At 42.6% G+C, this 144,179-nt stretch overlaps 6 protein-coding genes and 1 non-coding gene across 12 annotated transcripts in view; 2 read left to right on the top strand and 5 right to left on the bottom strand.

Annotated features, from left to right (window-relative positions):
• LOC103697215 overlaps window positions 1-3,753 on the bottom strand; it is a 14,151-nt gene extending 10,398 nt beyond the window's left edge. For both annotated transcript variants that reach the window (XM_039126886.1, XM_039126887.1), the window contains exons 1-6: window positions 3,501-3,753; window positions 3,244-3,376; window positions 2,222-2,439; window positions 1,937-2,129; window positions 1,771-1,856; window positions 1,350-1,441 (exon numbers count right to left, since the gene is read on the bottom strand). In XM_039126886.1, the coding sequence (XP_038982814.1) occupies window positions 1,350-1,441; window positions 1,771-1,856; window positions 1,937-2,129; window positions 2,222-2,439; window positions 3,244-3,333 (679 nt within the window). In that variant the 5' untranslated portion in view covers window positions 3,334-3,376; window positions 3,501-3,753. The remainder of the gene's footprint in view (window positions 1-1,349; window positions 1,442-1,770; window positions 1,857-1,936; window positions 2,130-2,221; window positions 2,440-3,243; window positions 3,377-3,500) is intronic.
• A 67,159-nt stretch (window positions 3,754-70,912) lies between these two features.
• Window positions 70,913-81,157, top strand: LOC103696749 (ABC transporter G family member 11-like). 2 transcript variants are annotated; one of them, XM_039126885.1, is made up of 11 exons: window positions 70,913-71,085; window positions 71,383-71,794; window positions 72,259-72,548; window positions 72,968-73,139; window positions 73,228-73,350; window positions 73,453-73,581; window positions 73,678-73,872; window positions 74,322-74,408; window positions 74,497-74,769; window positions 80,311-80,418; window positions 80,514-81,157. In XM_039126885.1, the coding sequence occupies exons 2-11, from the start codon at window positions 71,390-71,392 to the stop codon at window positions 80,862-80,864; spliced, it is 2,133 nt and encodes a 710-aa protein (XP_038982813.1). In that variant the 5' UTR covers window positions 70,913-71,085; window positions 71,383-71,389; the 3' UTR covers window positions 80,865-81,157. The 2 variants fall into 2 exon arrangements, with proteins under 2 accessions (XP_038982813.1, XP_026658224.1); XM_026802423.2 differs by having other exon boundaries at window positions 70,913-71,794.
• A 630-nt stretch (window positions 81,158-81,787) lies between these two features.
• Window positions 81,788-101,644, bottom strand: LOC103696578 (katanin p80 WD40 repeat-containing subunit B1 homolog KTN80.4-like). Of its 3 annotated transcripts, none has more exons than XR_602442.4 (18): window positions 101,114-101,642; window positions 100,677-100,807; window positions 100,430-100,547; window positions 100,097-100,323; window positions 99,710-99,812; window positions 94,279-94,349; window positions 91,651-91,725; window positions 91,427-91,570; window positions 91,073-91,301; window positions 90,284-90,961; window positions 89,035-89,091; window positions 88,835-88,953; window positions 86,538-86,663; window positions 83,686-83,760; window positions 83,498-83,615; window positions 82,735-82,851; window positions 82,573-82,641; window positions 81,788-82,429 (listed from the first exon to the last, which is right to left on the bottom strand). XR_602442.4 is itself a non-coding variant. In XM_008778286.4 (18 exons), exons 1-18 carry the CDS (start codon window positions 101,139-101,141, stop codon window positions 82,369-82,371), a joined length of 2,541 nt encoding a protein of 846 aa, XP_008776508.1. In that variant the 5' UTR covers window positions 101,142-101,639; the 3' UTR covers window positions 81,788-82,368. The 3 variants fall into 3 exon arrangements, 2 of the variants coding, with proteins under 2 accessions (XP_008776508.1, XP_038982812.1); XM_008778286.4 differs by having other exon boundaries at window positions 83,498-83,610; window positions 101,114-101,639; XM_039126884.1 differs by lacking the exons at window positions 81,788-82,429; window positions 82,573-82,641; window positions 82,735-82,851; window positions 83,498-83,615; window positions 83,686-83,760 and adding an exon at window positions 83,778-85,123 and having other exon boundaries at window positions 101,114-101,644.
• A 5,974-nt stretch (window positions 101,645-107,618) lies between these two features.
• TRNAL-AAG lies at window positions 107,619-107,699 on the top strand. The gene has a single exon. It is a non-coding gene; the product is annotated as a tRNA-Leu (tRNA).
• A 3,135-nt stretch (window positions 107,700-110,834) lies between these two features.
• On the bottom strand, window positions 110,835-113,641 carry LOC103701655 (serine/threonine-protein kinase PRP4 homolog). Its single transcript, XM_008783805.3, has 2 exons — window positions 112,479-113,641; window positions 110,835-112,351 (listed from the first exon to the last, which is right to left on the bottom strand). Exons 1-2 carry the CDS (start codon window positions 113,454-113,456, stop codon window positions 111,299-111,301), a joined length of 2,031 nt encoding a protein of 676 aa, XP_008782027.2. The 5' UTR covers window positions 113,457-113,641; the 3' UTR covers window positions 110,835-111,298.
• A 5,903-nt stretch (window positions 113,642-119,544) lies between these two features.
• LOC103698088 (ferredoxin-thioredoxin reductase, variable chain-like) lies at window positions 119,545-120,697 on the bottom strand. Its single transcript, XM_008780058.4, has one exon. It carries the CDS (start codon window positions 120,402-120,404, stop codon window positions 119,925-119,927), a length of 480 nt encoding a protein of 159 aa, XP_008778280.1. The 5' UTR covers window positions 120,405-120,697; the 3' UTR covers window positions 119,545-119,924.
• A 184-nt stretch (window positions 120,698-120,881) lies between these two features.
• On the bottom strand, window positions 120,882-137,492 carry LOC103696398 (vacuolar-sorting protein BRO1-like). 2 transcript variants are annotated; one of them, XR_005512023.1, is made up of 9 exons: window positions 136,705-137,492; window positions 135,148-136,098; window positions 132,446-132,535; window positions 130,436-130,504; window positions 128,059-128,199; window positions 126,373-126,421; window positions 123,527-123,663; window positions 121,708-121,811; window positions 121,433-121,553 (listed from the first exon to the last, which is right to left on the bottom strand). XR_005512023.1 is itself a non-coding variant. In XM_008778042.3 (8 exons), exons 1-8 carry the CDS (start codon window positions 137,371-137,373, stop codon window positions 121,101-121,103), a joined length of 2,526 nt encoding a protein of 841 aa, XP_008776264.2. In that variant the 5' UTR covers window positions 137,374-137,488; the 3' UTR covers window positions 120,882-121,100. The 2 variants fall into 2 exon arrangements, 1 of the variants encoding a protein (XP_008776264.2); XM_008778042.3 differs by lacking the exon at window positions 123,527-123,663 and having other exon boundaries at window positions 120,882-121,553; window positions 136,705-137,488.
• Window positions 137,493-144,179: the final 6,687 nt, after the last annotated feature.

The raw sequence follows: 144,179 nt of genomic DNA, 5'->3' as shown, positions 1-144,179 counted from the left end.
ATCAACTTAATGCATCTTTAAAATGTTTAACTATGTCATACTGAAGTGGTAGTTGGCATTTACATAATATTGTAATGATAACCATTAGAGAATTAGAGCTACATACGTGTTCTTAAAATTGAGATAAGAAAATTATTTGCTAGCCATGTAAAATATGCAATTATATACAGTAAGTAAGAATAATGCAGTATCAACACGTTTCTGATCTCATTATGTTTCATAAGTATCATAAGGGATCCGTGTATTTCAACCAAGGCCATGTATTTTGGACAAGAAATTAACTTGGAAACAAAGTAAAAGGGACCTAACAGAAATATACCATCTAAGCATTTTGTTTCCTCTGGTAGGTTAACAAAATGGAATTTTAGTGGAAAGAGATTTCTGTTTTTCATGATATTTCGTATTGTGTTATCTATGCCGAGAAATAAAATAGGAACAAGACTTAAACAATCATCACTTTCTGCTAGTTAGCCAAGTTGAAAAAATTTTTGGAACCAGATCTGACCTCCTTACAACAAGGATTATGTTTGGGTCATGTTTTGTGCTTCACTGACCTGGCTGCATAAGAAGCCCAAGATGACAACTGAATAAATTTCACAAAGAAATCTTGGAATTAAGGAAGATCCCTGGAACGTTGGGTAACCTAAGCAAGTGATATTATAAAGTCTAACAGAGACAGAGACACCAAGCAGTCAGACCTGACTAGATAAGAAGACCAAGATGACCACTGAATGAATTTCAGAAAGAAATATTGAAGAGGAAAACAGGAATAGGTCAAGCAGTCACGATTATATGTCTTAAATGTTTTCCCTAAAAATACGTTGGCTAAAATCTAGACAAAACTACTGCTTTTATTCGGGTATAATGAAATCCAGATGATAATATGAGAGGGCTGGTTCAGTCTTCTCATAAAGCACAAAGATCCTTAGACTATTTGATAGTTCCCTTACAGTGATCTTTCTAATATAAAAATGACAAACAAGTAGTCCACTGTCAATATAATGAGAGATGAAAAAGTTGTTTTTGTAGAACTACTATTAATGTTATAGAATGTTAAGCAGCATCATCTGTTTTAATGTGATTTTAGTGTCATATCAAGATATGACTCCACATTTTATTCCGAGAAATTCTTTATTTCGTCTTAGCAAGTCATACTGATAGAATATCAGGTAAGCAAAAGTTCCCCGCATTTCATCACAGCGAAAATTTCATACCCTTGAAAAGCAAATGATAGGAAAATTCCAGACAAGAAAGGCTGGTTAAATATATTTAGAATAAGGAAACATTAAAAGGTCATGAGTAGATAGATGTACGAACATGAGATTCAATCCTGAAGCATAGATGCATACCTTGACATGATGAGGTGAGCTTGTGGTAAGTCAGGAAGCATGCCGACAGATCCTTCACCTTTGGCCTGGCAGGGATGTGATAAATAGGATACCTAATTGACAACAGAAAACAGTAAAATTGGAGATTAGAATAAGCTCGAATTTTCATCTCTACCTCCCAATAAAGAAACAAAAAAAAAACTTCCGAAAATTCAAAATAACTATCTGTCCATTGTATCACTAAATCATCAGAAGGATATGTAGTTGAATGTCATTTTCATTTGTCATTTTATGATTGACTATAATTCCCTATGTCATAGAGAACCCAAGAACATTCCAATCATGGATTTCAGAATGATTGCAGGAAAAAAATGCCAGAAAACCTGATTAATTGGATCATTTCTTTCGGAAACTGGATGAGCAATGCAGAAAATAAGCCTACCAGGCAACCGACATCCAGCTAGCCGGCGACAGCTCCGCGCTCTCGAACGACATCAGGCCCGGATGGATGCTAGCTAATTCCCGGACCTAACAAAGCAAAAGAATCAGAAAACAGAGCACAGAAAAATAACAATTCATCAGCCAAACAAGAGGAGCGCAGAATGTACCTTTTCCAAGAGGGGTGGCCTTCCAAAAGGCGTGTTGTTCTCGATAAATTCGAAGTAAAGGTACCCGAACTGCTCTTGTGCTCGTCGGATACCTTCATGATGCAAGCCTGCATCCTCCTGAACAGCAGAACCCCTGGGATCAACCAGCGTCCTGTATGCACTCCCATTACTCCAGCAATTGCTCGCGCCATTCCTATTTCGACAGAGGAATGCGATCGAGGTCAGTTGCGAGGTCTGTTTACATTGAAAACATCAGAATTCAATCGCAAGGACTCGATGAAGGACCTAGAGGAAGCACGGGATTTGTTCGTATATATCTGGATGGCTGATAGATATGGCACGTAGTACTGGTCCACAATGTCTCCACCATGGAGGAGGACCTCAGCACCGGCACCATAGGCACTCCACTCGGTGTACTGGCCCCAGAGGTCTCTCAGGTTGAAACACTCAACGGTGTCCCTTCCTGCCGGGAGCCAAAGGCTGTTCCAGTCTTCCAAAGACCGCTGCATTAACAACACATATAAATCTTCTTTTTTTTCTCTCTTGTGAGGATTGCTTTTCAAACATTCAAGTTTAAAAAAAAAAAAAAAACAGTCTGTAAGGAAAGGAATGGATTTTGAAACAAAATTTCCAGAAAAGAAACAAGAAAATACAACTTATCGCATAGACAAGGAAAAAGATCCAGATCGGAAGAGAATGTGGCTTCTTTAGAGTAGGAGACCGTGATCTCCAAAGAAAATCCAATAGAAGAAACAAAATTGTCGACTATCCATATCTACACGTCTATTCTAGTTTCCAACAATGGTAAAAAAAGAAGAAAAAAAAAATCTTCGAAGACTCTAACCATGTGGGTCTCCATGCACAATAAAAGGAAACCTCAAATGAAAGCGTGATTCCGACATTAGTCCGAAAAACTGAAGAAAAATGCCAAATAAGCCACTTCCAAGTCCAACCATCAATCGTCATACTTCGTACTCGTATCCATTCCAAAACACATATACCCCGTTACAAAAATCAAAGCAGAGATGCACCAAAAAGATATACAGGTATAAATCAAACGGAAACAGTTAAAAAAGGGCCGAAGAAACGACTTGTAAAAATTAATCGTTTCATTGTTGATCTACAAAGCCAGAGCAGGAAGGGTAGCAGAAGAGGATGATATCAAAACGATGAGTGTCGGTACTTGAGATCGATAATTAGTCACGATTAAAAATAACAAAACAGACCAGGAAAAGAAGAAAAAAGGAGGAAGGAAAGGGCGGGGCAAAAAGATGGGATTTTTTTTTTTGAGAGCAAAGAGAGAGGACCTTTGGAAGGGTGTGACTCGGCACAGAGGGCGTCGTGGAGTTGATGAAGGACTGGAGGTTGGAGTGTCCTGCGCTCGAGCTTGAGGCCATCTCGAAGTCTGCCGCTGTCGCTGTCGCTCCCTCCTTTGTTTTCCTAATATAAACATTCCACCAGCACCGCCGACAGAAATCAGGTCCTTTTACCAAAACTCGAAAGAAAAGCTACAGAAGAAACGAAGTACAGAGAAGGAAGAAGAAGAGGGGGAACGGTAGGATACCGGAGTTGGAGAAGACGAAGAGGACGATCAAGAAGAGAAGAACGGGAAGAAGAGATCGGGTTGGAGATGGCTGCGAACTCTCTTTCTCTCGCGCTGTGGGAATGAGAAAGGGAAGTGGAGACTGAGAGCCTGAGTCACCCCCTACACAGACTGGCCTTAAATACACGACGGCACGAGGAAAACACCCACAGGAAACTGAATTTGGAAAGCTCTGTCATCATTCCATCAATGTGCTCTCTCTCTCTCTCTCTCTCTCTCCCCCCCCCTCCCCCTCCCACCCCCAACTCAAAAACAAGAACTACCCGTTATTATCACGTCAGAAAGCAGAGCGAAAGGGGATGGAGACGGAGATGGAAAGAGAGGAAGGGAATTGAATGCAGAGAAGGAGGGGGGATGGATAGGGAGAAGAAAGGACACTTGGAAGGGCCTTCACATGTTAATGCAGCGCATCGTAGTTCATAATCTGTCTTTTTGATACCCCCCCTACTGCCAGAGAAAACTCCTTTTGGATTCTTCTCCCTTAAAGCAAAACTGCCTCTCCCTCTTCTCTCTCTCTCTCTCCCCTCTCCCTCACGCTCCACCCCCAGATGCGTGTCTGTATATGAAAGAGAGAGAGAGAGAGAGAGAGAGAGAGAAGAAAAGGAGAGGACGAGCAGCAGAGAAGAACAGGGGATGGAGGTCGGAAAAGGAAATTATACCGGAACGCCGGTTTCGGTTGTTTGGTTTTGTCGCTTCGTCACCCCCTGTACCACTGCGTTCCGATGGGCTCCGTGGGGAGAAATTATACCCTTCACCGCGTGCACCACGTGGGCGTGGAGCGAGGCGACTCGGGCATCACTCGGCGGAGGTGGTTTGGCTAAAAAAAAAGGTAGTAAAAGAAGGAAAGGTGTTGAGAGGTTAATGGTCTCATATGGAGAACCATGAATGTGGTTCTCCATATACATTGATCCATTAACCCAACACGTTATATAATTTATTGGCTGTTAAAAATATAAATGTACTGAAAGAGGACTACATTGAATATGGATTTAATAGGGATAAGGTTGGAGTAATTGAGACCTATCCATCCCTTGAATTAATTTTTATTTTATATTTAATCTTTATCTGAAATTTTTATTCTTATTCTTTATATTTTGACAGACATTTTTATGTTAAAGTCCTCTATCCTTGTACGCATGAAATCCTGTGCAAAATATATAGAGGTGTGCAAAAACTGGCTGAAGCAGTCCCCAAACTATTCGCTTTGGTTCAATTTACATCAATTTGAGAAAGGTTTGAATCAAAAAAAAAATTCAATCGATTTTGTTTTAATTTTTTAAAAATTAATTTAAACCGAATAAGCCCAACCCTATATATTTTATTTCTAAATTTATTATATTTCATATGCATATTGTTGGGGGAAAAACCCCAAGTCATACATCCACGAAGGCGCTCGGCCGAAGTACACCGACCGGAAAGCCGCTCGGCCGAAGAGCGCCGACCGGAAAGCTGCTCGGCCAAGGAGTGCCGACCGGAAAGCTGCTCGGCCAAAGGATGCCGACCAGGAAGGCGCTCGACTAGAGGGCGCCGACCAGAGTGCGCGCCAAGAGGTGCCCCACCCAAAATAAGCTGCTCGGTTAGAAAATGCCGACCAAAGACAGCGCCAAGGCGCTCTGCTAGAAGGTGCTCGCCTAAAGGGCGCCGACCAGGAGTACTCAAAGCAGCCCCGCCACAGGGCGCCCCATTGGGCGACCAGCTCGGCTCGGCACCCTTGCCGAGCCGATGCCTTAACCAAATGTTCAACCTCCGCCTAAAGTCCAAGGGACTTGACAACTCCTACGGCTTGCGACCTGCCACTATCTCCAAGCCATCAAGGCATAAGATCTCCGCAGGCGTTCGGCACGACCTGCCATTAATCCATGAGACTCCCTCAAGTCTCCGATGCACTCAGGCATTTAATGAACACGGCCCAAGACGATCTCCGGATCACTGAACCATCAGAGCGTATGGCTCTACCTGACCGCCGGTTCATTCGGTAATAAATGCACTTACCATCCACAGACCTCAGGCCCGCTACGGCCGGCGGTTCAACCACTCCAACAGGTCCGATCGACCGTGACAACTCCCTGGTTCCGGTCTGATTCGGCCCCGTTCTCCACTACGCCATAAATGGGCCAAATCGTGCCCAATTATTACAGACAAGGACAAATCCCCCGGTTACCTCCCAGGTAACGTAATCCCCTCCTATAAAAGGGAACCTGGGAGAACCAAGGGAGGGGGAGGACAACAAAAACGGAAACAGATCCCCGGGACTGAACCCGCCGGGAAGCACAGACACAAGGGAGGACATCATCCTCTTCGTCTTCTTTATCTTATCCAAATGTTCTTGCTGTCTTCTCCAGATACTCTCTTCCCTGCTCTCTCCACATATTGGCCCCCTCTGACTTAAGCATCGGAGGGCCGGCGCCGGGGAGCCCGGCCACCGGCTTTTTGCAGGACTTACACCCCTCCAGGAGGACGTCACCGGCCGGCGCGCCGCCGTCCGCCCTTCCGGTAGCGGAGCTCCTCCTCCCCCTGTCCTGGCTTCGTGGCCCTGCACCCACGCCCCACGGTGGAGGACGCAGCCGGCCGGCGCACCGCCGTCCGCCCCCTGTAGCAGCGGAGCTCCTCCTTCTCCGGCTTCGCGGCGGCCCTCGGGTCCAATTTCCAGCAACAGTTGGCGCTAGAGGAAGGGCCCGAGTTCGCTGCCATGAAGCTAAGAAGCAAAGGGGCTTCCAACGCCTCTCGACGTCCACCATCCAGTCCTGAGCATTCCGTCCGAAACTCACCACCTCCGGCCGAGTCAACCCCTCAAGTCCTGCCGGAGCAGTTTGATGCCCTGGTGCAACAAGTGCAAGCCTTGGCTACCGCTGTCCAAAGCTTGCAACCCAGGGGCATCCCAACGGCACCGTCTCCTCCAGCTCCAGCTCAACCGGAGCCTCCTACAAGCGGACTTCCGCTTCGAGGCCAGGACTCCCAAGTCCAGGCCTCCCTCTGGAGAGAGCACCCAGCCAGAGGCTACGGAGGCTGGCCACAGCCTTCAGAAGCTGAGTCGGTTCCAGGGCAACCTGCGCTCGAACGAACCGCTGCAGCGATCCTCCAGAATGATGAACTCGACAAGAAGGTCGAGAAGTTGGAGCGCCAAATCCAGGCACTCCACGGGAAAAAATCAGGACGTGATAACGACTTCGAGTTCACTACGAAGTCTCCCTTCTCCCCGGAGATCGAAGATGAACCGGTCCCACCACGGTTCAAGATGCCCCAGGTGGAGCCCTACAACGGCAAGGCTGATTCCCTGGACCACCTGGAGAGTTACCGGGTCTTAATGGCCCTACAAGGAGCCTCGGAGGCCATGATGTGCAAAGCTTTCCCGGCGACACTCCGAGGGCCAGCCCGGCTTTGGTTTACCGGGCTGAAGCCAAGTACTGTCTCTTCCTTTGAGCAGCTCGGCAAACAATTTGCTGGCAACTTTGCCGCCAGCCAGCCCCAGCGGCGGACATCTGACTCCCTCCTTGACATCAAACAAAAGGAGGGAGAATCCTTCAAGGAGTACTTGGACCGGTTCACCGCCGCAACATGGGAGGTCCGGGAGCTTGACCAGTCAATCGCCATGTCAGCATTGAAGACTGGAGCCCGGTCCTACAGATTCCTCTTCTCGATCGAGAAGAATTTCCCCACGGACCTCACCGAAATGTTCGCTCGGGCGCGGAAGTATGCCAAGGCAGAAGAGGCCGTGGCAGTTAGGCGGGGTGGAACCGAGCAGAACCCCAAAAAAAGACGCCGCGAGGAGCGCGGCCGACCCAGAAGCCCGTCTCCACGACGAGCTAAGAATCCGCCCCGCCCGAAGAGTCCACCCCGGTTGAGAGGACCGCCGCAGCAGAGGTCACTCCGCCCGAAGTTCCCACTGCAGGCCCGTGCACCTGAAGGGAGGTATGAAAAGTATACTCCCCTCAATGCTCCTCGGGCTGAAATCCTCATGGAGATTGAGAGTCGGGATTGCATCCGGCTCCCCCCTCCAAAGCCAGACACCAGAATCCGGCGTGATCTCCGGAAGTATTGTCGTTTTCACCGGGATCACGGCCATGATACCGAGGATTGTTATCAGCTCCGAAATGAGATCGAAGCACTCATTCGCCGAGAGGTGCTCGATCGGTTTGTGCAAGGCCGGCGTGAAGGGAAGAAGCCAGCCGAAGGAGCAGCACAGCCTGAAGGTTCCAATGCCAACAGGCCCATCGCCGGCGTCATCAACACTATCCGAGGAGGGACCTCGGCTGGGGAAGCCTCAGGGGAAGGAGCCTCCTCGAAGCGCCCGCGCACCTCTGAAGCCATCTTCTTCTCAGATGACGATCTAGAGGGAGTCGAAACTCCCCATGATGATGCCATGGTCATCTCCATGATCATAAATAAATTTGATGTAAAACGCATCCTGGTTGATAATGGAAGCTCGGCGAATGTTTTGTATTTTGATGCTTATTGTAAAATGGGGATGACAAAAGAACAGCTACGGAGGATGAATGCTCCGCTAGTTGGATTCACTGGGGATTCAGTCCCAGTAGAGGGCGAGATCGACCTTCTGGTCACAGCCGGGCTCGCCCCTCGTGAAAGTACCGTGGGTATGAGCTTCCTTGTGATACGCCTGCCCTCGATTTACAACGCCATCCTTGGAAGGCCAGGACTCAACGCCCTCCGAGCAGCGGTCTCAACTCACCACCTGCTGATGCGATTCTCCACCAGCCAGGGAGTCGGTGAAGTCCGAGGGGACCAAATAGTGGCAAGGCGATGCTACCTAGCGACCCACGAGGCAAGACGACCAGCCGAGGTGCCCGCCCCAACGACTGACCAGCCCTCAACTGAAGTTATGGAGGCACGGGTCAACCCCCAGAAAGAGCGGGTAGAGCCTGGTGAGTTGTTAATTCAAGTTCCCTTACGAGAGAACTTTCCCGAGCTAACCGTGCAGGTCGGCTCTGGCCTTGGCGAAAACGAGAGGAGTCGCCTCGTCGACTTCCTACGGGACAATATGGATGTCTTCGCCTGGTCGCCTGTAGACATGCCGGGGATAGACCCGGAGGTCATGGTCCACCGGCTTCAGGTGAAGCCGACCTGCAAGCCCGTGCGACAAAAGAAGCGAGGCGCCGCCCCTGAACGACAACGAGCAGCAGCCGAGGAGGTCGGCAAGCTCCTTGAAGCCGGCTTCATCCGGGAGATATCCTACCCGGAATGGCTTGCCAATGTGGTCCTCGTCAAAAAAGCTAGCGGAAAGTGGCGTATGTGCGTGGACTACACCGACCTGAATAAAGCCTGCCCGAAGGACAGCTTTCCACTTCCCAGCATCGACCAGCTCGTGGACTCCACCTCGGGTCACGAGCTGCTGGCATTCATAGACGCCTTTTCCGGATATAACCAGATCCGCATGGCGCCAGAAGACGAGGAAAAGATAGCCTTCATCACCGACGGGGGAACCTACTGCTACAAAGTGATGCCATTCGGTCTAAAAAATGCCGGGGCGACTTATCAAAGGCTGGTCAGCCGGATCTTCAAAGACCAAATAGGCCGAAACATGGAGGTCTACGTGGATGACATGCTGGTGAAAAGCAAGGCGGCGCAAGACCACATAGCCGACCTCAATGAAGCATTCTCCACACTCCGAAAGTACCAGATGAAGCTCAACCCAGCTAAATGTGCATTCGGGGTCACCTCCGGCAAATTCCTCGGCTTCATCATTACACAACGAGGAATCGAGGCCAATCCAGAGAAGATCCGAGCCCTCCAAAGGATGACGCCTCCCAGGACGGTCAAGGAGGTACAGCGGCTCACGGGCCGAGTGGCAGCCCTCGGGAGGTTTATCTCCCGCTCAGCCGAGCGCTGCCTTCCATTCTTTGCAGCCCTCAAGAAGCCGAAGAACTTTTTGTGGTCGGACGAGTGCCAACAATCTTTTGAAGAGCTCAAGCACCTGCTGGCTTCCCCTCCCCTACTCACGAAGCCTCAACAGGGTGAGCTCCTCTACTTGTATTTAGCTGTCTCCCCTGTAGCAGTAAGCTCGGTCCTGGTCCGAGAGGAGGAGAAACTTCAGAAATCGGTGTATTACACCAGCCGGGTCTTAAGGGATGCTGAGACCCGATACTCCAAGCTTGAGAAGACCGCCTATGCTTTGGTCATCTCAGCTCGGAGGCTCCGACCCTACTTCCAAGCTCACACAGTGGCTGTGCTGACTGACCAGCCGATCAAGCAGATCCTGCAGAGATCAGATCGTGCGGGTCGGATCACTAAATGGGCCATTGAGCTCGGGAAATTCGACATTGAGTACCGGCCCAGACAGGCGATCAAAGCACAAGCACTCGCAGACTTTAGCCGAGTGCACCATACCAGATGAGGTCGAGCCTGAACCTGAGCCACCGCTGGAGCGGACCCCGAGTTTTACATGGGCTCTACATGTCGATGGCTCTTCAAACTCGGGGGGTAGTGGAGCAGGATTTATTCTCACCAGCCCGGAGGGGGTGGTCGCCGAGCAGGCCCTGCGCCTCGAGTTTCCTGCTTCCAATAACATGGCGGAGTATGAAGCGCTCGTCGCCGGGCTTAAGCTAGCCAAAGAGCTAGGAGTGAAGGACTTGAAGGCCTTCAGTGATTCTCAGCTCGTCGTCAACCAAATTGTGGGCGACTTCGGAGCCAGAGACCCGACCATGCAGAAGTATCTCCAGAAGGTACGGGATCTCGCCTCGACCTTGGACTCTTTCCACATTCAACATATTGCCAGGTCGGAGAATCTCAGGGCCGACCAGCTATCAAAGCTGGCGTCCTCTCGCATGAGCGAGCTTCCCAAAGAGGCAGTCCTGGAATATCTCCAAAAGCCCAGCACAGACGAGCCCGAGCAGACCCTCTGCACCGAGCTCGAGCCAAGCTGGATGGATGGACTCATCAGCTATCTGCAAGACGAAACCCTCCCTGCTGATGTACGAGAGGCTCGCCGAATCAAGCGCCTCGCCACCCGATACATACTATACGAGAGAAAGCTCTATCGGAAATCCTTCACCTCTCCCCTTCTCAGATGCCTTCGCCCAACGGAAGCTAATTATGCCCTGCGCGAAGTCCACGAAGGAATTTGTGGAAACCATCTGGGAGGACGAGCCTTGGCCCATAAAATTCTGCGCCAAGGATATTATTGGCCGACACTCCAGAAGGATGCTATGGATTTCGTCCAAAGATGCGACCGGTGCCAAAGGAACGCCAATGTTCAGCGCCGGCCCTCGGCTCCTTTGACTTCTATCAGCTCCCCTTGGCCTTTTGCCCAGTGGGGAATTGACATCCTCGGGCCATTTCCTCTGGCCACCGGGCAAAGGAAGTTCCTGGTCGTCTCCATCGACTACTTCACTAAGTGGGTGGAAGCTGAGCCCCTCGCCCGGATCACCGAGCAGAAGATGCGGGATTTCGTTTGGAAGTCCATCATTTGCAGATTTGGGCTCCCCCGCATCCTTATCTCTGACAACGGTCGCCAGTTCGACAACATCCATTTCAGAGAGTTCTGCTCCGAGCTTGGCATTGACCACCGCTTCACCTCGGTCGCGCATCCTCAGACAAACGGAGAAACCGAGGTAACAAATCGTACTATTTTGCAGGGTCTCAAAACCAGGCTCGACAAATCCAAAGGACAATGGGTCGAAGACCTATACAATGTCCTGTGGGCTTACCGGACTACGTTCCGCGTCCCCACCGGCGAGACTCCCTTCAACCTGACATATGGGACGGAGGCCGTCATTCCACTAGAGATTGGGCTCCCCTCTCCAAGAGTCGAGCACCACGATGCTAGCTCCAACTCTTCGCAGCTCAGAGGCAACCTCGACCTGATCGAGGAAACAAGGGAGGTCGCCCGAGTGCGTATGGCGAGGTACCAACAAAAGACAGCTCAGTACTACAACGCCAGGGTCAAAGTCAAATCTTTCAAACCAGGGGACCTTGTCCTAAGAAGAGCTGAAACCTCCCGACCAACTGAGCGAGGGAAGCTGGCCCCGAATTGGGAAGGACCATACCGAGTCACGCGCATTCGCCGACCCGGAGCTTATCAATTGGAGTCTCTAGATGGGACTCCCATTCCGCGGAGCTGGAGCTCTGAAAATCTCCGCGTGTACCACCAGTAGAACCCTAAGGGGTACCTCATTATTCAACCATTAAATTTCATTCTATGAATTTCACTCTATGAATTTCATTTCACGATAAACTGATGGTTTGCGAACTTATTCCGAGCTCACCAATTTTCTTGATTATCTCATGGCATCAGGTTTATTCTTCTTCCCTAACCACGGTTGGGATGCCCTGATACCTCGGGATGATGGAGTACCTGCGTGGACTCCCTAAAGATGTCCATGAGTTTGTGGTGCGCTCTCCATCAACGAGCTCGGCTCGTTCTCCTACCCTGGCCACGGTCAGGATGCCCCGAGACGTCGGGATGCCCCGGTTACCGGGAAGCTCGAGGCGTCGAGACATGAGTAACGGTCCTCTCTGACCGGACGAGCTCAGCTCGTGCTCCATCGACTATTGAGTAGCGGTCCTCTCTGACCGGACGAGCTCGGCTCGTGCTCCATCGACTATTGAGTAGCGGTCCTCTCTGACCGGACGAGCTCGGCTCGTGTTCCATCGACTATTGAGTAGCGGTCCTCTCTGACCGGACGAGCTCGGCTCGTGTTCCATCGACTATTGAGTAGCGGTCCTCTCTGACCGGACGAGCTCGGCTCGTGCTCCATCGACTATTGAGTAGCGGTCCTCTGACCGGACGAGCTCGGCTCGTGCTCCATCTATTGAGTAGCGGTCCTCTGACCGGACGAGCTCGGCTCGTGCTCCATCTATTGAGTAGCGGTCCTCTGACCGGACGAGCTCGGCTCGTGCTCCTACCCCGACCTCGGCCGGGATGCCTCGAGACGTCGAGATGCCCCGGTTCATCGGGATGCCCCGATACATTGGGATGTTGTCTTTATTGGCCAAACGAGCTCGGCTCATTCTTTACCAACTTCAACCAACGAGCTCGGCTCGTTCCTTCATCGCTGGATTTCTCTGCCGACGTCCCCAAAGAACGGAGTCCGAGCAGAGAAGCGTCTTCAGTCGCCTCGGTGCAAGGACGCATACGGTACAAGGTACCCATTTATTTAATGTTTTTACATTATCTATTCTGCTTTTGGATTTCTCTGCCGACGTCCTCGAAGAACGGAGTCCGAGCAGAGAAGCGTCTTCAGTCGCCTCGGCGCAAGGACGCACACGGTACAAGGTACCCATTTATTTAATGTTTTTACATTATCTATTCTGCTTTTGGATTTCTCTGCCGACGTCCTCGAAGAACGGAGTCCGAGCAGAGAAGCGTCTTCAGTCGCCTCGGCGCAAGGACGCACACGGTACAAGGTACCCATTTATTTAATGTTTTTACATTATCTATTCTGCTTTTGGATTTCTCTGCCGACGTCCTCGAAGAACGGAGTCCGAGCAGAGAAGCGTCTTCAGTCGCCTCGGCGCAAGGACGCACACGGTACAAGGTACCCATTTATTTAATGTTTTTTACATTATCTATTCTGCTTTTGGATTTCTCTGCCGACGTCCTCGAAGAACGGAGTCCGAGCAGAGAAGCGTCTTCAGTCGCCTCGGCGCAAGGACGCACACGGTACAAGGTACCCATTTATTTAATGTTTTTACATTATCTATTCTGCTTTTGGATTTCTCTGCCGACGTCCTCGAAGAACGGAGTCCGAGCAGAGAAGCGTCTTCAGTCGCCTCAGCGCAAGGACGCACACGGTACAAGGTACCCATTTATTTAATATTTTTTACATTATCTATTCTGCTTCTGGATTTCTCTGCCGACGTCCTCGAAGAACGGAGTCCGAGCAGAGAAGCATCTTCAGTCGCCTCGGCGCAAGGACGCACACGGTACAAGGTACCCATTTATTTAATGTTTTTACATTATCTATTCTGCTTTTGAATTTCTCTGCCGACGTCCTCGAAGAACGGAGTCCGAGCAGAGAAGCGTCTTCAGTCCCCTCGGCGCAAGGACGCATATGGTACAAGGTACCCATTCATTTAATGCTTCTACATTGTCTTGGATTTTTCTCTGCCGATGTCCTCAAAGAACGGACGCCGAGCAGAGGAGCGTCTTCAATCGCCTCGGCGAAGGAGTGCTCATGACACCAGCATATCATTACACTAAGTCCGGTGAATTTCCGTCACGAGTTGACGAGCATTCGACCCATTCGTTGGAAACGAATCTGGTCCGCCCCGGCAATGCGAGGGTCGAAGTTCACTAATTACGCAAAAATTTTAAGTCCTAGAGACCGCCTTAGGGCTCGGTCGAATTCTGGACTGAGCTCGGAAAGACTTTCCGAGCCCAAATCCTTGGCATAGGCACAAGCGTTGCTAAACCACTGGTTGAAGGACCAAGCAATGGAGCTCGGCAAGCCAAACTTAAACTCAAACCCTGTGGCGGGTAAAGCTCAGGCCCTATCCTCGGAACCTAAAACGGATCCGAGCAGAAGACGAGTTTTCGGAAGAGGAAATGTATATTCATTTCAAAAAGGCCCGTAGGCTAAGTACAAAATTTGGGTTCGGCCCTTACAAGTACGGGAGGCCATCCCGACTTCACAAAACAAAACAGAATTACACTAAGACCCGAGCTCGACCACCTCGGCTTCGGCAGTGTCGGGAGCGGCGGGCTCAGCAGTCGGGACCTCGACCTCAGCAGCGATGAGAGTAGCCTCGGGGGCGGCTTCGGTCGCCTCGGCCTCCGGAATATCTGCCTCCGCATCCGGCCTTTCGACCCCTGCTCCCGGTTGGAGCAAGTTCACGTCAAAATCCGGGAGGAGCCGCCGCAATTGATTGCGGAAATCCCGGAAGCCCTGGATCAGCCCATTCACACCCTCCTCCTCCAGGAGGTCTGTTCGTCCTTTCCTGTCTAACTAAAAATATGCTAGACAAATCGTTGTACCGACGAACAGAAGTTAAATTTAAATTTCTACTCTTACCTTTTCTACTCGAAGAATAGTGGTTGTAAGAGGTCGATCCACAGGGAGGCAATTGGAGTTGCTTAAAAATAAAAACGTTCACTCGGATTCAAAATTGATTTTTGAATAATCAAAGGAAAACATTACGTCGGGGATGTTTGAATGATTCTCTGGTCTACTAGAGAATGTTTTCTACTTGAAGAATAAACAAAAGAAAGAAAGAAAACTTTGTAATTGAGAATGTAATGCAGAGTAGCGGTCAAGCAGCAAAGAAAAATATTTAAATAAGATTTTCAGTACAAATAAAATAAATTGCAGGAATTAAACTGAAACTTAGAACATAGATTGCATAAAAGAAAAAAAATAGAAATTAATTTGAATCTAGAACAGGGATTGCATGAAAGAAAATTGATGGATTTCATAAAAGGGAAACTGATTACAATTAAAAATGGAGATTAGAGGCCTAATACTCCTTCTATTTTGCAAATCAAATAAAGAAAGAAAAAAATAAAAACAAATTACTTCTCTTTTTCCTCTCTCTCTCTCTCCCGGTGGAACATAAAATATATTTTTTTATCTTCTTCTTCTTCCCAAGAACAGAGTAATACTCTGTTTCTTCTTCTCCCTTAGACCAGCCGAGCCCTCTCCTCTCTTGGCCTCCACCGAGCACACCCCCTTCCTCTTCTTCTTCCCTCCTTCTTATAGCTCTTGGAGACGCGTTGGGGGTGAGCTGGCAGCGACGGTGATTGCGGAGCGCTGGGATTTTAGCCATGTGAAGAATGCGGTCGCTGAGATTCCGAAAGACAGCTGGGAACGTTGATCACGGAGCTCGGACGCAGCTCCGGACGCTGGGAGGAGGCGATCGCACGCGGATGAGGCGGAGGGAGCTGATCTGGATGGTGATCCGTGGCTGGGGGTGGTGATTCACGGATAATGGGATGAGCTTGGATCACGGCTGGATCACAGGGTCGTTGGGAGCTGAAGCGGAAGGGAGGGACACGGCTTCCTTCTTCGGGTGCTGCTGGGATCTCGCATGATCCGTGGGGAAACGGCTGGATCCGGATGAAGGGCGCAGCGGGATCGATGGGAGGAAGCTGGGACGGATGCCACGGCTGTGAAGGAAGGTGGGCTGCTGAGATCTTCCTTGCTGGGAGGCGAATCGTCCGGGATTGCACGCGGAAGAGGAAGGATGTTGGGGCTTCTTTCACGGACGCGAGATTGCTGGGAGCTGAGATTTGCTGATGGGCGTTGCTGGCATGTGGTGGAGACGCGGTGAAGACGTGGTGCAGACGCGGTGCGGGATCCGTGGAGGCGTGATCGTCGGTAGGAGCCATTCATGGGAACGTTGGAGGCCGCTGCGGGATTGACGTGATGCGGAGGAGGTGGAGTCTCCTGTGATCGCACGGACCGCGGAATGAAGCTGGCACGGTGGCTGGCTTGGAGGAGCTGATCTGCCGTGGATCCGGGAAGAGTTAGACTTGAATTGAGCTCGGGCTGCTGCGCATTGGACTCAAACCCAATGTTATTGGGTCTTTTGGACTCCTTGCACTCAAACACAAATACAATATTAATTAATTAATTTTATTATTAAAAACTAACTATAATACTAATTATGGTGGTACGATGATTGCACTTTTGTGCTTTCATCACACCCCCCAACTAGCTTATTGCTAGTCTCTAGCAATTTAGTGCGAAAATAAGAGTGCAAAAGTGTTATTTATTATATAAATATACTAAGATAAATACTCACTTTCGTAGAGCATCACGATTGCACTTAGCATGTGCAACAAGCCGTTAAACCCCTAGGTTACCCTAGCGGACGAGTGTTGTCTCGTGAGGGTTTGCAGTGAAGTTACCCACAAACTTCATTAGTCAGGGATTTCCAAATTTTAACTCGAAATTTGAACAAGTATTACTGTATGAAACTAGGATTGCAAGGACAATAGAGACTTGTTGTTATCATATTTAAACAGACTCTAACTCAAATTTCATTATACCCCATCTATCTGCTAACAAGTCAAGAATGTAGTGAGGTGCAAGATAGTATCATATAAATGAGTGGCTTTTACTTTACTTCCAACATGATTACTTTAGTTTTCAAGACTTTCTAGAGTTAAATGGTAATGAACACCCCGGATTTATTTATTCAATTTTTTTTTTTTTTTTTTTTTTTCAGACTGAGTGCTAAGAAGAATGACTTGTGCAATATCTAGCCTTATTAAGCTTTCTAGCTAACCCATGTAGCGAGTGTTAGACCAATGACTCCCGATCCAGATGGCTCAGGGCACTAGGTGTAGAAACACCCTAACAGGCTTAATAACTCAGGTTAACTAGGCTTCAAGGCCAAATTAGTCACTCAGAGTTTAATCTCAATCATCCTCACCTTTTTACGCGAACACTCGCTGCTTGCCAGGCAGGAGGCCCGGTTACTCAGTGAGAAGACTTAAATTAAACTCATTATTTTATTTTATTTTATTTTATTTTTTTTTTTTGGTTAGGCTAGGGTGTTCATCACACATATAACTCTAAATTATCCCAAAAATTAAAAGTATTCATATTAGTCGTAAGTTTACATACCCCACTATTCATGTGCTTACGTGTAGGTGCTAACTCATCTTGTATCATGTTAGCAGAAGATAGGTGGGATGAAAACTTAAGCTAGAACTGCTATCATATTTCTTAACTCAAAGCTATTGTCAGAGCAATTCCTAGTTTGTACAGCCAAAAAGATTAGAGTTTGAGTTAAAAATTTGAAATTCCCTTTTTTTTATTTATTTTTTTTTTGAAATTTTAAAAAAAATCAAAAATATTCTCTCCCCTTTTTTTTTTTTTGAAGAAAAATCAAAAATATTCTCAACCCCCATACCTAAATCTAACATTGTCCTCAATGTTAAAGAAAATTTAAAGCAGTAAGAGGACAGAGGAGAAGGTACCTGATATGGGCGGGTAAATTGGGGCAAAATACCCCCAAACCTGCAATTTTTTTTTTTATTATTATTATTATTTTTTTTTTTTGAGAACAGGAACATGTTGGGTTGCCTCCCAAGAGCGCTAAGTTTTATGTCTTCAGCCAGACAATTCTAATTCATTCATGATAAACAGGGTCGGTCAGAAGTGTCTCCTCAACTTCTGGACTCAGATACTCAAGGTATGGTTTTAAACGATGTCCATTGACTTGAAAGGACCTACCATCCTTGGTATTGCATATTACTACTGCACCATGCGGGTGCACTTTCTCTACTGTGTATGGGCCAGTCCAGCGAGATTTAAGTTTTCCAGGGAATAGATGTAATCGAGAATCATATAGAAGGACTTTTTGTCCTTGGTGAAATTCCTTACGAATGATCATTTTGTCATGCATGATCTTCATGCGATCTTTGTACTTCTTGGCACACTCGTAAGCATCGTTTCTAATTTCTTCAAGCTCATCGAGTTGAAGCTTCCTATGTTCTCCTGCTTTGTCAAGATCGAAATTTAAATGTTTAATAGCCCAATAGGCCTTGTGCTCTAACTCAACAGGTAAATGGCAGGCCTTGCCATAGACAGTTCTATATGGAGACATTCCAATTGGTGTTTTGTAAGCCGTCCGATATGCCCACAGTGCATCTGTTAGCCTAAGAGACCAATCCTTTCGAGATGTATGAACAGTTTTTTCAAGGATGGTCTTGATCTCCCGATTGGAAATTTCGACTTGTCCACTTGTTTGTGGATGATATGGTGTACTGACCTTATGATTAATGTTGTACTTTCTCATAAGGGCTTTAAAGATTTTATTACAAAAATATTTCCCCCCATCACTAATGATAGCACGAGGGGTGCCAAAACGAGCAAAGATAGATTCTTTAAGGAACTTGATCACCACTTTGTGATCATTGGTCTTACACGCGATAGCCTCAATCCATTTTGATACATAGTCAACTGCCACAAGAATGTACTGATGCCCAAACGACATAGGAAAAGGACCCATAAAATCAATACCCCAAACATCGAAAATTTCTATAATTAAGATAGGGTTCAGGGGCATCTCATTCTTTCTCGAAAGTTTTCCTAATCGTTGACATCGATCGCAAGATTTACAATAGTCATGCGCATCTCGAAAAAGTGTGGGCCAATAAAATCCGCACTGCAAAACTTTTGCAGCAGTTTTCTTCCCACTAAAATGACCACCACAAGCATGGTCATGACAAAAGAAAAGGACATTCCTTTGATCATGTTCAGGGATGCATCGTCTAATGATTTGATCAGGACAGTATTTGAACAAGTATGGTTCATCCCAAAAATACCACTTCACACGAGCTAGGAAGCGAAATTGTTCCTGTTTGGTCCAAGAGCTGGGCATTTGTTCAGTAACAAGGTAGTTGACTATGTCAGCATACCATGGAACATTGGTGTGGGAAATCATCATTAATTGTTCATCCGGAAAAGTTTCGGATACAGGTAAGGATTCCGCAGATGACTCAACAATCAGTCTGGACAAGTGGTCAGCTACTACATTTTCAGATCCCTTTTTATCTCGAATTTCGAGATCAAATTTCTGGAGCAATAGGATCCAACGAATGAGCCTCGCCTTAGCATCCTTCTTTGTGAGAAGGTACTTAAGGGCGGCATGATCAGAATAAATAAGGACCTTGGATCCTATTAGATAGGGACGAAATTTGTCTAGAGCAAAGACAACAGCCAACAATTCTTTTTCAGTGGTAGAATAGTTAAGTTGGGCATCATTCAGAGTTTTGCTCGCATAGTCAATCACATGGGGAAGCTTCCCCACTCGCTGACCTAGGACGGCACCTATTGCATAATCGGATGCGTCACACATGATTTCAAATGGCAGACTCCAATCAGGGGACCTTATGATGGGTGCTGAGGTTAGTTCAGACTTTAGTCTTTCGAAAGCAGTTATACAAATTGGCGAAAAATTAAAAGTAGCGTCTTTCGCCAACAAATCGCATAAGGGTTTCGACAATTTACTGAAATCCTTGATAAAGCGGCGGTAAAAACCCGCATGCCCTAAAAAGGATCTGACTTCCCTAACAGTCTTAGGAGGTGGCAATTTAGCAATTAATTCCACTTTGGCCTTATCCACCTCAATTCCTCTTTGTGACACAATGTGTCCCAAAACAATACCTGATTGGACCATAAAATGACATTTTTCCCAGTTAAGAACTAAATTTTTCTCTTTACATCGTTCTACAACAAGGATCAAGTGATGCAAACATTCATTAAAGTTAGATCCGAATACAGAAAAGTCATCCATAAAAACTTCTAAAAATTTCTCCACCATGTCGGAGAAAATACTCATCATACACCGCTGGAATGTAGCCGGTGCATTACATAACCCAAAAGGCATGCGACGATAGGCAAAAGTACCATAAGGACAGGTGAATGTGGTTTTCTCTTGATCCTCACGTGCAATTGGTACTTGGTTATATCCAGAATAACCATCAAGAAAACAGTAATGAGAGTGGCCAGCTAGACGTTCTAACATTTGATCAATGAAGGGTAGTGGGAAGTGGTCTTTCCTAGTCATGGCGTTAAGCTTCCTATAGTCGATGCATACTCGCCATCCCGTTTGGACTCGAGTAGGGACTAACTCATTGTGATCATTTTTCACCACAGTGATGCCAGACTTTTTAGGTACGACTTGAACTGGGCTTACCCACTGACTATCAGAAATAGGATATATAATCCCTGCATCTAACAGCTTGATGACCTCGGCTCGAACTACGTCCTTCATGATTGGATTAAGTCGCCTTTGTGGTTCTCTAGAAATTTTTGCATCTTCTTCTAGATGGATTTTATGTTGGACCACAGAAGGACTAATCCCCTTAATATCAGCTATAGACCAACTGATAGCTTCCTGATTCTTCCGAAGGATACTTAATAACTTCTCTTCCTGTTCTTTAGTTAGATTCGATGCAACTATAACAGGTAAGGTCTTGTTTTCCCCAAGAAATGCATACTTCAAGTTTTCGGGAAGGTCTTTGAGTTCTAGTTGTGGAGGTTTGACATTGGATGACACTAGCTGAGATTCCGAAATAGGCAATGATTCAAACTTGGTGGCCCATCTGCTAGTATCCATCACAGGAATGGAATCTAACAATGCATTAACCTCTTGACTTGACTCACAATCTTGACCAAAATTAGCCAAACATCTTTCTAATGGGTCAGAATAACTCGACTCTTCAAAAGAACTGCTAATTATATTCTCAATCATGTGAATTTCTTCCAAATCGTCCATCTCAGTTGACTGACTACTACTATGAAAAACATTGAGCTGGACAGTCATGTTCCCAAAGGCTAGAGTCATTATTCCATTTCGGCAACTAATCACAGCATTTGAAGTGGCCAAAAATGGTCTACCTAGAATCACCGGGATGTGACTTTCTGGATTTTTTACTGGTTCAGTTTCAAGGACTACAAAATCCACAGGGTAGTAGAATTCATTAACTTTTACAATCACATCCTCTACAATTCCTTTGGGATACTTCACAGTCCTATCTGCTAATGACAAGGTAATATTTGTGGACTTTAATTCTCCCAAACCTAGTTCGGTGTAGACAGAATAGGGTAATAGGTTCACACTTGCTCCTAAGTCTAATAGGGCTCTCCGAATGATGGTTTCTACTATTTTAATTTCAACAGTGGGGCAACCAGGGTCCTTGTATTTTGGGGCAATCTGTTGTTGAATAAGAGATGAGGCTTGTGCCGCCATCACAGCTTGCCTAGGAATACTGGTTTTTCTTTTCACCGTGGTTAGGTCTTTTAAGAATTTTGTATAGGAGAAAATCTGTCTGATGGCATCTAGGAAGGGTAAATTTATTTGAACATTTTTAAAGACTTCCATGATTTCATTGTACTGAGATTTTTTCTTTGAGTCTTGTAGTCTACTAGGAAAGGGAGCCTTAGGTGTGTAAGTTTCTATTGGTTTCTCCTCTATTCCTTGTGTTCCCTGTTCTTGTGCCTTTTTCTGGGTGGGATTTGGTTCATGCTTTTCTTCTTTTTCTTGCATAGGAAGTTGGACTTTGTTGTCCACTTGCTTGCCAGACCGTAAAGTGGTAATTGCCTGGACTTCATGGGTAGGGTTTCCATTAGAATCAATCTGAAACTGGCCTCTCGGCCCTTGATTCTGTTGTCTACTAGGGTTAGGTACTGGCTGACTGGGCAATTCACCTCTCTTCCTATCCCCTAGAGAGTTAGCTATTTGGCTCAGACTAACCTCAAGTTTTGCAATCGCTTGCGCATGGAATTGATTAGTCTGGGTTTGAGCTATGTTGGTCTGTTGTTGCTGTTGTATGAAGTCTTGTTGCTGCTTCATCATGTTAGCCATCATGGCTTCTAATGATGTAGTTTGCTGAGGGATAGGGGCACTATAAGTAGGAATAGGTGGAGCCAATGATTGGTTTATTTGTGATGGACCTATCCTAGGAAAATTCTTCTGAAAACCTGGTGGACCACCTTGATGCTGAATAGGTTCATTTTGCTTGTATGAAAAATTTGGGTGGAACCTATTATCAGGGTGGTAGACTGGGCTGAATGAATTGGGAGTGGGCTTCTTGAAGGCACTATATTGTTAGATGTATGCCCTAGAAGCCAATCTGGCTGACACATTATTAATTCTAGGGACATAATTTTGTACTTGACTATTTATTATTGAATAAATAAAAGGCATCTTTTCATTCATATTGTTTATGTGTCTATGAATCGTCCAAAAAATTAATAAGATGATGATACATATTCTCAAGAGTTGAGAATTTGAGTCATGTATCATTGGTGATTAATTTCTAAATGCTCCTGATCAATGGATCATCACGAAGACGGTGATCGATCCGATCAGTGCACAGATCACTCTCCTTCTGGATGGACGAGACTTGAGTCCACAGTGTAGGGACACTGAAGTGATAGTGCAGGTGCTTGTTAGAGAACAAGGGTACTGAGCGTGACCAAGACAAGAAGTCACTTGGATGTCTATCCACTCGTCAGTGACTTACTTGATGTTGCAGTAGTGTGACTGGTCCTTTGACCTGCGGTGCTTCGGCTACTCACAGTGAGGTTATTGTAGTTTGACTGCACACATACATGGTCTCTAGCCATATGGGTCCATGCAGTGTAGATTGGCTGCAGTAGGTTCACTGTAGGAGTAGGGTATGCACCTATAAGGAATCTATCGACCTTGATAGAAAAGGAGTGATCCTATGTGATTTGTTAGACTGAGTTCTAAGACCTTGGCCAGGGCAGTAAAGTGGAAAAAGAGTTTTCCACTATCGAACTCGAGTCGAATAAATCTTGACATATGACAGACGATGGGGTTTGACGAGTTGTCCATGACCTCCGTCCTGTAGGGATCCACGATAGTAGGACTGTATCACATGTTAACTGCACCTAGAGGTTCATCATTCCATTCTGCTGGGTAGCCACTACATGCTGCTAGGTGTCACTGGTGGATGGTGGGACTCATAGGGATTATCTTGATGATCGATAAACCCTAATGAGTTGAGTTGGAATCGTTCCAACCCATTGAAAGGAGTTTTCAATGATATAGTGATAGAGATCACAATATATCTCACTACCAGTCAGAATAGAACCTATGGGGTCACACACACTAGAAGTATTGACCGATCCGATGGTTGAAATCGTGATTAGAAATCACAAGAAATCAATTTGATTGATAAGAAGTTGAAGAAGGAAAAGGAATTAATCAATTGGACTTGAAAACAGAATCCTAAGTCGGGTAGGATACCTAGAGTTCTAATTGGATTAGGACTAGGGTTCCTACTTAGAATAGGATTCCTCAATCCTAATGAGATTAGGAGTTTTGAATTAAAATTGGTTTCCTACTTGGAGTAGGATTCCTTGAAATCCTAATTGGATTAGGACTTCGGATTCAAATAGGGTCCTAATTGGATTAGGACTAAAATTAAACAAATCCTAATTGGATTAGGATTCCTTAAGTCCTAATTAATTATTAATCTAATGAATCAACATGACTCCTAATTGGATTAGGATTGAAGAGTTCAATTGAGTCATGATCCATTCAAGTCCTAATTAGATTGGGACTAGCATAGATTGAACCCAAATTGGCTAATCCTAATTAGATTAGGATGAAACCATGAGAGAGGCACCTAATCCTCTTTGGAAGAGGATTAGGTTAACCAACTAAGAGGGGCATCAGCCCCTCTCCAATTGCTTGGGGCGACAAGAAGAGAGGAGCTAGGGCCGGCGCCCCCTTCTTTCTTTGGAAAGTTATCTAGGGCTCCAACTTTGGAGGAGCCCTTGATAGCTATAAGAAGCACCATGAGGCCGGCGCCCTAAGCATTGGAGCCCTCTTCCTCTTGTGCCGTGGCCACCCTCTTCCTCCCTCTTAGTTGCAGCCGCAAGCAAGGAAGAAACCTCCAAGTGTTGGCGGCCTCCTCCTCTTCCTTTTCTTCATCTAGCGCAAGCAACAGAAAGAAGGCTGTGCAGGGGTTCATCTACTTCCTCTTCTTCATCCTTCTTCTTCCTCCTCTCAAGCACTTTCAAGAATTGAAAGAAAGAGAAGAGATCAGCCATCAAAGGAGTCTTTGCAAGGGAGCTAGCACCCCGGGAAGACAAGAAAGCTTTGATCGGTTCTCTACTTCGTGTGGATACCCGTAGAGGCCGGACGTTTGAACGGCTTCAAGCGAACCCTCTTCCTAAAACCATGAAGTCAGATTCGCGGTGATCATCTACCCGCGCAAGGTGAAGATTTGATCTTCCTATTAGTTTTAAAAGTTTTAATTCTTACCTAATTACGAAAGGTCTCGAAACAACGTTCATGCGATGAACGTCGAACTCGCGCATGCCGATTCCGCTGCCATCTGAAAATTTTTGAAATATCAGCGGCATGGGCGGGTTCCCAACAGTGGTATCAGAGCCTAGGCTTCGTAGATTAAGGTAAGAATTAAATATCTAAAGGCTTATTAGATCTGAAAATTAAATGATCATGCATGCTGAAAAATTCTGCATGCAGATTTTTCATGGGTGCTGATTTTTACATGCTGATTTTTATGTGATAAAAAGATGATTCTAATTGCATTGTTAATGGGATTACAAAGTTTAGAATCATGATTAGCATGATCAGCGACCTATGTCATGATATAATCAGTTAGTTTTCAGATCTGAAATTATAATTGTAGCATACGGTGATGATCATAGGATTCAAACCCTTTTGGTATCAAATGTAATGACCTGCGATGTGATCTGCGATGTCATGTAATTTTTCAGATGCTTGCATGCATCTTATTTGATGTTTTGAGAGGCCTGCGTGCCTCCTAAAAGGAGATGTAATTTATTTTTATTTTTATTTTACATCTGGTTGTATTTCTGTGATGTGATGTACATCAACGATCAAGTTGAAGCAAAGGCATGAGATGAAAGGTGATCTAAGCGGTTGATGGCGATGGGATCAAGAGTTGATCAAGGATCGAATCAAGGAGGCTTAGAACCAATTCAAGAGTTGAAGACCACTTGATCAATTGATGTGCATGTGCTTGTAATACGACCTAATTAGAATCCATGATCATCACCTATTTAAAGTTTAACTTTATTTGATGCTGCGATTATAACTGCCTGTGATGTACCGTTTGCATGAGATGTGAATGCGAGTCGGGTAGATAGGTCTACATGTGATGTAGCAAACCCAATTGAGACCTAAATTAAAACCTCCTCAATCAAGTCGAGAGTGAACCGACATGAGCAAGTCATATTAGATTAATTGATCTAATTGGTGTCTAGGAAAGCATGAAAGGTGGTTACTTAATTAGGACCTTACTCTCTGAGTAAGGGGAGCCTCCCACCTGCTTACCTGGCCAATTGTTCGATTACCTCTTATGAAAGGCTCAAGTTGCAAACACTAAGACCTGATTAACCAATATTAAGTCAATAGGTCTTCCACTGTAGTAGAGCTGCTAAGGCCTTTCTGATGTTGACTTGTCTCGGCTGGAAACAGTGGTCAAGTTGCATTGGGGGGCTGGACCTCTCTATAGACATGAGATGTTGTAGGGTAAAGGTGGGGTTGGGCACCAATAACTGTTAGGTGAGGACCCAATGACGACTTTATTCCTACGGTTATACGGTGGGTCTGACTTAACTAAGAAATGGGACCAATAACTGTTAGGTGAGGTCTTCATGGCTTAGAGACCAAGTTGCACTGCAACATGCTTGAGAAGCATTGTACAAGAGTTGTACACTCATCCATCTATGTGTCACCAATAACTGTTAGGTGAGGTGGCATGTGAATTGGTGGGACCGCAGTACCCACTAGAAACCCTAGTCGTGTGGGATTTCCGTTTTCCTACCAGGGGAGTGTGAGGAATTCGAGAAAATAGTGGGAGTCATATTTGTTCTAAAAGACCTTAGGACAGGTTAGGATCAAGTACAAGAGTCTAACTAGAATCTTTACTCTCTGCAGATACAATGTCGGCTTCAAACCCTTTGACCCGTATTCTTGAGACCAACCGACTGACCGGAACCAATTACAAGGACTGGCTTAGAAATCTCAAAATAGTTTTGGACTGTGAGAAGATAGGCTACATACTCGATTCAGATATCCCCACATTACCAGCACGTCCCACTGATGTTCAGCGTGAGATGCATAAAAAGTGGTTGGACGATGACATTAGAGTAAAATGCTATATGATGGCATCTATGTCTAATGAACTCCAATGTCAGCATGAAAATATAAAGACTGCTAGGGACATACTGGCACACCTGCAAGAGTTGTATGGTGAGCAAAGTCGCACAGCTCGTTTTGAAGTGTCCAAGAGGCTTTTCAAAGCGAAGATGCGCGAGGGGCAGTCTGTCCATGATCACGGTCTGACCATGATCAAGGACCTAGAGGAGCTTGAGAAGCTCGGTATGGACATGCACAAGGAATTGCAAGTGGATTTGATCCTACAGTCACTTCCTGATTCATTTGGTCAGTTTATAGTAAACTACCACATGAATAAGATTGAATGCACTAAGACTGAACTAATCAACATGTTGGTAACTGCTGAGGAAGCCTTGAAAGGTTCAAGGGGCAATGTCCTCGCTGCTGAGTTGACTTCTGGTTCCAAGAGAAAGTCTACTTGGAAGAAAAAGAAGCCTGCAAAGAAGCAGAAGAAAGACAAGAAGCCAAAGAAGGAAGTTCAAAAGAAAAAGGCTAACGACAAAGGAAAATGTTTCCACTGCAATGTCGAAGGCCACTGGAAGAGAAACTGTCCTTCATACCTCGAGAGCCTGAAGAACAAGAAAGGTGACACACCTTCAGAAGGTATAGACTTGCTCATTATTGAAACTAATCTAACGGTTTCTTCTACTTCTAGTTGGGTTATAGATTCTGGTTCTAGTGCTCATTTGTGCACTACCATGCAGGGTCTAAAGGAAAGTAGAAGGCTGGCGGAAGGTGCGGTAACCCTTCGGGTTGGCAACGGGGCAAAAGTTGCTGCTGTGGCTGTGGGCACCTACCATCTGCGACTACCGTCTGGATTTAGTTTAATACTTAGAGACTGTTATTATGTACCTGTTGCTAGCAGAAATTTGATTTCTGTTTCATGTCTAGCACAGGAAGGTCATGTTTTTACATTTGACAAAGACTGCTGTTCTATTTATTTAAGAAATAAAATAGTCGCACGTGGTTTCATGATTGACAGTCTCTATCATTTACATATGGATGTATCTGTGAATGTTACCGAGCAAGATGTGAGTGCCAAAGGATCCAAAAGATCCAGAGATGAGATAAACCAAAGATATTTGTGGCACCTCAGACTTGGCCATATTGGAGAAGATAGGATGAACAAAATGGATAAAGATGGGCTCTTAGGCTCATTGACTTCCGAGTCATATCCAGTTTGCGAGTCCTGTCTTCAAGGAAAGATGGCTAGACTGCCCTTTGTAGGACATGGGGAGAGGACCACCGAAATACTTACCCTAGTACATACAGATGTATGTGGCCCATTCGATGTGCTAGCCAGGGGACGTTATTCATACTTCATTACCTTTACCGATGATTATTCACGGTATGGGTATGTGTATCTTATGAGACACAAGTCTGAATCCTTTGAAAAGTTCAAAGAGTTCAAGAATGAAGTAGAAAAACAAACTGGAAAACCTCTTAAGGCTCTTCGATTAGATCGAGGAGGAGAATACCTTAGTGGGGAATTCCGGAACTATCTCAAAGAAAACGGCATAGTCTCACAATGGACACCTCCGGGTACACCTCAACTCAACGGGGTGTCAGAGAGGAGAAATCGGACCCTGTTGGACATGGTCAGGTCCATGATGAGCTTCACTGATTTACCTATGTTTCTTTGGGGAGATGCCTTACTCACAGCGATTTATTTATTGAATAGAGTTCCCTCTAAATCCGTTCCTACCACACCGTATGAGATATGGCATGGTAAGAAACCAAGTCTGGGTCATCTCAAGATTTGGGGGTGTCCGGCTCACGTCAAGCGACTACAGGCGGACAAGTTAGAGGCTAGGACCATAAGTGCTCGTTTTATAGGATATCCTAAAGAGTCATTAGGATACAATTTTTACGTCTCAGAGAATCACAATGTGTTTGTGAGCCGTCATGCCATCTTCTTGGAAATCAGTTTATCCTTGATAGAGGCAGTGGGAGGAAAATTGAGCTTGAAGAGAAAGTCTCTGAAAAGCAACGAGTCATGGATCCTATAGAACCTATTCATAAGGAGCCAGTACACGATGTCCCTCAACCACCTCGTAGATCTAGTAGGGTCTCCCATCCTCCCGATAGATACTTAGGTATACTAGAAGAGGATACCGAGGAAATGTTCCTAGTGGGAGATAGGGATCACATACAGGATCCCAAAACCTACAACGAGGCGATATTTGATATCGATTCCGAGAAATGGCTGAAAGCTATGAAGTCAGAGATAGACTCCATGCATTCCAACCAAGTCTGGACCTTAGTAGATTCACCAGAAGGTATTGTACCTATTGGATGCAAATGGATCTACAAAAGGAAGATAGGTTCGGATGGAGAGGTAGAGACCTATAAGGCAAGGCTTGTGGCGAAAGGGTATAGTCAGCGCGAAGGTATTGACTATCAGGAGACCTTTTCACCTGTAGCCATGCTAAAATCCATCCGGACATTGCTTGCCATTGCAGCATTTCATGACTATGAAATCTGGCAGATGGATGTGAAAACTGCTTTCCTGAATGGATATCTTGATGAAGATATCTATATGGAACAGCCTTTGGGTTTCACTTCCAGTGATGGAGATCACAAGGTCTGCAAGCTGCAAAGGTCCATCTATGGACTAAAGCAAGCCTCTCGGAGTTGGAACACTCGTTTCGATGATGCAATCAAAACGTTTGATTTCATCAAAAACGAAGAGGAACCATCTGTTTATAAAAAGGTTAGTGGGAGTGCTGTCGTTTTTCTCGTACTGTACGTAGATGACATTCTCCTGATTGGGAATGATATTCCCATGCTAACCTCGGTCAAGGTCTGGTTGTCAAAAGAATTCTCCATGAAAGACCTTGGGGAAGCATCCTATATTTTGGGAATAAAGGTCTATAGAGATAGATCTAAAAGGATGCTTGGCCTTTCACAGAAGATGTACATAGAGGAGGTGTTGAAGAGGTTCAGCATGGAAAACTCCAAGAGGGGTCTCTTACCCCTAAGGCATGGAATTCATCTCTCCAAAAAGATGTGCCCCAACACATCTGAAGAGATTCAACGCATGAGCAAGATTCCTTATGCATCGGCAATAGGAAGCCTCATGTATGCCATGCTATGTACACGACCTGATATAGCCCTTGCTGTGAGTGTCACAAGCAGATATCAGTCGAATCCAGGTGAAGAACATTGGATAGCTGTGAAGAACAGTCTTAAGTACTTGAGAAGAACTAGGGACATGTTCTTGGTCTTTGGAAAAAGATCAGAGTTGAAGGTAGAAGGATGCACACATATTGATGATAGAAAGTCTACATCAGAATATGTGCAATTGTGATTCAGTAAATTGGAAGAGTTCCAAACAACCGATCATTATAGATTCTACCTTAGAAGCTGAATGTTAAGCCGTATCTAAGGGTGCAGTGGAAATCTTCTGATTAAAAGTTAATTGCAGAGTTAGGTGTAATGTCATTAGATGCCATAACACTTTACTGCGATAACATTGGCACCATAGCACTAGCTATGGAGCCATGGTCTCATCAGAAGTCCAAGCACATAGAGCGGCGCTTCCATTTCATACGCGACTATGATGTAGAGGTGCAGAGAGTAGACTCCGCGGATAACGTGGTAGACCCGTTCACTAAGCAGCTAAATCAGCAAAAGACTGAAGCCCACCTTGAGAAGATGGGGCTTAGATATATGACTGATTGGCTTTAGTGCAAGTGGGAGATTGTTAGATGTATGCCCTAGAAGCCAATCTGGCTGACACATTATTAATTCTAGGGACATAATTTTGTACTTGACTATTTATTATTGAATAAATAAAAGGCATCTTTTCATTCATATTGTTTATGTGTCTATGAATCGTCCAAGAAATTAATAAGATGATGATACATATTCTCAAGAGTTGAGAATTTGAGTCATGTATCATTGGTGATTAATTTCTAAATGCTCCTGATCAATGGATCATCACGAGGACGGTGATCGATCCGATCAGTGCACAAATCACTCTCCTTCTGGATGGACGAGACTTGAGTCCACAGTGTAGGGACACTGAAGTGATAGTGCAGGTGCTTGTTAGAGAACAAGGGTACTGAGCGTGACCAAGACAAGAAGTCACTTGGATGTCTATCCACTCGTCAGTGACTTACTTGATGTTGCAGTAGTGTGACTGGTCCTTTGACCTGCGGTGCTTCGGCTACTCACAGTGAGGTTATTGTAGTTTGACTGCACACATACATGGTCTCTAGCCATATGGGTCCATGCAGTGTAGATTGGCTGCAGTAGGTTCACTGTAGGAGTAGGGTATGCACCTATAAGGAATCTATCGACCTTGATAGAAAAGGAGTGATCCTATGTGATTTGTTAGACTGAGTTCTAAGACCTTGGCCAGGGCAGTAAAGTGGAAAAAGAGTTTTCCACTATCGAACTCGAGTCGAATAAATCTTGACATATGACAGACGATGGGGTTTGACGAGTTGTCCATGACCTCCGTCCTGTAGGGATCCACGATAGTAGGACTGTATCACATGTTAACTGCACCTAGAGGTTCATCATTCCATTCTGCTGGGTAGCCACTACATGCTGCTAGGTGTCACTGGTGGATGGTGGGACTCATAGGGATTATCTTGATGATCGATAAACCCTAATGAGTTGAGTTGGAATCGTTCCAACCCATTGAAAGGAGTTTTCAATGATATAGTGATAGAGATCACAATATATCTCACTACCAGTCAGAATAGAACCTATGGGGTCACACACACTAGAAGTATTGACCGATCCGATGGTTGAAATCGTGATTAGGAATCACAAGAAATCAATTTGATTGATAAGAAGTTGAAGAAGGAAAAGGAATTAATCAATTGGACTTGAAAACAGAATCCTAAGTCGGGTAGGATACCTAGAGTTCTAATTGGATTAGGACTAGGGTTCCTACTTAGAATAGGATTCCTCAATCCTAATGAGATTAGGAGTTTTGAATTAAAATTGGTTTCCTACTTGGAGTAGGATTCCTTGAAATCCTAATTGGATTAGGACTTCGGATTCAAATAGGGTCCTAATTGGATTAGGACTAAAATTAAACAAATCCTAATTGGATTAGGATTCCTTAAGTCCTAATTAATTATTAATCTAATGAATCAACATGACTCCTAATTGGATTAGGATTGAAGAGTTCAATTGAGTCATGATCCATTCAAGTCCTAATTAGATTGGGACTAGCATAGATTGAACCCAAATTGGCTAATCCTAATTAGATTAGGATGAAACCATGAGAGAGGCACCTAATCCTCTTTGGAAGAGGATTAGGTTAACCAACTAAGAGGGGCATCAGCCCCTCTCCAATTGCTTGGGGCGACAAGAAGAGAGGAGCTAGGGCCGGCGCCCCCTTCTTTCTTTGGAAAGTTATCTAGGGCTCCAACTTTGGAGGAGCCCTTGATAGCTATAAGAAGCACCATGAGGCCGGCGCCCTAAGCATTGGAGCCCTCTTCCTCTTGTGCCGTGGCCACCCTCTTTCTCCCTCTTAGTTGCAGCCGCAAGCAAGGAAGAAACCTCCAAGTGTTGGCGGCCTCCTCCTCTTCCTTTTCTTCATCTAGCGCAAGCAACAGAAAGAAGGCTGTGCAGGGGTTCATCTACTTCCTCTTCTTCATCCTTCTTCTTCCTCCTCTCAAGCACTTTCAAGAGTTGAAAGAAAGAGAAGAGATCAGCCATCAAAGGAGTCTTTGCAAGGGAGCTAGCACCCCGGGAAGACAAGAAAGCTTTGATCGGTTCTCTACTTCGTGTGGATACCCGTAGAGGCCGGACGTTTGAACGGCTTCAAGCGAACCCTCTTCCTAAAACCATGAAGTCAGATTCGCGGTGATCATCTACCCGCGCAAGGTGAAGATTTGATCTTCCTATTAGTTTTAAAAGTTTTAATTCTTACCTAATTACGAAAGGTCTCGAAACAACGTTCATGCGATGAACGTCGAACTCGCGCATGCCGATTCCGCTGCCATCTGAAAATTTTTGAAATATCAGCGGCATGGGCGGGTTCCCAACATATATGAGTTAAGAGCATTTGCCTGCTCAGCCTTAATGTTGGGTAAACTAGGACAACACTCCACTAGATGCTCAGAACTATTACACAAGATACATAAACTATGTGACTCGTGATCCACTTTCATGATTGGATTTAACTCTTTATATGAACTCGGACTAGTGGAAATAGTGAAAGCATCAAACTTTTTGCTTAAGTTGTTCATTCCAGTCACCAGATTGGACATGACATTTTTGAGTTCTGGGTCTGCTTTCATTTCATAATTACCCGATTTTCTAGACCCGGACTCATCTCTATTTACTTCCTCACCATAGCTACTCCAATTTTGGGCGTTCTCGGCTAAGTCAACAAGAAATTCATAGGCTTGATCCGGGGTTTGGTTCATGAATCTACCCTTGTGCATGGACTCAATCATGTTTCTATGTGCTGGAGGTAGTCCTTTGTAAAAGAAATGTACTAGATCAGCCTTGTCAAGCCCATGGTGTGGGCATTTGACCAACAAGTCATGGAATCTTTCCCAAAGTTGGAAAAATTCCTCCTCAGATTTTCCTCTAAAAGTTCTTATAGCATCCTTAATTTTTTCTGTTTTAATCATGGGATAAAATTTTGCCATGAACTTCCTAGATAGTTGTTCCCATGATGTGATAGAATTTGAAGCAAGGGAATACAGCCATGCAGCAGCACGATCCTCTAAAGTCATGGGAAATAACCTTAATTTAATACCCTCTTCATCTAAATTTTGATTTCTAAACGTTTGACAGATTGTCAAAAATTTGTTTAGATGAATGTAGGGTTGTTCACTCTCGAACCCATGAAACTTGGGTAACATGTTTATTGTTGCAGCCCGAATCTCGAATTGGGCTGCATTATTAATTGGTAATACTATGCAGGTAGGGGGACTAGCGGATGCGGGTGCAAATAATTCATTTAGGGTTCTAATATGTTCACCCATTGTAGAGATCGACGGTTGGTTTACAGTTCGCAGGTTATGATGAAAAGTTCTGTCAATCTCAGGATCAAATGGGGTTAACTTATCCCTTAATGACCTTCTACCATGCATACATTTTCCACAACTTAATTAGATTCGACTCCTACAATGAACGAAATCCTAAAAGAAGAGAAGGGCTAGACACAGATGACCACAACCAACACCACACAACAATTTGACCCTATTAGTCTTAGAACTAAGTGAGGTTTAGTAGCTTCTTAAATCTAGTTGCACAGAGATGTATCAGGTTAAAAAGTTCCTGAAATTCTCTCCTAGATTAGATAGCTCCTAATCTCCCTTTCAGATTAAGCTTGAGCTTACCAGTTAAGCAATCCAGTAATCAGTGACCAGGAAAGTCCCGGGGTATGTGGTGGTGCCAGAAGGGATACACCGATACCACAATACCCGTAACAGTTCTCACTGTTGTAAAACTTTTCTAGACATCACCAATTACTAAATTCTCACTGGAGTGGCTTTCAGCCGCTTCTTTCCAAGAGCCTAATTGAGCTCGAAAACCCTAAGGCCAACGTCTAATTTGATTTTAATTTAATTTAGCTTAGGATAAGTATGCAATGTAGTGATTTTTGGGCTAAGGACAGGTAGTGACTTCCTGACCTTATCTTTTTAGTGGGTTTTGCCCTTAAATTATTTTATGCAATGCTTGATGCAACAAATAATCAATAATTTCTTTTAAAGTTTATGCAATGTCATTAGGTTGTATTGATTAACTGAGCAAGCAAAATATTTTTTTTTTACTTTTTTTTATTTTTATTATTTTTATTATTTTTTAATTTTTTTTAATTTTTTTTTAGCAATAACTTGAATGTAAACTAAAACTAATCCTTATGCGTCACTCAATCTCCGAATGCCCGTTGAATAAGCTCTGGAGATTACTCCGTGAGGAGTCCCAATAGAGGTATGATCACCTCGGGGGATTGCACCCTATCAATTACTAGCAAAAATAATATTTTTTTTATATTTTTTTTGATTTAATTAAAATTTTTTTTTCTTTTTAAACTTCAAATTTCGAATCTCAGAATTCAAATTTTGAATTTAGAAAATTTTTGAATTTTTGAAATTGTTTTTTTTTTAAATTTTTTTTTTTGAATTTTAAATTTCAAATTTCAGAATTTAATAACTACGAAATTATTAACTAGAAATTATCAAAATAAGAAAAATTAATAAAAAAAAATAAAAACTTACTACCGGAGTACGTTCACTCCGGGCATCCAAAATTTGATTTGATCTTCGTGATCGTTCTTGCTTCTCGATTTGCCTCCCCGGCAACGGCGCCAAAATTTTGTTCGTCCTTTCCTGTCTAACTAAAAATATGCTAGACAAATCGTTGTACCGACGAACAGAAGTTAAATTTAAATTTCTACTCTTACCTTTCCTACTCGAAGAATAGTGGTTGTAAGAGGTCGATCCACAGGGAGGCAATTGGAGTTGCTTAAAAATAAAAACGTTCACTCGGATTTAAAATTGATTTTTGAATGATCAAAGGAAAACATTACGTCGGGGATGTTTGAATGATTCTCTGGTCTACTAGAGAATGTTTTCTACTTGAAGAATAAACAAAAGAAAGAAAGAAAACTTTGTAATTGAGAATGTAATGCAGAGTAGCGGTCAAGCAGCAAAGAAAAATATTTAAATAAGATTTTCAGTACAAATAAAATAAATTGCAGGAATTAAACTGAAACTTAGAACATAGATTGCATAAAAGAAAAAAAATAGAAATTAATTTGAATCTAGAACAGGGATTGCATGAAAGAAAATTGATGGATTTCATAAAAGGGAAACTGATTACAATTAAAAATGGAGATTAGAGGCCTAATACTCCTTCTATTTTGCAAATCAAATAAAGAAAGAAAAAAATAAAAACAAATTACTTCTCTTTTCCCTCTCTCTCTCTCTCCCGGTGGAACATAAAATATATTTTTTTATCTTCTTCTTCTTCCCAAGAACAGAGTAATACTCTGTTTCTTCTTCTCCCTTAGACCAGCCGAGCCCTCTCCTCTCTTGGCCTCCACCGAGCACACCCCCTTCCTCTTCTTCTTCCCTCCTTCTTATAGCTCTTGGAGACGCGTTGGGGGCGAGCTGGCAGCGACGGTGATTGCGGAGCGCTGGGATTTTAGCCATGTGAAGAATGCGGTCGCTGAGATTCCGAAAGACAGCTGGGAACGTTGATCACGGAGCTCGGACGCAGCTCCGGACGCTGGGAGGAGGCGATCGCACGCGGATGAGGCGGAGGGAGCTGATCTGGATGGTGATCCGTGGCTGGGGGTGGTGATTCACGGATAATGGGATGAGCTTGGATCACGGCTGGATCACAGGGTCGTTGGGAGCTGAAGCGGAAGGGAGGGACACGGCTTCCTTCTTCGGGTGCTGCTGGGATCTCGCATGATCCGTGGGGAAACGGCTGGATCCGGATGAAGGGCGCAGCGGGATCGATGGGAGGAAGCTGGGACGGATGCCACGGCTGTGAAGGAAGGTGGGCTGCTGAGATCTTCCTTGCTGGGAGGCGAATCGTCCGGGATTGCACGCGGAAGAGGAAGGATGTTGGGGCTTCTTTCACGGACGCGAGATTGCTGGGAGCTGAGATTTGCTGATGGGCGTTGCTGGCATGTGGTGGAGACGCGGTGAAGACGTGGTGCAGACGCGGTGCGGGATCCGTGGAGGCGTGATCGTCGGTAGGAGCCATTCATGGGAACGTTGGAGGCCGCCGCGGGATTGACGTGATGCGGAGGAGGTGGAGTCTCCTGTGATCGCACGGACCGCGGAATGAAGCTGGCACGGTGGCTGGCTTGGAGGAGCTGATCTGCCGTGGATCCGGGAAGAGTTAGACTTGAATTGAGCTCGGGCTGCTGCGCATTGGACTCAAACCCAATGTTATTGGGTCTTTTGGACTCCTTGCACTCAAACACAAATACAATATTAATTAATTAATTTTATTATTAACAACTAACTATAATACTAATTATGGTGGTACGATGATTGCACTTTTGTGCTTTCATCAAGGTCGCGGAACTCCTCCGACTCGCGAAAGAGCGCCACTGCGCTCTGAGCTTGCTCCCGAGCCTCGAGCTCCCGAGCCTCGTGGTAGGCGGCCTTCTTCTCAAGTGTTTTTATTTCCCGCTCGAGCTCCGAATGTCGGAGACGGGCATTCCCCACCTCCTGCTCACGGGAGGCCATCGCCTGCTCGATTTCGGCCAATCGAGCCTCAGCGGCGCGCAGCTCAGACCTCGCCAACGCATGCGCGCCCTTCTCCTCATCGAGCTCGACGGTAAGAGCTCGAATTCTTCCCTCAGATGCTCCGACCTTTTCTTGGAGCACCTGTCGTTCGGCCTCAGAGGCCTGGTACTTCGCTTCGGAGGCCTGGTACTTCACCTCGGCGGCCGTGTACCTCCTCTGGGCCTCGTCATACCCGCGCTGGCACCTCCGGGCCTTCTCCCGGTATTCTTGGACTAGGTGCATCAGCATCTCCGTCTCGTGCAAATGCTATAAAAGAGACGAAAAGAAAAGTATTAAGGCGCCACTGGTAGAAAATCTATACGGATTACACAAGTGGAAGATTTTACTTACCCGGACGGCGTTGCAGCGAGTGTAGTCCATGAAAGCATTATAGCTCATGGACTGCATCATTGCCCGGTCAGCTGGGAGCAGCGCGACCCGGAATACCTCCAGCGCTACTCGAGGGTTTTCGAGGGCTGAATCTCCCTCGAACACCGACCAGGTGGGTGCAAGGGGCACCCGTCCCCCCGTGCCCGATGGGCCCGAAAGGCCAGCATCGGCTGGCCTAGGTAGAGCCGACCCCGAAGCTCCCTGACTGCCCCCCAGTTCGGAGCTAGGGGGCTGGGGTCGGACGAGCGGCCGATCTGACCGCCGCACAACTATAGCGGGGCGTGCAAGCACGGGACCCGCTGAACTCCTCCCCTGGTCGGCAACTGGAGCGTCCTGCCGACCAGGGACCTGTGCCAAGGGCGTCGGGCATGGGGGCGCCATCGGGGCTCCTCTGGAGCCCGAGCCCCCGGAACCCGGGCCCTCTCCTCGATCAGCCTCAGGGCGCGCGGGCTGAGAAGGACCCGCCTCAGAATCAGCAGGGCGAGAAGGCCCCGCCTCGGGATGCGCAGGGCGGGAAGGACTCGCCTCGGCCACCGCTGACGCCGAGGGAGTCGAGGTTGCCGAGACCTTTTGCTTCTTTCTCGGCTCGGTGGGCTCTCCCGAGAGCTCGGCCACTCTCTTCTGGAAGCGGGCGTAAAGAACTTCGCTTTTCGTCACCATCTTTGCGATGTCTGCAAAGACGAACAAAATTAGAACATTAGAACAATTAAGGAAATAAAAGGTTGATGTAACTATCCTTACCCTGAGGATGTGCCGAGCTCAGGCCCACGTTCACCAGAGCGTCCTCGCTAATGAGGCCGTTCAGCAAAATCCCGTCCCCAAGGCTGCGGATGGTGTCAAAGATCTCCTGCTCACGCGGAGAAAGCTGGGGGGGCCTGTTGATAGATTTAAGCTGGGCCGGCCTCCACCTGGGGTCAAACCCCCAGGACTGTGCAGAACCAAGGAAGAAGAATTTCTCCTTCCAGCCATGAATGGACGAAGGAGCACCTTGAAAGAGTGGCCGACCCGCCCGAAGGGCGATGTAAAGCCACTCCCCGTCTCCCGGGCTCGACTTAAAAATAAAAAGTCGCCGGAAGACGTTGACAGAGGTAGGAATCCCCTGCAGTAAACACAGTGACAGGAAGCCCATCACTGTCCTCCAGGCATTCGGAGTGAGTTGCGCCGGAACCAACTGGCATACCGCCAGCAACTCATTTACGAAGCTATGAAGAGGAAATCGGAGGCCGGCCCAGAGTGACTCTGAGTGCACTCCGATCCGGCCTACCGGAGGATCGGTTACCCGATCCCTTCGCCTGGCGGGTTCCAAACGGAACCCGTGAAGAGGGAAAAACCACTCTTCGGTCATCTCGACCTCCAGGGCACTCATGGTGGACACTACTTCGCTAGGCAAAGAACCCATTGCAAGAGAGAGAAATCAAAAAGAAGAGGGACCTGAGGGAAACGCCGGAGAGAAGGAACTTCGGACTGAGGAAGACTGGGAGAATAGGAAGCTGGAAGCAGAAAGCAATAGAGAGAGAACAAGGGGCCGGGGGAGAGTTTATATAGACCTCCCCAACGGCCCGGATCAGCGAAGAAAGCGCTGCGTCCTGGTTAGATGATAACACGTGTCGGTCTAAAAGACAGAACGACGCATTTAATTAGGGCTAGCGCCTCGAACGCCGAAGCGCCCCATCGGATCGCGCGGAAAGGCGTCCACAATCGAAGATCGTGCGGCCCCATCATGAGCCCACGACGCCAGGACGCTTCGCAAAAGGTGTCCCAATAATGAGGCTCTTCGGGAAAGAAGAGACGCCGCCTATTAAAGGCACCTCGAAGCGTTCGATAGCTCAAAACGCGCAGTAAATCGAAATTTTCGGAATTCGTAATAACCCAATTAAAGCTACTTCCCGCGCTCCAGCTGGTAGCCAACTGGAGCTCGGAAGTCGGGGGGTAGTGTTGGGGGAAAAACCCCAAGTCATACATCCACGAAGGCGCTCGGCCGAAGTACACCGACCGGAAAGCCGCTCGGCCGAAGAGCGCCGACCGAAAAGCTGCTCGGCCAAGGAGTGCCGACCGGAAAGCTGCTCGGCCAAAGGATGCCAACCAGGAAGGCGCTCGACTAGAGGGCGCCGACCAGAGTGCGCGCCAAGAGGTGCCCCACCCAAAATAAGCTGCTCGGTTAGAAAGTGCCGACCAAAGACAGCGCCAAGGCGCTCTGCTAGAAGGTGCTCGCCTAAAGGGCGCCGACCAGGAGTACTCAAAGCAGCCCCGCCACAGGGCGACCAGCTCGGCTCGGCACCCTTGCCGAGCCGATGCCTTAACCAAATGTTCAACCTCCGCCTAAAGTCCAAGGGACTTGACAACTCCTACGGCTTGCGACCTGCCACTATCTCCAAGCCATCAAGGCATAAGATCTCCGCAGGCGTTCGGCACGACCTGCCATTAATCCATGAGACTCCCTCAAGTCTCCGATGCACTCAGGCATTTAATGAACACGGCCCAAGACGATCTCCGGATCACTGAACCATCAGAGCGTATGGCTCTACCTGACCGCCGGTTCATTCGGTAATAAATGCACTTACCATCCACAGACCTCAGGCCCGCTACGGCCGGCGGTTCAACCACTCCAACAGGTCCGATCGACCGTGACAACTCCCTGGTTCCGGTCTGATTCGGCCCCGTTCTCCACTACGCCATAAATGGGCCAAATCGTGCCCAATTATTACAGACAAGGACAAATCCCCCGGTTACCTCCCAGGTAACGTAATCCCCTCCTATAAAAGGGAACCTGGGAGAACCAAGGGAGGGGGAGGACAACAAAAACGGAAACAGATCCCCGGGACTGAACCCGCCGGGAAGCACAGACACAAGGGAGGACATCATCCTCTTCGTCTTCTTTATCTTATCCAAATGTTCTTGCTGTCTTCTCCAGATACTCTCTTCCCTGCTCTCTCCACATATTGGCCCCCTCTGACTTAAGCATCGGAGGGCCGGCGCCGGGGAGCCCGGCCACCGGCTTTTTGCAGGACTTACACCCCTCCAGGAGGACGTCACCGGCCGGCGCGCCGCCGTCCGCCCTTCCGGTAGCGGAGCTCCTCCTCCCCCTGTCCTGGCTTCGTGGCCCTGCACCCACGTCTCACGGTGGAGGACGCAGCCGGCCGGCGCACTGCCGTCCGCCCCCTGTAGCAGCGGAGCTCCTCCTTCCCCGGCTTCGCGGCGGCCCCCGGGTCCAATTTCCAGCAACACATATAATAAATTTTTTATGTTTAGACTTAGCTCGACCTATTTAACCCAACTCATTGAACATTGACATGTAAAACAAAACCAAATCAAATTAAATTATTTAGGTCAGTTTTCAAGTAGTTTTTCTCAATAATCTACTTCAGTTTCAATTTTAAAAAATCTGTTTAATCAGTTCGGTTTTATGTATATCTCCAAACCAATCTAATATGAATCATGCATACCTGCCCCTAAAAATAAATATAATTGCATTTAGAAATAGATAAAAATATGTACAACATAATAGCATGACATATGAAGGGACTATATTGAAATGCTAATTTAATAACAGCTAAATATTGGCAGGCAAACACAAGATTAAATACGGACGCCCGGGGATCAAAGAAACATCATTTTTTTTTCAATGTACATGTCATTAGATTTCTTTCTTATAAAAATCATGGCATCTAAAGTAATAATTTATTTTATTTGAAGAAAGTGGCATTTAAATTAATAATTTATTTTATTTGAAGAAAATGAAAAATTTAACACAAGTTACCTGTTTTCTATTATGAAAAATGCTAATAAAATGTTCTCAAATTCCACTAATATGTCTAAGATGCATAACATTGCAAGTGGAAATAGAGTTTAATAATCAAATGTATTACATGCTATTCATATTATTTTAGGAAAGAAAAATTTGATAAGATGGTGCTACATTAATAGTAGTATTTGATGAAGAAAATGTGGATTTTTATATTTTCAACAGTACTCAAATCTCTTCCTAAAAAAAGATTAGTACTCAAACAAACATAAAATAAATCCCTCTTTAGAATGAGTACCAATGTTTTAAGAGGGCAAGGAGGGGCATAATGGTTGGTTCATGAAATAGATCCATTTTTAAGAAAAGAAGCAAAACTAAGAGCAACAAAGTGTAATGAGTAAATAGAGTTGTCTATATTCAACTAGGAGTCAAAATGTTGATAGCTTTATTTGGTTGCTTCCATGCAAATGTAAAATACCATCTATTGATATCAGCCAAATGCAGTTAGCTGTGCAGCCAAAAAGTCGTGGCTACTTTGTTATAATGAACTTGTCATTGTTGTACTAATTATTATTTGATTAAAGCACAGAATTGATTGTCATTGATTAGATTACATGTGATAGAGGGAAAAATGGATCGTATAGCCCACAACTAAAAGGCCATCCAGTTTTGGCCCAGTAAACATCAACGACGATCGGCTAAATCTTCACTACAGCATAGGGCCAGCTCGTCCTCGAAACTCTGCCGAAAACTTCACAAACTCTAGACATTCGTTGACTCCCCCGACCAAGCTCGGGGTACCTCCAGACAATCGCCGACCCGCCCCGGCTAAGCTCGGGGCGCCAACCCCAGCGATATGCAGCATACGCTTTGACCCTCGAGCTCAGGGCGTTCCACCGAGCACATCTTGGAATCCGAGAAGCCGAGCTACTCCCAGCATCCGTCAAGCCGACCTCGTCAAACATATGACACGACTAGTTCACGAGCTCGGCCTCGCCAACGACCACACTCATGTGCGGGCCTACGCCCATCTATGTGGTCGTACTTCACCACACTACCGTGTCATGTCTCCATAATCAGCCATCAGCAGTCAGACGGCATCTTGACTACTCCGGCCATATCCTGCTGTGACTGTCAACATCATACTGTTCTCAAGAACGGACTGTACCGCACGTCACCGGTCAGCCTCAGCTGCGCGCCATCTGGCTCAGAGCTACGCCCCCTCATGATAAGGACTAACAGTACCTCCGCCACTTGGGCCTCTCCACCGAGGTTATAAATAGCTCGGTCAGGTAATTTCTAGAGGACCTTTTGGCTGGACCAAATTTACCTACTCTAACTTGATCGTCGGATGGCTCTCACCGGAAACACCGGTGAGGCTTTGTGCAGGTCTGCGGCCGTCACGCAGGAGGTGGCTCCCGTCTTTCCCTTTTCAGCACTGGCGGCTCCCTTGGCTCTACCAGCGTGGTCACCCTTGGGCCAGATTTGAACCACAACAACATGGATCACTACAAAAGAAGGAAGAACTCCCGACGCTTTTTTTTGTCTCTACCGACGCTTATAAGCGTCGGCGAATTCCCAGCCCACGCTTCACAAAGCGTGGGTCAAACGTCGGGCAGGTGGGCGTGGGTCCGGTTTTTGCCGACGCTTTCTCTTAGCGTCGGCAAAAACAGGACTTTTCCGACGCTAATGAAAGCGTCGGGAAAATACTCAACACCGACGCTTATAAGCGTCGGCGTTAGCAACCTGTTTTTAAAAAAAAACAGGTGAGGCGCTTGTGGACGGAGCGGCAAAGACAGGAGAGTTCCTGATGAGGCGCGGAGTCGAAGGTGAGGGAGATGGGGAGGAGGGGGTGAGGCCGGAGACGGCGGCGGGTCGGACGGTGGTCGGTCTCCGGGAGTTGGCGCGGGCGAGAGAGGTGAGGCACCAGCCTTGAGCTGCGGCGGTCGACATTGTGCAGGGGGGCGAGGGCTGTATAAGCTTCTTATAATTTTTAAGGGCCCGGGAAGAAGAGGATAGAGAGAGTGATCGGCCTCTCTGGCTTCGGTTTCTTATCCTTCAGCCTCCACTCGATTCAGATGAGGATTGAAGATAAACAGGCCACAGCCACATATATACGAGAGTGTGAAAGGAACGGACTCAGAAGAGAGTTTGTGACGGCGATCCGGAGGAGCCCTCGAGTGCCCCTGCTTCGAAGCCCAGGCGGCGGCGGATTAAAAGAAATTAGGGGAGAACGGGTGGGGTATCCGGTGTGGGATTAAAAGAAGAACGCCGGCGGATGGTGGGGTGGGCGGATGGAGCGGCAGAAAAAAGGAGGGATCGGGGGAGCGGCTGGGTGAAGAAGGAGGGACCTCCGACGACGCTTTAAAGCGTTGTCGTCTCTAAGATCGGGGCAGCGGCTGGGTGAAGGAGGGATCGGGGGAGTTGGGCCCTTTTGGCCTCCGACGACGCTTTAAAGCGTCGTCGTATCTTTTGGCCTCCGACGACGCTTTAAAGCGTCGTCGTCTCTAAATTTCACCCAACGCTAAAACAAAGCGTCGTCGAGTTTCGACCGCGCTCGTTTTTCGCCGACGCTTTTTGATAGCGTCGGCGGGGAAGAGTCGGGAAAACTATAATTTTTTGTAGTGGATAAAACAAAGAGAACCAACTGCAACCCAACCTTCCCCTTTTGTCCTTACGTACTCTAAAATTCTCATTCAAATTATAGTTTGTTAATTAGGAATAACCATGCGAGACGCGTCTTCAAGAAATTTTTAGGATTGACCTAGCTAAGTTGATTGGATCCTTTATGATTTAGAGGCCTAAAGTATAATCTTCTACTTTCGAGGACGATTCTCACTTCCACATAATATGTGGGATCCCTACATATTGTTGAAAAGGATGCAAACACGAGAATTTGAGCAGTATTGAGTGCACAAGATAAGGCTTCAAACAAGCCTGAAGCATATCAACATGTTCCCGTAACTGGAGATTTATTAGTTTGTGCCGTTCTTTTGATTGACACATATTGGTCCCACCCTCTATATATGCTTCCTAAAAGCAGCAAGGACAAAAGAACGATACAATCTCTCCAAGCGACTCGCTCGAGTAGAGGCTGAGCGAACATGAAAGGGGTTCCACCCCAGTCATCCTCCTGGCTGTTTGTGTTTTCGGTTTTGTTTTTGGTTCGATCCACGGTGTCTTACGTGTCCTTGTTTCTTGCTTCTCATCTCCATGGGCTTACTTATTAGGTGCTTATCTTAAATAATTAATATCATACATATATATATATATATATATATATATATATATATATATATATATAATGATTCATGCATATATGTGTGTTTAATTTTATATTAGTTATTTACTAAATAAATTTTGAATGTTTATATAGAATTGAAAAATTTAAATCAAATAATATTTTTTAATTTTTTATTTTAAGTGCGGTGGTGAGATCTTTTACAAATAACCGGTATGAGGCACTATGCGGTATAAGACATACCACACATCCATACAAAGGAAGAGCTAAGTCCTCCTTTATCCATCCTGGACCTGACGGTATACCCTACAATCATGTAGCGTAGATCTCAAAACTGTACATCAGGTATATCTTACACCACGTCATCAGATTCTGTATTCCGTAACGGCTATGATACGTCAGCATGACACCAGCGTGAACAACCACGTGTCCTTTTTTTGGTGTTCGAGCTTTCCGGACTCCGATAAGCCCAATCCATAGCAGGCACGTGCACGTGTCATCACGTGGATTGTGGGGTTTGATCGTCTGCGTCGTGCGGAAGATCAGTGCCGTCGAACCCTGTGGAAGTACGGAGTCGCAGACACGGGACGAATTAGGAAACATGTTAAAAGGAACGATTTTAAAAGACGGCTGCGGCTAGCCACGTCCTCCCACCCCGTGTCGGTCGCCGCCAGCGTCTCCTGGATGGCCTTTCCTTCCAAAGGCTCTAACGGCAGCGTCAGATTGGAAATATCGGTTCCCAAATGACCAGACACCCATCTCTCTCTCTCTCTCTCTCTCTCTCTCTCGCCGCGGAGTCCGCAGAGGCAGATTTAAATAACGGCGTCATCGTGGCTCTTTTTTTTTAAGCCCATGTCACTGCAGAAAATATTTATTTCTATCTTTAAAATTTTTATTTTTTTTTTGAATAAATGCTTGCATAATTTGTTTTTGAAATCATATTCTTAGTAATCCTACATTAAATAATTAAATGCAAGCACTCTTGTACTTATAGATGTACACTTTATTCAACCCCAAGTTAGGTAACTAGGATGATGAGCCAGTAACCATTAGGGCTGTTAATGAGCCGAGCTGCTCGGGCTCGGCTCGGGCTCGGCTCGGTAAAAGCCCGGCTCGGGCTCGGCTCGTTAGTCAAACGAGCCCGAGCCCGAGCCCAATATGAAGCTCGTTTACATCCGAGCCCGAGCCCGAGCTCGAGCCCGAGCAGCTCACGAGCCCAAACAAGCTTGGACCTTTCGCTATTTGCTGAATGCTAATTGCTAAACAAGTAAACAACTCTCATTCTCTCATGACCCACGGCCCACGGGCCCACCCAGCCAGCCCCCTTTCGAGTCGTGACTCCCGAGCCTGCCCCCGATGCCGTCACTTACCCAAATCCCAGCCCCCTTTCGATCACAGAAACTTGATTCAAAGAACCCAGTCGCTTACCCAAATCCCATTTCCCTCAGCCCCCACCGTCGACCTAAATGCTCATGCCCTAATCTTCCGGCCTTCCCCGACTTCTTGAAGCCCCAGCTCCGCCGCGCTCTGCCTTCCTTCGCCCGCACGCCGTGCCGCCGGCCGTGAAGCCCAGCTCCACAGACAGCAGTCACAGCACCACCGAAACCTCCCCTCCAAACCCTTCAAGGCTTCAAACCCCCCTTCACCCCTGCCTTCCTCCAAACCCCTCTCACCCTCCAAACCCCTCCAACTCCAAACCCCTCTCACCCTCCAAACCCCTCTCGGTTTCTTCTCCGTTCTCCTCGCCGGCTCGCCCCCAAGCCCGAAGCCGATGCCCCCTCCCCTCCGACGACGATGACAACGCCGTACACCTGATCCCAGCTCTCCGAGAAGCTTCATCACAACCTCCTCTCCCTTCTCCGCCCCCGATGCCGTCGCCCCCGGCGAGGAAGGCAACAAGCGTGAAGCGCCGCCGCCCCATCCGGCGTTCCTACGTCGAGGTCCCCCCTACCCCCTTCCTTTCATAGTGAAAGTTTCACTCCCTCCTCCGCGGCCGAGCCTCCGGCGCCCGCAGCGCCTGCGGTCGACCCGCGGCCGAGCCTCCGGCGCCCGCAGCGCCTGCGGTCGACCCGCGGCCGACGTCCGTGCCGGTGGTGCTCGCGGCCGCCCCCTTCTTTCTTTTTTTCTTTATTTCCTTCGTTCTTCTCTCCTCCCGTCCTCCGACGAATGATAGGAATGGGGCGCCGGCCGCCGGGGCAGGCTCGGGCTCGGGCAAACGAGCCTCACGAGCTCGAGCCCGAGCCGGAGCTGTGCCAGGCGAGCCGAGCCCGAGCCCGAGCCCGAGCCTAGACTTTTATGAAACGAGCCGAGCCGAGCCTGCTGTGGCTCGGGCTCGGCTCGGCTCGTTGACAGCCCTAGTAACCATGCACACTCGGCTGAAGTTAAAAAATAGATTTGACTTTAAAATTACAACATAAGTCCCATGTTGGCTTTAATTTTGAAATATATAATAATGTATACACACATAGGTTGGTAGGCTCTCCATGCGTGCCTATAAAAAATAGCTCCAAGTTCCAAATTTAAAAAAAAAACACAATAATTATAGACCTCGCACCGCTGCTCCGAGAGCTCAAGAGCTAGCATTTTTTTTTTCAATATTTTTTTACTTCATTCGCAGATATTTTTGAAGTTTTGATCTCTTACCTAGCAACTCAAGTCTCCTACCTAATTATGTTCATAATAGGAGCATTCGGGTTGAGTAAGATTTATTATAGGTTGAGGATGATCTCATCGTCAATATGTATGAGAGGATGCATTTTGCTTTTAGAGTGATGTTTTCACGTACTTTGATCCAATCTTATCTTTTTTTTCCTTTTTTTCCATATTTATATTTTTATTATTTTTTAATTATTATTTTTTGCATCCATCGGCAATTTATAGGAACCATACACGTACACGCAGAGGGATTAAAGCGTTGACCCGCACGCATAACAGAGTGGACCAGTGTTTTTTTTTTGGAGAAATTAATTTTTCATCCTCTGAAAAACTCTAGTATAACAATAAATTTCTATTGACTAGTTTTATAACAACCGGTCCAGTATATTTTTAAAATTATTATTTTTATCGACGGCCACTCCTCCATCTACTGCCTCGGCGCCCTCCAGTCAGCCGCTGCCACCCTCCTATCTTTCTCCTCCTCTTGCCAAAACCTCTAGAGTTGATATAAAACAACAGAGAAAAGTATCTGCCTTAAAAAAAGTCTGGAAAGCAAGTTAGCTGGGAGTAAGGGCTGCCGTCCGAAGAAATGAATGTATGTAATTATTGGTGGAAAAATGGACCACCCCACAAATGCAATTATAGCACCCAAATCCGTCAGCAAGCTCGAGCTCATCCAAGTGATTGGGCTCTTCCGCTCTCGAGCTCATCCAAGTGCTCGGGCTCTTCCGCTCTCGAGCTCATCCAAGTGATCGGGCTCTTCCGCTCTCGAGCTCATCGGCCGAGACCAGAAGGCCGAGACCAGAATGCCAAGACCAGAAGGCCAAGACCAGAGAGCCGAGACCAGAAGGCCGAGACCAGAAGGCCGAGACCAGAGAGCCGAGACCAGAAAGCCGAGACCAGAACGCCGAGACCAGAAGGCCGAGACCAGAAGGCCGAGACCAGAGAGCGTCGACCAGAAAGGCAACCCCGCCGAGCCCATGCCTTAGCCAAATATCCAATCTCCGCCTAACCCTCCAAAGGATCTGACAACTAGATACATGACCCCACTACAATCCGCCACCATCCCTAAGTCGTCAAGGCACGAGATCTCCGCAGGTATTCGGCACGACCTATCATTAATGCCTAAGACCCCCTCAGGCCTCCGATGCACTCAGTCATTAAATGAACACGGCTCAAGATGATCTCCGGATCACTGAACCATCAAAGCGTATGGCTCTCCCTGACCGCCGGTTCACTCAGCAATCAATGCGCCTGCCATCTACGAACCCCAGGCCCACCACGGCCGGCGGTTCAACCATCCCAACGGGTCCGATCAACCGTGACAACTCCCTGACTCCGGTATGATTCGGCCTTATTCTCCACTACGCCATTAATGGGCCAAATCGTGCCCAATTATCACAAAAGAAGACAAATTCCCCTGTCACCTCCCAGGTAACATAATGCCCTTCTATAAAAGGGAACCTGGGAGGAAAGAGGAGGGGGACCCCGGACTCGGACCGGAGGGGAGAAAAAACGGCACAGACACAATTGAGGAAAATATCCTCTTTATCTCATCCAAATATTCTCTTCATCTTCTCCACATATCTCTTCCTGGCTCTCTCCACATATTGGCCCCCTCTGACTTAAGCATCGGAGGGCCGGCGCCGGAGAGCCCGGCCACCGGCTTTTTTGCAGGACAGGACAGGACGCACTCTTCTCCGCTCTCTCATCCCCACGGAGGACGCAGTCGGCCGGCGCACCGCCGTCCGCCCTCCCGGCAGCGGAGCTCCTCCTCCCCTGGTTTCGCGGCGGCCCCCGAGTCCAATTTCCAGCAACAGTTGGCGCTAGAGGAAGGGCCCGAGTCGCTGCCATGAAGCTAAGAAGCAAAGGGGCTTCCAATGCCTCTCGACGTCCTCCACCCAGTCCTGAACATTCTGTCCAAAACTCACCGCCTCCGGCCGAGTCAATCCCTCAAGTCCGGCCGGAGCAGTTTGATGCCCTGGTGCAACAGGTGCAAGCCTTGGCTACCGCTGTTTAAGGCTTGCAACCCAGGGGCGTCCCGACGGCACCGCTTTCTCCGGCCCCAGTTCAACCAGAGCCCCCTACAAGCGGGCTTCCCCTTCGAGTATCATGCTCCAAGTCCCAAATGCTCAGTCCAGAATTCACCACCAAGATCTCCGGTAGATCAAGTTCCACAAGTCCAACTCGAGCACTTCGATGCGCTAGTGCAGCAAGTCTAAGCGCTAGCCATTGCAGCCCAAAGCCTGCAACAAGTGGAGGCCCCTCCTGTGCCGCCTCCACGGAATCATGTTAAGCAGAGGAAGAAACTTTCTCCCGACTCCCGAGCCATCTCGAATCAGGCATGGCTCCCGCTGCAACGACGTATGTGGGGGCAACCAGTGAGAACTAGTGGTCCAAGTCTGACGTCAACGAGTTGGGGGGAAAGATAAATAAAAGCTGAGGTCTGGAGAAGGAGAGCTATGGAGCTTTAAAATGGGATTGTAAGCCTCTGTGACAAAGGGTACAGCCCCATTAAATCCCATTATCCTTCCAAGTCTTCTGTCTTCCGGCAGAGAGCAAGAAACCAGCATGTACTCCCTCCTTGGGACGGCGCCTGCGACATTGCTCCCCTTTCAGAGCGTCGCCATCACTGAAGCCCCCGCCGAGCTCATGCAGACCGAGCTCAGAAACCCGAGCGCAAAACACCTCCTAGAAAATCGAGCCAAAGAAGGCCAGTGCTGAATCAAGTCCTGAGGGACTTCGAAGCTCGAGAGCCATCAAAATATCTCCAAAAGGTACAGGACACCACTTTGGCTTTAAATAAATTAAATATTTTATCTATTTTCAGGTTAACGAGCTCGGCTCGTTCTCCATCGGCCAACGAGCTCGGCTCGTTCTCCTACCCTGACCACGGTCAGGATGCCCTGTCACAACGGGATGCCCCGATCCGTCGGGATGGCTCGAGACGTCGAGATGCGGTCTTAAGTGACCAGACGAGCTCGGCTCGTTCTCCATCGACTTCCACCGACGAGCTCGGCTCGTGCTCCATCGGCCAACGAGCTCGGCTCGTTCTCCTACCCTGACCACGGTCAGGATGCCCCGAGACGTCGGGATGCCCCGATCCGTCGGGATGCCCTGAGACGTCAGGATGCCCCAATATATTGGGATGCCCCGACACAACGGGATGCCCCGATCCATCGGGATGGCTCGAGACGTCGAGATGCGGTCTTAAGTGACCATACGAGCTTGGCTCGTTCTCCATCGACTTCCACCGACAAGCTCGACCCGATCTCCATCGGTCAACGAGCTCGGCTCGTTCTCCTATCCTGACCACGGTCAGGATGCCCCGAGACGTCGGGATGCCCCGGTCCGTCGGGATGCCCCGATTCGTCGGGAAGCCTCGAGACGTCGAGTTGCGGTCTTTAGTGACCAGACGAGCTCGGCTCGTTCTCCATCGACTTCCACCAACGAGCTCGGCTCGTGCTCCATCGGCCAACGAGCTCGGCTCGTTCTCCTACCCCGACCTCGGCCGGGATGCCCCGAGACGTCGGGATGCCCCGATTCGTCGGAAAGCCTCGAGACGTCGAGTTGCGGTCTTTAGTGACCAGACGAGCTCGGCTCGTTCTCCATCGACTTCCACCGACGAGCTCGGCTCGTGCTCCATCGGCCAATGAGCTCAGCTCGTTCTCCTACCCCGACCTCGGCCGGGATGCCTCGAGACGTCGAGATGCCCCGATTCGTCGGGATGCCCCGATACGTTGGGGTGCGGTCTTCACTGACCAGACGAGCTCGGCTCGTTCTCCATCGGCTTCAGCCAACGAGCTCGGCTCGTTCTCCATCACTGAATCTCTGCCGACGTCCTCAAAGAACGGAGTCCGAGCAGAAGAGCGTCTTCAGTCGCCTCGGCGCGAGAACGCTCACGGTACAAGGTACCCATTTATTTAATGTCTTTACATTATTTTACCTATTCTTGAATTTCTCTGCCGACGTCCTCGAAGAACGGATCCCGAGCAGAGCGTCTTCAGTCGCATCGGTGTAAGAACGCTCACAGTACCAGGTACTCATTCAATTAATGCCTTTACATAATCTCAATTATTTTCATTCTTGGTTGTTAATTACCAACGAGCTCGGCTCGTTCTCCATCGACCAACGAGCTCGGCTCGTTCTCCATCGACCAACGAGCTCGGCTCGTTCTCCATCGACCATCGAGCTCGGCCCGATCTCCATCGACCATCGAGCTCGGCCCGATCTCCATCAAACATCGAGCTCGCCTCGATTTCGGCTTGATCGCCAACAGACAAGGCCAAAGAAGGCCGCTGAGTCAACCTGGAGCGCTTTAACTCCAACCGCATGAGAGGTATACCCTACTTGGCACGTACATCTCTATACATATTTGGCTATATTACAGGACGATCGACAACTGGACTACTTCCTTCGTCCGAGCCAAAAAGCAGCTCGAACTCGAAAGTCGGGGGGTAGTGTTGGTGGAAAAATGGACCACCCCACAAATGCAATTATAGCACCCAAATCCGTCAGCAAGCTCGAGCTCATCCAAGTGATTGGGCTCTTCCGCTCTCGAGCTCATCCAAGTGATTGGGCTCTTCCGCTCTTGAGCTCATCCAAGTGCTCGGGCTCTTCCGCTCTCGAGCTCATCCAAGTGATTGGGCTCTTCCGCTCTCGAGCTCATCCAAGTGATCGGGCTCTTCCGCTCTCGAGCTCATCGGCCGAGACCAGAAGGCTAAGACCAGAAGGCCGAGACCAGAGAGCCGAGACCAGAGAGCCGAGACCAGAAGGCCGAGACCAGAGAGCCGAGACCAGAAGGCCGAGACCAGAGAGCCGAGACCAGAAGGCCGAGACCAGAGAGCCGAGACCAGAAAGCCGAGACCAGAAAGCCGAGACCAGAAGGCCGAGACCAGAAGGCCGAGACCAGAGAGCGTCGACCAGAAAGGCAACCCCGCCGAGCCCATGCCTTAGCCAAATATCCAATCTCCGCCTAACCCTCCAAAGGATCTGACAACTAGATACATGACCCCACTACAATCCGCCACCATCCCTAAGTCGTCAAGGCACGAGATCTCCGCAGGTATTCGGCACGACCTATCATTAATGCCTAAGACCCCCTCAGGCCTCCGATGCACTCAGTCATTAAATGAACACGGCTCAAGATGATCTCCGGATCACTGAACCATCAAAGCGTATGGCTCTCCCTGACCGCCGGTTCACTCAGCAATCAATGCGCCTGCCATCTACGAACCCCAGGCCCACCACGGCCGGCGGTTCAACCACCCCAACGGGTCCGATCAACCGTGATAACTCCCTGACTCCGGTATGATTCGGCCTTATTCTCCACTACGCCATTAATGGGCCAAATCGTGCCCAATTATCACAAAAGAAGACAAATTTCCCTGTCACCTCCCAGGTAACATAATGCCCTTCTATAAAAGGGAACCTGGGAGGAAAGAGGAGGGGGACCCCAGACTCGGACCGGAGGGGAGAAAAAACGGCACAGACACAATTGAGGAAAATATCCTCTTTATCTCATCCAAATATTCTCTTCATCTTCTCCACATATCTCTTCCTGGCTCTCTCCACATATTGGCCCCCTCTGACTTAAGCATCGGAGGGCCGGCGCCGGAGAGCCCGGCCACCGGCTTTTTTGCAGGACAGGACAGGACGCACTCTTCTCCGCTCTCTCATCCCCACGGAGGACGCAGTCGGCCGGCGCACCGCCGTCCGCCCTCCCGGCAGCGGAGCTCCTCCTCCCCTGGTTTCGCGGCGGCCCCCGAGTCCAATTTCCAGCAACAGTTGGCGCTAGAGGAAGGGCCCGAGTCGCTGCCATGAAGCTAAGAAGCAAAGGGGCTTCCAATGCCTCTCGACGTCCTCCACCCAGTCCTGAACATTCTGTCCAAAACTCACCGCCTCCGGCCGAGTCAATCCCTCAAGTCCGGCCGGAGCAGTTGATGCCCTGGTGCAACAGGTGCAAGCCTTGGCTACCGCTGTTTAAGGCTTGCAACCCAGGGGCGTCCCGCGGCACCGCTTCCTCCGGCTCCAGTTCAACCGGAGCCCCCTACAAGCGGGCTTCCCCTTCGAGTATCATGCTCCAAGTCCCAAACGCTCAGTCCAGAATTCACCACCAAGATCTCCGGTAGATCAAGTTCCACAAGTCCAACTCGAGCACTTCGATGTGCTAGTGCAGCAAGTCTAAGCGCTAGCCATTGCAACCCAAAGCCTGCAACAAGTGGAGGCCCCTCCTGTGCCGCCTCCACGGAATCATGTTAAGCAGAGGAAGAAACTTTCTCCCGACTCCCGAGCCATCTCGAATCAGGCATGGCTCCCGCTGCAACGACGTATGTGGGGGCAACCAGTGAGAACTAGTGGTCCAAGTCTGACGTCAACGAGTTGGGGGGAAAGATAAATAAAAGCTGAGGTCTGGAGAAGGAGAGCTATGGAGCTTTAAAATGGGATTGTAAGCCTCTGTGACAAAGGGTACAGCCCCATTAAATCCCATTATCCTTCCAAGTCTTCTGTCTTCCGGCAGCAAGCAAGAAACCAGCATGTACTCCCTCCTTGGGACGGCGCCTGCGACATTGCTCCCCTTTCAGAGCGTCGCGATCACTGAAGCCCCCGCCGAGCTCATGCAGACCGAGCTCAGAAACCCGAGCGCAAAACACCTCCTAGAAAATCGAGCCAAAGAAGGCCAGTGCTGAATCAAGTCCTGAGGGACTTCGAAGCTCGAGAGCCATCAAAATATCTCCAAAAGGTACAGGACACCACTTTGGCTTTAAATAAATTAAATATTTTATCTATTTTCAGGTTAACGAGCTCGGCTCGTTCTCTATCGGCCAACGAGCTCGGCTCGTTCTCCTACCCTGACCACGGTCAGGATGCCCTGTCACAACAGGATGCCCCGATCCGTCGGGATGGCTCGAGACGTCGAGATGCGGTCTTAAGTGACCAGACGAGCTCGGCTCGTTCTCCATCGACTTCCACCGACGAGCTCAGCTCGTGCTCCATCGGCCAACGAGCTCGGCTCGTTCTCCTACCCTGACCACGGTCAGGATGCCCTGAGACGTCAGGATGCCCCAATATATTGGGATGCCCCGACACAACGGGATGCCCCGATCCGTCGGGATGGCTCGAGACGTCGAGATGCGGTCTTAAGTGACCAGACGAGCTCGGCTCGTTCTCCACCGACTTCCACCGACAAGCTCGACCCAATCTCCATCGGTCAACAAACTCGGCTCGTTCTCCTATCCTGACCACGGTCAGGATGCCCCGAGACGTCGGGATGCCCCGAGACGTTGGGATGCCCCGATTCGTCGGGAAGCCTCGAGACGTCGAGTTGCGGTCTTTAGTGACCAGACGAGCTCGGCTCATTCTCCATCGACTTCCACCGACGAGCTCGGCTCGTGCTCCATCGGCCAACGAGCTCGACTCGTTCTCCTACCCCGACCTCGGCCGGGATGCCCCGAGACGTCGGGATGCCCCGATTCGTCGGAAAGCCTCGAGACGTCGAGTTGCGGTCTTTAGTGACCAGACGAGCTCGGCTCGTTCTCCATCGACTTCCACCGACGAGCTCGGCTCGTGCTCCATCGGCCAACGAGCTCGGCTCGTTCTCCTACCCCGACCTCGGCCGGGATGCCTCGAGACGTCGAGATGCCCCGATTCGTCGGGATGCCCCGATACGTTGGGGTGCGGTCTTCACTGACCAGACGAGCTCGGCTCGTTCTCCATCGGCTTCAGCCAACGAGCTCGGCTCGTTCTCCATCACTGAATCTCTGCCGACGTCCTCAAAGAACGGAGTCCGAGCAGAGGAGCGTCTTCAGTCGCCTCGGCGCGAGAACGCTCACGGTACAAGGTACCCATTTATTTAATGTCTTTACATTATTTTACCTATTCTTGGATTTCTCTGCCGACGTCCTCGAAGAACGGACCCCGAGCAGAGCGTCTTCAGTCGCCTCGGTGTAAGAATGCTCACAGTACCAGGTACTCATTCAATTAATGCCTTTACATAATCTCAATTATTTTCATTCTTGGTTGTTAATTACCAACGAGCTCGGCTCGTTCTCCATCGACCAACGAGCTCGGCTCGTTCTCCATCGACCAACGAGCTCGGCTCGTTCTCCATCGACCATCGAGCTCGGCCCGATCTCCATCGACCATCGAGCTCGGCCCGATCTCCATCAAACATCGAGCTCGCCTCGATTTCGGCTTGATCGCCAACAGACAAGGCCAAAGAAGGCCGCTGAGTCAACCTGGAGCGCTTTAACTCCAACCGCATGAGAGGTACACCCTACTTGGCACGTACATCTCTATACATATTTGGCTATATTACAGGACGATTGACAACTGGACTACTTCCTTCGTCCGAGCCAAAAAGCAGCTCGAACTCGAAAGTCGGGGGGTAGGGTTGGTGGAAAAATGGACCACCCCACAAATGCAATTATAGCACCCAAATCCGTCAGCAAGCTCGAGCTCATCCAAGTGATTGGGCTCTTCCGCTCTCGAGCTCATCCAAGTGATTGGGCTCTTCCGCTCTCGAGCTCATCCAAGTGCTCGGGCTCTTCCGCTCTTGAGCTCATCCAAGTGATCGGGCTCTTCCGCTCTCGAGCTCATCGGCCGAGACCAGAAGGCCAAGACCAGAAGGCCGAGACCAGAGAGCCGAGACCAGAGAGCCGAGACCAGAAGGCCGAGACCAGAAAGCCGAGACCAGAGAGCCGAGACCAGAGAGCCGAGACCAGAAAGCCGAGACCAGAAGGCCGAGACCAGAGAGCCGAGACCAGAAAGCCGAGACCAGAAAGCCGAGACCAGAAGGCCGAGACCAGAAAGCCGAGACCAGAAGGCCGAGACCAGAGAGCGTCGACCAGAAAGGCAACCCCGCCGAGCCCATGCCTTAGCCAAATATCCAATCTCCGCCTAACCCTCCAAAGGATCTGACAACTAGATACATGACCCCACTACAATCCGCCACCATCCCTAAGTCGTCAAGGCACGAGATCTCCGCAGGTATTCGGCACGACCTATCATTAATGCCTGAGACCCCCTCAGGCCTCCGATGCACTCAGTCATTAAATGAACACGGCTCAAGATGATCTCCGGATCACTGAACCATTAAAGCGTATGGCTCTCCCTGACAGCCGGTTCACTCAGCAATCAATGCGCCTGCCATCTACGAACCCCAGGCCCACCACGGCCGGCGGTTCAACCACCCCAACGGGTCCGATCAACCGTGACAACTCCCTGACTCCGGTATGATTCGGCCTTATTCTTCACTACGCCATTAATGGGCCAAATCGTGCCCAATTATCACAAAAGAAGACAAATTCCCCTGTCACCTCCCAGGTAACATAATGCCCTTCTATAAAAGGGAACCTGGGAGGAAAGAGGAGGGGGACCCCGGACTCGGACCGGAGGGGAGAAAAAACGGCACAGACACAATTGAGAAAAATATCCTCTTTATCTCATCCAAATATTCTCTTCATCCTCTCCACATATCTCTTCCTGACTCTCTCCACATATTAGCCCCCTCTGACTTAAGCATCGGAGGGCCGGCGCCGGAGAGCCCGGCCACCGGCTTTTTTGCAGGACAGGACAGGACGCACTCTTCTCCGCTCTCTCATCCCTACGGAGGACGCAGTCGGCCGGCGCACCGCCGTCCGCCCTCCCGGCAGCGGAGCTCCTCCTCCCCTGGTTTCGCGGCGGCCCCCGGGTCCAATTTCTAGCAACAGTAATAACCCCAAAATTTTTTTGATATAAAAAGGGATAGAATAGTCCTTTAAAATTGATATAAGGGGTAAAATTGGGAGGAATCAAAAGATAATGACATAGTTGTAGATACGTTGAAGTGGTAATGGTAAAATTGGAAAGGAATCAAAAGTTAATGGCATAACAGTAGATATGTTGAAGTGTTAGGGGCAAAATGGGAATTTAATAATATTAAAAAAAGGGTGAATGGTATCTTGATGTGATTTAATTGGAGGGTTTGAGCTGGCTCACGGGAGTGAAACAGAGAGGAGAGGGGGAGGGTTCTCAGACGACATAGAGAGAAAGAAAAAGAGAAGAAGAAGAAGAAAAGAAAAGATTTAGGGAACGGGGGAGTTGAATCAATTAAAGTTCTCTATGTTATAATTGGCACGTAGATTATGATCCTTGATACAAGACTAAATGTATTATAAATGCATGTCACAGTTGGGCAAGAAGCTAGGAAACAAGAAGAAGAAGTTTTCCACTGCCTACTGTAGATTTTTGGAGGTGTATCGAGGCCGTGCCAGATTGACAGGTCAGTGGGAGTTTGTACTTTGCACCATGAGCGCATTCCTTATTCATTTTCATAAATGTTGCCAAGTGTGACTTGATTCCACTGAGCTTATTGATTAATTGTTATAGTAGATTCCTCTATAATCTTGATTCTCCATGCTTGATTATTCTGTACATGCATTTGAGGGAGCATTGAGAGGAATTACGAGGGGTTGATGAGTAATCAAATTGATTCCGAATTGTGAAATGATTTCTTTTGTAAATTGATTTCATTTTCTCTATTTCAAAGATTTGTAGAGCCTTTTTAGTGGTATATTGAGTTGTATTGCACTTCCTTGACCCTCACTCATAACCCTGATGTTAGTTTATGATTGGGTCATGATCGAGTGAGTGGTAGTCTTGATTATACTCCTTTTTAATAGAGTATTGGGAGGGTGTATTATGGCATTTATGCATGGCTTGGCAGTATCTGCAGGACATCTATAGTCGATGGGGCTGAATATCGGCCTTTGTGCACATAGTAGCCTTCTGGGTGGGCGGAGCCCAGTCCCTTCCTATGGGGGACACGGCCCTAGGCGTAGGATCGGCCGGTCCTACGACTTATATTCTGCTTGCCGCCGGGCATAGTAAGACTCCGCGAGGTGCAGTATGGCTTTCCGCGGATGTAGAATTCCCGCAAGGTGCCGTTTAGTATATAGATGTGAGATGGATTTCTGTTCTGGATACTGGCCTGCATTTATATTATCAGTGTGGTGTCTTATTCTGCATATGCATGTGATAGTGAAAAGTTGTTGCTGGTTCGCCTGGGGCAAAAAACCCACCTCCCGATAGCTATCTAGCATTTATATTATTGGTATGGTGTCTTATCCTGCATATGCATGTGACAGTAGGGAGTTGTTGTTGGTTCGTCTGGGGCGTAAAACCCACCTCCCAATAGCTGTCTTGTTGATGATTCAGCCTATTGACACATGATTTATATGATTCAGTACTACGACATGTTGAGCATATTCATGTTATCATACATACTTATTTGATTATTCTATATATGCTCCAGATGAGTTGATTGGGATTGTGATGATTTACTCCTTATTTCTTATGTTGAGTTATGTGTAACCTATTCTTGACGACTGCTCATATGCTCTTGAGATTTCACCTCGAGCCATGACAATATCTTGTCTCATGTGCATAGTACTCTCTACTCCGCTCACTGAGTATTTATATACTCACTCCCCAGTTTGGTGTTTTTGATTGCAGGGCAGGTATTGTATAGAAAGGAGCAGGATTAGTGGTTGCCTGCTAGCTGTGCCGCTCCATAGTATAGTATAATGTAGATAGAGGTTTATACCCTTTTAGTGTATTATAAACCTTCTGTTGTATATAGTATATAGTTACAGTCATAGATCCTGTTGTGGATATGGGTTTGACCATGGATGGAATGGGAACCAGATTTTTATACAGATGAGTTATATGGCTGTGATGATGTATTGATATATATTGTCCAGGTTTATTATGTGACAGGTTATGTGATTGCTGCTCTGACAGGTAGTATTGTTGTATGTAATGAGATAATCCTGACAGGTCACCATAGGAAAGGTGATCATTTTGTGCATGCATCATGCCAAAATTTTTCAGAATTTATTGATGATTGATAGGTAGTAGAGTTCTACGTAGTGGCTGGTGGCCTTATGCCTACCCGCACCCTAGGACCGTCGCGGCGGCCCGCCGGGAACGGGGCGGGGGGCGTGACAAAGCTTGGTATCAGAGCAAAGGTTAAAGAAGAGTCCTGTTAGAGCAATAGAGTGAGTCAGAATTAAGTATAGGATTATACTATGGAGCATAAGATTTTTCTGTATATTAATTTATGAGTCATTTACAATTTAGTAAAATATATTATACCTCAGTGTGTAACAACCGCCCTTTCTTTTTGACTCTTTTAGAAACATATAAAAATACCTCCAAGAAGAGGACTTGCTCGTCCTGGAAGGAGGATGGAGCCAGATATAGCATTGGATGCGGGTTCTGCACATGTCGAGCCCCAAAGAGAAAAACCTCCTCCTGCTGATAGACGGAGGGTTGATGATCAAGGAGAGGTAGGAAGTAGAGATGCATTGATGGAACAGTTACTGACGGAGAATCAGGCTCTGAGGGAGCAGATTGCTCGGAAGAAATCTCCTGCCCCGTCAGTAATATCTATCCCACCTCCTGTAGCTGTGCCAAGAAGTTTAGCCAGGTGGGCTCTAGATGATGAGGGGATTACTGTACAGGAATTTCTGAGGCTCAGAACCCCAAAGTTTAAGGGGGAAGAAGGTGAAGATCCTCAGAAATTCCTGGAGGAGACTGAAAAGATGATACGGAGACTGCCCTGTTCTGATGTAAGGGCAATAGAACTTGTAGGGCTCACAATGAAAGAAGATGCCTGGGGCTGGTACCAGAGGCACGTGGAGGACAGATTGTACAGTAGGAATCCTCCAACCTGGGAAGAGTTCAGGCAAGCAGTGATGGATGAGTTTTTGTCTCCGGCTGAGAGGCAGAATCGGGCTCTTCAGTTTGAGAGGCTGAAGCAGATGCCCGGAATGAGCGTAACTGAGTACGCTCGTGAGTTCATTAGATTGGGGAAGTATGCTCCTTACATCATCCCCACTGAAGCTGCCAGGATAGAAAGATTCAGGCGGGGTCTGATTTCCCCGCTTTATAATGCAGTACTGGCAGTAGAGGTCCCCACCTTGTCTAGGCTGATTGATAAAGTAAAACAGTGGGAGATCAGAAACAAAGAGGAAAGGGCTGAAAGAGAACAGAGGAAAATGAGTAAGGGGAAAGGACAAAGCAGCCGAGGTAGATCTGAGGGAGCAGATCTCCCGAAGGGCCCGACGGAGCAGTCTGTACGCTCAGCTCCACCTGCCCCACGTAAGAGGAAATGGAGGGAAAGAGGTCAATCACAAGATACTTTTCTACCATCAGTACCTCGTCCTCCAGTCACTATGGCCAGAACTGATCTAGGTTCCAATCATGGCCAGTATGTGGCATATGTGGGAAGCAGCACCCTGGCAGATGCAAAATGGGTCAGGGAGTGTGCTACAGATGTGGACAGCCGGGTCATTTTGCCAGAGAATGCCCGCAGGGTGCCACCTAGCAGTTTGTGCCTTTGGCATCCTACCCTTCTGTGCAGATGGACAGGCCTAGTAGTAGAGGGCCTGTAGGCAGAGGTAGAGGTCAGACACCAGCGTCACAGCAGAGTGCTGGACCATCTCAGCCATCAGCTCCAGTAGGCAGAGGGCAAGGAAGGGTGTTCACGGTAAATCCACAAGAGGCACAGGCATTAAATGTAGCTGTGGCAGGTATGCTCCTTATTGATAAGATTAAAACTAGAGTGTTATTTGATTCTAGAGCTACCCATTCATTTGTGTCCCCTTATTTTGCTAAAAAATTAGCTAAAGATAAGATATTAATGTATATTTCCTTAGCTATTAGTACATCTGTAGGGGATAGTATAAAAGCGAAGTATGTGTATCCTACCTGTGTGGTAGAGATAGAAGGTAAAACACTCCCAATTCATTTGATTTCCAATACCACAACGAGCAGAATATGAAGAGAAGATACACTCACCTCTTTGAGTAATCAGGTAATTTACTCTTTTAAATTTGAGGACGAATTTTATATAAGGAGGGGAGGATGTAATAACCCCAAAATTTTTTTTATATAAAAAGGGATAGAATAGTCCTTTAAAGTTGATATAAGGGGTAAAATTTGGAGGAATCAAAAGATAATGGTATAGTTGTAGATACGTTGAAGTGGTAAGGATAAAATTGGAAAGGAATCAAAAGTTAATGGCATAACAGTAGATATGTTGAAGTGTTAGGGGCAAAATGAAAATTTAATAATATTAAAAAAAGGGTGAAGAGTATCTTGATGTGATTTAATTGGAGGGTTTGAGTTGGCTCACGGGAGTGAAACAGAGAGGAGAGGGGAAGGGTTCTCAGACGACATAGAGAGAAAGAAAAAGAGAAGAAGAAGAAGAAAAGAAAAGATTTAGGGAACGGGAGAGTTGAATCAATTAAAGTTCCCTATGTTATAATTGGCACGTAGATTATGATCCTTGATACAAGACTAAATGTATTATAAATGCATGTCACAGTTGGGCAAGAAGTTAGAAAATAAGAAGAAGAAGTTTTCCACTGCCTACTGTAGATTTTTGGAGGTGTATCGAGGCCGTGCCAGATTGACAGGTGAGTGGGAGTTTGTACTTTGCACCATGAGCGCATTTCTTATTCATTTTCATAAATGTTGCCAAGTGTGACTTGATTCCACTGAGCTTATTGATTAATTGTTATAGTATATTCCTCTATAATCTTGATTCTCCATGCTTGATTATTCTGTACATGCATTTGAGGGAGTATTGAGAGGAATTACGAGGGGTTGATGAGTAATCAAATTGATTCCGAATTGTGAAATGATTTCTTTTGTAAATTGATTTTATTTCCTCTATTTCAAAGATTTGTAGAGCCTTTTTAGTGGTATATTGAGTTGTATTGCACTTCCTTGACCCTCACTCCTAACCTTGATGTTAGTTTATGATTGGGTCATGATCGAGTGAGTGGTAGTCTTGATTATACTCCTTTTTAATAGAGTATTGGGAGGGTGTATTATGGCATTTATGCATGGCTTGGCAGTATCTGCAGGACATCTATAGTCGATGGGGCGGAATATCGGCCTTTGTGCACATAGTAGCCTTCTGGGTGGGCGGAGCCCAGTCCCTTCCTAGGGGGGACACGGCCCTAGGCGTAGGATCGGCCAGTCCTACGACTTATATTCTGCTTGCCGCCGGGCATAGTAAGACCCCGCGAGGTGCAGTATGGCTTTCCGCGGATGTAGAATTCCCGCGAGGTGCCGTTTAGTATATAGATGTGAGATGGATTTCTGTTCTGGATACTGGCCTGCATTTATATTATCAGTATGGTGTCTTATTCTGCATATGCATGTGATAGTGAAAAGTTGTTGCTGGTTCGCCTGGGGCGTAAAACCCACCTCCCGATAGCTATCTAGCATTAATATTATTGGTATGGTGTCTTATCCTGCATATGCATATGACAGTAGGGAGTTATTGCTGGTTCGCCTGGGGTGTAAAACCCACCTCCCAATAGCTGTCTTGTTGATGATTCAACCTATTGACACATGATTTATATGATTCAGTACTACGACCTGTTGAGCATATTCATGTTATCATACATACTTATTTGATTATTCTATATATGCTCCAGATGAGTTGATTGGGATTGTGATGATTTACTCCTTATTTCTTATGTTGAGTTATGTGTAACCTATTCTTGACGACTGCTCATATGCTCTTGAGATTTCACCTCGAGCCATGACTATATCTTGTCTCATGTGCATAGTACTCTCTACTCCACTCACTGAGTATTTATATACTCACTCCCCAGTTTGGTGTTTTTGATTGCAGGGCAAGTATTGTATAGAGAGGAGCAGGATTAGTGGTTGCCTGCTAGCTGGTGCCGCTCCATAGTATAGTATAATGTAGATAGAGCTTTATACCCTTTTAGTGTATTATAAACCTTTTGTTGTATATAGTGTATAGTTACAGTCATAGATCTTGTTGTAGATATGGGTTTGACCATGGATGGAATGGAAACCAGATTTTTATACAGATGAGTTATATGCCTATGATGATGTATTGATATATATTGTCCAGGTTCATTATATGACAGGTTATGTGATTGCTGCTCTGACAGGTAGTGTTGTTGTATGTAATGAGATAATCCTGACAGGTCACCATAGGAAAGGTGATCATTTTGTGCATGCATCATGCCAAAATTTTTCAGAATTTATTGATGATTGATAGATAGTAGGGTTCTACGTGGTGGCTGGTGGCCTTATGCCTACCCGCACCCTAGGACCGTCGCGGCGGCCCGCCGGGAACGGGGCGGGGGTCGTGACATGACCAAAGAAAGCTAAACCTGTGAATCCAGTAAGTTGCCGACCGAGACGATGGTAGGAGCTAGAATTCTTCATGATGATAACTGTTGTAGGGGTTTTCGAATTTAGTCCCACATTGACCGAGTAGCAGAAAGGTCTACGCCTTATAATAGGGGACTCAAAGCCTTTCTTCACGAGGGTCCCTCTTCGAAGGGACAAAACCGTGAGGGGGTGGCTCCCTGTACGAGGCATATCGCTAAGCGAACTCTGCAGGGTCTACGATTCCTCAAAGCGGACAATACTAGTAGACGGACGCTCTGCTGCTGGGCTACAGGTGCAGTGTTCTTAGTCGGTACCTCCTCTACGAGGGCCCTTTTGTGGGACAAAACCGTGTAGGGTGGCTCCTCTCGCATGCCTAAGTGCCCAGACGTCTACGATCCCCAGAGCGGACAATACCTCGTGGGGGGCACAGCTCGCTTTCCCACTCGCGCTCGGTTGGGACTGTGCTATTGCTCGGGTCAGCCCGGCAACAAATGGCGCGCAGGTAGGGGCCCCGACCGGCACAAGACCTTCCCGATAGGGAGGCTATTGTGTAGGTTCCCGAATTTAGTCCCACATCGACCGAGTAGCGGAAAAGTCTGTACCTTATAATGGGGGGCTCAAAGCCTTTCCTCACGAGGGCCCTTCTCCAGAAGGACAAAATCATGACGGGGTGGCTTCCTGTACGAGGCATATCGCTATGCGAACTCTGCAGGGTCTACGATCGTCCAAAGCGGACAATACCAGTAGATGGACGCTCTGCCGCTAGGCTACAGGCGCACTGTTCTCAATCGGTACCTCCTCTATGAGAGTCCTTTTGTGAGACAAAACCGTGCGGGATGGCTCCTCTCGCATGCCCAAGTGCCCAGAGGTCTATGATCCCTACAGCGGACAATATCTTGTAAGGAACACAGTTTGCTTTTCCGCTCATGCTCGATTGGGATTGTGCTGTAGCTCGGGACAGCCCGGCAACAGTAATGATAGGCTGATAAAACTGTGGGGAAACTCATAGTGTTATACATCCCGTCTACTCACTTTAAATTTGGGGATACTTCTACAATAAAAAGCATATCTCCACAAATGATGACACAGATATGCTGGAGTACTCAACCTTTTTGTTCCTCATAAATTGCACTTTAATGGAAAACCACCACCTTCGTACCTCTGCTTGGCTTTCAGCATCTGTCCTGTCCCAACTCACAAATACTTATGGACAGCTTGCACCCGGGGCCAGGGTGACGCAGTCCACGGGTGAAGGATGGAACTACCATTGCCTATTACCGGCTGGAAGCCGCGCGCGCGCGAGAGAGAGACCGCGAGACGAACGTTACGGTGAAGACGACAGCATGTTTTCTTTAAACAGTACTTATCCATCTCATACGTGTTAGCGTTTTCTGATCCTTATGCTGAATGACTCAATATTGCTGAGACTACGTTTTTTTTTTTTCCTTTTCTTTCCGAAGTTTCTTCTTCTTTCTTCTCCTCTCTTCTTTCTTCTTCTTTCATAAAACCGACACCGCTAGAATATTGTCAAGGCCGGCGACAAGGCCAGCCCAACCCTTAGATGACTGAGGTGATCGCTTAAGGCTTCGGCCCCAAAAAGGTCCACCACAAAAAAGACTTCAAAGACAAAATGAAAAGAAAAGAGGTCCCCTTATGAGTTTACCTTAGATTGGCTCGTTGCAGAAAAGGCCACAAAGACAAAACAGTCTTAAGCCCCCAAATATATTGGGCCGCTCCTGGCCGGCGGTGGCTCAACGACGTGGCTGGTGGAGCGCGGCCGAGACCCTTTCTCCTCTGGATCCTCTCGCGGGCGGCGACGGTGGGGAAGAAGCGCGAGTGAAGAGCGAGGACAATAGAGGCGGTGGCGGAGACGGTAGTAGAGACAGAGTCGCACTTGGCGTGGAGGTCGGAGGTCTGGTAGGCAGCGGCCGAGTGGGCGGAAGCTGCGGAGAGGAGGGCAAAGACGAGGAAAGCGAGGAGGAAGAGGAGGTTAGGAGTGAGAGAGTGCGGGAGGAGGAGGGTGGCGACAAGGAAGAGGAGGAAGATTAAGAGTGTGGCGGCGGACTGGAAGGCGCTGATGCAGTGGATGGGGGAGCGATCGTCGGCCGCGGCAGGAGATAGGAAGGTATAATGAGGGAAGAAGAAGAAGAAGAAGTGAGTTTTGGTTTAGAAAGAAGGAATCGGGTACTTATGAAGGAGGGATATTTTTGTCTCATAAAATTAGTCAACAGGGATTTATTATTATAGTGGAGTCTTTTGGAGGGTGGAAAATTAATTTTCACTTTTTTTTTTGTTTTTCTGACGAAACGGTGTAGACCATCGTTAATGGGGGACCTACGGTCACCTGCGTCGTTTACGAACTTCCCGCTTCCACCGCCCCGACTCCTTTGCCGCCGGCTCTGCTTCGCCACCTCCCTCTCCATTGTCGCTGGGATCCATCACATCGATGTGTGGGGCACTCTAGCCGGCCGATCCTCTCATGATCCTTCCCGAGCTCGTCGTACGTCATGGCCGCCGGCAGCACCATCATCCTCAAGGCTCTCAAACGGCGATGCTATTCCCTGTCGACGTAAGTCTGCTCATCTTCTCAGTCACGACCTTCCCGCATGTACATACAAAACCCACATCCACCAGAGGGAAGAACAACAGGCCTATATAATATATGTAATCCCGGCTTCTCCGCCGCCACTACCAACTCCGGCCACCATCCAACTCATCTCCATGATCTCACGCATCCTAGGGATAAGTTCCTCTTCCGGCACCATCTCGTCGTGCATATAACATCACGCCACCGCCGTTAGCTATTTCATCTCTGCTGCTTGCAATTACATGCCTCAGCACCCTGATAATTTCGATGCCACGCCATATCTCATACTGTCCGGCATTTCTTTTCTTGAACTGAAGAGAGAAGCCCTTAGTTGTTAGATTGTTGGGCTTCTAGGATTCTGGTATCTCTGACGAGTTCTCTAACGACGGAGTGGCCGTGGAGAATGGCGACGTGGTTTATCACTCGCGCGAAGGAAGGATTCGCCTTCCTTCTTTCATTCAAGATGGAAGAATCTTAACTTTGGTCGAACTGACATGGAAGACAAGACTGTTTGCATTCTTCTTGAGGGTTGTCGTTGTTTCATTTAATCTGGTTGGGTTTCGAAGGGATCGTGTAACTCTCTGTTCGCATCCTAGCTCCTCATGAGGCCTGATAACTTCATGAACATTCTTCTTCTCTACACTCCTTAATAAAAATCCGGTGGCCCCAACCTTCCTTCTCATCCAAAAAAAAAAAAAAACAACCGTCCTTCTCACGAATCCAATTCGTCTAGGTATGGCTACGAGGCAAAAGCCCTCGCTTCATCTGATGCTTCATAAGTTTGAGATTTGAAAAAGCCCTCCTTCCTAAACAAGTCAAAAGACTCAGAATCGGGATCGCCCGCCCGTCTGCTGCTAGGTCCGGGAATGGCGCCAGGCGAGGGCGCCGCTATGCCCCGCAGCTCTGCTGCGGCCGGCCTCCGTTCGATCACCAACTGTACGCTTCGAGATTCCCGCAAGCGGATGAACGTGGGTTCGGGGATGCTTTGCGATTTGTGCAGTGGGTGATCCAGCGGTGAATTCGAGCGAAGGAGGGTGCATCCTTCTTTAGCACAAAAGATACAACCCAGGCGCTGGCTGGGTTTAGAGAAGTCCTACTTCTCTAAGAAGCACCGAGGGACGTACCGAGAGGTTCTCTGTCCTCTTGATTCTCGTTACGTGTCACGACGGATCGAGATTTGTTTGAGTCCTACTTAGACTTACTTGGGTCGAGCCTGTTGTTCGGGCTTCGGACCAGGCTCAAGAAGGTGGGCAGCCCAACCCACTTCCAGCCCCATTCCCGGAAACTAGTTGCCTCTAAGCCCAGGGAAATGCACTGTCAAGTGCAAGAACAAAGGGAGAAACAGGAAAGAAAGAAAAGAGCCCAATTTTAGGCCCATGGGCCCTACTTGGGACGAAAACTTGATGCTCAAATGAGTCTTGACACTGTCCGCAAGCATAACTTGGGTAAATAGTGAGCTGAGTCCAATTTGAACCTAGTCCAACATTTTCTTGGCTGCACTCATCTACGTTTAATGTCTAATGTGAGGTGCCGATATATCCACAAAAAAAAAAAAAAACTAGTCCGACATAACAGGAAACATATGCTTGGGCCAGCCTTGGGGAAGGATATATGCACACTCCAGGCAAAATTGGAGACTGGCCCAGCATGGCCCATCAACCTCAAAATTTTAATTTGTGTCCCTCTTGTTGAGGCAGTAGCATCATCTTACCAATAACTGTTCCATTTGTTGTTAGAGATAATCTAGACGATGCATGCAGACAATCTGTACTCAAAACTTTCTTTGTAGGATTTAAACTGATATCACAGTCAATAATAATTGAAAGAGGTGGCTTGGTCTCCTCTGGCTGCTCCCTCGACAGATTCGAGGTTCATTTGTGTGAGGTTGGAAAGGTTCATTTCTTTTATGAAATTATGTAATATTATTTCAACATGTTAGATTTAGATTTTTGCACTTCGGACCATCATTTTCACCATCTAGAAATAAGACATGGCACATGCACCATCATATAATATGGGTAAGCACTATGTATAATTTTTAGAGGAAGATTGATTATGTACAATAATAATAGACACCGATAGTGTCTAAGCACTAACAGATGCTTATGAACATAATATTGGTTTTAGCTTGTTCTGTAGTTTTAGTTGTTATATTATGCTAGCATGTGTTCATACGGTTCTGCAATTTTTTTCACTAATATAAGATGTGCTATACATGTAGTTCCATATATATATATATATAGTGTTCTATATATATAATTTGTTCTATATATATATATAGTGTTCTATATATATAGTGTTTGGTGGGATCCCTGTGATCCTGTGACGCCCGGCCCTTTAAGCAAATTGGGCTTGATCCATTTGACCAGCCCAGTTGAATTTGGCCCAAAACATAAAAAAAAGAAATCGGCACGTGCTTGATTGGGAGTCCTCTTCCTCTCGATCTCACCAGATGGAATCTAACTCCAGGTCAGATTCCGGTCATGGCCGAGCCTATTTACAAGCTCCTCCCTATCCTCTCTTCCCCCCACTAGAGTTCTGGCCATGATCCGAGCTCGCCGTCGACGTTCTCTTCAGTTTCCTCTCCGAATGCTTGGTCTCCATCGCACCATCGCCGCAACCAAACATCACCGAAAAACCAGGTAAGGACTCGGCCCCCTTGAGGTCTCCCTCTTTCTTCCAGGGTTGTTAGGAGATCCAACATCGATCGGTGATCGCCGAATTTTGGCCAAGAAAGGGAAAGCTATGTTTTCCCTGTTTTGACCAGCCGAACCCATGTTTTTCTCGATTTCAGTTGTTTCCACCGCCGGTACTCATCGTTGGGATCTTCCTCCGATCCCTTGCAGTGGCCGGAGACTATAGCTAGACCTCCGGCCATGGGGATGCTTGATTTCCTCAGTTTAAAAAGTCAGAACCTCTATTTCTTTGATAAAATTAGTGTTGTTGGTGCCAGTCGTCACCGACTGTAGGTCTCTTGACCCCAGGCACCACTATAGCCACCATTCTCTCTCTTGAATCTAGCCGGCGAATTGCCATCACGAGTAAAGTCTTTCCTGTTTTGATACTTCTTGTCTTCCATTTTGACGGTCGTCGTTGGGTGTGGCACACCACCGCGGATCGTTGACCACTGGGGCTGCCGACTACGAGCGTTGTCGAGGGCTTTCCTCTATTTCAAGAAGAAGAGAGAGGGAAGGATAGAGGGCCTCATAGCTCTCTTCTTTTTCTTATCTTATTTTCTCTCTCCTCTCTCTAATTCTTCTCTCTCTTGCTCTCTCTCTCTTTCTGTTTATCACTCTTTCTCTCTCGCATGTTTCAGTAGACCAATGGCGGGTCCAGGTACTTTGTGAAATCAGGCTCTCTTAGACGGCTCCTGGCTAGTGTTGTGTGACTTGGAGATTCAAGTCGATATTGGTCTCAGGTCAACATGATGCAGCCGTAGGAAGGGTTTCAAGTCGGTGTTATGCGATCGTACGAGGGGTTTCAGATTTTTGAGTTGACTTCTCTCTCTCTATCTTGATGTTTTCTTTCTCTAGTTGATTTGAAGAAATTCTTAGTTAAAAGAGACTAGTGGGTAGTCCTGGGTTGTTGGATACCTCAGATGATTTTTGATATTGATTTGATTTTGTAGGAGAACAATCTTCAAAAAAAGAGGATGTCGAGCAAAATTATACACACCTCGGTGCGTAGATTGTAGTATCGATAGGTGATTAATATGTTTGAATTGTCAGCAAAGAGATAAGAATTCTTGTACACTCGCCTGCATGATTATAGATATTTTGGACACGTATGTATAATATGCTACTGGTTAAGATAAGCAAGATGCAAGAATTTTTTTATAATGGTTTCTGTATTAAACCATTTTCTAATCATGTATGCTTGTGATTGATAGTATGATAGATGCATATATTAGTATAACTTATACTTGCATAATCGGACTAATGGATATGGTGCTCTGGACTAACCATGCTATTTCGATTGTCTTATCACAGGCTAGAAATATGATACTATCTTTTACCCCGTCATGAGGAAAAACGTGATACTTTTGATTGCCTCGTCATAGGCGAAAAATATGACCGTGATTAGTCTAAAACCGAAAATAAAAAAATTAGTGTGTGCATGTGGACTTGATTGAAGGAACAAAGACTTTGGGCTGATCTTATTATCATCGATTACCCCATCATAGGATGGAAATGTGACACTATCAACTGCCCCATCATGGGCAGAAAATATGACACCTTTGGATTACCGTGTCATGGGAAGAAAATGTGACACCTTTTGACTGCCTTGTCATGGGAGAAAAATATGATCAAAATTTGGTCCAAAGTAAAAAGATAATTGATCTTGGATCCGGATCAAGTTAAAAAGAAATAGAATGAAAAGTATTGAAAATATTATTGAAGATTTATGAGATATCGTATGATATATTACTCTTGAGCGGCTGGATTTTTATTGATATTTGATGTACATATTTATATTATTTATTCGACCTTTATTGATAGTCGGTTTGTGCTTTTATAATGTGTGCAAGGATTTAATGCCATTTTTAAACCTATATTATTATTGTGTTGGTGTGAATATGTGGGGATTCTTACTAGGCTGTAAAGCTCACACCACCTTTTTTTCTTTTTCTTTTAGAGTTGCAGGTCGCTTGATACTTAGCTATAGTTGGTATCACAGGTAAAAGGATGAGTAGATACAATCACTGATATTGGTTGGATGATTAAATTTTGTAATTGTACCAGTTTTATTAATTTTTATGAATTGAGATTATTATTGTCCAATGATATTGAGGTTGCAATAAATTTTTAGGCCTTGCATATTTTCTAGGACTTTGTGTGATGTACTTCTTTTATTTCTGTTTATTAAAAAAGAGTGGGTGTTGATAAAAAAGAGTTTATTTATGATTCATGAGATTGTGCCTCATGGCTCCACCTCACAAAACTCCTGCCAAGCTGTGTCGCCTGCGTTATTTACAAGGAGACGAGTTCCAACTTTCAAAAGCATCCAAATGCGCGTTTGGCTCACGATTAGAATCAAAATCAAAATCATAATGAATTAGAATGGAAATCAACATGGTCATATCTAAATATTAAAAAAGAGTAGAAATTGAATTTTTAAGGATTGAGGCATTATGTACATTTTCTTTAAAATTAAAATAAAAACAAAATTTCTTTCAACCAAATATGAGAGCCACTTATTTTTATTTTTGTTTCGGAGTTGAATTTCTCCAACCAAATATGCGCCAAATATCATCTTGATCTCCGTTCATGCAACAAAGGCTTTGAAAATTCTATATCTTATTCGAGGACTTCATTAAAGTTCTAACAATAAATGTGAAGAAGAGCCCACATGATTGGCTCGAAGGAGGGTAACTAACCTCAACCAACAGAGAGTCCTATCAATGCCTACCGGAAAGAAAATTAGATCCGATCAACGCCTTAAAGCTCATTTCCCCTGTTACGCATCAATGTAACCACCTACATCAATAGTCAATGTCAGTGTAACCACGGGTTTCTTTTCAGTTGCAAATTGCTTCTTGCTCGAAATTACGGCATTTAGGATACGGAGACAGGAGGAAGGCTGCCGTTGCATTAATTCCACGACCAACCTCGACCAGCCCGCATTTATGAATGAATCTATCCATCAGAATCCAAGAGATAGATAATGATAGCACTCTAATGGCAACAGTGTTTAGGCCGTCATCTTCCCCCACAGATTTTATTAGTCTCGGACCTCGGATGCTGCTTGTTACACCTCTCATGGTATTGTTGAGGGAGGGAAGAAGGAAGGCTGGGATCTTCTTCGCTTCAAGGAGTCACGCCAAAAGCCAACCCACAGAGGCTTTTCCTGCACGCCTTCTCAGTTCCCACTCTGGTCAAACAGTAAGAACCCACCCATCCATCTCTTTCTCTCCATCCCCATACGTTTCTCATACCTCCCCCAACTCTGTCCGACTACACCTTCCCCTGTTCATTTAACTATATGGGCATATCTTCCTCTTCATATCTCCCACTTGTTGATTTGTGTCTCATTCTTTACATCTCCAGCCTCCCTTACTTCCAAGCATAAGCATACAACCTCTAGCTATACATACATATAGATAGATAGATAGATAGAGGAAGGAAACCATTTCTTGCTACATTTTGTATCAAATCGTCCCTTTTTTTCGACTTTTTCAGTAACAACATGAAGGAAGGGGGGGAGGTAAGGAGCTCAGCAGGGCAGGTGATAATGGAGATAGAGTCGAACAAGCCGGCGGGGAATGGAATTGTGGTGGGGGGGCTGAGTCCGCTAAGCGAGACCCTGTGGAAGGAGAAGATTGATACAGAATTCATCGGCGACGTGTCGGCCAGGCTCGCCTGGAAGGACTTGACGGTGACGGTGACGCTCGGCAACGGAGAGACACAGAAGATCTTGGAGGGCCTCACCGGGTACGCCGAGCCGGGGACTATTACAGCCTTGATGGGCCCGTCGGGGTCGGGGAAGTCGACGCTCCTCGACGCGCTCTCCAGCCGCCTTGCCACCAATGCTTTCCTCTCTGGAACTATTCTCCTTAATGGAAGGAAGATGAAGATGTCTTTCGGGACTGCGGTGAGTCTATTTACTCCAGCTTCTTCTACCAACTCTGTTCTTCAGCTGCCGGTTTTAGGAGGTTTCTTTCTCCTGAATTATTGGGACTGATTCATTGTCTTCTTTAATCTTAACATACGATTTTTCTTTCTTTTTTTTTCTCTCTCTGTGTGTGTGTGTGTGTGTGTTTCTGATAAGATTTGGCCAAATCTACAAGAGTCTTTGGCTTCTTTCTTGTCTCTATTTGCAGGTCTAGTGTGCTTTTTGTTTTTTTTTTTTTTCCAGCTGATCTTTTTTAAGCACTACTTCTAGTTTGGTTGGTGGTGGAACAATAGAGATACTTTTGGAGAGTTAAATTGCTTTTATCTTGTTCAGCCAATTCTAGCTGTGTTCTTTTCTTATTTTCATTATGTTCGTGAGACTGTATGGGAGGATTCGGTTAATATTCATCATTTTATCTTATGGTGTTCTTTCTCCCATTTCAGGCATATGTTACCCAGGATGACAACTTGATTGGTACTCTAACAGTGAGGGAGACGATATCATACTCTGCTTGCCTCCGGCTTCCCAATACGATGCCGCAGGAGGAGAAAAGAGCTTTGGTGGAGGGCACCATAGTTGAAATGGGCCTCCAAGATTGTGCGGATGCTGTGATCGGCAACTGGCATCTGCGGGGGATAAGTGGTGGGGAGAAGAGGAGGGTCAGCATTGCTCTTGAGATCCTTATGAGACCCAGATTGCTCTTCCTCGATGAGCCCACGAGTGGTCTTGATAGGTACAGTCTGAATTGTATGCTTCTGAATTGCCATTTGTTGCTTCTGTTTGTTCTTTCAGAAAGAAATGGAAAGGGCCCTCACAAAAAATCTTTTGCTTTTTCCTGTTTCTTTTTTTCACTCTTGTTCCTGCAATAGAATCAACTGCTTGATTGCTTCTTTTTTTTTCTTTTGACAAATTTAATGATAACATAGGCCTTCCATTGTCTTTAGCCTATTTATACAGGGATCCTAAAGGATTTCATCCGATCCATGTAATGGCCTTTTGGTTTTTCTCTCAAATTGAGAGTGGCATGATGCAGGACATTGTTTTTTATATGTTTTAGCGTGTGTGAATTCAAATTGAATTCGCAAACCTCCCTGATATAAATAGAAATTTTATCATGGTTTTATGGTCAGTTTTGAGTGATTTATTGTGCAGTGCTTCAGCCTTCTTTGTGACGCAAACTCTGCATGGTCTATCAAGAGATGGAAGGACTGTTATAGCTTCAGTTCACCAACCAAGCAGTGAGGTTTTCGAGTTATTCGATCGCTTGTACTTGCTCTCGGGGGGCAAAACTGTTTACTTTGGGCAGGTTTCAGAGGCATATGCGGTAAGTGTTCCAAGACTTAAAAAAGAAAAAGAAAACTCTAATTGTCTTAAGGTTTGATCAGCAGTTCTTTCCTTGTGCTTTCATGTAGTTCTTTGCTCAAGCTGGATTCCCTTGCCCATCCCTAAGAAACCCATCAGATCATTTCCTAAGGTGCATAAACTCAGACTTTGATAAGGTGAAAGCTACTCTGAAGGGATCGATGAAAAGAAGGGTACGAGAACGTTTCTCCCTTTAAACATATACTACAGCATATTATCTTTATTTCGGTATTCGAGAGTGAAAGTCTGATGATCTTTATTTGTTTGCTCCTCAGTTTGAGAGAAGTGATGATCCACTAGAGAAAATGACTACAATGGAAGCCATCCGGAGACTGACTGACTTTTATAGTCATTCCCAATATTACTACTCGGCACGAGAGAAAGTGGAAGAAATCTCCCAAGTTGTAAGCTATCATATTATGCACTCTCTTTAGCCTGTTCAATCTTACGGCTAAATGAATCCAGTAGACAGGACTAAATAATGGTATGATTTAATGCAGAGAGGAGCAGTGTTGGATTCAGGAGGCAGTCAGGCTAGCTTTTTGTTGCAGGCTCTCACTTTAACCAGGCGCTCATTCACAAACATGTCGAGGGATTTTGGTTATTACTGGTTGAGGCTTGTGATTTACCTTGTTGTGACCATTTGCATCGGAACCATTTACTTAAATGTCGGAACTGGATACGGCTCCATTCTGGTATTCCATCCATGCTTTCGCAATTATTAGATTCATGTACTTAACTTCCGCCGACTCATTTCCATGCATTATGACCTCTTTATAATAACTAGAAATATTTCCAGTTATGAAAACCTGAGATGGAGTTCAAAAATGCCAATAGTAAACATTACGTGTCACCTGGATCCCTGCTGAATATATATATATATATATATATATATATATATATATATATATATATATTACATCTGCAGAGTAAAACCAATTCAAACCCTAGTTTATGTGGTACATTTTGAAACACACTGGGACTTGAAAAATTCTCACCAATTCAAAGAGTATACATTTTCTGGTGCAACATAATTAATGAGTGGATGTACAACTTCTGTTTTATGTTGAGATGGCTGGAAAAGAATGTGTGTTGCCATTGGACAACTACATTGTTCTAAGTCCTTCTAATTATTCTAATACAGTCTAGGGGTGCTTGTGCTTCTTTTGTCTTCGGCTTTGTCACATTTATGTCTATTGGAGGATTCCCATCATTCGTGGAAGATATGAAGGTCTGTTCAGTTCCTATGGTGTTGGTTAATTTATGTATTAATATCAGTTTAAACTCGAATGAATCATTTGGATCGTCTCTTCATGCAGGTTTTTCAGAGAGAGCGGCTCAATGGACACTATGGCGTGTCAGCATTTGTCATCGGCAATACACTCTCTGCATTGCCATTTCTAATCTTGATAACCTTTGCCTCTGGAACCATATGCTATTTTATGGTTCGCCTTCACCCAGGTTTCATGCATTACCTGTTCTTCATCTTGTGCCTCTATGCTTGTGTTACCGTCGTTGAGAGTTTGATGATGGCCATAGCCAGTGTAGTTCCCAATTTTCTCATGGGAATCATCATAGGAGCTGGGATTCAGGTAAGCACTATCTATACACGCATCTTAATTTGGTGTCTGCTTGTTCTCATTTCCTTTATGAATAGGATGATTGACTCCAAAAACTAAAACCCTTGTTTCTCATTCATTAAACTCCATAGCTTTAGCATTTTGAGAATTCTAGAAGCAATTAAAGAATTCTGCAAATCAGAAAGGTATATCATGGTGTAAAACTTTTAAGTCAGAGAATAAAATCAATTTCTTCATGGCGCCTCTCAAGGTGTCAAAATGTAGTACAAATTGATTTTTTAAAAAAAATGAATAACAGACTTCATGAATGCGGGCAACAACATAGTTTCCTGAAGTGAGAAACTACGATAGAATATAATATGAAATCTTAGCTAGTAGCTGAATCCATCTGGAATCACGAAATCCACGATCGAATATTTTATGATCAAGAAGCACATGCAAGAAAAACAATAATTGTCACGCCCCGGATCTAGCACCCGGGTCGGCTATGTGACACGGCCGCATAGTCTCTAAGATAGAGCCCTAGAGAATTTGTAAGGCCTAAAAATATATTACAACCTCAATATCATTGAACAATAATGATCTCAATTCATACCAAACGACAAAGTTGGTCCAATTATAAAATTTGATTATCTAACCAGTATCAGTAATGCTCTATTTAATCATCCCCTCCACTTGTGATCTCAACCATAGCCAAACACTATGCAACCTGCATCTTTGAAAAAGAGAAAGACGAAGGGGTTGTGAGCTTTATAGCCAAGTAAAAATCTCCATACATCCACACCAACATAATAATAATATAAGTTTGAAAACTGCAAGAAATCATTAAGCACATCATAAAATCACAAACCGGCTATCACTAATACTTGAATAATCAATTTAAATATGTACATCAAATATCGATAGAAATCTAGCCACTCAAGAGTGATATATCATATAATATCTCATAAATTTTCATTAGTATTCTCAATGCTTTTCATTTCGTTCATTTTTAACTTAATTCAGATCAATTATCTTTTTGACTTTGGGCCAAATCCTGATCATATTTCCAGTCTGTGACAGAGCAACTAATAGTATCATATTTTCAGCCTGTGACGGGGCAATCAATAGTATCACATTTTTAGCCTCTTATGATGGGACAATCGATGGTATCACATTTTCGGCCTATGACGGAAAAATCGATAGTATCACATTTTTAACCTGTGAGAGACAATCGATAGTATTACATTTTCGGCCTGTGAGAGGCAATCGATAGTATTAAATTTTCGGCCTGTGACGAGGCAATCGATAGTATCACATTTTTGACCTGTGACAAAGCAATCGACAGTATCACATTTCCGACCTATGATGGGGCAATCGATAGTATCATATTTCTAGTCTGTGATAGGACAATCGATAATATCACAATACCAACCTGTAACAGAAAAATCAATAATAACGAGATAAGCTCAAAATTTTTGTTCATTTAATCAAGTTTATAGCCACACATCAATTTTTTTTTTATTTCTGACATGTTAGTCCAGAGCACCACATTTATTAGTCCAATTATGTAAGTGTAAGTTATGCTCATATGTGCATCATCATACTATCAATCACAAGCATAGATGATCAAAATATGATTTAATACCAAAACTATCATAAAACTATTCTTGCTTTTTACTGATCTGGATCATTAGCATATCATACAAATATAGGTACAAAAATATATATTTCATGCAGGTTAGTGTATTCTTACCTCTTTGTTAACAATCTAGATAGACTGATCACCTGCCCACACCGCGATTTACGAGCCGAGGTGCGCAAAACCCTGCTCAACGTCCTCTTGTCCAGTTCTCCTACAGAACCAAATCAATATCAAAAATTATTCAAGGTATCCGACAACCCATAATCCTCTACTAATTTAATTAAGGGTCTACCATCACGTAGCAATCTAGGACTCCCCTCTGAGTCCTTTTAACCAAATTTTTTTTTGGATCAAGCTAGAGAGAGAAAGTACCAATAGGAAAAGAGAAACTAGAGAGAGGAGAAAAAACAAGAAGGGAACTATGAGGCCCTCTCTTCTCCTTTCTAAATGAAAGAGTGCTCGATAGCAGCATTTGCTTGTGGCCGGCGACCTTTAGCGATCGACGACCCATGAGGTGCCGACGACGAGCCATGCCTGGCGATGGCCAGCCGGAGAAAAAGAAAACAAAACAGAGAGGCTTGTCCATGATCAATCCGGTGATTCGCTGACCAGATTTAAGGAAAAGAACAATAGTTGTAGTGGTGCTTGGGGTCAAGGGACCCACGGTTGGCTAACGGTGACTGGCGACCGACGGCAACTAATGGCCGGCAACACTAGTTTCACTCAAAATAGGAATTTTCGACCCCTTTAAACTAAGGAACAGAACATCCCAACGGCCATAAGTTCGGCCATGGACTCCTGCTGCTATAAGGAACTGGGGGAAGGCCTCGACGACGAGCGTCGGTGGCGAATAAAGATCAGAGAAAGAAAAGAAGGCTCTGGTATCTGAATACATGGAAAAATGGGGCTTCCCTTCTCAGCCAAAATCCGGCGACCACTAGCCGATCATCGAGCTCCAAAGAATCTAGAGAAAGAGAGAGAGAGGGTAGCTCGAGGGAGGGCGGGCCCTTACGTGATTTTCCGGCGAGAATTGGCCGCGGCAATGATGAGAAGGTGATCGGTGTTCGGAGAGGAACATGAGAAAATTGCCAGCGATAATCTCCGATCATGGCTGCAACTTTGGTGGGGGTGAGAGAGAGAACTCAGAAAGCCTCTAAATAGAGGCGGCCACGATCAGAATCCGACTCGGAGTCGAATTCCATCTGGCAAGATTGGAAGGAAGAAGGCTCCCATCAGGAGTCCTCTTCCTCTACAGGCACGTGTGCGGAACGTGCCAGCTTCTTTTTTTTGTGTTTTGGGCCAAATTCAATTAGGTCGATCAAATGGACCATGCCTAATTGGCTTAAAGAGTCGGGTCTTACATTCTCCTCCCTCCCCATAAAATGATTTCGTCCTTGAAATTAACTTACTCAAGTTCCAGACTTTAAAAATCCTCAACCATCATGCCATCCTCGAGCTCCCAAATAGTCTCCCTCTCTGAGTGCATGCTTATAAGATTTTGAATACTGATTGAATTCACAATACTTATTGAATTCTCTTATCACTTCTAAAAGAAGACTAACATCCCAACCTTGGATTAAACTGCCATAATTCTTTGCCCATGAAATTAATTGTTCTAGATAAATTTTCACATAGAAATCAAAATTGGCCAATTCTACTCTTAACAAAATAGATGAAGGCTTGAGAATTAGATGCTCATCATAATTTACAACCTTCTTTATTCTCTTAAATCCGTCCATGATTTAATAATCAACCTATATCCTAGGAAAACCTCAACCCCTTTCAAATAGATAGATTAACAATGCCATAGCTAGGAGTAGGAGATCAATGTTAAAATATTTCAGGTCCAAGCTTAACCATAGAACCATCAATCTATTAACGCTAAATTTGATATACCCAAAAATTCTCTCAAGAGTTGTCAACAATAGAAAAACCCATGAAACAACACTACTCTTTTGCTGCGTACTCTAATCTAACCAAGCAAATACTCTAAAATCGCTAAATAATTTCTGACCAAAATATCACTTTGCATTGGAACTAAGAAAATCCAAATTTTATAAGTTCAAGTAGAACTAGAGCAGAACCTCTAGATCTTCTTGCCCTCAATGATGTAGAGTGTACATACCACAACCAACCCTCAAGCCATTAGTCAAGTTTAAGGTCACTCCATGATCTCCACAACTTTTTTAAAATCCAAAATATATAGGTTTAATTTAAAGTGGATTAACTCTAGATTTCCTTAGCAATTTGATTGGATAATCTAAATTGTTCTTCTTTCCAAAAGCATTTACTCTAAATTCAATGGGTTAAAAGTCTTTGAGCCAATATCACTGAGTAAAATTATCACTATTAACCTCCAAATCTTTCTTCACCAAGATTCTTAATATCCATCTTCAAAGCTATATATGATAACTCATATAAGCATCTCAAAATCAAAATCTCCACTCAACAACAAAGATACCTGGTCAGATCATAAATCTAGACTTAAGTTTAAGTTAACATATCCAATAATCTTCAATAATTATAAAAAAAATCTAATAGCCCAATCCAAACATGAAAATTTAAATAACTAGAATTCTCCTATTAATATGCATACTCTATGGCCTCAAAATAAAATCAAATACATCAATAGAAAATAGACCTATTTGTAGTATCCAAAACTTTCAATTCTAAATATAATCCACTTACAGATTTAACCTTGAAGAACATTCCTTTATAATACTATGAACAATCTTTCTTAGCTCACTCCAATACTATGATAGATCCATGCACAAACTCCACTCTAATAATTAGTAACAAAACTAAAAGTGCGATCACATCTACACCCATATCAAGTTTGTACCTCCAGGTCATTAAAATAACATCTGAACATTGTATAACCGATATGCCATGGTTAACCTTCCTACACTTACCTTAGGTCTAGTCTCTTTTATCATGATCAGAGACAAATCATCCAATCCTTTTGTTCTCATCGTATACCAAACTTAGTACATACATTTTATCACAATGCCTAGCGATCTTATATCTAAGCATTGAATTTATTTCTGCTACTTTTTGTCATGTCCGAGATGATCATAACCACTAGATCCAATACATTCCCTCACTAAAGAGTCTAACCAGGCCTACAATGTTCAACAATTTAGCATGAAAGTCATCACTTTCAGACATAAGCATTGTGGCAAGTTGAGGCTTGTCAACAGGTCTATAGAGCCAATACATTTGGTTTGCTAGTAACTTTGAATGAGTGTACATCCTTAATTAGCTGAACTTTGCTAGTAACTTTGAACAAGTTTACATCTTAATTAGCTGAACTATGTATATTAATCTCAAAATTTTAAAAGCAACTTCAGAGTTTCCATACTTTTCTCTAAATTTGAGCTTCTGAAACTGAACAAAGAATCAGCAGTTTCAAAGGAAGTCGAATGGGATTTGAACAGTGGGGTTCTATTGGAATACCTGCAATGTTTCTTATTATCTCAATTCAGAGTGAAACATTTGTAAATAAGGTCTAACAAATATATGTTTAAAAGTTATATGTAAAATATCCCAACTATTTTTTTTCACTTGAAAAGAAAAAACAAAAAAGGTTGTGATGGAGAACAATAGTGAATTTCTTTGACTTCGTTCGTGATTTTCTTCCAATTATTTTCCAAGAAATTTCATATACAATTTCAGTATAACAACTCGTCTTTTTCCAAAATATCACCAAACTTTTTTGAAAGGAATGTTTTTCTATGGATGGATAATGGGTTCCCATCTTTTATGTCAGAAAAAGAAAAGAAAAGAAAAAGTTTTCAATCTGTACATCTGCAAAATAGTCATGCATCTACATTTGCCCCTAGGAATTGAAGTGCTGTTTTTACTTCACATTCTGAGATTAATCAGTATGACTTGGTAGAAAATTGTCTTACACTGGCACCATGGAACAGGGAATATTCATGCTGGTTTCTGGGTTTTTTAGACTCCCAAATGACATTCCAAAACCTTTCTGGCGATACCCTATGTCTTACGTCAGCTTCCATTACTGGGCAATGCAGGTCATGAGAGAATCCATCAATACCATTGCACATAGAACAAAAGCATCTATCCAACCTTCTACTAATGTAATCCTGATTGTGACTCCATTAAACAGGGCCAATACCAAAATGACCTGAGAGGTCTCGTGTTTGATAACCAGACACCTAACCTCCCAAAGATTCCTGGAGAATTCATACTTGAGAATGTTTTCCAGATCAATGTGAACCGATCAAAATGGTGGGACTTGCTGGTTCTTTTCAGCATGGTTGTCATCTACCGTCTCTTGTTCTTCATCATGATCAAGGTAAATGAAGATGTGACTCCATGGATTAGAGGCTACGCTGCAAGGAGGTGGCTGCGGCACAAGAAAAACAGTAACCAGCCTGCTTCTGTGGATCACGTCAACAGGACACCTTCACTCAGGGTCTACGTAGTTGAAGCAGAAAAAAGTTCTACTAGAAGCTAGAAAAATCAAAGGAAGAGAGAGAGACAAGTTCTCCTAGAAGTTCTCTACTAGAATATTAGAAACAAGTTTGTGATATTTGGTGCTGTTTCATTCTAAGCAAACACCATACCTGCAAGTCCACGGCGACATTAAAGTTTATTTTGCACTTGTATATCGCACAAAGGAAAAGAGAGTAAGATCGCTGGAGCAAATAGATCCATGTTTGTCCTTCTCTGTAAAGGGTGATGTTCATCGACGTTTGTAGTTCAATTGCATTCAGAGAGTCTGCCAGAATAACTTGATAGCTTCTTTAACACTTTCGTTGACATTGTAGAAAAATTAAAATTCATAGAATCAATAGGTAAAACCTAAAGGTGCTGCTCACTGCAACCGTACATGTAAATATTTCTTATATAGGTTAGCCTTGTGGCAGTATTGCTCCCACCCATGGAGGTCATAGGAATGCCATAAAGGTTTTTTTTCCCTGCTTTGAAGCTTTGGAGGGGGTTTTTTAGACTCCTTGTGCCTAACATCTTCCCTCCGAAAAGAATTTTAAAAAAAAAAAGAAAAAAAAAAAGCATCTTTAGAGGCGCTCTTTATGGATGTCATTTGACTTCCTATTTCCCCCTCTGACATGCAGTAATCTCTAGCTGGTCTCTAAAGATGCTTAGAGGGGCTCTTTACGGCTCGCCGGGGGTCTCTAAGCCGACACTCTTCAGACATTTATCCAGGTAGATATTCTTATGTAATCTTTGAGCAGCTTTCTTGGGCAGCAACAAAGGAGAGAGAGTTGAGCAAGGTTCAACTGAGCTCATTAGGATAATGAAACGTAGAGAAGAAGAACATAAACCAAGAAAAAGGAAGGAGAACAGGCAGAGAAAAGAAAGAAAGAAAGAAGAAACAGGTAAAACACCCCACCCCATCCGCACAGAATCACAAAAGAATACTCAAACGTCGATGTTTTTGATAAATTAATCAACGCTGACGTGGGAAACCAATAATGCTGGTAGCAACTCTAATGCTCTCTCTCTCTCTCTCTCTCTCTCTCTCTCTCTCTGTAGCAGCTGCAGTTATACAATCTAGGTGCATAAGGACAGAGCAACAGAATGTCCACCTAAGTAATCCAATGTTGCCATGGACCGAACACAGGCTCTAATGCAAACAAATCGTTACAAACGTCGGTACAGAATATGCTTTAAATATCAAATCGTAGGCCATGGGACAGCACTTGTCAAGGGCTCTCTCCGCTAGCGGCTGGCATTCTACACGTTAGATCAAACAAATCTTTTTTGTGTTTGTCCTTTTTATCTCTGCTGGTGCCATGTAGTTGGTACGACGTCCCCACCTGCCATGCCTTCCATTTTCGGATTCGTAGTTGAAGCTGTCGGTTAGCACGTCGAAAACGTACCCCTGCTGCAAGAAAAAAAAGGCTTCTCCGACCGCAGCAATCTTTACAGGGTGGTGGGTCGAGCGAGCAAAAGAATGTGTAATCATATGTTTCTACGTATATATGCCTGTCGGTCATTCAAAGCCCTTGAAGAGCAAGGTTCAGCTCCTGCGCAGACCTTGCAACAGACCCTCCTCTTCTGTGAAATGGAAGAAAAAAAAAAATACTGTAGTTTATTGCCAATAAAATGTTGTACATAAAAGGAGGGATTTTCTATAGGAATGCATGTTTTGAAAAAGAGACAAAAAATCAGGGGTATTTGCAGCCACAATGACAACTCACCTTGTGAGAGAAGGGAGAATATGTTTGACCTTTTCAAACCCAATAAAACATGATCTACATTTTTTCAGCCTGGCATGGAGCAAAAATTGGATTAAACACATGAATTAGTGGCAGATTAATTGCGACACGTGAAACAAAAAAAAAAAACAGTTACAGAAGTACCTTTCCTCTGCTTGAAGATCAACACCAACAGATGGAACAGCTGATAGAGCTGAGTGGATTACAGGACCGAAGATTTTGATAAGCTTCAGCAGCATCTCCAAAGAAATGCTTGTATGTCTGAGAATTTAACACCGTAAGCATGCAGGACACGTTTCATGGGAAATGGACACGACTTGCCAAACAACATTGCTATATTGAAATATATGATCAACATAGCGATCAGTTTATATTGAGCTGAAATGGTAAAAAAGAACAGAGAGAGAGAGAGAGAGTATGGAAGTTCAAGTAGCAGATATATGCTATGCAGAAGCAAGAAAATGAAATTTGAAACAGGAAGAAACATGTTGATTGGAATCTATTAATTTTTAACTTTCAAGACTGCCTCATAGATTAATAGGGTTTTGGATTTCTTTTAGGAAATCTTCAGTAAAAAAGAAGGGCAAGAGATTTTCTTTTTGGGAGGAGGGAGGGGGGGTATTGGGATTTTTGGGATCAAAGCGGATCATGCCATTTTTGTCAACATAAATCATGTCATGAAGCCCGACATTAGATTAAAGTACAAAATAAATAGTCGTTATCAAAATTTGCCATCTCGGCACTGAATCCCATACTCGTACTATGCCAATAAATATCAATACACCCCCTTACCGAGTCTCAATTTGGTACCGTATGGTATTACCTAATATGGGGAGGCTATACATCGGTACGGCGGACCTTGGTCTCTACATAAAACAAAAAACCAAAAAAAACACCACGAAAGTACCTCTCAAATTTGCTCCCCAAAAGGCCTGTGAGGAGTGGTAGGAAACATGTACAAAGATCCAGCGTAATGGCATCACCTTTTTCCATCAGAATGCTGACTAAATCAGCAGAGACCTGCACTACATGATATGATGTTAGCATGTGCTCCTATTGAACCAACAAAGCTGAAAACCTCCATAGAACGCCTACAGCATGATCGGACATCTTCTCCATTGCATTGATGACACCTTTGACATCATTTCTGTCCCAAAACTGGCGAACTACCTGCAAGTTTTACATAAGGTTGGGTGACTGAAATACTAGCGTGAATATGAAAAGTAATAAAATCAGAGTGAAAGCAAAGAAGATAGTGCTCCTCCATAAAGATAGTTACTAAGGCTTGTGTATTTTAAGTTTGCACGATGAATTAACGTTCCTATTTCAATGTTTGAAACCACTGGCACAAGCCATTTTCGCCATGTTAGGATAAATTAAAGCAGTAATCCTCTAGATTAAATAAAATGGCAAAAAAGAGTATATATGATTTATGTAGAACAAGCTATCAATTTTGTGGTAGAACAAGCTATAAATTGTGTGTCGTAAAATGCAAGGCTTTATCTCCGTCAAATTCTATGGAGCTCTCAGATTGAATATCTGAATTTATGCGAAAGTCAAGAGTAATATCAGTTACTACTATTAACAGGAAGCCAGTCAATATTCTGGCAGCTGGCATATATTTATCGTACATTTCCATGTCAGGATATATGCACTGGAATGGATATTTCTTCAGTATAACTAGCAACTTGATGCTTGGAAATGATGCCTAGTCCCCAACTAGTTTAGAAACAATGACAGAAATGTGCAAAATAGCAAAAAAGCTAAGACAAATGCCAAGACAGTAAAGCTCGTAATGTCTAGATTTCAAAGATACAACAAAGAAGAATATGGCACACAGGTGTCACAAAAGATGGAGAGTCAGCAATCAAGAAGGTATGTCATAACTATCCTATACAGATAAAGAAATGAAATATAGTAAACTGAAGTACAAAAAAGATCCAGGTAGCAGTCGATAATTTATTACTTCCAATAAAGACATGATAGTATTAATGGTACTTATGCTAGATGGACTCAGGTACCAGAGTTGGATGCAAGCATCCCAGTGTCGGATCACAATAATCCCAAATACTTGGAATATGGATAATATAATTGGTAAGTTTTGGATCATTCTGATTCCTAAATATGATGCGAACTTTCCTTATGTTGTCTCTTCCTCTCGCTCTACCTCTTGCTTCTCATGCCATGTCTATGACTTATCTTCCTGTAGCACGTTGTGCTAACAAGGATACTCCAGGGAAAACTAGTGGGTACAATATAAGCACATAACAATATAGCACTAATGTGTCTAAGGTGTAGAAGAGTGTAGAAGCACCAACCAGAGAGACCATTATCCAAGATCCAAGTAAAGTATGGCATGAAAACGTGGGACAAAATTCAGGCTAGTTAGCCCCCAACAATCGAGAAGATTGATGGGTTAGATGTCTAAATGAAAGTTGCAAATACAGTTACAAGACTACTACCATCCTCCAAAGCTACAAGATGGTGCCATTACTATTCCTGCGCCACTCAATCCTGTGTGCTCGCAGCATTTCTGCATAAAAAATAATAGTCTTCAAGTTCACTTGTCATCATCACTCAAGTGGTCTCCTGATATATTAACAAGAAATATATGTTTCAGGGTTGCCTTTTTGACAATAATTGTTGACATAGAAAGGCATGAAAACTTCATGGAAAGGGTAAAATTACAACCTGATGTAACAGACTAGTTTTGTTTCATCTGACTTCAATCGGAAAGTCAAGGCAATATTCATACATCTACATAGTTCACAAAATGGTTTTCCTACTCAGGTAACAAGCTTCTTATACAGATTCTCTTCTTTTCAATTAGATACTATTTTAAATCTTAAAGAGCACAATAGGAAGCTGATTGCACATCCACCTAAAAATCTGAGTTCTTCCTGCCAGTAAAGAGATGGCAGTGACAGTTTTCATATCATCAAAGACATCAGTTACCGTCTATCCGGGTAAACTATGTTAAGATTAAAGATATAATCTTGGCCAACAGCAAGATAAGGTGAATAAATACCCTGTCAACAAACTAACCGTTACGAAGAACTTCCATTTCCAAAAACAGCTTCTAGCCTTCTAATGGTGTTTTAGGTTCTCACTTCAAAACATGCTGGAGGGAAGAACCCAGGTATAATTTTTCTAAATCAACCTTGCTTCAAGCAAAAGAGCAAGTTAAAACATATAAAAAGTGAAGAAGAAAACAATCACTTGCTATGTGATTCCAAAAGAGTTATTTGTTTCATCAATAATCTTTAATCTGATAAATCTCTCGACAATTGAAGAATATTTTATAATGAATAATCTACCTAGAGAACAAAATTATCACTTTATTTAAAAATAATGTGATGGTACTGAACACAGAAAAGTTCCCTATGGATGAATATATTAATATCTCCATATGAATAGCTCAGCTTCCCATTACATACAGAGAACATTAAATAGGTGAAGTTAAAAAACATGGAACAAGTTTTGTTGGCTATGCTTTTTTTTGTAATATGAAAATTGATTATTTAGTTCTTTGTTGGATCTTATGTGAATCTAGACTTATAATATCTTCCTTGGAAATGAAAGTGATTTCATAAATCACATGCAGAAATGAATATGATTCCAAGTATGGGGGATCTAGAAGGATTCTTCCTTGGCTAACTAGACTGTGTTGCACAATCAATAAGCTAGGTTCCCTTCCTGCCATCGGACTGTAAAAATTTATGGCAGGCCTCTCCCTTGGCCTTAGTTGCCTTGGTCAAAAATCAAGAAAGCTTCATGATATTAAGTTGAGAGTCAATTCAAAAACCCTCTGACTGGAGATAATTGTATTCAATTTCTCGAAAGGCAACAAGCCATATAGATGGGAAGGAGCTTGTTGGGCTGATTACATTATGGTTTTTGTTCTAAACATCTGCCAGAGAACTAAATTTAAATCACATATAAATCACCTGTAATTTTGCCAACCGTGACTGCGCAGAGGTTAGGAATTGTTTGTGCTGTTCCACCAAATCAGCAATAGCATCCTCATCACTAGCAGATAATGTTTCCTGTTGATCTGATGAAAGGCACCCTCTCTGTTTATAACATTGAAACAAACGAGCAAATACTACACATAAGAATACTGCAACCAGCAAATGCACTTTGACGATAATCATCTAGTAAGAAGAGAATTTTGAAGCACAGTTAGCTACAAAATAGAAAAAAGGGGATAAGCATTTGACTGATAGACAAAGAAGAATCAGCATTCCTCAGATAAAACAAGAAAATGTAAATTTTTCAATCCATATATTAAAATAGTTGGTGTACAAACAACATGATCTCCAAAGATAGATACATGCAGCAAAATACAAAATCTAAAGCTTGAGATGTTCAACATGGATGCCACACCTTCCAATTGCAGGAACCAATTTATGTTGCCACATATTGCAATCACCAATCACAATATGTTGCAGGATGGTGAGGGCTGTGGAGATCCTGGCTGGGGAACAAGGAGGCATGGGATGAGATCCGACACCATTTGTGTAATGACACTACGAGAAGCTGACAGATCTCACTCAGGATCCCCATCCATCATCTAGACTACATTCCAGTCACAACATAATGGGAAGCAATTTATAATCGCAAGAATAGCTGAATAAACTGATAGAAAAATAATAGCAAACAAGCCAGGGGGAGCTTCATTGCGAAAGCTCCTTATCAGTTTGATTAGCTAGTTGGTGGCAGTTGAGGTCATGATCAGTAATCAGGAGAAAGCTGTTGTATTGCTTAGTTCGACATGCTTCCTAGGATGGTCTAATTATGAACTTAAATGGTGTGTCAGTCCTCAATATGGATTCTATGGTGCCAATATTGCTCCCTATAAAGGATCAAAGGAAAACTATTCATGGGGTCCTACTAATGCGTTGGTGATGAGAGGAAAATCACAAGAGAGAGGATTTGGTAGTGCACAATCAAGACACAAGTCTAGAGATAAGAGCAAGATGCAGAGCTATTACTATAAGGAGTATAGTCACATTAGACAAGCATGTCTATATCATGCGTAGAAGAAACGTGGTGGTTCTTTGGATGTAGAAATGGTATTAGATCCAGAGGCATTAAAATATTGGACAACTCTCCAAGCAATAAAAGCAACACAGTGGTTGCTCTTGTGAAGAATAAAGTAGCACATGAGCTGTTAGAGTGGAGTCATGATATAAATGTGGTTACGACATAATAAGCTGACACTTGATGAAGCAAGGCACTAGGTTAGAGCGCAAGCTCTCAATGGAGTGGTACTGAGGCGAATTATGAAAGAGCCTTGAAAAAAGACATGGTTCTTGGAAGAGTCAACTCTTGTAAGAGTCAGCTAAAGCATGGCTCTAGGAAAGCGATATCGCATGACACTTGCAAGTTGAGCTCGAGCAATAACACATGGTGCACTCAAAAAGAACAATAAGGTGCAGGACTTGTGAGTAGTGGATCCAACTCGAGGGAAAGTCAAAGTGATAGGTCCACATGTGAAGGGGCAATTGCTGAAAATCATGTATGCGGATAATCTCACATCGACTAAATAGAGTGAGAAGGAACGGTATATCCATACTTGGGCTCAAAACCTAATGGCTTAAAGTCTTAAACTTTTGTATCAATTCCGACAATGAATATCAAGTCATTCTATGTTGGACTCTCCATCTACCTAACAACAGAAAAGTGCTCCTGTTGTACTAAGGTATATTATGCCGACTCCATTTCGCATATCTTATTCTTTTATGCAAGGGTGGGTGGCACCCAATGTTGCTTGAAGTGCAATAATAATTGAACAATATCTGTATGTAAAGAAAATTGAGGGGGAGGGACTACTAACTTTTAATTCTCTACATCATAATTTTGTTACTCAAAAAATGACTCTACAGTTTCTCTCTTCTTTCAAAATATGCTTTTCTTTATATATATGTAGGTGATACCAAATAATAAAAAGCCGGGCTAGAATAAAGGATACAACATACAAGCCAAGTCAACAATTTATTACTAGAGGAACCTTGCAAAATAGGTGATTTGCATAACCTCACAAAAAGCAAAAAGAAAAAGAATGAAAACCTTTAATAGACTTACAAAGTGAAGTAAAACTTGAACTAAGTAACTGGATAATTTTAAGAATTTCCTTCCAGGTATATGGTATACAGTATTCAAAATATTATGTAGAGAGGCTGTTAAAAGAAGCACTGTCACATTATAAAAAAAAAACAAGACATGAGGATGAATGCCATACCGAAGTAAAACTGATGCTAGAAGCAGACATGTTTTCATAGAAATTATTGGGTGTTGGACCTTCATAACTAGGAGACAGTTCCCTCATTTCCCAACTTGCAACAAGTGATCGTGTTCTTCCTGTACAGTCTTTGGAATAAATAAATGTAGAATGAAAAAACTAAATTTTCCAAGTTTTAATTAATAAGAATCCAAACTTACCTCCTTTCAGAACTTCCATAGAGCTTGTATCCCTTTGTTTAATTACTCTAGCATCATCTAATACGAAAAATGAAAAAATATCTTTGATTCAACTATTTTTTTTTGTTAAAGACACTCTACACAACATGCAGGAAGAAATCTTGGTATAAATGTCAATTTGCTTTTCAAAATAACATAATATTCTTGCATGCAATTGCAGGACCCAATACCAAAGGGTTTCTCTACTACCAGACCATAAGCATGCCATCCGAGGATTAAAGTGCTGGCTAGCACGGCTGGACCATATTGTGCAGGCCTAGACCAGCACATGGCAGGCAGCATGCCCATGCACGTGTGCCAGCACATGTCGATCTGGCCAGTGAATACCAAGCACTAGCACGGCACAACACCAATAAGTGGAAAGAAAAAACTTGTCATAATATATTAATAAATCAATATAAGATTCCTCTATGCAAAATATTAATAGGAGAAACAAACTCTTGAAATCAAAATACATGGTAAAGGGTATGTCTTTTCAACCATAAAGAAAATCAGTGCAAGTGATGGCATTATAAAGGTGGATAATATCATATAAGAGTAGCTAAAAGCAGAAAATACTAGAATAGTGACGTCATGCACAAACAAAGCATAGATGGTGTTGTGACTAGAGGCTGAGATCTCTGTCAAAGGAATGAGATCAAAGATAAAACCATGACAATAGATTCAGATGAAGAATTCTAGCCCAGTTTATAAAAAAAAAAGAAAATGAAAAAAGAAAAGAACGGTCAATGGAATTCAAGAATGTACTATTTCAGACACCAAACCAAAGTCATCCTCCAAACAGATTTGACATTATAGTGTGTGTAAGTGAGCATGGAATCAAATAGAACAAAATTGACAACAATAACAAAAGCCACGCTAAAGAATGACATGGTAAAACCTCAGTATAGGCAAAGACTATTTAACTTCTAGTTGTAAGAATGTCAACTTTTGGTGCATAATTAAAAGGGCATTTTCATGAAGATGTATGAGACAGATATCTAATGATAAAAAAAGATAGTGTATGAGAATCCTGACAAATAGCTAAGTTAACAGCATTTGCAACTCCATTTCATGGTCTCAAACCTAACAATAGAAGTACAAACAAAAATTGAAATCAGGCATTGCAATAGGAGGACAGGCAGTAGAGATTAATCAAGCAAGAATATGTCAAAAGTAGTATTTATAGTCAAATAACATATTTGTTGTAATTCTGAGAATCTGAACTCACAAGTTTGAAATGAGTAACTGGGATTTGGCTCGACTGATAGGTTTTCTCCAGCCTTCCCAGCCCTAATTATTTGAACATCTTCTAGGTTCCTTTTGCCAGCAGATGTTTTATCAAAGCCATTGACAGCAGAAAGGAGATTGCAGTCTACAGTTTCATTTAATTCAATACTCTTATTGCCCATGGGTCCAGAATCTAATCCTATAATTGTTCCCTCTGAATCATCTCTGTTATTTGACAATTTTTGTAAATCAATCGCCTGTGATTCAATGGCAAATGTCAGTGCCCTTCCAGTTCCAGTTTCCCTATTAAAATCAGCACCATAATCCAATCTTGAGCTAGTTCTAGGGACGATAATAGGTGCCACATTGCCAGTGTCTTTTCTAGGATCAGGAGCCAAATCCATTCTTGAGCTGGCTTTGGGCACAACAACAGGTATCACATCATTTGTTTCTTTTCTAGAGTCAGAAACCAGATCTGCTCTTGAGTTAGTAGCACTGGGGGCAATTACAGGTGCCACATCAGACTTGTTAAGGTTCTGAAGATTGGTTGTTCCATGGGACTTTGATGAACTTCTCTTTAACACTGTAGCACCCAGTGCTGTAACTGAATTTGCTGCAGCCATTTTCAGAATGGAGCTTAATCCAGTTCTGCGGTGAGTACCAGGGCAACTTCCAGTAGCTACAAGTTTAGCAAATTTATTTTAAAAATAATTAAAAAGACTGTTCCTAAATCATCTAAATAAATTATAAAACAAAGCAAAAGTAAAAGGGCAAAAAACAGATAACCTACAAATTAAAGGTTTAGTCTCCTCAGCTACAGTTTGCGAATTTTGTGAAACGGATAACCTTCCCATACTAGTCTTAAAACTGTTTACTGAATTTTGTGAAACACATAACCTTCCCATAGTAGTCCTGATATTGCTGTTAGTTTTCAGGGACTCAATACTACGGGCATTGGATTCTGATCCTGAATGGCCATTTGATCTAGCAGCACTGCTCCTTGCATATGGCTCAATGCGCTGTAATTCAAAATTTCAGCTATTACACATCATAAGTTACTTTTTAAGATTAAATATCTATTTTTTCAGCATGACAAAAACTAGAACATGCATAAATTTTCATAAAGAAGAGACTCAGACCATACCGAGATGTCGTAAACCCATACTCCAACACAACTTTGGTTATAAGAGCATCCAATAAGTTTGCCCTCATGGACATTCAGATCTGACAATCTAGACCATCCCCCTTCCACTGCATCATGACATCTTATTGGTTCCCATGATAAAACCTGGAAGTAAAATTAGTAACACTATTTGAAAAAGAGTAAAATGCTCTGCTTACTAACAAGCTTACTTCAAGGGAACTCACTTTCAGGCTTTCATGCAATCCGCAACATAGTGTCCTCCCATCAGGGTTAAAAGTCATGGAATGCACACTGCTGGTCTGTAATTGAAGTTAGAAGGTCCATAATTTTTGAAGTCATGCTGCTTAGAAAGTACAATATATAAAAGCAACAGGCTACAGTCCTGATAGCAGATACCATAATAACGTTCAAACATCATTTAATGACACCAAATCACAAACAAAATAGAGAAATCAATGGTCAGACACTAAACTAGTAAGTGCAATCTCCATGGCTGTTATAAGATGGTCTAATCTGAAAAAAAAATAATGGAAGAGATACCAAAAGACCAGAATTAGACACAACTGATAACAAAAGACAGAAAAAGGAGCATACGAGATGATTGATGTAACCAGTCTGTCAGCTCCATTCAAGTAGTATCCTCTAGACCAGAGAGAAACCTGGTCCTGGGATGCATCTGGGACCTCATGCTCCTCTAGACTAGGTCATCCTAATCCATCTCGATCAGCGTTCACCGTCTTTGTGTTAGACCCCATACCGGTGCCACACTAGCATAGTGTCGGTATGGTACGGTGTGGATTTTTTTGGCGTACGGAGTATCGGTATGCCATCCGTACCGGTACCAAACCGATACGGTACGTCTGGTACTGTCACGGTACGGCATAACATGATCTCGATCCATCCTAACATGGATAGACTAGGATAGTTATGTCCTGACACTTGGAATGGCCTCACATCCCCGGCAAACCATTTTTTTTCTTTTTATTCTTCATTCTTGTTGTTAATGCTCGTTCCAACTATTGCAGTCCATCTTGGTACCGTACAAACTCGAGACTAGACCGAGATGGATACCGATACCTGACTTTAATGGAGAAGGGCCTGAATGTAAGAGTCATAGTCATGCTCCCTTGACAACATAAAAGACACATCTAAGGGCATGATAACCAGTCTGAATTGTGAAAACTAGTATCTATGATATAGTAAGCCCCAGTTTTGAAGATTGGAGAACTACTCAGAAGGCCAAGTCATGGATTTAACAAATTCTTACAATTTGCAGCAATCTTCTGTATGTTACATGAGGAAATTCTATGTTCATACATTGGACAATGACATATTAAATGTTAAAACAGGACTATAGAGGAATGGATTGGCCAAAAGGGAACCTCAAGATGAATCAATACAAAATACCAACTTAGAACTACCAAGAATCCAATATAACTTGATGGCAAGGAGATAGCATAAAATGAACTTTTTCATTATCTTAATTCTATTATATTGAGATGGCAAGAGACATGCATGCAAACAAGGATTCTTGTATTAGTGGAGATTGGTAAGGTGTACATGCACTAAGACATGATATGGCTTATATCTATGCATAATCAAAGTGCATATGCATTATTTTGTTAGGATATAATCAAAGTGATGGTTTCACATAACCAAACTTGCTAAAATTCTAGTTATTGCAACTAATTAAAATCCAGAGTTTGGTTTCCCATAGTTCAATATTAAACAAGTAATGGGCATTACATATATGGGCCCAAGTAAAAAAAGTTGGCCAACAATCAACATGACCACGGATAGAATTACAGCAAATAGGTAGGCAAGTTGCTGCATCAAAGCAATAAGACTAAGTTTGATATACTATTATAATATTATATAATGATATAATAATCATAATATGTAACTTTAATATTATTATTGCCAAATTCATATATTATTTATTTAATTATATTATGACATAATTTAAAATAAGGCAATGTAATAATAACATTATAGTATATAATTATGAGATTTGTTACTTTCTTGTACAGTATATTGACATTGTTATAGCTACTTAATAATTTCATAATCCAGCAATACAATGATAATGTTATTAATATAACACATTCAATAATAATATTTTAAAATAGAAATATAATTATGAGCTACTGCTGTGATATTATTTGATAATTACTAATAATTATATTATATAAAATAAACAAAATATATATCATTAAAATCAAGGTCCGCCGTACTAGTATCGGTCGGCATATCGGTGGCAACCCGTACGTACCGGTCCCGTACCAGTACGGCAGTCGTACCGGCTGATTTTCTAAAGAAAAGCTCCCGGTACTGGATCCCATGCTGATTCAGTACCAGTCCCAACCCGGATCGGTTCGTCCAGACCAGTACGGCATACCCTAATTGAAATTATGTAACAATGTAATAGCACAATCTCACAATAATAGTGCAGAACTATAGTAATATGGTAATATAATTATGTCAATAATATGATAATATATAATATATAACATTATAAGGACTTTGTACTTTGATATACTATTGGTATATTGCTCATAAAATTAATAATAATAATTAATTTCATACAAATAGTGGTATTATAATAAAGACAAACACATGAAGAAGACTATCGTATGTAGAAAGCAGTTTGATGATAGACCTTAACTAATGGTAATCGCAAATTTTGACATACATAAATTACAGAGCAGCTCTATGGTTACGGAAATTGATGGGTGATGATAATCAAAATAACAATAAGAACAGAACACCAACAAACAATAATCTTTACCACGGAGTTCAGTTAGAAATTTTCAAAAAATGATGCATTTAAAGATTTGTTATAAAAGTGATACCTCAGGTCCTGATGACCCAATCATCTCAAAAGTTTCAAGGTCCCAAAATTTAACAGTCTTGTCAGCTGAACCTATACAGTTTTTCGAAATAGATGATAAACAAAATTATTAAAAAAACACTAAAAGCATGTATAATCTGAAAATTGATTCTCTGCAGGTAAGATTTGTACTTGATTGAAATAAGACCAAGTTTTGTATACAATGTTGTGTATCATCATAAGTTTGTTAGATTGATGAACAAACTGCAAATCTCTTATTAAAAACACTCTCAAGGACCAACCAACTCAAATTCAGTAGATATGCATGTGCTAGACTTTCAATATAAATAATGCTTTGTGTGCAAGATTACAAGTATATAATGCCAACCACCATTGTTTGTGGCATGTTGACGGTACAGTAATTGTGATTTTGTAGGTAAGATCAGGCAATAACAAGTAGAGATATCAAGCTACAAAACAAATCTAACTTATAAAATGAAGCTTAATGTTATTAACACTAAGAAATAGCTAAATAAAACACATAACATCCACCTCTCTCTGTTCCTTCTCTCTTCTCCTCCCTCATTGGCGCCTCCCCCTCTCCTTCTCCCTTCTATTCCTCTCCCCCTCTCCTCACTCTCCTCTTCTCACCCCCACCCTCACCCACCTTTCTCCCTTTCCCTCTCCTCTCTTCTTGCCCCTCCTTTACCTCCCTTCCTCTCCCCTCTCCTCTCTTCCCCCCTTCCACCTCTGGCCCTTTCCCTATCCTTCACTCTTCTCCAAATCCCCCCAATGCCTATAATGACCTAGGTCCTCACCCGAAAAGGGCCAACAAAGGTTATTAATTAAGATCTTTGGCATACCAAAGTATCCAAGACCTCCCCCAACACACACCTGAGGTGAGACTAAGCATACACTCACATAGGTTCTCACATACTCCTCTTATTTAATCTCCGGTTTTCTTGTCATGAAAATAGTTCAATCATAAACACCAAGACTGGCTCATGGTTAGCCCCAAAAGAGCCCGTGCTACAATGTCCCCTGGCCACATAAGCCATAGGCTAGGCTGGCTCTGATATCATTTGTAATGATCTAGGACCTCGCCCAAAAAGGGTTAACCATAAGGTTATTAAATATTACTATGGATCATTATTCTTGTCACGCCCCAAATCCAGGATATAACACGGCCATGCTACCGAGAGATGCAACCCACGATAATACAAAGCCAATCATTACATTTAGCTTCCAAATCCATCTCAAACAAAATATAATAACTAAAAGTCCAACTTCATCATCCACTAAATAACAAAGTAAACACCAGTTCAAAGCAACTAAATCCAAACATAAATACCAAACCCATAATCCTCAATATTTAGAAAATTACTAAGCTACAAATTCATAACCAACTAAAGAACTAAAATTCTGCCAAACCTTGGTTCCAGTGGCATTCTCTAGCCTCGATTTTCGATGGGCACAATGCTAGAAAACGGTGAGTTTGAAGGAAGAAAGAGGGAGAAACAGAAAGAAAGAAGAGAGGAAGAGGCACGGTGCCTGTGGTAGAGGGTCACGGTGGAAAGGAGCTTCCTATTTAAAGGGTGACTTAGGATTCTAGCAAGCCTAGGAGAGTTCTAGTAGCCCTAGGTCTCTTATTTCTACTAGGAGTCGCCTACTTCAGATGGGAAAGCAGACTCTTATCGGGAGTTTATTACTGCTCATTGTGTGCGACAGATGCATGGGTCCAACATCCAGATCGGGCCAGTCAAGTAGACTGGGCTCTAACTAAGCCATCACAATCCTTACCTAAGTACCAATAACCTCCTCAATGCACACACATTGTGGGACTAAACACATGCTTGTGTGGGTCCTCACATCACCTCTCTTGCCCTCCCACTTCCACCTCTCCCTCTCCCTCTCCCTTTCCCTTTCTTTCTCTCTTCTCTCTTGTTGATTGAGCTTTTTGATAGCTGGAGATGGACACCCAAGGCAATCCATTGTACCAAGTTCTTTTGCTTGTTCTGGGCACTAGACCTTCTACTCTGGAGACGAAGAGAGCCTTGGTTGGAATGGCTAGTGGAGTCAAAGTCTAGTCAATTGCTTCTTCCTCGAAAGCGGATAAGACAGGCAATCCCTCGGATTTGGCCTCACCAAAGTTGGTGCAAAACCTAATAATCGTGAAGATGATAACTCCTGGCTCCTGTCAGGCTCCTATACTTGATTCCATTAGGAAGTGACTAATAGCTAACAAGATTAGCGTACAGCAAATTGGATCAATAGGCTTAGACTATCACAGTTATGGGACAACCAGATCATGGGATAAGCTTAAAGAGACTTCAAATTTTGAATTCTCGAATAGTTTGGAGACCTGCAGTCTAACAAGGCCCTCTCCAATAGGTTTAGGCCCACCATGTGAAATTAGACCTCCAAGATTGCAAGCATCTCTATGCTCCTTTTGGAGATTGAGCATCCAGGATGATGGAAACTTTGGACTTGGGTGCAACTAAAACGCTCCAGACTCGTTTGGTTCGTGGGAAGAGAAGAAAAAGTGTGGTCAATGGAAAATGAAGAAATGCCTCATGTTTGGTTGAAGTTTTCAAAGAAGAGAGATGAAAAAATGGGAATAAGATTCCCACATTTTATGAAAAATAAAAATCCATGTAGGACATGGAAAAGTCCAATTCCCACCAGCTGAAAATTAGGATAATTTTTTTTCAAAAGTGCCCTTAAGCTTTTAAATAGAATGCGATAATGTCTTTCCTTTTATTAAGAGCATAATAGGTATTTTACATAACTTTCCTAAGAAAGTAAATACTCAACCAAGCATAAGGCACTCTGGAATATGCCACTTTCTTATGGTCATTCCAGGCATCATATACCCAAGCATCAACTTCCTAAAAAAAATATTCTAGTGAAAAAAAATTCTTCTCGTAAACCAAACGAGTCCTTAGTGAGAGGTGATGTGGGTTGCAACAAATGAAGAGTGAGAAAAAAGACAAGGTCCGAAACCAGAGTATGAGGCCCAGCCTTCCATGGTAATGCCAATGATATTGTGATACTAGAGACTAGGAAGAACAGTTGAGTGTTAAGTGGAGTTAAGAGGAAGCAACGTTGAATCCAAGTATACATCATACAGAGAAGGCAATTTTCCTCCCCAGTGGTGACTCCCACCATGGAGTTTCATGATACAAGATTATCGAAGATCGTCAACAAAATAAATAGACTAGTCTTATGATGGGTGAAGGCCTATCCAAGTTGTAAATGGGTGTTCAGAGGTTGGTTTTTGATGTTTGGATTAGATATGTCTCCTGCCTTCTCCATTCTTTCTTCTCCTTCTCTTCATTTTTTTTAATTTTGGTTTTAGCTTTTTTTGTTTCTTTTCTTGTATGTTCTATTTTCTCATTACATTTATCAATGAAGTGTGAGGTGGCTTGCCACCATTTTGCTCCAAAATCACATAACAAACTACAACATCAAGTTATTATTATCCAAATGTCAACATTAACTCATTATCTTACAATGAGTGAATGGTCCAACTAAAAGTTTGATGGAGGAAAAGGGGAAGAGCATTAATAATCTATCAATGTAGCAATAATGATTACAAACAATGTTCAAATCATTAGACCTTCTAGTTCCATATAAAGAAGTATTTTAAGGAAATGGGGTCATTAGTCTCCCGGCATTCCTCCACAATATTTGGGGTGTTAGATGGATGAAGTGTCTATGCTTGCATGCATGCATGCATGTATGCATGTATTTATGCATGCAATCACTCTCTATTTTGAAGCTCTTCCAAGTAACAGGGTGTTGAATCTAATGATTTCTGTAAACACCACCAATATGCAGTATTTGCCTAAACTCTCGCACATGTTTCCAGTTCCACACTTCCCACCAAATCACATCATGGAAAAGGCACCAGGTTTTTAATGTCAAATACACATGAAGAGCCAAGCTTCCACATCACTAGCTAGCAAGGAAGAAGATCAGACAATTTCCCACTAATTTCTAGTATCTCCATATTTCCTATCCAACTGAAATCTGAAGACATCATGAAAAGCTGCTTGACCTTCTAAATTTCGTCAATATGAAGGTATCTGTATTTTATTAAAAATAAACAACAGCCCTTGCTGCCTTTCCACCTCTAATTTCTAGTATTCCATAACCCCTAGTTCCCTATCAAAATTAAACCTACATTCAACACGATATGGTGATTAAACATCTCATTTTACTCCTTACAATAGTGTCTTCCAAACATAGGACCCAAAACCTGCATCCTGATGACTAAAGGCCCTTGCTAAGAACCATCCAAGAAGAAGTTGAAAATACACTATTGCAGTGCTACCCTGCCCAAACCTTCTCAGCCCTTCCCAAAAGATTTTTTTCCAAATGTAATAACGTTTTTCATAGTCCCAGAATCATTTCATCAACTTTTCATGCATGGTGTAATCATATTTAAGCAATAATTAGAACAATATTGTTCTCAATTGTATCTAATTTTTCCTTCGTCTTCCATTTTCAGAACTAGACCCAAATATTGCAAGTACTTAGTGAAAGCATACTTTTCAACCCAACTACTATATTTTTGTCAACATAAAAATTACACATTTTCTTATCTCACATTTTTTAATCAAAACAATCCAACATGCGAACAGGCATGACCATATTGTGTTTGGTAGAATCGCCAAATTCTAAGACATGGTATTCTATAAAACCTAAAGAAATGAGATTTTTGTTACTTCTATTAAGAAAAAAATTATGGATTTTCGGCTCTCACATGTCAATTTATATGATCTCATGTTCCATAGATTCCTCAACTTTAGTGACCAAATAGGGTAAATATATAAAAATAATGTTTATTTGTCATCTCCTATTTTTGTATCTAATAAATCAACAAGCTGGGTATTTCTGAAACTTCGACAGGATTCATGCGGATGTTCATCTAAGTTGGATCTAGAGTGGTGATTTTCTGTTTTTTAATTGTTGAATTAAATATGTCTTCAAACAAAATTTCCTTTTTAGATAGCCTCTTTACCACACAACCAAACTCTTTTGACATTTAAGTCTTTCAAAAAAGCCCACTGTCCTACAAGTGTCATTTTTCATGTAATTTTGAACTCATATCCTTTATGCATGGCCAACATCCTAATTCAGACATAACCTTATGATTCTTTATCAACATCAGCAAGAGCATTGACTTCAAGCTATCTTGTTGCCAACACAAAATGGCAAGTCATTAAAATGTTCTATAAGGAATCAGGAATTCTCATCACATATAGAATGAGCTTTCCATGTGGGTTGGTTTACTTTTGAAATCTTCCCACTCACTGACTTATAAAAGCCTAGTTGCTGCTTCTTGCTATCACTTGAACAGTACTATGAACTTAAAACAAGAAACAGAGATTAAAAAAGAAAAGAAAAGAAAAACAACGATTATAGAAGAGTTGTATTATAAATCTAACCTGTTGCCAAAAGAAATTCATGAGGATGAAAATCTATGCACTGAATTTGACCCTCATGGCATTTAAAATCATGCAAGAGCTTCCCAGCCGTCAGATCCCAGAGCTGTTCAGACAGATTTCAGAACAAAAATACGATAGATCGAATGAAAGCATATTAATAGAATTCTAATCATGCCATCAACTGCTTATTGAACAAAAAGTGGCATAATTCCTAAACATGGCCAGCAATTCTTGCCAAAATGACATGGCATTCACCTTAAAAAGGAAAAAAGAAAAGAAAAATGAAACAGATATATGATAACACACTGATGCCAATAAATCCTGAGATTGGTTTTGCAACTTCCTGAGTAGGAGACACAGAACAAAAGGTGAAGCCCAATACAACACCTTCACAATGTTATCTTCTCCACCTGAAACAACCCATCGGCCATCTGGGGTGAATCTAATGGAATTGACCCCTCGGGTGTGCCCTTTGTATGTGTGGATGCATCCCTTCCTTCGGATATCCCATATTTTTAGGTTTGTATCCAACGATCCAGATGCAATGAATTCACCAAATGGATGAAAATCAACAGATATACAATTGGACCTATGCCCGGTGAGAGTGCGAACAACTGCAGGCCAAAAAAACCAGCAATTAGAAAGCAACGTGCCAAGTTCTTCTTTGTTCATCATAAATAGCAATCTGCACATACTATGGAAATTAATTTTGGTTCTTACCATTTGCCTCCTCTAAATCCCACAGCTTTATTGTGCCACTGGCTGCTCCAGCAGCCAATAAAACTTCAGAAGAATCAAAACTCACAGACTCAACTGCACTTGTATGGCCCGACAGGCTCTGCACATTATCAGCTTAGTCATTCAACAAAACCACAAAAAAAAAAAAAAACATATCCCCCAGCTAAGTGAATAGATATAGTCGCCAATAAAGTAAGGAATCTGGTGGAAGAAATAAAGAGTATCCTACCAGTATGGCATTGGGTTTGCCAAGAGCCCAGAGATTGACCTTGTGATCTTCTCCACCAGTGAAAAGAACCCTCGAAGTCTTCCTCCCAATCTTGAGGCAATTCACATTGGAAGCATGTGCTGCAAACTCCTCTGGATTTAATCGAGTTAAGACTCCCCCCAAATCGAACCTGAAAGTCCCAAATGGCCATAGCCCAGAGACTTCTTACATACTAATGACAATTACCATAAAATTAAAGACTTTTTCTATAATCGAAAGATCATCTAATGCGCCATAACTAATTCAAAAACTTTTCTCAAAAAATTGTAAGCAAAGACAAGTAGACCGATCAAAGGACCATAAATCTCAATCCCAAACACGAAAGGGGCCTTTCTGATTGACTTCAAATAAACCCTAGCAGGAATTCAAGAAAAAAGTTGGACGATATAAGAGGATACGTAGCTTATAGGCACGCTTGGCGTTCATCTTGAAGCGAAAGAGCCTCCTCTTCTTCCTCTTCTCCTTTTCTCCTAGAAGACCAACAACATGGTCCAAATTCGATCTCAAACTCCACTCATATCAACTCACATCAAACTTCCTAAGCCCATGACGGATCTCAAGAAGCCAAACCCCGCACCTCCTCCTCCTCCCTCACCTCCCCGCCTCCATTGCAGCGCCGCTCCAGTCCACCAGCTGCTCTCCGTCAGCAGCTCCCGCCCACCTAAACTACCAACCAGAGACGAAAAGATCGAATCTTTGAGAAGAAAAGCAGAGATTCGTGGACACTTCCGGAGCTATTCCGCTCTCCCCTTCTTCCCTCTAGAGATATGAGAGAGAAGAAAACGGATGGGTTTCAGACCGTACTCAGTGGTGAAATGGAACAGAGGGTAGTGGAGTTCCTTTCCGCCCTCTCTGCTTTTTTATAAGGAAAGATTCTTGTCTCCTAAAATTTCGCTCTCCTCCTCTCTTCTTTTCTCTTCTCTTCTCGGTTTGGTTTCCTTCCTTTCCCTCCCATATTTTTTGACGAGGGTGGGAGGTTGTCGTCTTCTTCTAAAAAAACTGGACCCTTCAACGGATGATGGAAGAGCTCCAGGGGCTGATGATGCCTCCACGTTTGGATGACAATTCTCTCGCATCACTGGAGCGTGCGGACAGCTCTATTCCGTGTACCGCGCTTGACGTTGATGCCCATGGGCCAAGAATCTTATAGATTATATGTCGCAGTCAAAAAACCAGTAAAAAAAAAAATTAATCAAAAAATATTATTTATTTATTTTGATTCCATATAAATATTTAATATTTTTTGGATAAATAAATATAAAACTAAATATATGTGTGCACGAATCTTTATATATTTTCTCTATTTAAGTTCCGATATTCTCGCCAAGCTAAAAATCCAAATCTATTCTAACTCAATCAAAAATTTCGCAAATCCAATCTAGACCCATGTTGTTGTATTTTCTAGTCTCAATGGATCATAAGATAGATCCTCTTTGATACCATTTGTAATAATTTAGAATCTCACCTAAAAAATTAGCTAAAAAATGTTATTTAGCTTTTTTTGATCTTATAAATATTCAGGATATTTTCAGCAAATAACTGGTATATGACTAAATACATACTTTTAAAATCACCACCTTTAATGGATGAGCCCAACATGTGAAATTTTTTAATAATGGAGTTAAAGAGTGTGGAGACAGGGTTCGAATTCAGGACCATTACTACTTATTCTAAAAACTTAGGCTTAATAAGAAGTAGTAAGTTTATTTATATATTTTTTATTTTTTTACCCATGGTCCCGAGAGTTCTTCCGCAGAATACAAAATGACAAAGGTGATGGTTAAGTCCGAGCTGGGCCGGGCCATGCGTTGGTGCGTCTCCATCAAGAACCCATCGAACCTTGTCTCCTAAATCATCTCTTCCGACCTCTCCTCTCTTACTTCCTTTTTCGCCTTTTATTCATTTTCAATTGATGGTGGAAGGAGGATAGATAAGTATTTCTTACAGCTCTAATCGCATTCAGATTTGCTTTCCTAGTTTAGCAGAAAGGTAGAGGCCGGGGTCGCAGAGAGCTCTGTGAAGTTGATCATGGCCTTGTTATGGCCAAGGAAGAAGTTTATGGTGATTTTGGAATTAATGGGCGGGACCAAGGAGTGGTGGTTGATTGAGGGGTTGGAGAACTCACCGAGGGAAAGAAGAACGTGGGGGCCGGGCCATCTAAACTCTTATAATTATCATAAACACCATGCCTTTGGCTTCATTTTTGCGTCGGAGCTTGTTGCCACGTAGTCTTCCACTACATGGCAATGAGACCATCAATATTGCAATATCAAACGAACTATGAACAGAGAACAACTACGCCTAATTTTAGATGCGTCGTAGGATGCAGCCCCCAATCTTGATGGAGGCTAAAAGTTTTGTAAGCTTCTAAGTGTCGCACCCCAAACCTATCATTCAGGTCGGACACATCTATATAACATTTGAGACACGATCCTAGATAGTATATAAGGCGTATAAATCGAATAAAACGTCAATAATATCCGAAATCGTAAATCATGTGGGCTTATAATATCAAACAAAGCTTCTAATGGTTGTTGTTTATTTATCTCTATATTTATTCATTTATTTTGGCCATTATCATCACATCTCAAGCACACTTTAGCGGAGGAAAAAAGATTATGAGCAAATAATTGAATGGATGGCTTCTACATGGGCCATATAAAGATTAAGCATGAGAAAGGGAATTGCTAGGTCTCCTTGTGAGAGCAAATAAACCTAGTTTTAGATGGCGGAAAGGAAGAGATGAATAAAGGTTAGCATGAAAAAAGTGGCAAATAATAGGAAATCTCTCTTATAAGGGAAAATAGTTAAACCAAGGAAAGAAAAACCATGTATCTTACTGCCAATCCTGCGTTTCATACTCGGGCCAAGCATATTGAAATTGATATTTATTTTGTTTGAAAGCAAGTCGCTGTTGTCAACTTCATGTCCAATTCATCTCCTCCAACGACCAACTCATTGATATATTCACTAAAGAACTTGACATCCAACACTTTCAAAGGCTGCGGTCCAAGCTCTCAGTGGTACCCACCTTAGCTAGCGGAGAGTATTAGTTGTATATTCATCTCAGCCCCATATTAAGAATTAGAGTTGGGCACTGGGCCGGGCCGCCCATGGCCCGGCACGGCCCGGCACGAAGCGGGCCGTGCCTGGCACGGCCCATTAAAGGGGGCCGTGCTGGGTTGCCATTTTCTGGCCCGGGGGCCGAGCCCGGCACGGCCCATTAGGGCCTGGGCTGGCACGGCCTGCGGGCCAAGCATGGCACGGCCCGCGGGCCAGCCCGGCACGGCCCGCGAGCCAGCCCGGAACGGCCCATAAGGGCCTGAACCGGGCCTGGGCCGGACCAGGCACGGCCCGTCTCCCTTAAAATAAATGGAAATAATTTTTTTTCATAAACTAATAAATATTGAAAACTAAGGATTTATTAATATAAAGCTACCTTAATGGTGGGGGGTTTGGCATAGACCCCTACCAGTTTATTAATTTAAATCAAAATGGTACATGAAGGGAGGTTTGGACTTTGGACCTTGGTCTGACCTCCAAAATACAATAAGAAAGGAGAAAAAATAGAGATGACTCACTTTAACAATTAAAAAAATAAAAATGTACAATTATAAAAAATTAAGAAATCTTACTAATCATCAGTGATTCAGTATTCACTATTCAATAGTGTTTGTATCATCATCATCAGAGGATGTTGTATTATGTCCACCTTTATCTTGAAGTCTCGCCTCAGCATCCAACCAATCTTTGAAGCAGAGAAGCATCTCAACCGTTTCGCCAGTCATCCTACTTCTCTTTTCGTCAAGAACACGCCGACCTGCACTAAAAGCAGATTCCGATGCTACTGTGGACATCGGCACAGCTAAAATATCACGTGCAATTGCAGACATAACAGGATATTGATTTTTAACACTCTTCCACCAAGATAATACATCTAGACTCTCTATTTGATTTTCATCATATGCAGACTGAAGATCATTTCATAAATAAAATTCTAGTTCACTACTTAAAGATGAAGAAGATGAAGATGAACTTGAAGCATGTGTGTGTTTTCTCTGTGCAATGAATGAAAAAATAGATAACGAACGAGAACTACTAGAAAAAGAAATAGAGCTTTATACGGAGAATCTAGATCCACGAATTTTTTCATCATATATAGCATAAATATCATAAAGAAGTTGTTTTACCTCATTTTTAGCAGGTTCAGGATCTTGAATCATATTTTCACAGTATGCATCAAGTAAAATTAGCACGCCATTCAATTTAACTCTTGGATCAAATACAGCAGCTAAGTTATGCATAGGACATATCTTGTCCCAATACTCATTCCATTTAGATTCCATTTGTTCAATAATAGGCATTAAAACATCATCATATCTATGTTCTGCAAATTTTTGACTAATTATATATGCTTGTTGTAAAAATGAACATGAAGTTGGATAATAAATACCAGAAAGAACATTAGTAGCATTATAAAAACTAAGCAAAAAATCTTCCAAAATTTTTTCTTTATTCCAATCAGTTTCAGTCAATGTAAAGCCTAATCCACGATCATTAATATATGCACTTAATAAGTTTTTATATGAGTATGCATCATGTATCATGCTATATGTTGAGTTCCAACGAGTAATTACATCAAGTTTAAATTTTTTAAAACGTTTACCATGATTTATACATAGTTCCTTAAATTCTTGAAGTCTTGATCTTGATTAGTTTTCAATTAAACTTTGTCTCATTGCTAAAAAGTTAGTCATAGCTACTCTTCTAAATGTACGCCTACTAGTTCTTTTGTAAGCAGGTTGTAGGTTTAATTGAACATATTCTTCAAAATTAAAATATTCACATAAACTAAAAGGTAATTCATCCTTAATTATCCATTTTACAAGTGCTTTTCTTTGATTTTCTTGATTATATGCAAAATTACCTACAAGTGATCCCCCTTGTATATTAAGGATACTTTGAGTTTGAGCATGAGAATTATGCATCCTATGACTCTCTTGATGTCTTTTTAAATGGCCTGTTCCCCCACTACTACTACAACTATAAAGTTTGGCACATTTTTTACATTTTGCTTTCCAGACTCCATCAACCATAATTCTATCAAATTCATTCCATACAGCACTAGTTCTCTTACGAGAAGAGGTTTGATCTCCACTCGGTTCACTAGTTCTAGAGGAACTAGGAATATGGGGTTGGGGATTAGTTTCTTCTCCCTCAGAAACAGGAGGAATGCCAAAATGACTTTCTTCAAAAGATGACATATCTAAATTGATGAATGCAAAAAATAAAAACTAACCACAAGGAGGAATTGAGTAGAGGGTCAGAGGGCAGAGGTAGAGCCGAGATTCTGAGCTTCCTCTTGTGCTCTCAACAGGAGTGACTTTCTCTTCTCAACAGGAACCTCCTCTTGTGTAGCACTTGAACACTTGCTAAATGCAAACTAAAAATTAAATTGCTAGAAGGGCACTTTAGAAGAGAGAAATAGTAGTAGTAGAGAAGGAGAGAATAGTTGGTTTGGTGTGGTGAGAATGAGGGAGGAAAGGGGTATTTATAGGACTCCAAATTTTTTTTCCCAAAATACCCCTCAAATTAGCCGTTTTTAGACTGTTGGGAGGGGTATTTTGGGAAAAAACCAAAAATAGCCGTTGGAAACGGCTATTTTCTCCCCTCCTTCCAGACGGGCCGTGCCAGGCACGGCCCGTTTGGAGCCGTTGCAGGCCGTGCGCCCGTTTGCGCCCGAGACGGGCCGTGCCTGGCACGGCCCGTTTGCGCCCGAGACGGGCCGTGCCTGGCACGGCTCGTCTCGTGCCGTGCCGAGCTCGGCCCGCCAATCCATGGGCCTGGGGCCGGGCCGGGCTTCGGTTTTTCGCTGAGCCCAGGCACGACCCGTTTAGTCCGTGGCCCAGTGGGCCTGGGCCGGGCCGGCCTGGCACGGCCCGATGCCCATCACTATTAAGAATCGATGATTTCACAAATTTTAAATTTCAAATAGCATGAATTTAAGATTGATCCTAGGAATCCATTTATTTTTTTTTTTATCTTTATATCATCCTAGTTGTAATGTCTTATATATTCTTAACGAGGTAGGTAGAAAATGTTCTCCATAATATTTTTTTTTAATATATTCTTATTTTCCTACAACAGAGAATTTCTCTTACAAAGAAAAATAGTTAATCCAAGAAGAGAAAGACCATGCACTCCTCTAAAGGCTACAATAATCAAACAGAGCCTTGGCATTTGGCAACAATGACTTGCGGATGTGATGGATTACCAATACTGGTTTAGAGTAACGAGATCAATAAATCAAAACCTAGTAAAAAGCCTGAGGAAGAAAATCTTGGAAGACATCAAACATACAATCATCATCTTAAAATCTGTTACTTATGTTCAGTCTGGAAGAGGAAAACCCATCATTCCTCGCATTTGAGTTACAAGTGGTTATGTCGAGGACCATATTGGTAAATGGTGATAATTTATGCTATTCAATTGTAGTGGATGATCAAGTGTTTACTTTGAAAGTGCGTATAAATATTATAAAGATCAACAAAACTAACTGTCCATTCAATTTTGGATGCTGAGTTTTTTCTTTTTAACACCAACTGAAAAGGTTGAAATCAAAATAGCAGTCAGCGACGAACTTTCTCAAATTTTGACAGGCAATACCTTGATTCATATACCCAATCCATAAGTAATTGTCTCCCAAAAAAAAAAAAGGTAGAAAAAGAGAGATCCTAAAACCTCCAAGAGTTTGCTTACTGGGAACCCAGGGAAAAGTGCAAGCCGGAGAAGTCACGGTTCTCGGTATTGTTCAGGGAGAGGAATTTTAATCTCCGAGATGAGGCGGAGCCATTCACGGCGATTGTCGGCCTATATATCTGATGAGACGTCAAACATTCGTCTGTTGAGATGGCCGAGTTGGTCTAAGGCGCCAGATTAAGGTTCTGGTCCGAAAGGGCGTGGGTTCAAATCCCACTCTCAACAGCTAACTTTTTATCTAAAATTGCAATACCTATTTCACAATTTATGTACAGAAAGTATAATATATATTTTAAAATTATTATATACATATGCATGTATGTAAAATATGAATCTCTTTATAGAAAGTTTAGAAAAAAAAATTACTCAACAAAGATTCTAAATATTCAAATTATTTTTTATGGACTGGGCTCCGAACGTCTCTCGCACCTAATGATACTCAAAAGGTCAAAAAAATCATATGTCAAACTCTATTTTTAATGATATTCTTGTGACAATACAATGGCCAAACTAAAAAAAGAAAATTCATAATATGCTTTAATATAAATTATAAAAACTAAAAATGCTATTTTCTATTATTTTTTGGATGGCAATAACGAGTCCTTGTTCCATCAAATGGCTTATACTAATGAACTAGTTTATATTAAATAATATAATTGTATATAATTCAAAAGTATTAATCTAAAAAACCTTTTTGAATTTTAAAACTGTAACAATGTTTAAGCAATACTTGTCGGGGGTTGATTATAACACTATTAAAATGGTTGCCAATTTTATATTGTTAATTTTTAATGTGTGAGTATATATGCCTATAATATAGTCGACATGCCATAGAAATACTACATGGTGATCATAGTGTATAACAACAAAAAGGCATGCTAAACATTAGAACCACCATAACATTGTGACGAGTGCTTTCATCATAATTAGAGAATATATGGATGGCACAAATACCTTTTTATATATTGATCTTATATAACAGATTATTATTGTGAATTTACTAAATATTAATCCATATTCTTGAAAATTAATTTATTTCAAATTCAAGTAAAATCGATTTAAACCTATCTTCGGACACTCTCATGCAAATATTTGGGTAATTCATAGATCCAATTTAGAGATTTAATTATTATTATCTGAGAAGTTGCAAGAAAAAAGTTATTAGAGATGCTTTATTATAAAAATAAAAAGACTATCAAGGGTAATCTTTCTTTTCTCTTTTATCTTAGACTAGAATAGATGAGTAGATTGTCACATAATTTTACAATGCTTTTTTTAAAAAAAAAAAAATTGTAGGTAAATGCCATAGTCTCTAAAATCTTGCTATTAGTGATTGTTAACTCATTCATCATGGTGAACAATTATTGTATTTTTCATTTGGCATGCTAATAACATGATAATCTTGGAGTCCTATTTGTGGAAGTGTGAATCACACCAGTAATGATATAGATCAATCTACGAAATTAGCTCAAAATTTTATATTATTATGCCATGATTATCGCTGAAAAAAAAATCTCTAGCAATAAAGTAGGAAAGCTTTGGAGTAACTCTTGGATGTTTCACCCGCCACAATAATTTTCTAGGAGCTAAATTGAAGCACAACTTTGTCATTCATCAATTCTATTGTTCATCATGACTTGAACAATCATTATTAGGATTTTTGAATAAAACACCCACTATCATCACATATTCATGGACAACACCTTTCCTTATTCATATTTACAAAACGATATGTCATAAAAAAATCCCTTGAAATCCAAATAAAATCCCTTTCTATTATCTCCAACTCTAAGTTACCCTAAATTTGATTGCACGCCGTGGTTAAACTTATTGTGGGTACAGAAAGATAGTTTTACGTCAGCCTCACTAATGCAAATTAACTTATTTTATTTTACTCATGTAATTTTAATTCCCATGCACAATTTATGAAATTGTTATATGTGATTTTTTTTTTAAATAAAAGCCAAGTTACAAAGATAAAAGTAGGGGTAAAACTATGTTGCACTCACAATATGTTTAACCATTCCCAACATATTTAAAAGCTAACTCAATGTTGGCTTTTCATGTTATGAGAAAATTGCCGATATGATCAGCAAACATTGAGTTCTTATCTTTTTTGATGTGGACATTGAGTTCTTATCAGTAGGGTGAAGAATAAGGAAACAAAAGAGTTTTAGGATAGGGTTAAGGAGTATGAAAGAGATCTATTGCATGAAGTATGACTCATAATACATTTCATAAGATATTGTCAATGCATCCTAATCATGTGCTATTACTAGACTACATTCCACATAATGCCATATTTCTGGACAAAGTCATGGCTCAACTTCCAGTTCGCTCTTGTTTGTCCTTGGTAATGAGTTCGGGTTTACCTGCTAAGAAAAGATAGTAAATTATAAAGGATTTCTGGTATGCATGGACATAGTAAGAGATCCTCTTCTGATGCTATTGATTATATTCCACATGATGTCGTATTTCTCGACAAAGTTATGGTTCAACTTCTGGTTCACCACTTGTTTGATCCTTTACAAGGAACTTCGGTTTGTCTTCTAATGAAAACTTCAAATTATAGAGGAGTTCTAGTTCACTTCTTTACAGAAGTGAAGTTTTTTTGGTATATATAGATCATGGACATTGTAACTTAACTAATTGCAACATTTGGATCGCATCAGCAACCACTGAACTATGGATAAGAGCTCAATCCGGAACTTTAATTTGAGCAACTTCAAGTTTACTGTGGTAGAGACCAAATCGATGTGCACCATAATTTAGGACTGATTGCCTGTTTGGAATCCTTGCATTACTTCGCCTTTAGAGTAGGTCATACATTGATCATGACACGATTGGAAAAAATTTCAGCAAAAAAAGAGCTTTTCAGAGAATTTACTAATAAAAAGGAGCTTTTATGACAATGTTTCCAGTCATCGGACTGTGAATGATAGGATACTTCGCTGCGCTGCGACATACTGAGATGTTATTTTTCTTGTCATTCAGAAATCCAAATAAGACTATGAAACATTGGCTCTAGCTAGCACTGGTTTCATCCATACTTGGTGAGAGTAGGGGCTTAGGATCTTAGTGTCTCATTGTCAGATCTCACAGTTGTGGTCTCTCAAGATGTTTTCCTGCCATCACTACTACTTTTCTATGCGGATCTCCATCGCAGCATTAAACTTCTCTGGGGTCCAATGCAGGATTCTCTACTGCTCTTAAGCTGCAGGCATGACCAAATCTGTTATTTGAAGGGGTCATACAAAACCACATGATACCAATCATAAATAACATCCAGTAAAGTGAAGCAGCCAAAGAGCAAATTCAATGCAGATAATAGCTTCACATGGCTAACACAAATCAATCTTCACACTGGAACAAAATGATTCGAGCTTTCTATTGAATACTAGACACAACAAGTGATGTAGGGTTGCTGATCGCTGCTGATCGTGGAGGACGTCACAGCTGTGGAGATGTTTCAGTCGTGGATGAAGTTGCTATTAAGGAAGAGTTGGGATCAACCATCTTATTTTCGCTTCATCTAGTCATAAGTTCTTCTGAATTCGAACTCTTGACTCGTTCGAAACAGAGTTTGAATTCAGAAGGACTTTTGACTAGACGAAGCGGAACTTAGATGGTTGATCTCAAACTTCATCCACGACTAAAACATCTCCACAACTGTGACGTCTTCCACAATCAGCAGTGATCAGCAACCGGTTCTGCATCAACAAGAACAATAAAAAGGGTGTACATATATATACATACATGGCTTGAACAATGTATAGGATAAAAAATCACTTCTTTGAAGAGCAAACTGTCTTGCTTTGCAGACACTAACGCCACATGATATTGCTGCTAGAAGAGCTACCAGGAAGTGACGAGGACCGAGTACCACCGGCTTTTCCACTCCCACCACCACCACCAAAACCGCTACGACCACGGCGACGCCGGCGATGATGATCGGAATCTCTCTCCTTGCAACCCGATGATGTTGTCGTTGGGAGGCTGTTGCTGCTGCTAGATCCTCCCCTCAGTCTCCTGCCCCGAGCTTCAGAGTCTAGGGCAATCCCTGGCATCGACTCTTGCCGCTGCTGTTCGACTTCGTCGCCATTGTTAGAATGCGAGGTCCAATCGCGGTCGGTGGAATCGATTGAATTGGGCTCCCAAGGAGAAGACCAGGGCTGTCCTATGAAGCTATTGCTCCCCGCTGATTCTTGCGGCTCCATCTCACCTCCCAAGTCTCGCACCGAGACATATTTGTGGAGGCCGGGCTCCATCAGATCATCCCTCGCGATGATCTCGGATTCTTCAATGAATGGCCCCTTGGGAACCAAACCCCTTCTTCTTCCGAATCGCCCATGGAGCGCGCCGTTATTGTTGTCAGACCGCTCTGGTCGAGAGCTCCTGTTCTCAGAACAAGAGGAGTTGAGATCAGCCACTGCCTCGAGGATGGAGCAGGCCTTGGAGACGCAAGCGGGGAGAGAAAAAGCAGCGCTCCGCTGGTGGTAGTTGTGGATATCTTCGAGCAGGAAGGAGGTGCAGGACGTCGGATCGAGGTGACACTCTGGGTTCGGACCTGGAGCATGGTCGAAATCTCTGGAAGATCTCTTCAAAGATCTACACCTTGTTGTGGTTCTTGGGTTCAGGCTCTCCGCCCCGACGCTCGTCAGAGGAGCCTCGCCATCCGTCGGAGCCCCTTCGACCTGCACAGCTCCCTCCACCATCGCGGTTTCCAGTGGCCCATCCCTCGCTCGGCAGCTCATTAGCTGCTCGCGAACAGAGTTGCTGATGGCATTGCTTTTGCTTCTAAGCCCATTCGAAACCGCCACCGCTCCTCCGTCTCTCTGCTCGAATTTGCGCATTTGGGCAATGTTTTCGCTCGCTTTCTGGAACGAATCGAATCGAAGCCCATCAATTATACAAGAAGAACAAGAGGGGAAAGAGATTAGAATGGCAGAGAAGAACAAAGATCTCTCATAAACTGGAAACAACCAAGAGGTAAGTGATTCTTGCCTGAGTGTGTGATTGGCTGAGCTTCCTCAACCCTTCCTCCCCCCCTTCTTCGGTTTTCTGGGCCTTGTAGTTGCTGCCTCCAGCCTGGTCTCCCCTGAGGGAGTTGTCATCTATCTCGGCCATCGGGCTCCTTCTGCAGGGCGACTGCTCGGCCTTTCTCAATGAGCTCCGGCCGAGAGATTGAGGCTGAGGATTGTGATGCAGGGTATTCTCATTTCCCGTCCTTGTGGTATTTGCAGGTGAGCGGGACCGAGGGGACGCACTCCTCCGTTCCCCACCTCTCCTGTCAGCCACAGCAGAGGACCCACTACCCTTCTCCCTCGCCGGGACCGACACCATCTTGGCAGGCTGCCTCGATCTATCACTGGGAGAGCCAGATGAAGTAGGAACTTCGGATCTCCTCCCTGGAGACCGGCTCGCCCTCCTCCTTCCCCCACCGCTGCTCCTTTCCCTGATCCCGGACCGCTCTCTGCCAGGCGTCCTTCGGTGGGGAGAAGGCCTAGAGATTGGCTTCTCCCAATCCTCATCCCCCTTCTTCTCGTGATCGAAATCGTAGCTCCGCTTCGAGCCCGAGCACTTCCTATGCCCACCCCCGTTCGCATTAGAGGCCTTCTCTGAGGAGCTCTGGCTGAGGCGACCGCACTGGATGAGTGCAGCATCCATCTCCTCTTTCGTGCAGCTCGATGTCCTCACCGGGGCGGCCGGTGGGACGGCGACCGCCAAAGGACTCCGATCCCTGCCATTGCTGCCATCTTCTTTTTGTGGGATCTTCTTTGTGGGTGTCTCCCCTTTCTTCTTACCCTTCTGAGTGACAACAAACACCGGCTTCGTCTCAGCGGCTGCTTTTGCCGCTGGCTGAGCTGCTACCCCTCTTTCCTTCTCGTTCTTCTTCTCCACCTTCTTCTCATTTGGGATACATTTTGATGCGGGATCAGGAGGGGGGGAAGGGCTCTTCTTCCTGCTGAAACAAAGACCCATTTTTTTTTTTTCACGAGAGAGAGAGAGAGAGAGGATGAGAGACTAAGAGAGACCCAAAAAAAAGGAAGCCTCAAGGAATTCAAAATAATTTTGTACAACGGGCGGGATGTTAAGGAGCCTGCAAGAGAGCCGTTAAATGTGGGTCCGGGAATCGAGGAGGGGAAAAGAGGTAAGCGCTTTTGGACCGCCAACTCCCGTTTGAAACAAGGGAGGTCTTCTTGAGGCGTGACGGGATTCAAAATAATTTTCCTACAACGGGAGGGAGCCTGCAAGATAGCCGTTGGATGCCCGTCCTGTAAAGGCCTTTTGGGGTACGATGGGCCCACCTGGGTGGGGCCCAGCTTCAATTATATATTTATCGTTTCGATTTTAAGATTGGACTTTAAGTTTTGTGCATTTAACGGTCTGAAAACGGCTATATTCAGGAGTCCGTCCTATCCGCATCTTCCAGATCGGGCCAGCAATGTGGGGGTAAAAACAGCGGGCTGGGCTGGAAATGGAATCGACCGTTGAACGCCTACTTGGGGCACGTGGGATGAGGAGGGGCTGTTGTTGGCTCGTACTCTAAAAAAAAATAAAAAAAAAGGAGTAACGGAGTGGGTGGCCGTCACCTTTAGTATTCCATGCTTCTTGCGATGTTGTAGTTTTCTTCTTCTTCTTCTTCTTCTTCTTTTCTTTCTTTCTTTTTTTTTTTTCTTGCTAAAAAAAGCATCTACCGTTCGAATATGAATACATCTAATAAAATCAAAAAATAATAAATCTCAAAATATCTGGGCAACTCCCCCTCTTCGATCTGTAGAATCCTTCAAAGTAACAAGCATATAAGAAGTCACTCAGTCCGCAGCTCCGTTAGCCTCTCTGAACATATATCTGGCCTAAAAACCACACCATCACTTACCATGGCCCAAATATCCAAAAGCAAGAAGGTATCTTCCTCCACCCCCACTCGGGCCATTCTAAATCCAGCTGATTATGGTGGCCAAGTCACCTTTCAATATAACCGAGCCAGCCTATAGCACACACCAAGCATGGCTTAGAGCGGCCCAAGCCACCTGCAGCTCTACTTTAAAAACTAAGTTATCGAAAATCTGGTAGCCACCAGCAGCCACTATCCAAGAGTTCGAATCTCTAATGACAAACCCCGCACCGCCTCTTTTTTGCATGAAGCTTGACCTCTGGTTTTTGAGTGCTAATTTGCACTCCATTTGGGATTTCAACTTAAAAAAAAAAATAGAAAAAGAAAAAAACCACCACTCAAGTTTGCAGTTCATCCATACAGTGAGTAGACCGTCTAGTGATGTAACTGAATGATGTAGCGAAACAAAATACTCGGAAAAGGTTATCTTAGGAAAACGGCTTATTTGAAAATCCGTCCTCTATTTCGTTGCTTCATACTACCATAAGCCTGTAGTACTAAGTTCACTGACATATTTGTTCTAGTTATAATTTTAATTGGATAAGTTTCATGGACTCTCTTTAGTTTTCATGCAACCCTCTTGATAAAAGGAATTTTGTTTGCTTAACTAGGAAAACATCTTTATGCCACAAAATAAACTATAATCTTAAATGTCCTTGGACATTCGTTCCCATCGAGAGCCGTGTGCATCAATAATAATCGTTTCAAACCTCAACAGGAAAATCTTGTTTAAGATGTGATTGGTGCATGAAGTTTATACTAAGTACTCTTTTTTAAACAAAATTCAGGATTTTGTACCCAAGTTATTTAGCAAGGGCGGTCAACTGGGAGCAATTTAAGATCTGCCATATCCTTACTTTTCAGAAAGGATTTTCTTAGATGTAAATATCTTCAGATGGCCTAACACATAGTAAGACTCATGTCCAGAAACTCCATGTGGAGTGTCTGCTGTCATGAGAATCCAGAAGAAATTTAACCTTCGATAATATTCCCAGTCTCTACAATCCCATATGGTATCCTCAATATCAAATATTTGTTGATGGAGTGGTGACAAAGTCGAGAAAATGACATCAAAGCCTTGCCAATATACTAAATTCAATGTTTTCCAAGTTTATCCTATAAACTCTTGAAGTACTTCACACTTTTTGAGAGCAATAATGTTTTAAACTTTCTCAAGGGCATATACAGGCAAATTTCCAGCTTGCTACTATGTAAAGCTTCTATAAAACTTAAAACTAGAATCTTTCTTGTTTTCCAATATCCAGTCATTGATAGTGGTCTGAATGCTTTAATATGTGGATATTATGCTACTTTAAATACGCTTTGCAAGGAAAGCCATAAACATGAAATAGGAAAATCACTGGACTGTTTTATTCAGCAGAAGTGTATCAGTCATTATGCATAGCAATTGTCAAGCCTGATATAGCTGACTTATGCTGCTGAATTAGAAACTACAGATGTTCATAAACAGGATCTGCTAGGGTAGAAGGCTCTTAAGAACTCTTGAAGAGGTCAATACTACATTCATCGGTTTTGTCAATCCAACCACTTTACATCACATGAATTGAAAGCCAATATGATGTTCTTCCTCCAGTCAATAAGGTATATACAATTGAAAAACTTCCTTTGAGTTTGCTCAAGTAACAAGGAATCATTCAATCAACCAGGAAGAAGTTTTTGCTAAGCATCAACACTCATATTTATCAGTACAGCTTTCTGGAAAAACAGGGTTTGTCTTATGGATAATCACATAAATAATGGTGAAATCTATTTTCAACTTTGAAAGTCATCCATGAAAAAGCAAGTCTCAGTTACATTATAGTATCTATAAACACCACAAAATGGACATGCAGAAGTGGTCGCTAGTTCTGTGTTAGTCTGGGCATAATGAGTTTCAGCAATAGTTCATGCACCAGCATCAGACCATTGCTACACTGTGTTGAATAGTTTCAACTGTCAGGAGACAGAATTCATGATCGAACTGGCCAAACAGTGCAGTGATTTACAAGTCCTCACGCTAGGGGTGCTCAATAAAATCTCCACAGTTCTTACTCATCAACAACTTTAGTTGGCCCTTGGGATCCTTGCATCACATCCTTTCATACAGGAAACAACTATTTAGACAGCCTTAGTATCTTGATTATCAATATTTATGAAGAGAAAGGACCCTGCAGGTGCACCAGTGGTCTTTCTTACATAAGTACATATGCATGCAAGCATGTATCTATGCATGATCCCAGACCAATACATTAGAAGTGAGATGCAGTACCATGTAGCAATACAGCTCGGTACCAAGGGGCATACAGATACCAATACCCTAATAATACGGTATGGCTAATACAACTGTTATATTATGGGTGCTTTAATCCATGATTAGACCATTTTTATAAAAAACAATCAAGTACATTTGTATTGATGGCCTTTATAGTATTATCAAATCATAATAAAATAAATAAATTTGCCCCTTATAGTATCATCAAATCATAATAAAATAAATAAATCCATGAGGGTGCTCCTAATGGGTTGAACAATGGTATGCCATACCATACCATAGCAAACCATGCGGTATGGAGCATACCGTACTGTACCGATACATGATATAGGAGACGTATCGACACTCAGTACGCTGAACCGCCCTCATGCCGGGTGTCCCAATATAGTGACAAGGTGGCACCGATACGGAGCCCAACACTGAGATAGCGCACCTTGACTTGAACACCATATATACAAATGTGTCATCTTGCAAAAGTGAGATATATAATTTGTATAATATGTATCACATTACCTCTATTTATTAACTCAAAAAAACTTCATTGTATCAGACTAAACACTCCAAGGCCCTGGATAACAAAAAGAATTCAGAAATTTTTGGCAACATAAGGAGAAACGACTGCACTTGAAGTGTAAATGAAGATCTCGATAGCACAACATGCCTTTTTCTCAAAACACTTTTGGCTCGACCATTTTAACTTTTTAATTGATTTTCTATTATATGAATAACCTCTAGAATCATAGTATAATAACTTAAGGATCCACATTAAACCCATTGAACTAACTAATATTGGCTTATGAAGGAGCATTTGATGGACGGCTACGATCTTATTAATCAAGATTGTTTGTTGTATATTTGATAAATATACTATCCTTTTGGTTGGTATGCTCTTTCAAAGTCATCTATTGGCAAGTGAAGATGGGTGGGTGTATCTACTAAAATAAATGCTAGACATGTAAGAAACTAGCTTGGTCCACATGGCTCAATTATGGGTAGGCCTCCGCATAGCCTTTTGACTCGATGGGTTGTGTTAGTCTTAGATTTTCAAGCTTGACTGAAAATCGAACCAATCTCGGGCTGGCCAAAGTTTAGCTAATTGACTCAATCTGGCTCAGCCTAACTTGACCTCAAATAGACATGAATTTTTTCATAAATAAATGATTTATACATATTCTTAAAAGTTCCCTCTTTGGCTCCCCTTTGTCCTCCTCTAGCTATCACCCCATGCCTTGTGCCCCCTCCTCGACTATTAATCACAACCATCATCGCCTCCCTTGCTCTACCTAACAAGTGAGCTTCGACCTCTCCTCCTTCTTCCTTCCTCCGCTCCCTCCCTCTCCCTCTCTCTTGCTTGCTCTTCATCGTTGGATCCGTTCGACCTACCATAGGTGCTTGGAAGGTCAAAAACCCTCTCCCTCTTTCTCTACTCTCCCTCCCTCTCCCTCTTTCTCTACTCTCCCTCCTCTCTAGCCCACTGTATGGCCACGGAAGCCATTCGGCCTATGGAATTAGCATGAAAGGCCAAAACACCCCTCTCCCTTCCCCCATCACTCCACTCCCCTTCTCTCTCTTAGCCCCCCAACCAAGCCACTGGAGCCACTCAATTATCCTGGTTGCGTCAGGCTAAGCGCAAGTATTTGGACTTGTTTGAGATAGACTAAATTAGGCATAGGTCCCCTCTTTCCCCACCAAGCCAAACTCAAACCACAATTTTTAGGCTCAAGTTTGGATCAGGCCGATCTTAAGCTTGTTGTCCTTTTGTTGATATTAGAGATATGCTTGGCCCGACCTAACAACTACCCAGGTCTAAGGAGAACATATTTTTATAATCAATTACATCGACAATTGGCTAAGAGATGGGCTCACAAACATAGAAACAAGCTCAAAAGGGTTCATCTTATAACAAATAGATAATAAAACACAAGAACATTAGATAATAAAACACAAGGAATACATTGAATATTGTTTTAGATTTCCTTGGAAGATTTTTTTAGATTTTCTTGGAGACCTAACTTCCAAGAACATTAGAAACAGAAAAAAAAATATTATCATTGAATATAGGATTCTTATGCAATATAAAAAGACCTCTAAGGTAAAAGGCACAGAAAATAATTCAGAAAAAGAGAATCTCCTATGCTTCAGAATGACATAACACATATTAAATTTTGTAACCAGCATACATTAATAGAAGGCCATAAGGCAAGGAAAGTAGTGACATGTTAACAGTAAGACTTCTTGAGAAGTTGGTACCAACATAGAGAAGGAAGTGGTGCAATGAGCATAAGTGACCCAACACATGACACCAAACATGAAGATCCATCCATCAAATATGCAACCACATAGTGCAACATGACATGCTACAAAAGAAAGCACCATCTACGACCAGCATTTACCATGATAACCCACGCAGGACAGCATTTACCATAATAACCCAATCATCATCAAGCTCATTCAAGTAAAATATCATGGCTCAAAAATTTCCTTCTACTTGATTCCAACACAGAAATACCAATTTACACTAGCCCAATCTCCCAAATAACTGCAGCACATTTGAAAAGAGGTTCTTCCCATCAAAATTGTATGAATTTGTTGCCTTCCAAAAAGGTAACAATTTTCAACAAGGAAATCTATACATCATATTGGAAATGGTTATATAAGATCCAGTTCTGAAGGAACCTTTCTCATCTAATCCGACAATCTTATCAGCAACCTGCAAATTAGCAAGGACATAATGGTCCATTGACTACATTGGAAACCCCCATGTATCTGTGTTGCTATGTGAATCTCAACAATATCGGAAGCACAAAACCAATTTCTTTTAATTAAAGTTATAACTTAATGAATCAAAATGCCGACCATTATTTATATGCAAAATCAAAATTCATAAATTCAAAGACCCAGGAAACCAGAAATCCTTATGAACTTTGATGGGATAACTATTTTTAAGTCAAAAAATAAGCAAGGTCAGGTAATACAGTCAATAACCAATATAATTACGATACGGTCCGATCAGAAAGGAAAGAAGCATTTCCTTTAAAGGTCTATATCTGATTATACAACACAAATCAGTCATCTTGACTCAACAGTTGCTCAAATCGACAACAGCAGCAGAAACAGAAGGGAGAAACGGCAAGAACCTTACTTGGTGGCAGAACTTTAACGTCCCTCCTTCCCTTCTCATCTATTTATTGATTTTCAAGCACCATGTTACTATACCAAGAAACGGTCTGGTGGGAGATGGATTCTCGATAATTCCATCCATCATGCAGCTTTCTGGCTATCAGAATTCCAAAAGACTATCGGAGGACGGGAGGTACTCGAACTCGTCGTCCTTGAGGTGGGCGAAAAACTTGACGGGCTTCGGCTGGCCCTCGACGGCGACTTGGAATTCGACCTTGAAGGGGAGATTGGCGGAGATCCGCTTCCCCTTCCACAACCCCAAGTACTGCTTGATCTCCCCTTCCATCCCGTTCAAATCCAGCTCGGGGGCCTTGAGGACGTGGTAGACCTTCAGCGGCACCTTCACCCGGACCCTCCTCCCGACCTTGGCCAACGCTTCCGCCTCCTCCTCCGCCACCGACGGCGACGACGACGAAGAAACGTCGGTGGTAATCGCGGCCTGGCAAGAAATCCCCCTCGTGTTCAACGCCGGGGACCGGGCGGCTAGGATCGCTGGTCGGGCGGAAACGATGGGAAACGGTGGAGGGAGAGGGGAGGAGGCGGGGTGCCGGCGGAAGAGGGCGGTCGCCGCCGCGGGCATTTTCGATTCCGGTGGCTTTATATATTATCCGGTTCCTCTATTTTTCTCTCTCCGAATCCTCTCTTTTTGTTTCAAGCCGTGTCCGAATGGACGTTGGCCGTCAATTCGAGGCAGAGTTTGGAAGGGGGGGCGGGGGGACGGATGTGGAGAGCCTCCTGTAGGCTTTCCGTCGAACAGAAAGTTAGCATGAGTGGCAGCAATAAATGGCACATTTCGGGAAGACACCAAAACAAGCGAGCGGTGGCGTGACGGAGAGTTTAGGAGGACGCGAGACACAGGGGGGGGGGGGAGTTTAGGAGTACGGTTGAGTCCCGCAGGCTGGGACAGGCTTAAAAATTGGGCCTGATTCAAATTTTTAGTTCTCCAATACACCAACGGGAATTAATATCGATCAACAAAACTGCCCTGAGATAAAAACCTGAATCCGATAAACATCCTTCCGCAACATTTTAAATATCCTTTCAAATCTATCGAACGGACTCCCAACTAAACTAATTTCTTTCACTTCAACAATTACAAAATCTCTTACCTATTTTCATTTAATTTTTTCTATTTATAATGCTTTCAAGAATGTGCATATACTATAGAAATTACAATTTGTAAATTTAAGAATGATCCATTACAGTATGGTATCCGATCCCTTTGCAGCCAGCCATTCACAATGGAATAAAGTGAGATGAGGACATTGCATGTACTTCACCGAGGGCGGTAGTAAGTGCCCTGATGATGAGGGTGAGGACCTGGCAGAGTGTATGGGGGCGGAGGATGCGAAGCTGGTTGCTGTGGATGGGTGCCGGAGTAGGGTCCGGTCCATCCGGGATACGCAGCTGGCTGCCCGTACTCATGGTTGAGCGGCTGTTGAGGTCGCTGGTACTGACTGCTGGGGGCATAGTAAGGAGGCTGCTGCTGGGGTGCAGCATAATAAGCAGGGTATGGCTGAGGATGAGATGCTGGTTCTGGCCGCTGGGGAGTGTTCCTACGTGAGCTGGATTGCCCGGGTGCAGCACGGTGGGTGTAGCCTGTTTTTCCGTCAGCTGTAAAGTTGAGACCAGCAGTCTGCCTTTGCACATCTTCAACCATTTCCTGGCACTGGATATTTCTGGTCATCACGAAATCACTGCACAGCTGCTTTACATTTGTTATTGCGTCCTGTTTACAGACCACGTTGGAAGATCAGTTCAGACTAGCATACTACTGTAATCGTCAGCAACATGCTTCCAGTTATTGTGATTGCAAAATTAATGTGGATGAGAGCCGTGCAAGCACACGATTCCATCAGACAAATAGTGCAAAACTCGCATACCTGAAGAGTAACATAAAACTTCAACCCCTCATTGACGTTTTCCTTGATTTCTTGATATTTTGCTATGGCAGCAGAGATTTGTTTGGAACACTTCTCTCGAGCCACTGGAAATAAAAATTTGCTAAATTATTAGCAGTAATGTGGAGGAGCTTATAGATATATGAGCTATCGTGTACATATATTAGAGCTAGACCCATGCAATGCAAGTGATTACATCAAGAGAAAAGGCGTATGGCAGATGATCACGATCTGGTATCAGAAACTTTTTTCTTTTTAAAGACCTTGCACAAGTATTGGAAATAAGTGCCGAAGGAAGAAAAATTAATACTTCTAACTAAAATCCCACACATCTTGGAAACTGCCCCCCATATATATATATAAATCGCTACCCTAGCTCAAAAATATAGAGATAGCAGTCACAAAAAAAAAAAAAAAATCTTGTCTATGCCGTTGGATTGCTATTGGTTGTAATTTTTTTCTTTTTTTACATCATCCAGATTGGCCTTAGCAAATGTTGTATTTCTGATTTTGTTATTCATCCATGAGTCTTATTTTTATTTTTATATTTTCTCCTGCTGTTGGATTGGACCTTAGGTTGTTGCTCCTTTCCCCTTATACATCCAGTCAGATTCAAGTCTTGTTCTTGGAAGTATTTTTTTTTAATTTTCTATTATTTATCTTTTTCATTATTTCCTTTGTTTTGCAGTCCTTGGTATATTTTCTTTCATTTTATAGCTCCTTTCCACTCTTTTTGTGTTTTTTTTTTCTTTCACGTAAGACAGTTGAAAATCCACCAAAACACCCAACAATTAGTCACAGTTTTTGGACATAAAGTTCTCATTATATATTAGAAAGATATAGATATAGACCGAAAATCACATGGTATGAAGTAGTAAGGAAAGACTTGATGCTACATCTTTCAGAAAGTGTGGCCCTAAATAGAGGAAAATGGAGGAGAAGGAATCATGCAGACGATCCCAACTAGTTTGGGATTAAGGCTTAGTTGAGGTGAGATGAGTTGAGTTGAATCTACAGCAAAAGGCTTATGAGGAACAGTTATAGCCATTAAGCATGGACCACACACGAGGAAGGATTTTCTGTAGGAAATCAAATGGGGTAACATGGTTATAAAGATGACCTAATGTCATGTAGAATGGCTAGAAGACCCAAAAGTGTAAAACATTCAGTCTCAAACAACAAATAATAAAGTTGACTATTAAGTAGTGCCTTGGGAACAAATATTGATGTCAATGCACCAAAATATCACTTCTTAACTGTTATACTGGAAATATACTCATTATGAGTTCTACTAGTGTTGATACAAAAGCCAAGGGGTCGGAATGGACAATGGTGACTGAGTTTTGTTTCCATGCATAGCACAGATTAATGCCTGTGGCCAAGATCTATAATAACTTGCCATCTAATGACTGGGTATACAAAATGAATATCCATTTATATTACACTATCAAAAGAAAGATATGTTTGAGAAAGAGAAGCAAGGTTTAAGAAGACTGTTGAGATTCACTTGTCTCATTCTGCAAGATGATGCCTACACCTCACATAGATGGCTCATGTGACGTGCATGTCTCACATCTAATTCTACTGCATACATGAGAGGAATTTCTTGTCCGCTTGGACCATTTTCACTGCCAACGGAATCAGAGCAGAGTGATGGTACCCTATATAATTTTACATAATTTTGTGTTCAGTGCATAGTAGGATGTGGAAACCTTAAAACTTACATTAATATTAAAATTTATAATTATATTCTTGTGCATATCTGGATTTTGCAATGTTATATCCTTACACAGTATCCTACCTTGCTTTTCAAACTATTACATGCAAGGTTTGCATTATTGGTCCGTATCGTACAATCCTGGTACCGAATCAGTACACAGTCTCATAACGTACTGACACTCAATACGGCTCGCCATCTCACCGTACCACATACCGACACTGTAAAAGAATGGTATTAATATGGGTCCGGTATCGAAACAGCGAACCTTGATTACATGCTGTCTAATATTTCTTCTATTTAGAAGCAAATCCATGAAGCTTTTCCCTTATGTCTAACTCTATCTTGTAAAAAGTGTGGAAGCTTCATCTTACCCCTTCTCCTTTTTAACATGGAGGAAAGAATCAACTGAATCTATGAAATTTGACATCAAGTTCACCATGCAGAGAAAAAATTAGAAAAGAAAAACATTGCAACTCTGAAATATTAATAGTAGTATAACAAGATGCTTTATTTCCAAGTCCCATGCCTAAAATGTGATTACTATACACACATTCAATAATAATATGACTTTATCTAAATGTCTTAAAAAAATCAAAGCTAGTTGCATATATAGTAATTTTGGGTAATCGTTTTATAAAGGCGGACCTAAAAATATTTATTTTACAAAAATTAATAAAGAATCCCAAAGCATCCATCACTTATCTCTCACTTGAAAGTTGAAACTAAACTCTTATGAGACTTGACATAGTTTAGATTGACTTACCAAAAAAAACCACAATAAAAATTTTTTTTTAAAAGAAATCTTAACAATTCCATCACTAAGACTTAAAAAATGTACCAGCTTGAGAAAATGGATCTTTCCTAAGGTCATGATAATGAATGCCTTTTTCATTCCACCACCAGACATCCCATATTGGAGAATACCAATTTCCTATGCAACTAGAGTTTTGTATTTAGGCATTATTTTATCATAGTTCTTGTGCTAACTTAGTAGATTGCAAGATAAAAAGATATTGGGTCCATCTCATTATAAGTTGAAGATATTTTACCTGAATTTTTGTTCTAACTTAATTGATTGCATGAAATTACATATTAGGTCCATCTCATCCTAAGTTGAAGAACAACAAATATAATTCACATAACCATGTGTGATGATCATAAAACTCCTTCAACATCCAAATCCTCCGAGGAGAAATTCTATGGAATCTCCTCATCCTTCTCCATGGGATTCTCACAAAAAACCAGTAAACATGAGCATCCAGCCTTATCCCAATTATTTGGGATCAGAGCAATAGATCCCCATTCACCAAGCTTCCCTGTCTAGGGCCATATCTGATGTGATTTTAAGTTTTTCCATTCTTTTCTCACAACTTCCATTCATGTTATCGTGGACCTTCCCCTCCTTTTCTTGCATCCTCCAATACAAGCTAAAGTACCTCTTGTTGCTAAAGCCCTCTCAAATTTTCATTGCAAATATCCATAATTACTTTAATTTGTGCAACTCTTACAATTATTCTAATATACTTATTTCTCAATCTATTCTTTTTATCTTTACCATAAATCCATCTTAACATTCTTATTTTGCTATACTCAATTTCTTTTCCCAAACCCTCTTTATTGCCCAACATTCTGAGCCATAAAAAATTGTATATTTATTGTCGTTCAATTTCCCTTTAAATTGCCAATGTATTGCATCAATCGTATCATACTCTATGGCACCTCTCCACTTCATCCAACTATCTTTAATGCTATTTTCTATATCTTCATCTATCTCTCTATTTTTTATAATAAATCTTAAATAATTAAACAATCAATATATGGTATAACTTGTCCACCAATCTTAATTCAGACCTCTTCCTCATTTCTATTTTCACTAAATTTACATTCTACCTACTTTGTCTTTGTTTTAGTGATTTTTAAGCCTTCCCTAGCAAATTAACTAGAAATTCAAACCAAAATGGCCCATCCAGAATTTACAATTACATTAAATTGGGTGCATCAATATTCTAAAAAATGGAATAGCCTGCAGATGCCAACCTCTCTATGAATCATATGAAGCATCTGAAGATTGCCAGATCAAATGTCAGAGAAAAACTAGACAGTGAACTGGAAATAGTTACATCACAACACAAAACTGGAACATGTGAAAGGGTATCATTGTATTATCCATAATACCAATATAATCATGTTCTGCCAGTTTTTTGTTAAACTCGAAAGACATTACAAAGAAACTAGTTGTGTGCATAGAAATTCTCCTACTAAAGCAATAATTAACATGAGCAACAGTATTCAGTCAAAAAAAAATGCTTGAGATTGGTAATCCCAAAAATAGTTTAAAGTCCCTTTGTGTAGATAGTTCATTGGAATCTTAAACGATTAGTTGGAGATCAAGCTATCGCAGCTGCAGATTTCCTATTATAGAAATACCCCAACCAATTGAGTCCCAGACTTAACTCACAGTAAACTGACTTAAAATGATGTACCAAATAGTATCTAGACAGAGTAAGTAAAAGAGAAAAAGTTATCTGTTTGTCAATGAAATTTTTTTAGGACTAATAAGAGAAAATAAACCAGAAATATGGTCAGAAAACTGAGGAGGAAAAAACTGCATATATGGATATGCAGCTTTGTGATAATTATAAGACATTTACAGTTTAAATACCCAAATAACTAAAACCTTTCCACCAATCAAGGACAATCCGTCAAATATTCTAAAAAATGAAATAAGTAAAAATATATAAGAGCAAATATTAGGGGAAAAAAACTATGCATAATACAATCTGTAGCCAGCCATGCTGCAAATTTTTTGAAAAGAAATCCTTTATTATGTCAGTTGAAGAATGTAAATAATCCCATAACCAGAGCAACTAGGAAAAGAGGTAAAGGATCTCCTTGAGAAAAAGAAAAACAGGCAAAGGATGAAACACCTTTGTAGTCTTCTAGATTGAAAACAGCAGCAAATTCATCATTTTGGGCCTGCAAAAAAACAAAGATAGCTTAGTTTAGAAGGCACAGCAACAATCATCAACAATGTAAAGGATTCATGAAAGAAGAAGCGAAACCATCATTTTCTACCTATAGGCAGCAATTGGAATGATAAATTAGAACAACATTATGCCATTGTAGCATCGAGGATTCTTGCAACAGCAAAACGAGATAGTTTAATTAGTCAGGAAGATAAAAAGGAATGGGTTAAGTTAGGTTCTGGGCCTAAACTCAATCCCTGCAAACCTAGCTATCAGGCTTGGGCCTGCCCAGGAAACCTATAAGTTGGAACCACAGGCTAGACTTTCTACAAGCTACTGTTATGTAGTGACAGCTCCAATTAGAGCCAATTAATATATTTTCACTTTTATAAAGCATGACTTGAACATCTGGATATTTTTAATTCAAATGTCTGTTGGGAGATTTGCTTGCGTTGAAGCCATGTTTGGTTGCTGAGAATGTTAGAGGAAAAAAATTGGGGGGATCTTCCTTTCTAATGTTCATCATTAAAAAATGAACCCACGAGAGAAAATTAGAAAAAGAAAAGGGCCCACAATTTATCTATCTATGTTAGGGAAGGCTCCTGATGGAAAAAAAAAATCTCAGGTGGCTGAGTGAGGTTTCTGAGGTTTGTTTGTTGGGATAGATCATAGTCATAGCATTGCTTCTACTTGAAATTCACATCAGTTCTTGGTGGTGATCACCATCATTGCCTGTTTTGACAAGGATCATTGCTGCATTTAGATTTAATGAGTAATTGTCATGATGCCTGAAATTGTCCTGATGCAGAATAAGCTTTGAAAAAGAGACTCAGGTAGCATCTAGTCTTAGCTATTGATAGATAGATATGTGCATGTGCTGGCAAGTCCAATGCATGTGCGCTCCTCTTGTTTCTCTCCCTAGAGCAAAAGCTGAACTAATTGGGGTGATTTTTTATTGGAGTTAAGAGCCTCACAGCTAGAGGCTTAGGAACCACAGACAAAAGGCTCAGACTAAATTTTGTTACAAAATCTCTCTGTACCTGTGCGTGTGCATAATCTAGTCTGTATGCAAAAGTGCACCAATGATGATCAGGGTGATTGTTGCCAACGCATCAGGAGCATTTATTGCCTGAGCAGTCACCTAGGTGCCTAGATCATCAAATTAATAATTGCATACAAGGGAAGATTCATCATCTCCCATTCACTTACGATATTGATGGATTGAGAGAAAAGAATGAGCTGATTTTACAAGACCCGTGGAAAACAACAAAAATTGTTAGTCCATCCCTCTTTAATCTTCCTAACTTATCAATTATCTTCCGTGCTAATGCCTAAACAAGAAATAATGTCACCTCCAAACATCATTGTAACATACTTTCCCGGTTCCACTCTTTCCTTAAGAAAATTAATTGATGATTGTAGAAGAGATATAAATTGCACTATTAAGATTTCACATTAACCACGTTAATCATATTGGGATTGCTCCCACAAGTTAAATAATAAGGCAACTACTGAGTGCAGAGTCAGAAGATTCTTTATCTAAGAAGAGGTACAGTTACTGGAAGAACTCTAAAGAATTGAGTAACATACCATTATCATGAGACAATAGTTTTCTGATTCTAAAGCAGGAAGAAGAAAATAGCTTACCTCAATTTGAAGCAATAACTGATCCTGGGACTCAATGTTTTGGGCAATTTCTTCACAGATTTGGTCATACTTTGCCAGCTCCTTCTTGAAAAGATCCTCATGTGACCCAGTGCTTGCCATCAATTTTGGTAGTATATCATCCTGCAACAAAAGCAGCATGGTTGAAATGAACAGAGTTCATTTTATATGGTGAACTTGTCAAATCTGACAGATATTGCAGTTTTAGTTTTTGGATATGTCAGAGAGGCAAGTCCCTAGACATTTTGAACATAACAAATAATATTAGCATACTCAAATCATGCTGTTACTAAATTGTTATTTTCCATTTTAATGGCTATTAACTGATGTTATAATGGTATCTCTTTTGCTTTTGAAACAGATCCTTTTAAAGGGTTGAATTGGCAAATAATGACCATTATTTCTGTCAGAATGATAAATAATGGCTCAGGAGGCTCTAGAGGGTTACCATAAGATTATATCCATTAACTGCAAAAATCTAGCATTTGACCAGATTTCTTTTGAATAACAAGAATGGCCAGACCAATATTTGTTAGCAACTTCGTATAAAAGTCATAGATTATAAACAAGGATTTTAAACTCTCATTTAAACAATGTTGGTGGGTGACTCACGTGAAGATGAAATAAGTAGCAGTTTTCAATTGAGAGTTGAAATCAAGATATCCAAATATTTTAAGTTGATAATATAATGGCTGAGATATCAAAATATCAGCTGATATAGTGATAATGAGATTAACTTGGTTTTATCATTGGTTTTAGTATTTAACTATTTCAAAGCAAACCACAGAATCATAGTGAATAAAATGTTCCATAGACATAAAAAAAATGAAGAACTGATACTGATGCAGGAGAGATGGACCAATCATTTCATAGTAGCCCATTCTGGAGAGCCCATTTGAGTAGTCCATATTTTAGTGTAACATGAAGTCACTCTAGTCATATAGTAATGATTAGCCATTAAACCTTGGTAACTGTTAAGCTTTAATTATGCATCATATATGTGGAATGTGTCTTTTATGGTTTCTACGCATCCATGCATGTGCCTCTTAGAGGCAATTATTGTATTTGGCCCTTACAAAGTCGTCATGTATTGGTTAGGGGATACAAAGAATCATATGGTGTCTATATAAACTGATGAAGTAGAGGATGAATGAAGAACAAAGAATTGGCGCATTTGAGTTTATGTCTCTTTGAATATAGTGGTGGATACCACTTGATATCACCCTTCTCCTACAGTTTTCTCCTCTATCACAATCTCTTTCTTCCTCTCGTGATACTAATGGCACAGTAGTTGATATGTCAAGATATTATCACTTCATATCAATCAAGATAATATAAGCAGAAACTTTACATCCGCGCCGTTGACAACACCAATAAATACCAATATCTTGTTGGAAATGAAAATCATGGTTTTATCATTGCATAGCAGATATAAAAACAAAACAGCCTAATAATATCATTATATGACAAAACCACTGTTTATATATTATGATATTATTTTTCAAATTAATACCTCCCTCTTGCTTTTTGTGTGCATATCATTTATTTTTGTAACAATGAAAAAGATGTCAGCTATGATGGCCATTATAATGTTTGTCATGTGCAGCACAGGTATGAAGGCTGCTTGCATGTATCTCAATTTGTTAGCAACAACATCCATGAAATGGACATCTATGTTTATCTCCATATTATGACAGTTGTTAACAGCCAATTCCATGGGAAATAAATAGGCAATAATAGCAAATAATGGCATCATACATACTCTATGTCACATATGTCATTTTATATTTAAGTAGTACTATTACAGTTTGATTTATAGATACTTCAATTTAACAATATCATTATATTTTCAATATACAGTGTGAAATGATTTATGACCACTACATAGCACTGTTTTAACAGTTAGAATGCATATATGACGGCAAGTGTATAAATTGGCTGTTCTATGTGTCAATCAGATGCCTTCACTGTTTACTTGCAATAAAAGCAAGAATTTAGTATTGCATGCCAGTAATATGCCAGCCTAGCACTAGCATCGTAAGCAGCATGTGACACCATTCTATTCCAGTACTTGGCACAGAAGCATGCCAAGTAGGGGCATGCAGCCAGTACCATGCTTAGTGCCGCATGTAGGCAAGCAAATGGCATGGTACATATTGTGCCATGATGATTACCATTTAAACTCATGCATAAAAGTATTGCTTTTTTTTGTCTGCTCTTTTTACTTCTTATGTTCAATAATATATTCACCAAGCATGTAAGATGCACATTCAAGAATACTAATCTACCAAATTAGGCATTCTAAATTAACCAATATGAAAGAAACGAGGACAATTTTATGATCTCTAATGAATCTCACCTTTCTTCTCATGTCCTTTAACATGTCTTCAAGGCCTGCCCTCTGTGCACCCAAAGTCTCTAATTGCCTCTGAGTAGACAAGCAAGGTTGTTAGGGTAGTACTTAAGGTCATGCATGGCTATAGATAAAACTAAAGAAACATAAAGAAAATTTCCATGAGGCAAAAAAGTAATCATTTCCCTTTTTTTGGCCTGATATCTGATATCTCGACAGAAAATAGAACAATAAAAAGAGGTTAGACAGCAAAATTTATCTTCTCAAAAGAAGTACAAGCCTTCTTATTCAAGTTAACAATTAATTTTAAACAGATTCTAATTTGTTTTTTTTTAAAAAAAAGTGACATATGATTTTGATATGCCAGGTTCAGCTGCGAATATTTGATGTCACCATGAAATAGAAAAGAAGAAGTTCTGATGAAATTTTGTTGAACCACAAATGTTCAAAGTAATCCAAATATAATAGTATCGGGATAAACGAACCATGGAATACTTGAGGAACACTAATCTTTATTACCCAAAACTCAAAGTTACATGGAAGGCCTATCATTTCTTCCAGCATTCTGCCGCAAGCCCCAATCACATGAAACAGCTAGACATTGCACTAATCAACTGCATCTATTTCATTTCAAACACCTTCTTCTGTACTATAGATCCTATGCTGCCCAGATCCTATAGCTCTTGTTCTTTCTAGAGACCGGTTGAGAATGTAGAAATCAAAAAGAAATTTGCAAAGTATCATTTTTTATAATCCTTAAGCTAATAGGGACATTTAAATGAGAAACATGCATATTAGGAGACCTTAACAAGTAATATCTTTTAATTCATAAAATATTTAAAAATATGTGTTAGTTAAAATTAGTTTTTCTACTATTCCTATATCTCTTGTTTTCCCACTAGCCACGTCAGACACTTCTCCAGATCTGATTCTCGTGTCTGCTTCCATGCAGCACTGATTAGATCCATTTGCAAACTAGTGTCATAACAAAAATAGTAATAGCCTTTGGCTATAGTGTCACATTTTTTTTATCCCTATCATATACATCATTCTCATTTCTTTGGAGATTCTAATACAGCATCATCCTTGCTTTGGACATAGAGGGGTGAAACTGGGTGGGTTGAGCTTAGAAACTAGAAAAGAGAATGATGAGTGGAACCAAAAACACAAACAAAGCAAAAGACTATAAATACCTTTCTATTGTAATTTATTGTTTGAAATAAAATCATAAGCAGAAGGCTTTGAATCAACAAATGTGATGCAATACCCACTGACGGATGTCTGGTGTCTAGATCTCCAGTCCAAGAGTCTCAGGCAAATATAAAAACAGATCTTGCCTAAAACCCACATCGTCTAACTTTCACTTTCAGTAAACCAAAGTTTAACTAGCCACAGCCCCCTAGCAATTCACAACTAGAATCCACCACTAAACTATTAACAAATTATATACTCAAGGCCATCAACTTCTAGCAATAAAAGAAATCTTCCCTGCGATAATTCAAAAACAAATAACAAGCCCATTCCCACAATGTAAAAATTCTTGCAAACTATTCAACTATCTCCGAAAGACTATAGGATTAGCCATAGATTCTGAGTACCTTTCTATTTATTAATAGAATCACGGTATGAAAACAAGGATAATTGTTAGCCAGCAATCAACATATCAATAAGTCAAAAAAGGCACATACATGCATTAAAAAAAATGATGAGATATAGGAAAGATTAGCCGATATCTCCCTGCTTAATGGATGCCAACTGTAAATATGGTGTAAGTATTAGAGCCGTACTTTCACAAAATGTCAAACTATAATATTTCCTTGAACAGATGACGACATGCCCAATACTTAAAGTTCAAGATAGTGTCAGACCAGGAAGGTCTTAGCTACATGCATTAGGGCGGAAAGGATATAAGGAAGAGATAAAGAGAGAAAAAGAGCTCACAATTTATTAATGACAAATCAATTCCTGCAATATTTCTTCAAATGGAAGCAAAGTGAACATTTAAGAGCAAATTACCAAGCTTTGTTTGAGGGCTCCCACAATTGCATCTTCATTGCCATCCAAAGACATAATTGGCCTTGCAAGACTTGGAAGGGCTGATTCTATCTGCAATATATAATAAAATAAAAATGCAGATATGCAAAGAATTATACTACAACTCATTAATACAGAACAAAGGCAAACTAGAACTGCCATATACAAAACAAAACGCAGAAAGAAGCATAAAAAATAACTTTATCCCTAGTGCAAGTAATCATGTAAAGCTTCTACAATAAAACAAAGTGTTTCAAAAAAGAGTCGTAAACAATACACCCAGCACTTCAGGTTAGATGCCAGTGAAGCAATTGATGGAGTTGAAGATTTAATAAAAGATCAAGGATTTCATTCGAAAGTAGTCAAAATTCGAAGGACAAAAAGGTAAGTTAGCAGAAAGAATTCCTTAAAAGCAGAGGTTGGGGAAAAAATTGAGTTAAAATATGAAAGTAGAAACATGATTCAAATTGGAACTAGCAAAGTAATACAAGTTAATCGAAAAAAAAGCAGGATGTTAATCAAGATTAAATTAATTGTACAAATGCTTAAACTAATGGGCAAAACAAATTATAAGCATAAGGCATGATTAGGATCAAGATTTCAAGTTTTGATTGAAATAGATTGCTTTCACCTAAGAGGCTAAAGACTGAGTAAAAAGTAGCACCCAAATTCAGGTTTTAGTAGTTTCATTCAATTTTGGTGGAAACTAATTAGTTTCGGTCTTGTTACGATCAGTTTCAGGCTTTTAGCGAATTTCAGCCTGAAACTAACCAAAACTAATCATAGATGCTATATAGTTACATTATTTTTTTAATTCTATCTATGGATCATCTCTTCAATTTTTTAGAAATATTTAGTTATTACGGTCAAGTTTGGGTCCATTTTCAGTTAAAAGAAGGGGTTTGAATTACAATGCAGTATTTGATCTATGTAGCATGTAATTTACCCGTTTAAGTAATTATTCAAAATTTACAGCCTTATCAATTACCTATCAAATATTATTAAGTATCTATATTATATTTGAGTCTTGAAATATTTCTTATAGGATTCTGTCTATCAATTCTCAACTATATCCTCCACTCGTGCGGTCCTAGGGCAGATCTCCTAATTTGCACCTATCTTTCCCTCTCACACACCTCCAACTCCAATCCACCCAAAGTTTTGGGCTGGTTCCCTCCCATATCCGCTCATCTCTCTCTCTCTCTCATACACACGCACACACGCATGCATGCACACAAACTCTTCCAATTCACCCAAAATTTTGGATTATCCAACCATATCCCTTTCCACCCTTTCCAACACCTCTCTCTCTCTCTCTCACACACACACACACACACACATACACACACAAGCACACTCTTCTAATCCACCCAAAATTCGTGGTTGTTCACCCATATCTCTTTTCACTTCTTTCAACACCTCTCTCCTTCTCTCTTCTTTCAATAATGCACTACAATCTACTTAAATTTTTGGACAATTCCCACTCAACACCCCTTATCTAGTAGGTAAAAGCATCATCTGAAGATATTTTCCAATTTGAATCGGGAAATATATATATTTTGATCAATACTATCTTATGAGATAACTAAAAAGAGGATTCTCTCATTTTTGGGAAATCTGGAATCGATCAAGACTTTGATGGCTTTAATCGAAAACCCAAATTGGTAAGAAATAATATAAGACCCAAAAAACACCAAGCATGGAAAACCACCTCCAAGTCTGATCCCATTAACATGGGGTCAACAATGAAGTGAAACTCTAAAAGAAGGCTCCACATAGAAGAAAATTGAAGTGATTTTAAACTAATATTGGACCGTATCAAGTAATGGTGGTAAAATATGGAGAGAAGAAAGGAATGAATGGGCTAACAAATCTTTTAGAGTGTCGGCTTAAATTTCTTAAAGACTCACCATAATCTAATAATATACAACCTTGCTTTATTTTCTTTTTTGGGTGGAGGGCTTTGAAGACATGCATTGTCTGCCAGATTCTAATATCTGACCTTGGTAAAGGGTAGAAAGCCTTTCTAATTGCTACTTTTGGCTTTGAATTTTTGTTAACTTTAGTTGGCTTTGCTTATTGATAATAACCAGCTTATTCTTGAGGTCTTAATATGCCATTGACTGTTAGTAATGCACTAAAACTAAATCATTTTACAATGCCAAAATAGTCAATTTGTTCATTAAATATCATTAGATAGAAATGCAAAGTAATGAGTATCTATCTGTCTGTAGATATGAATTTTTGTAGTATATGACCTCTCCAGCCGTGTCTTAATTTCTTCAGAATCCTTATAAATTTTAAAAGATATGAACTAAGCTTATCCTCTTTTACTGTACAATAATCTGTATTCAGTCTATGTGGAGCTTTGTAAGTGAAATATGTACTGAATATCAACAAAATCAATTGGTGTAAGTTGATATCATTTTGAAAATAATAAGGAGAAGAAGCACAGCAAAAGATCTCATATAATTTTGCTCAATCTGAAATGTAACAGGAAGTGACAGAGGTCTAAGGAAATGCCAGATAAAATTACATAGTATACGCTCAATATTATTCTACATATGTTGTGGGAACAGAAAGACTATCAATGTATTTTCATGTAAAACCTCCACAAACCTCCACAAAGCTAGCAGCATTTAGATAGGAATGAAAAATACATACATATAGTGCAACATACATACTGGCCTGCGATCAAGGATTGCCATAAGTGCAGCATTGTCTTTTACAGCTCGCTCAATTCGCGCATCACTCTCAGCAGCTTGCTTAAGATTTGCAGCAAACCCATTCAATCTATCCTGCAGGTTCTTTGTCAGGGTGCTGGACTGTGGTCTTGTCCACCGCGTCCCAAATTGAGTCCTAAAGTGAGTATCCTCATTTGCTTCCTTCTGGAGTAGCTCTTCAGTCTGGACCACAAGCTCCTGATTGACCCTCTTCAAATCCCTGAGCTGCTGCAACTCAGATTCGAGGCCAGAAGGGCCACCACTGATCTGCACAGCCTCAATATCCTCCTTAAGATCCACGGGCAAACTGAAATTACCTTCCAGAGCTAGAATAGAATCAGGCAGATCCATCTCCTTAAGTTTAACCCTTGTCATCTCACTCCCTTGCTGCAGCTTTTCTGCTTGGGTTCGGATAATATCATCAACCATCTCTGTGTACCTGGAGAGGGCCTTGGTGCTGATGTCTGGGACAAGGCCTGGGAACAACCTCTCCTTGCTAGCATCTAAAACTTCACCCAGTGGCATAGGCTTGACGAGAGAGGCTCCCGGTAGAGCAGACAAGGAGCTGGCTGCTGGGACCCGCATGAGATACACCCGATCATTCTCTTTCATGGCTCTCTCCAGGTTGCGGTTCACGTTGCTCTCCAATCTGGAGACAGCATCAAGGAGAGGTTGAGCAACTCCCTTGGCAGACTTCTTTGCATCCGTGAGAGTACCTAATCCAATTTTTAGCCGAGCAATTTCCTCGGCAATCTCTTCCTTATCATGAAGCTCTAAGGAATATCTAAAGCAAGCCTCTGCATAGAACTGGGCTGCCTTTAATTGCACATGGGAGACCCATGTCCGGTCAAAGTATTGGTTGAGTGGAGAAGCATTAAGGGCCGCATAAGCTTCCTCATAGTAGAGACCAACCTACAACGGTCACCACACACCACAAGGTTTTATGACATAATCTCAGAGCTTGTTAAACTTCAGCAAGGGTCATAAGTGTTCTGATTGACCTACGGTTCAACTAAGTAAAAAAGTTTCTGAAATCAAGAAAGAAATAAAGCGAGATTTTAAGCAAAAACATGAGAGATCTGACGAAGGGGAAAGAATTTAAAAGCTGCCACTGGAAGTTGATGAAGAATTTCAAAAATCCACCAATAAGGTGCAGCACATATTTCTCCATATGGCTGCAACAACTAGCAGAAAAATCTTTAGGAGAAAGCAAAAAAGACAAAAACTTTAAATCCTGGTCCATCGTTCCGATTTCATGACGATAAAGACTTCGATAACTTATATTCACCAAACCTTGAGTGAAACATCAAAGATATAGGTGCCATATTTCAAATTGACTATGAAGGGGATAACTGGTTGCATTTAGGGATTCAAACCGGCACGATATCGATTAAACCAAATCACTAGCAAAAGAATCGTCATTCTTTTCCTATTAATTGAACAAGAAATCAAGAAAACGAAAGAAAGCAGGAATAATCATTGCAAAAGCAAAAGGGCAAAGAACTGGTGTGGGTCTACCTGCCTAGCGACCTTGGAGCAGAGCCCGGGGGGCTTGGCGTCAGCAATAACCTTCTCAAAGAAGCACTCCTGCGCCTGCGCAAGCATGAGCCGCTCGAGCATGAAGGCGCACTCGGGGGACACATCCAGCGTCGCCCCAGCAGCAACCGCCTTGGCAGCCACGTGATCACGAAGGAACGCGAAAGCGCCCGCGGCGGCCTGAAATGAATTGCAAGCCTGCTTCAACCCGGCGGCGGAGGATCGATCGGCGGATAGTGCGATCTGGCTGTAGACGGCGGCGAGATTGAAGAGGACGGCGGCCTTCTCGATATGGATGGAGGGGAGGGAGACCTTTTTGTTGGCTTTGAAGGCGTCGTGCCATGTGAAGGCGAGGGAGTGGACGTGGGCGCGGTCGGGGGAGATGGGGAAGCGGGGCTCGATGAGGGCGAGGGCGCGGAAGTAGTGCTGAAGGAGGTCGCGGCGCAGCTCCGGCGACGAGGCGGTGGAGGACGGGCTCTCGAGGTCGGAGCGCATCTGGCGGACGGTCTGGAGGTCGTCCTCGTTGGCCTGGGCCTCGCGCTCGGAGAAGGTGGCGGCGATGTATTGCCGCAGGGGACCGTAGAGGTCCACCGCCGCCGTCTTCTTCTCCTGCACCGACAGCATCACGTTCACCACCGACGGAGATGACATAGCCGGTGAATGGATCGGATCACCGGCTTGGTTTCCTTTTTTTTGCTCTTTTTGGTCAAATTGAGAGAAGGGAAGATACAAAGAAACGAGCAGGAATCAAGTAGTGTGGGGGGGGGGGGAGCTTGCTTCACGATGAAGGAGAAGAGAGAGGAACGAGGCTACGCGGTGTCAGGATTCGTGTTAACGTCAGATCTTGGCCGTCCATCTGCGACGCTTATCTGAGACTGGGTATGTTTCCTGAAACAACAATATTGCTATTAGGTCTCGCATCAGCATGGATGGATAGAAAGATAGAGCGGCGGAAACAAAAAAAAAATTCAAAAATGGAAGAAATGTAGGGAGGGGAAACTAATGTAACCGTTTGAAGATCTAGGAAGGGAAATGATCAAATCTTATGAGAGATATACGTGGCAACCTTATGACAACTAAATATTGTTATTAAATCTTGGAGAATTTTTAGTGACAAGATTTTGATTTTCAATGACGAGAGAAGTCAGAAGTGGTCCAATGATTATGCACGAATAATTTGTTTGGTATTTTATGAGAATTTTATATACTCTCAAAACTACTTCTAATATATTCCATAAAATATATTTATTAATCATATAACATATATTTTAATAAATTATCAATATATTTTATAAAAATATTTTTTAATCCTAAAATTATTAATCAAATAAAAATATATTAATTTTTATTATAGAATTAATATTTTCATTTATACTTATGGTATATTATTATTTTAATACTAATATTTACTTTGATTAGGAAAATAATGCAAATAGAAGTTATATACTAAATAATTTTATAATATAAATATAAAGTATCCTAATATACTTCTATTATAATTGAAAAATAATATGAATAATAATATTATATATATATATAATATTGATATAATATATTAGGTATAATGATATACCAATTTTTTTAGCTGGATTGAGAGGTATTTTTGTTTCTAAATTTTAGCTCGAGAGCATTGCTCTGAGATGATCTTTTATATCCAACCTCAAGGACAAGTTTTTTATTATTGAGCTAGACATTGATTTCAAAAGTGGAGGTGATTCAGGATTATTGTCGGATAGGATCACCATGGTGCAACCAAATATAGTAATTCATCACCTCCTCCTATATCACTCTTGATCTTGGGATGATCATTCTGTACCAAACACCCTCTAATAGTGGTCCATGATTAATTGGAAATACTCTATATTTGGGCAAGGCATATGATTACGATGATAATACTAGTTTTCCTCTAAAAGACAAGTTTTGCTTTGTGATAGTTGCTATGGACCAAGTCCAAAGTTAATCATCTTCCTCGACAACCAGGCTGGCCATCTTCCTTGGAATGTTAACCGAACTCATCTTGTGGAATGAATTGCCAAAGTAAATAGGCTTGTATTCCCTAATAATAGATACTTTCAAAACCATTAATAGTCATTAGCTATCCACTCATGCTTGGAATAGTCTACCTAGGAATATAATAAGGGTTGCAGTAGTTAACCAACAAGAAAGTCTCAATTAACCATTACTAATCTGCTAGCAAATACTATCAAGGATCATGTGTGAGATTTAGTCCTACATAGAATAATTACTAGGAGGTAGATGGATTGATATAGATAATTAGGCCCAAAACTTAATAGCTTAAGCTTCCAAATTGAATTGCATTTCAACTTATATATTAAGGGCATTTTCATAATTGGACTCAAATTTCCAATTTTTCCCCAACAAGTGGCGTCAGATACAATGCCTGACAATATTGGACAACTCTTGAGCTATAAAGGTACCAGAATTACATGTCGACTAATAAAAAGAGCCATGGTGGCCCTGGGTGTGCTATGGTGTGATACGTGGACTCAATGAAGCAAGGTGCTAGGTTTAAGCATGGGCATGGTTCTTCAAAGAGCAGACTATTGTATGTATATGGTGAAAGAGTGGTTCTTAGAGAGTTTGTGACTCTTGATTTGGAATGGTAACACGCTATGGGAAGTATAATATGACTCTTGAAGGATGGGCTCTTTATCTGCTTTGTTGTTTTTTGATTTTGTTGGCCGTATCTATACCCGCAGGGTGTGAACTTAAAGTAGAATTGTAACACATGGTATACTCAGAAGTAATTGGTTATAGAACTTGATTGTGGAGAGTTGTAGATAGGACTCCAAGAAAACTTGAAATTAGCTCGCATGTGAAAGGAGAGAATGTTGAGGATCATGTATGAGATCTAATATCACATGAAATAATTAACGAGAGAGAAGTGAATTAATATAGATGATTGCACACCAACAAAATAGCTTAAGATTTTAAATTGAATTGGATTTTGAGTTGTATATCAAGTTCTTTTTCTAGCCTCCCCAGCAAATTTTATCCCTTCTTAGTGTTGGGCAACGGGCCGTGCCGGGCCGGCCCGGCCCAGGCCCACCGGGCCAAAGGACTAAACGGGCCGTGCCTGGCCCGGCCCGCTTATGAAGCGGGCCGTGCCTGGCACGGCCCGTCCAGCACGGAACGCCAGCCCGGCCCGGCCCCAGGCCCGTCTATTGGCGGGCCGGGCCGGGCATGGCACGCCACGGGCCGTGCCAGGCACGGCCCGTAACGGGCGCAAACGGGCCGTGCCTGGCACGGCCCGCAACGGCTTCAAACGGGTCGTGCCTGGCACGGCCCGCAACGGCTCCAGACGGGCCGTGCCGGATAGGGGGGAGGAAAATAGCCGTTTCCAACGGCTATTTTCGGGAAAAAGTCCATTTTACCCCTCCCAACAGTCCAATAACGGTTGAATTGAGGGGTATTTTGGGAAAAAAAAATTTTGGGCTTCTATAAATAGCCCATTCCTCCCTCATTCTCACCACACCAAACCTCTCATTCTCTCCTTCTCTACTGCTATTATTTTTCTCTTCTAAAGTGCTCTTCTAGCAATTTAATTTTTAGTTTGTTCAAGTGCTACACAAGAGGAGGTTCCTGTTGAGAAGAGAAGGTCGCTTCTGTTGAGAGCACAAGAGGAAGCTCGGAATCTCGGCTCTGCCTCTGCCCTCCGACCCTCTACTCAATTCCTCCTTGCGGTTAGTTTTTATTTTTTGAATTAATCATAGATATGTCATCTTTTGAGGAAAGTCAGTTTGGCATTCCTGTTTCTGAGGGAGAAGAAACTAATCCCCAACCCCATGTTCCTAGTTCCTCTAGAACTGGTGAACCGAGTGAAGATCAAACCTCTTCTCGTAAGAGGACTAGTGCTGTATGGAATGAATTTGATAGAGTTATGGTTGATGGAGTCTGAAAAGCTAGATGTAAAAAATGTGCCAAACTTTATAGTTGTAGTAGTAGTGGAGGAACAGGGCATTTAAAAAGACATCAAGAGAGTCATAGGATGCATGATTCTCATGCTCAAACTCAAAGTACCCTTAATATACAAGGGGGATTACTTGTAGGTAATTTTGCATATAATCATGAAAATCAAAGAAAAGCACTTGTAAAATGGATAGTTAAGGATGAATTACCTTTTAGTTTATGTGAATCTTTTAATTTTGAAGAATATGTTCAATTAAACCTACAACCTGCTTACAAAAGAACTAGTAGGCGTACATTTAGAAGAGTAGCTATGACCAACTTTTTAGCAATGAAACAAAATTTAATTGAAACACTTTCTACTTTAAATGTAAAAATTTCATTAACTTCTGATATTTGGTCAGCATCTGTAGGTAGTAATTGTTTTATTGCCATTACTGCTCATTATATTGATAATGATTGGCAATTAAATAAACGTATTCTTGCTTTTCGTGCTTTTGATTTTCCACATTCTGGGCAACAAATTTCAAATATTATTTATCAAACTGCATGTTCATATAATATTAATGATAAAATTATGTCTATTACTTTTGATAATGCATCTAATAATAATTCTGCTGTTGCATTATTAAAAGACTCATTGCATCCCATATTAGATGGAAATTTACTGCATATTAGATGTGCATGTCATATCTTAAATCTTTCTGTTCAAGCTGGCATGGGCATGATTCAAGATGTGATTTCAAAAATTAGAAATGCAGTTTCTTTTATTCATGCTTCAAGATCAAGACTTCAAGAATTTAAGGAATTATGCATAAATCATGGTAAACGTTTTAAAAAATTTAAACTTGATGTAATTACTCGTTGGAACTCCACATATAGCATGATACATGATGCACACCCATATAAAAACTTATTAAGTGCATATATTAATGATCGTGGATTAGGCTTTACATTGTCTGAAACTGATTAGAATAAAGAAAAAATTTTGGAAGATTTTTTGCTTAGTTTTTATAATGCTACCAATGTTCTTTCTGGTATTTATTACCCTACTTCATGTTCATTTTTACAACAAGCATATATAATTAGTCAAAAATTTGCAGAACATAGATATGATGATGTTTTAATGCCTATTATTGACCTAATGGAATCTAAATGGAATGAGTATTGGGACAAGATATGTCCTATGCATAACTTAGCTGCTGTATTTGATCCTAGAGTTAAATTAAATGGCGTGCTAATTTTATTTGATGCATATTCTGAAAATATGAATCAAGATTCTGAATCTGCTAAAGATGAGGTAAAACAACTTCTTTATGATATTTATGCTATATATGATGAAAAAATTCGTGGATCTAGAACACAAATACAAACCTCTATTTCTTCTTCTAGTAGTTCTCGTTCGTCATCTATTTTTTCATTCATTGCACAGAGAAGACACACACATGCTTCAAGTTCCTCTTCATCTTCTTCATCTTTAAGTAGTGAACTAGAATTTTATTTACGAAATGATCTTCAGTCTGCATATGATGAAAATCAAATAGAGAATCTAGATGTATTATCTTGGTGGAAGAGTGTTAGAAATCAATATCCTGTTATGTCTGCAATTGCACGCGATATTTTAGCTGTGCCGATGTCCACGGTAGCATCGGAATCCGCTTTTAGTGCAGGTCGGCGTGTTCTTGACGAAAAGAGAAGTAGGATGACGGGCGAAACGGTGGAGATGCTTCTCTGCTTCAAGGATTGGTTGGATGCTGAGGCAAGACTTCAAGATAAAGGTGGACATAATACAACATCCTCTGATGATGATGATACAAACACTACTGAAGACTGAAGACTGAAGACTGAAGAGTGAATACTGATTCACTGAATCACTGATGATTAGTAAGATTTCTTAATTTTTTATAATTGTACATTTTTATTGTATTCTGGAGGTCAGACCAAGGTCCAAACCTCGGCCCTTTCTTAGTTTCTTATTGTATTATAGAGGTCAGACCAAGGTCCAAACCTCCCTTCATGTACCATTTTGATTTAAATTAATAAACTGGTAGGGGTCTATGCCAAACCCCCCACCATTAAGGTGGCTTTATATTCATAAATCCTTAGTTTTCAATATTTATTAATTTTTTTAGGAAATTTATGAAGCATTAATTTTTATCGGGCCGGGCCGGGCCCAGGCCCGGACCGTGCCAGGCCCGCGGGCCAGCCCGGCCTAGGCCCTTATGGGCCGTGCCGGGCTGGCCCGCGGGCCGTGCCGTGCTTGGCCCGCGGGCATAGAGCGGGCCGTGCCGGCCCAGGCCCGAAGCGGGCCGTGCCGGGCTCGGCCCGCGGGCCAGTACCCTGTGACCCAGCACGGCCCGGCACTGTAGCAAGCGGGCCGTGCCGGGCCGTGGGCGGGCCGTGCCGGGCCGTGGGCGGCCCGGCCCAGTGCCCAACTCTATCCCTTCTGCATCAAGTTTGTAATTAGAGATGGCAAACCAATCGAACTAGGTTGCATACAGATCGTGTCGGATGTGGCTCAGGTCAAAAATTTATTAACCTAAACCTAACCTATTTACTAAATAGGTCAAAAATTTAAATCCGATCCTGAGCTTATTAAATAGGTAATCCGACTCGACTTGCATAACTTGTTTAATAAATAGATTAAATCAAGTTAAACGAGTTAAATAGGTTAAGTGAGTTTTAAACAGATTAAATAGGTTTAAACGTGTTAAACAAGTCAAGCAGGTCAAGTTAAAAGGAACAAAAGCATATATTAAATGGATTTGAACAGGTTAAGTAGATCTTTAATAGGTTAAATGGGTTAGGTTATAATTTGATCTTATATTAAACATGTCAAAATGGGTTAAGCATATCAAAGGTCTAAATCTAAATTCGATTTGTTTAATAAATGAATATAGGAGGGTTGACTTGTTTGTGACATGAAATTATTTATGCCAAACCTAAATTTGCTTAAAGTAAGCCGTTAAGAAATAGTTTACTAGATCACTTGCAGTTGGTGGCCCTATTGAAACAACCATATATTGCCACTTTAGGAGGTTACAGCAAGCACTAACATTTTAAGAGGTTACAATAAAAGCAAATCCGCAAAAGTGATGGAGGCAGAAAGTTTGGAACTACAAATAGAATTATTGTTTTTGCCGATAATTACAAAAACATTTGAAACTAGTTCATTGTCTAATATTGAAAGAGGTGTGACAACCTTAAAATGACCTAATAAGATTACAAATGAAAATAGTGAATTATTTATTTTTATGACTTTGGCCAACAACTCACTATTGACTTTTTAGTATATCATATAACATATCAATATATAATACATTATTATAAGAACAACTTCATGGTTATAGTAACTACATACTATTACAATTATTATATTAACTACTATAATATTATATAAAATAATAATTATTTTAATATTATATAGAAGATAATAATACTGAAATCATATATACTGACTTGGTTACACTTGAGTGAATCTCTATTCAAATCTGGCCAAATCTAGATCAGATGATGGGGGTCTCACGTTA

This window comes from Phoenix dactylifera, chromosome 5 (genome assembly GCF_009389715.1).
Source record: "Phoenix dactylifera cultivar Barhee BC4 chromosome 5, palm_55x_up_171113_PBpolish2nd_filt_p, whole genome shotgun sequence".
NCBI classification, from domain to species: Eukaryota; Viridiplantae; Streptophyta; class Magnoliopsida; order Arecales; family Arecaceae; genus Phoenix; species Phoenix dactylifera.
This window is presented reverse-complemented; position numbering and strand designations above follow the sequence as displayed.

Excerpts from the sequence above, each read along its gene's own strand:
- LOC103698088 (XM_008780058.4), bottom strand. The coding sequence starts at position 120,404 with ATGCCCGCGGCGGCGACCGCCCTCTTCCGCCGGCACCCCGCCTCCTCC.
- LOC103696398 (XM_008778042.3), bottom strand. The coding sequence starts at position 137,373 with ATGTCATCTCCGTCGGTGGTGAACGTGATGCTGTCGGTGCAGGAGAAG. Across the intron at positions 132,536-135,147 it reads CAATCCTTGATCGCAGGCCA|ATAGAATCAGCCCTTCCAAG; the intron begins GTATGTATGTTG and ends TATATATTGCAG. Across the intron at positions 121,554-121,707 it reads AGTTTTATGTTACTCTTCAG|GACGCAATAACAAATGTAAA; the intron begins GTATGCGAGTTT and ends GTCTGTAAACAG.
- LOC103701655 (XM_008783805.3), bottom strand. The coding sequence starts at position 113,456 with ATGGGTCTTTGTTTCAGCAGGAAGAAGAGCCCTTCCCCCCCTCCTGAT. Across the intron at positions 112,352-112,478 it reads TCAGCCAATCACACACTCAG|AAAGCGAGCGAAAACATTGC; the intron begins GCAAGAATCACT and ends GATTCGTTCCAG.
- LOC103696578 (XM_008778286.4), bottom strand. The coding sequence starts at position 101,141 with ATGAACGCCAAGCGTGCCTATAAGCTAC. Across the intron at positions 100,808-101,113 it reads CAAGCGTGCCTATAAGCTAC|AGGAGTTTGCAGCACATGCT; the intron begins GTATCCTCTTAT and ends GATTAAATCCAG. Across the intron at positions 91,726-94,278 it reads TTGGGTCATCAGGACCTGAG|ACCAGCAGTGTGCATTCCAT; the intron begins GTATCACTTTTA and ends CTTCAATTACAG.
- LOC103696749 (XM_039126885.1), top strand. The coding sequence starts at position 71,390 with ATGAAGGAAGGGGGGGAGGTAAGGAGCTCAGCAGGGCAGGTGATAATG. Across the intron at positions 71,795-72,258 it reads AGATGTCTTTCGGGACTGCG|GCATATGTTACCCAGGATGA; the intron begins GTGAGTCTATTT and ends CTCCCATTTCAG. Across the intron at positions 80,419-80,513 it reads TCCATTACTGGGCAATGCAG|GGCCAATACCAAAATGACCT; the intron begins GTCATGAGAGAA and ends TCCATTAAACAG.